This window comes from Toxotes jaculatrix, chromosome 10 (assembly GCF_017976425.1).
Source record: "Toxotes jaculatrix isolate fToxJac2 chromosome 10, fToxJac2.pri, whole genome shotgun sequence".
In the NCBI taxonomy this organism is placed as follows: Eukaryota; Metazoa; Chordata; class Actinopteri; family Toxotidae; genus Toxotes; species Toxotes jaculatrix.
Window position 1 is genome coordinate 26,327,197 of NC_054403.1, and position 108,499 is coordinate 26,435,695.

Below are 108,499 nucleotides of genomic sequence, written 5' to 3' on the forward strand. Positions count from 1 at the left end.
TGTTCCTGAGAGACAATGATGCTTTGTGGAGTTAATTAAAGGATCTGAAATGCACAGATTTGAGTGTATGCATACTGATGCAGAATGTGTTGATTGCCACAGCACATGAAGGGAAATCAGGAGTTTTTCTAAAGGAAGAAAAATAGTGTTTGTTGTTGTGTCAGAACTATTTAAACTGTGAGAGCTTTTCATTGTATGCTGCTCTGCTGAGTTCCTGTCATGAGGGGAGATGTGGAAGGTTCCACACATCCACTGTGCCACAGTGCCACAGTGCATGTGTTGTTCTAGAGCAACAATGCTTTTGTTCATATCACAGACTTTCAGAGTTCGGCCTTCGCTTAACGCTTTGAAGCTCCTCTACAGAGTTTCACTCCACAGACCCAGTCCTGTATGCATACCAACATTTTGCCTCTTGCAACATTTTGTATGTCCAGGTGGCTGAAGTGTGTTTTGGTGGTAAGTAACAAAATAAAAAGAGTTTTTCTTGTCTTGTGTAGGAGCACAAGGCCGTGGTGATATGATAACACCTGAATGAGCGTCTTTGTCTGAAACTGGAACAGACTTCAGGAAGGAAACCGACGATCCTGCAGAGACGCAGGACTTGTGCCTGAGTTGTGAGGAACAAACACTGGTATGACACAGACGCACACCAACACACACAACTGCCTATTACAGTAAAACATTTCATTTGATATTCTTACCTCTTCCAAGGAGGGTATTTGCCTCGTTGTTATTAGTTTACTTGATTGTTAGAAGTTTATCACAAATACTAACAGACTTCAATAAATTTGGAGGAGACCTTCACATTTGATGGCAGTTCAGCTACATGTAGTGATCCATAAACATGAGTAATTCAGTGGTTTGATGTGAGATTCACACCGGAGCAGCTCCCTGTGAAAACACGCACCTGTATGAATGTTAAATACGTTGCTGGGTTTTATCTGTCGCCTGTTGTAAATAACCACGAAAACAATCATGTCACGTTTCTGTGTGCACGCTCTGCAAAGCCAGATCCCACAGATTAGGACGTGTAAACACTGATGTGGTTCTGGTGTGACAGTGTTGCTATTCAGACGTGCGTTCAGTCAGTGGGTGATTACAGCTGTTTGTCACAGGGGCATGTTTAACAGCCTCACAGAAACGTAATGCTGCTTCTCTCCATAACACAAAACGGGGTCAAATGCATTCACTCAGCAGACACACACACAGATACAGCACAAATCAGCAATAATCTGCACTTTATAAAATGAACATGGAGACAAAATTGAATGCAAATATTAGTGGTGAGAATTTTTGAGTGTACGTGGCAGCATTGGTGCATAAATTAGATATTTTTTCCCTTTTATTTTTACTCATCTAATAAACGACTACATGTTTTTCTCTTTCTGTCCAACCACAGAAGTGCGGATGGGAGAAGAGTTGATCGGAATGTTAAAAAAAAAAACATCTAATGGCCTTCATATATCACTGTGACCTCGTAGCAATTACGATTTACAAGCAGCAAGTGAGTGATTTACTGGGACTTTTTTTGCCTGGAATTTTATCTCTCAGGCAAAACACAAGCCGGCCTTCCTTCCTGGTGTAGAGGTTGTCGGAGCCATGTGCAGCCTGTGAGGAAGACTGCAGACTGTTTGTATTTACAGGTAATTTCCCTAAAGCACCAAATCAATCTAAGGTAAAGGAGTTAAGAGCCGAGCTCTTTGCTATAAGACAGAAATAAAACATTATTTATTGAGTTTAAAGATTCATTGTTAACATTGGAAATGGTGGTAACATATAAAATAAAATTATTTATCAAAATGTATTATGTCTCTATCATGGAAAATTTTTCTTTTTGAATCAAACCTAAGCTCTTGATTGTAGCGGCCAAATAACGTGGCAGGTGAATGGGGTGAAATATTATTACGAGTTCTTCCTTTTTGTCTTAATTCAAACCTCAGTCGTGCAGAAGTGGAGTCAGTCTTCAAAGTGAGACTAGATCAGCTGCAAAATTCAAATGTTCCATGAATGGATGGTGGCTCTGCTTCTCAGAGAACAGAAACTTTTCAGCCTGCTGCTGCCTGCGTGATTCTTATCAGCCAGCCGGGGCAGGCATTAAAGTGAGGTGGGGGCGAACAGTTGTAAATCAAAACTACCCCAATAGGGGTTATTACTTCACAGGGTTCAGGGGGGAGAAGAGGAGGTAACAGAAATATGAGGCAAACACTGCAGAGAGTTCTTTACCTGCATTAACTTTTACTTTTATTGCTTTATTTGGTTTTGACATTAGTTACTATGAGGTGCTTTTGAGGGTTTTAAATAAACGGTTCCACGTCCTGAACTGTTGATCATTATGTTTTATCTTAGTTTATTTGCACAGCGACAAAATCTAGAAGCAGAATCACAAAAAGGCCAAGATCACGTACCATGAATATCATGATATGGTTGTAGTTTGGAGGAATTCAGGCTAATGCCGCTCTGATCTTTATCACTCTGTATCTCATGGGAATTTACAGTTGAACTGTCACAGGAACTAAAATATAAAGTGAAGGAGTCTGTGCGTCACCTGCCGAAGAGCAATGTCTGAAAATAGGCTCCGAAATCTCTGAGACCTTGATACAGTCGATTTTTGATGACCTGTGCTTTCCACCATCAATTCATAAATGTCATTTAGCCAACACAATAAATCATGCATTGCAGGGAACCTTTTTTTGTTAAACAGTTCAGAATAGGTACTTCATTTCTCCCCTCACCCATGTCCTCCTCCTGACTCCTAAATTCCTTGGTCACCTCTGTCAGGAGAGAGAGCGAAGAAGTGAACTTGTTGACAGACACACTGACACATTTCGAAAAAGGTCAGCTGAGGACTATTCAAGGCCCTGCAGCCTCAGTCCATTACTGCACCTGCAAACTGGTTTGGTCGACATGTGGCGACAGTTTTCCTTTCACTATCCGTCGATCTGGAGGCGACAGGGTGGAACGTGAACAGGACGCAGCTGAACCGATGAACTGAGAGCCGACCCGGCGTTCACACTGAGAGCAGATCAGATGATGGGTTGCTCTGCTCTGACTGGTTGTGGGCGAGGACACGGGCTCCCGTGTTGCATTTTTCCCAAATGGTCTGTCATTCCACTCATTTTAAAGTTAGCGTCTTTTGCTCTTCTCTGGTCATCTTTCATAACATGACAAATTAACAAATGAACACAGCTGAACCTGAGGGGAAACACAAATCACATTTGCTCAAATTAAAGCAGCTGGAAGCGGGCCAAAACTTTAAGCTGGCTTCATGTTTCCTCACGGCGGGCGCTGAAAACACGTGCATACGCCTGCAAACCTCCGTGGACCCTGGTCTGTGGGAACCCCAACCCAGAGCAGAGGAACATAAAAGCATGTAGAAAGTGCTCTGCATCACTTCAGATGAAGTTACGTATCATTTGTAAAGTAAAATGTGAAAGCACAGCGCTCCAACCACGGAAATTATCATCGTAATTACGTGTAATTTATAACTTTCCTCACCTCCCTGAGATGCCTTCAGACATGAGCTTCACTTTCACATCAACTTTTCTCTCTCTCCCTCAGTTATTCAAAAACAGCTGTTGGATGTGGCACATGTACATTTATGACATGGATACAGGTGTGTCTGTGTCGCAGACACGCTACAGGGTCGTTACAGACGCTCACCACACCTCAGAAACACATCACTGGTTTCAATCCTTCAACTAACTGTAAACCAGTCTGTACAGATCCATTCACCTTCAGCGGACTGTCCTGTGTGTGCTGTATGCGTGTTGACGTGCTCTACATTGAAGGTCGCAGAGGCCTCATTACTCCTCCAAGTTGCTGCTTAGACAACAACCTATCAAGTCTTGCCCCATTATTCATATTACCCTGAAGTTGTGTCTTGCAGCCGCCACTGACATTTACTCGTGGATGTTTTAAGCTGCTGGAGATTTTGTCCCACTGTAAGTCAGTCAGGACAGAAGCATCAGCTGAGTGACCCCCCCGGTGTAAATGTAAATGTTGAGTGGTATGGATTGAACAGCATGAGGCAGCAGCAGCAGCAGCGGGTTACATAAGGTGGATTTTAGCCCTCATTTCCTCCAGGCTCTCCTGCTCTTTGCTCAGGTTCACCTGCTGCCGGTGGCTTCGTGCCCACCTTCTGTTGATGTTTATTTCTGGACCAGACCTCCTCCCTTCTTTTTTGCTCTCTGTTCATCTGTCTCCCTCTCTCTCTTGCTCCCTCTTATCACCACTTCTCCACCTCTCTGTCCATCTCTTTGCGTCTTACAATGTCTTTTTTTGATTAATTTGTTTAGCTCCACTCAGCTTTCTGTGTCCTCTGCCTCCTCTGCAGTTTTGTTTCCTTTCTAACCCCGTCTATCCATTTCTCATTGTCACTCATTTGTCCTCCTTTTTCTTCTCATCTCTCTCTTCTATCACCACCCTCCCTTGACATTCTTTTTTTTGCCCCCTCTGTTGCTCTCCACACCCTTACCTTTGCTTTTTTCCATTTATCTTTGTCTTTCACTTTCCTTGTTTTTCACTACCATTTACCCCATCACCCCTTTTTTCTAATGCCTCCCCCCACCCTCTCTCTCTCTCTCTCTCTCTCTCTCTCTCCACAGGCCCATGTGTTGTCTCTCTCTCCTCTCTGTATCATCCGATCTCTCTACCTTGGCCTGGAAATGCTGGACATGGAGCCTCAGGGAAGCTTCTGCTCACCTTCTGTTCTGATTTAAAGGGATATTACAATGTTCTATGAATTTTAGTTAAAAAAAAAAAAATCAATATGCCTTTAGACATCAAACTTTTAAACCTGGAGTTAAAATTTGCTTAATTAGCATCTCAGCCTGTGAACATATTCCCGTTATCATTATTTTACCATTAACAGCTTAGCTGCTGTAGGTGATGTGACATTGACTGTAGATTAAAATCCAAGTTTTTTCCATCATCATTTATTCAGTCACTGTTCAGTCACTCATCATATAAGAAATGAAATGAAATAACTTATGAATCTTGAGATTTAGTGTTAAGGTCACCCAGCTGATACGGCCTGTGCCGAGAGGTGTGTGAGGTCTCCAAAGAATGAAACGACACCTGGCATTAACATAAAAGTGGTATTAAACCAGGTTTTCCTTGCCCCACTGCATCAATGACTCGAACACGCAGCATCTGTGGCAGGTTTATTTGGATTTTGTTCAGGCCAGCACTCACACAACCTCCCCCCACACCCCTGCACCCCCACACCCCCCAGAGATGGGTGTGAGAAGAAAGTGACAAAGCTTCATTATTATTATTCCAGTATTTATCATGCTGATGAATTGCCTCTTTATTATACCACTGTGCTGGATCCCTGCTCTAATCTGATGTGGTGGTTAAACAGTTATCAAGTGTGACTGTAGTTTTTGAAATTCTTTGCTCTTTAAATCTTGATAAGACAGAAATTACTTAGCGCTTCTTTATTCAGTCACGTACGTATAGATTAGATGCCACCACCACCAACGCCCCCATTATTCTCCCCCTTGTTCCTAACCACATTCATGGCCCAGGGCCAGGAGCTAGAGAGCTGTATGCACTGAGTTTATCTGTAGTGTTTACACAACAGCAACACAAAGCCTGTCGAGTTACTGCTGCGAAAACAAACCATCACAGCTAATTACCCCTCTCCATTAGATGATTTGAAGTAGCCCACTGTTAGTTACTGCTGAGTCACATGGTTACACCCAAACTGGACAATGAAGCAACAAGCTTATAATTATACAAAGTTCCTGATGAATGAACGGGCCACAGTGAAATCTGTCAGAGCCTCTGTCCTGTCCAGTTATCACAAAAGTAGCTGGTTTTTTTTCCGGTTTTGTCGGTCATCAGTTTTTAGTTACTGCTGTTGATCCTGCTGAACTCAGTGCCCTGTCAGTGTCAATCATAAGAACTAGAGAAAAGAAAGAACCAGTTAACTTGACAGCAGCTTTAATGTTTCAGCAGGTGGATCTGCCCAAACTGTGGCAAAAGTTTTCAGAAACTGCCCCTGAAAATAAAATTCCATCTGCCTCCGCCGTTCTGGAGCAGCAGCAGAAGAACAACCAAAGAAAAAGAGGTGATTCGTTTTCTCTGTCTCTCGAAAGATAAATACATTTTCACTTTTTCCACCTTTTGATAGAGTGGATCTTATTAACATCAGACACCGTTCCTCGTTAATGTGGCCATTAACTGTTATTAAGTGTTGTGTCTTTAAACGCACCTACATATTTCATATTTTTAGATTGTTTTCCGTGTGTGAGTGAATTGTTGTGTGTGTTTTTATGTTTGCTATCAGCTTGCCCCAGATAGCCCCTTGAGGGGTGGATAAACAGTTCTTGAATTTAAATGGGGGGAAAAAAATTATCTATATGACTCATATCCAGTAACTGTGGATACGGGGCTTGTGACTATAGTGTTGAGAGAGATTCATAATAATTCGCCATTTACTTATTTAATTGAATGTAAAGCAAAGTTCAGAGTTTGCTTACCAATTAGGAGATTTTATCACCAAGTAAAAATACTGTACAGAAAATGAAATCATTTATCATTATTTACCCAACTCCCTGCATTACATGGAGCCGTAAACAAAAGCATTGTATTTAAAAGTTTGGGCACCTTCAGGCAAATTAAATATTTTAGTGTTGTTTTTGTTGTTGTTGTTGTTTTTTTTTTTTAAGTGGAAAAAAGTAAATAGAAACCCTGCAGCAAACAAACATTAAGAATGAGCCTTTTTCTCCCATTTTAATTTGCTCTTTCTCTTTAGTTCGTTAACTTAAAAAATAGGGGACAAAGTATTAACAGTAATTGTGGTATGTGCAGAATGACGGGGCAAGTCAGTACTTAGAAACCCCCCCACTTTGCCAGCTGCTACGTGTGGGGCTGGGGGTGTGTGGCAGCCTGCAGAACAAGGAACACTGCACAGTTATGAGTCGGGTGCTCAAATCTTTGCACGTGTTACTGTAAAGTTATTGTTACTGTTTAATTTTTTATATTTTTAAAAGAATGAATTAAGGAGTTACCGTGCATTAACATTTGAATGGTGCCTGAGTTCAATTTGCTACTTTTAATAATAAAAAAAAAAAATGAACACAATATGAAATGTGTGTGGTGGATGCTGTGTGTTTTGTTTTCATAGTCATTTTATTTTTCTTAAATTCAGCTGTTGCGTGTTTTGTGCACAAAACCTTTGATCAGATCGTGTGTTTCGAGGAAATAGGTCTGAATGGATTCAAGCTGAACTTAACATATTGCAGAGAGATCTACAGTATCAACAAACAGCCCCCCCACACACACACACCCACACACACACACATATATGAACACACCCTAGAAACACAGTCCTGGCCAAGGCCCAAAGGCTTGAGCCCACAGGCAAGAGAGGGGGACCACAGCCCACAATCTGGGCACATGGAAGGTGTGTGTGTGTGTGTGTGTGTGTGTGTGTGTGTGTGTGTGTGTGTGTGTGTGTGTGTGTGTGTGTGTGTGTGTGTGTGTGAGAGAGAGTCACAGAAAGAGAGGAGGGACAGTGTGAGAAGTGGGTGGAGAAGGGAGTCCTGAGGGAGTGCTGAAGTGTCTCAGCAGCACTTTGGTTCAGAGCCTTTGAAGGCGCTGAAGTTAGCGGCAGTCGAAACACACTGAGCAGCTCTGTGTGTGTGTGTGTGTGTGTGTGTGTGTGTGTGTGTTTTCACTGTTTCTTTTCTTTTTCGTGGACTTTGCATCAGACCGCGATGGGAGTACTCCGGTTGTTGCCGTCCTGTCAAAGGATTTTTAAAGTTCCTGAAGCGTGAGGGGAGAAAGAGACACATATTCCTGGAAGAGTCACCGAACTGGACCTCAGGTGAGTTTCCCATGTGGTTCACTGTGCATCCTGCTTCACTCCGCTGCATACGGCTGTTTACAGTGGAGAATCACACCACTATTTAGTATTACAATATTACTAAACATTGCCCTGGAGTATATATAAACAGAGTAGAAGCGAACTAAGTTTTCTTACACTTAAATCAGACACATGCTGCAAAATAATTTCTAGGCAACCCTTCCTTGATCGTGTCCGAGTAGTAATCTTACACTGTCACTGACATTTTTGCTCAGAGCGTTTGCCGCGGCGGCACATGTCAACACATGCAGCCCAGCACTCTGACGTTTGAAAGCTTTGGCCGAAGAGTCCCTCCCTTCACTTTACTTTTTCTGCTACACCTTATTTTTTTCTGTGTGGAAGGAAATTGCTCAATCACACTTTTGCAGCAGTGATGGTGCATGTACCCAAATCTTTTGCAGTGGAATGGCAGGAGAAGAAAAACTCTCCTATCACTTCCCAGTGAGGCTGGCCTACATGGTGCACTGTGAAATTGATGATGGCATTTGTGATGGATAGGCGCCAAGATAACCTTAAAGGAATCACCTCTTCGTTTCTTTAAAGGTGACTTTCCATAATGGAAAGCAACACGTAGGTGCTGAAAGACTCATTTGACCTCAAAGAGGCTTGGGACTATATTGCATTTAGATGCTGCTTTCAGTTGATGGTTTAATTTTAAGGAAAATAATTGGTTTTCATGACCCCTGAGAAATACCACCTCCCTCTGATAAGGCAGTATAATTTGTTAAAGCAGGATTAAGTCAGTTTGGTTTAGTAAAGTTTTTAGAAGTGTAGGGTTAATGCAGAAACATTGCAGTCAGATCATCCAGTCTGGACTCAGACCTTTTTTAAATTATCTGATGAGTAATTTGGCTAAAGTCTCATTAATGACAGTGCTGATAGCACAGCTGTTTGGAGTGATTGAGATAAAGTCTAGACTTCGCTGGAAGGATGGATGGAACTGCCCACCGTAAAAGGAGAGGTGGATATCACCCTCATGCAATCAGGCTTGCCATTTGGCCTCTTCAACTGACGGACTAACTGCCTGGATTACTGAGTGTGACGTGCAGAAAATCACCAAAGGAAGTAATGAATTTAGCCAAGGAAAGACTGGAAACTGGGAAACGGCTTCAAAAATTTTGTGATATGATGGAACATCCAATGAAATGCCCCCCTTATTAAAGCAAACACACACCTATGAATCCCACACAAAAAAAAAAAAATCCACAAAAAACATACACTCATCCCACACTGTCAGGTCCAGACAAACTGTTGGACCACCTGAGTGAATGACAGGCTGGGCTTGTTAACAGGGAATGCTGCTGAGGCATTTCTGACCCTCCCTGTAATTATGGTATTTACTGTGAGGCCTGAGTGTCCCTTTGGGTGTGGATATGTGTGTGTGTGTGTGTGTGTGTGTGTGTGTGTGTGTGTGTGTGTGTGTGGGTGTGTGTGTGTGTGTGTGTGTGTGTGTGTGGGACAGTTTAACTTGAAGGGACACCCCTGACCCTCTACACTCGACCTCCCACCCTTCACACGACATGACCTAACCCTTCAGACAGCAGCTCTGAGAGGAGAGGCTCAGGCTGCAGTGTTGTACAGTACAGTGTTGGAGAGAGGAATGGAAATGATGACAGTGTAAGTGTGTAATATGTATGTACATGTGTTTAATGTGTTATTGCTGTTGTTTAGGCAGTTTATTTTACTTGATGCTCTTCTTTTATAACCCAAAATTAACATGAAAGGCTTAAACAAATGCTGTCAAAGCAGTATACAGTTTTATTGTCGCCGTGTTTCCCACAATCACCTCAAAATCTCATCCCCAGAACGTTTCCATGACTCCATACAGAATTTTTATGACTGCCTGTGGCACTTCGCCACCACGACTTTTACAGAGGCTCTGACAGTAAAGCTTCCCATCGCTGTGGAGCAGAGCTTAAAGAATGATCCAGCCTGTCCTTAAAAACAAAATATGAAAGTTATGGTCAGTGTGATGTGGGTGGTTGGAGAGGAGTTATACATCTGACCCACACTCAGAAAAACAACTTATTACTGTGCAAAGGTGCTGCGTACCAGGTGAGAAAGAGAAAATGCAGAAATATTTAATTTAATAACCTCAAACATTATATTACATGTGATGATGCTTTCATATTTTGTTCCAGCTGCTTTATACCGAAATCTTGATATGTGTTTATTTAAGGGAGACACCTCCGGTCTGCGTTCTCAGGGTTTCTACGTTTTTCCAGAGTGCTCTGTTGTCCTGACGGGGTTAATGACCTCCGGACCAGAGCAGCGCAGGGATGTTAAATCATCCCAATATAACCACAAAGCTCCAGTTAAAGGCCTCCATGTCCCGGCTTCATGCTGTGGGTGTGAGAGATGGTTGGTTTGGAGGCCGCGCCCTTCCCAACCCTTGAACCCTTCCAGACAGGGGGTTAACTCCGTAACCCCACCCTTACATAATCCAGAAGGTCTGATCTGAAATTGCACTCCTGCAGTGGCACTGGCTGTGAAAGTGTCTGCAGACGGCTTTTTGAAGGAATTAACAGTTTAGTTTGTGGTCATGCTTTTATGAGCACAATTGGAAAAACAAGCTTTAATTTCCAGACTTAGATTAGACAAAACTTTCTTGGGGGGGGGCAGTCGGGGGGCAGCAGCTGTAGGGAATGTGGGCTTTAATAGAACATATTAAACACAGACTGCTCTCCTATAAAACTCAAACCTGCAACTGTGGCACTAACGATGCTGTATGAAATGTAGAAACTACCCCATGAATAATGTAGTCCAACACTGGGACATGAGAGCAGAATGCTTTTCACTGCTGATTTTGCAGCCGGTTGTACAGAGGTCAAAGGTCAGAGCCATCAAGCACAGATAACAGTCATGCAGGATAAAGTAATAAAATGAGAGCAGAGCAGCGTGCCAGGAGGCAGTTTCCATAAATGAGAATAAGTCCAAGCGAGGACAAGAGAACGACGGCGTCTCGTCCAGGCTTATTCGGTCCTACCTCCAACCCCCAAACACTCTGATTCTAATTGGTGCCTGGGTGTAGGTACACATATCAGGGAGTAGTGAGACTTTCTATTCTTGTTTGGATATTTTTTCCGGTTCATATCACAGGTTGTAAACGGTAGCCTGGCAACACCAGCCCAGATTTTGAGTTTCTCTCATGGTGGCTGGGTAAGGCCCAGCAGGCACCCGCTGTTTTGTGTAGGATGAACAACAGATGATTGACAGTTCCCTCCTTGTTGTTAACACTAACCCAGCAGCATGAACCCCTCCCACACACACACACACCTGACTGGACGAACACAGTGGGGCTTGTCATTGGACTCTGATTTTCTCAAACCAGCATTAAAAGATTTTTTGGCCACTTAGGTGCAGTGCAGCGAGGTCTGAAAACCACACCGGTTATATTCTCATTATGGGTGTGAATCTTCAATAATCCTCAGAGAATGATCAGTAGATGTTTTCCAGACTTGATTCTTAAAGGTTTTGTGATTCAACAATTTAATGTCCACCTAAAATAAAGGACATAAATACTTGAACGGTAAGTGTAATGAGTTGCAGTGTGTTGTCTGGCATCATCATATATTACTGTATATCTCACATGCATAGGCAAGAAATGACACTGTGATGTGAAAACCTCACATTGTGCCGAAGATAATGCAAACAGCAGGTGATACAGATAACTGCTGACAGTTTACAGAAACCTCACAGCTGTGGATCAGTGAGGATTAGAGAGAAACCTTGAGGCCCATCCATACAAACCGTACGTCATATCAAACTGATTTAAGCTGTAAGTCAGCAGAGTCTTTAGCTGACAAAAGCTTCTTTTTAATTATCAATCCTTGACTATAATCATAGATGTGATGACTTAGATTGATTAAACCTTTTTCTTAACATTCAGAAAACTTCTTACAACCTGCCGTGGCCCTCTGATTGTTGTAGCTGAACACGTTTCCATTCACCCGAAAACTTTTACCAGGCTGTAAGACCTGCATGTCTCACTGAGTGTCTTCAACGACCTTTTATCTGAATGGGACCAGCTGCTGCTGCTGCACAGACGCCTTGTTGTAACATATAATTGTCCGATTTGACATTTTCAGGTTATTTCACTCTGTAAATCTTAAAGGAGGTTGGAAACATCTCTTGTGCTTTGTTGTCAACAGTTCTGGGGCGTTTTTTTTCACCATAATACAAGAATGAGCACTTAATAGACTGACACTGGGTGAAGTCTCCCCATCCATCATGGCTCAATGCTGCAGCACAGACTCATTACCATGTTAGATTGTACTAAGGTACAAACTATGGATGTTGACAGGTTCTTTTAGGGATAGGAAGGAAATTTAACTCTGCAATTATGCAAATGAGAGACAGTCTGAGAGTCAGTTTAGCTTCACGTGGAGGAAAATGTGTTTTCCAGACTCTGGCAGGACAATCAGAGGCGGTCAAAGAGCAGCTATTTACACTTTAAACCCCCCATTTAGAATTTACAAGCACGATATGAACACTTAATACACTGCTTATAACATATAATGCTATAATGTTGCTGTAAGCAGGTAAAAAGACATTCTTTAGTGTATTGTATTTGTATAAATTAACAAATGACTTAATGGATAGAACAGGATACAGGATGACAGCTATAAAATTATTTCATGTTGTGTAATAGACATGAGAAAATATACAGCATTTATTAACTGTTCAAACACATGAAGGAAATCAGCATTTATTAATTCTTTATTTATAACGTATAAATGCTGAACATGCCAGTTAAGGTAAGGCGTTATCAGTTAGGATCCACTGTGGGTGTGGGGAGGTGAAAAGGACGCAGCTAATGTCTTTGGCTCAGGTTACTGCAAAGATGCATGATGTCAAACAGAAACACATAAATAAAGCGGAATTTTCATTTATAGAATAGAACCTGAATCCTGGTTTTTAGTGATTCCTTTGAAACTCCCACATTCAAACTGTGATTACTCACATATTATATTTCAGCTGAATCCCACCGGCTCTCTCTTCTCCCCTTTCTTTGGGAGAGTTGGGCTGTAATCGCTTCACAAAAACCAGGAAACAGGTTGATGGGATGAATGCAGTCCGAGAGGGAGCAGGAGGAGGAATAATGTCGTATAGTTTTCAGTGACAAAAGGAAAACCTTGAAATCCTTTAATTCCTTTATAAGACCACTTTCTACCATTAGTCCTGTACCACAATTTACCAGTGAAGAACCTTTGTACAAACATATGGAGATAATTGCCCGTATGCCACTGGGCCTGGCAGGGCCTGCTGTGTGCTGTAGGCTCTTTAAGATCAAACCACATTCCCTGCCCTCCTATTATGAAACAGCCCTGGGTTTACAAAGCCAGATTGGCAGCTATATGGATCCATGATTCAACTTGTCTGTGTTGCAATAGTTATTACACAGGAAATGGATGACTACATGCTCTGTGTGGTTAAATGTAATTTGAACGTAGAACTAATGAGTAAATGGACAGTGATTTTAAAAAAAATGAAAATGGACGCTATGAGCGCTGAAGCTAAACCTCAGTGTCTTTATTGATTTATCGAGGTTACGCTTTTGATTCGTCTCATCCACTCTAACAAATGCCCTTCACAGGTGAGCAAATTTATATGTTGTGCAAATGAAAAGTAACAAACACAAGGTTTAAGTTACATGTATGAAAGAGAAGAGCAAATAATTCGTCAAATGTCTGCCTTTCAGACTGCCACCAGCAACTGATCAGTCAACTGAAGGTTAATATTTACAGAAAATATACTTTTCTTAATCTGTAAGTGAATACTTAAATTGTTCTTTCATATTTTCATCAGAATTACTGATGTAGTTTTAAAACATATCTGGTGTAGCCTGTTGAATAACAAAGTGGAGAAGCAAAAGAGGTGTGTGGTAAGCTAGTTGTGACAATGATAAGAACAGTGACAGGATATGAATCTATCTATGAAATAAGACACTGATAATAAACAGAAGATCGCCATAAATAATAATCATAAAACTATAATTAAAAGTACAAAACAATTGATGTATTTTAAACCTGAACCAAAATACTTGTAAGTAAATGGATAAGCCACTATCTGCTGATAATACCAGGCTCTGCTAAAACTGCTCCACGAAGAGGTCATGAGCAGTAACTGTTTCATGTCCTCGATCTGCACAGAAAAAAGTCCCTGAGTTGTGTTTTGTGTTTAAAACTGTGGGTCTGCAGTGGGTTTTAATGCTGTCGAGCTTCCAGCAGAGAGTGACGGCTCAGTGAGCTTCAGCCTGACAGACACAGGTGAGGTAGTGATGAGGAATGAAAGAAGCTGCAGATACTGTTCTCTGTCGGTACTGGGAGCCATGGGGGTGGTGGTGAAATGTGATCCGGGAAGCTGGAGCACAACATGTGGCTGCAGGTCTCTACCTGGAACACACACACACACACTCTGAGGGAGGGATGTGTGTGTGTGTGTGATTGAGACGGTGTGTATATACATGTGAGAGCTGACCTCAGTAGCAGCAGTGGTGGCCTGAGGTTTCTGCCCTGTGGCTCTGGATATTTCGATGATTATTTGGATTCTTTTCGATCTCAGTTTCAGGTTCAGTGGAGTTTTGTGACTCCAGAGAAACTCTGAGCGACAAGTCAGTTCGCTGCAGAATGGTGAAAAGCTTTTCGACACGCAGAAAGAATCCGCAGCAGTGTTACGACTGACTTGGTAGAAACTCAACTTTTCCACTGAGGAAACACTTTAGATTGTTTTTGATGTAGCGTGTAGTAAGTCCAGCAAGCAATACAAAGGTGCACATCCACAGTAACTACGTGAGTGTGCAGCATATGAGTATTAACGAGTGCGATGATGAGCCAAGTAATGCTGATTTGTGGGATTCATTACATGTCTGGCACAGCGTTCATTAGATTCAGATGGAATTCATTATATTTCTGTGTTTTCAATCAGACTATAATCCATCCTCATCTCCTACTTGAATCACTTTCCTGTGCTTGCTTACCTTTGTTTCAGCCTCATGGGAAACACTAAAGGAATACATATTTATATATTTCTCCTTTGAGTTATGCTGTTGTCAAACAGTGTTCGATTCTCTGCATCCTTATAAATTACAAAAAGCTGGGGGTCAACTGGAATATCTTTCAACAAGATGAATGTTTTCAGGATTTTTACTTTGGTGTTTGACGGCTGATCCACTTAATAAATATTTTAATGTCTGTTACAGAGTTACTGATGATAAGTGTGGCTTATATGTAATTTATATCTTGGTGCATAACGTTTTTTTTAAAAAGAGTAGATGTGCTGCACTAGATAGTTGGATTAAAACTGTATCAGAGTCAAATCACATCACCATGTTACACAATAGGGAGGAATAATCAAACCCTCTGATGCTCAGATAAATGAAATAGGGTATGTGGCTAATTTCTGCTTTGCCTTCACCTGAGAACAGATCGTTTAGCTCAGACCGGCGGCTCGTGTATTAGCTACATCTTCCACCTCCAGTTTTGCAAAGTAAAAGTCTTGTTCGTTTTCTACAGAGATTGTGTGAGGTGACTGATTCTCTGATGAAAAACTCAGAGGTACAAGCCCGCACATAAAAACATTAGTAAAGAAATTAACTGTAACTTCCAAGGTGCATTTTTGTGCTCCTGATTGACAGAGTATTATTCAAAGAAAACTTTAGCCTAAAGTGTCCACAGAAGGAGTTTTCTACCCTTTACCACAGTCCCAAACCCCCCCACAAGGGTTTCAGCCAGTGACCTCTGTGCCGGTCCCAAATCCGGATAAAATATTGGGTTGCACCAGAAAGGACATCCAGCATAAAACTATGTGCCAAATTGTGCCAAATTGTGCCAAATTTGAATTGTCAGTTTTGGATGATTCGCTGTGGTGACCTCCTGACGGAGAATAGTCGAAAGTGGAACAACAACATTCAAAGACACAATCCCTCTTAAACCTGTAGTTATCACACTGAGGATTTCTTTATACCTCATTATGCCAGTCCTGTAGATCCATATCCTTGAGACTCAGATCAGTGTGAAATTCGATGTACAATTCAAGCATGTACTATAAACTAGGAGCAGAACACATGGCCAGACAATATAATTATCCCAGTGCTGCATGCATTTATGCAGTGAGACGTGCAATGTATGAGGTATCCTATTAATATTTTAGACAAATAAAAAATCCCTCAAAACCTTGAGTGCCGCAGTTGAAATGTCTTGGGCCTTAAATAGGACCTAGCCCCAAGACTAAAATATGCTAAAACCTATTTTAATCCAGCCTCAGAGATGTGACAGATAGAAAAGTGACACTGCAGAAAAAAATGGCAAGATTACAAGATGCCTTAAATCTCCTGCAAAACCCAAACAGTAAGCCTGACTGTAGAAATCTGATTATCCATCCCCAGGTGAGTGTAGATAAAACCCCACATACCTGTCACCCTCCACTGAAACCTCCAGCGCCAGTCAACCTGGAGACACAGACCTGAATGTTCAGGACATCGTATACCCAGGGAGACCTGTTTCATAAACCCATATAAGTTATGAGACAATTTCTGACACTGGAATTCATAACTTCGTGGCACAATATGAAGGCATCTTTTGTCTTGCCTCTTTGTGCGTTTGCATTTATCTAGACACTAGACACCAGGACTCTTAATGGACTAACAATATGGTCAAATGGTTTAGATTTTCTTTCATAATACCATCTAAACCAGCTTATTTTCGCAGAAGAGTGAAAGGGGAAAGAAATGTTATAGATCTTTTCATCTCTGATCTCAGGGAACGGCATTTCTGCCCTGCAGTTTGTTCTGTGTGGATTGCTTTTAGCTGTGGATGGGCTGTCAGAGAGGCAGTGAAGGGCAAAGTGTTCTGCCCTCCAGTCCTTTCTCCTGTCAGTTGTGGCTGCTGTGAAATTCGAGCTGGCATAGTGTGGTCATGCATCAGCTGGGCTCAACGGTAGTTTATGTTTTTCCATGTTTCTTGTGCACATTTGGGTTTGTGGTTTCTATCGAAGAGTGTGAAATGCTCGTACAAATGATCCACCTTCAAGCATGTGTCAAAGCTTATGCTAAGTCTAAGGCCTTTTCCAGGGAATCTGCAGGTCTTTCATTCAGTTCCCTCAAAAGATAGTACTTCTTAAATTTCATTTACAAAAGTCATAATTCATGTACTGATCATAATTAATTTTCTTGCTGTGTTGGTCCATCAGTTCAAAATACTTTGAAAGGAGTTGAGATTAGTGCCAGAACAATTTTGACATCTTACTCATCTCACTCACGCAGGAACACAGAAGCATGCCCAGGGAATGCAATATTCAGAGTAGAATTCAAAGTAATGATTCCAGGGATTTTGATCACATCAGTTGTGCCATCGACACTAAAGTATGACAAACATGGATTCAAACATAGATTAGGTTCAAAGCCAGTTTGAGTGAAAATGACAGGATTGTGTTCTACACGTTGAATCTGCTCTGAAGGAAAATGAAAGTGAGACAGAAAAATGTATTAAAATTCCTCAGTGGGGGCATCATTGGTATTACACAGAAAAATCCAAATAGATTTTATTGTAATGTGTGAGTCTTTGCTCTGACTTAATGTCAGATCAGGTGTAGTCCGCTCATCCAGAACTTACTTTAGGCATGTTTGAAATATTCTGTAAGCAAAACTCAGTTTTGTAAATGTTTTAATAATCAAGGTTGTGGTTTTCATTCATGTGGCTTCAACATTATCCATTGATCCAGATGTGTCTCGGTGTTTATCTGTCATCTGCTGCAGTTTTGGTCAGGTCTTCCTAAAAAAAGAGATCTAGCAATTCCAACTCATACTGCAATTCAGATTGTGTGGGATTCTGATCCTTTGTTGATTATGAAAGCAGCAATTTGATGGCTCCTGCCTGCAGGGATGTCTAATGTACATACAGCAATCACCAGCTCAGACCTGCAGTACACATGCAGCTGTTTACACTCGGATCTGGACTGAAACCTGCATGATACCGAGTCATCAAACTACAAATCCTTCCTCATAGCTGCGCAATGACAAAGGCTTAGAGTAATAATTTCGATGAGTACCTGCTGGTACCACCAAAGGAATAATTATGGGGAAGTGTTTGGGCTGCCACCTGTCTGAAAAGGCTCGGAGGCAACTTTCTGCTGCTGAAACAATGTGTTTCTTTACTTTTCCTTTTTTTTCTGGTCGAGGCGTGTTGGGACAAGAGTCGTATACCTTGCCAGACACCTCCCCTCTGCTGCTGTTGTGTCATTGTGTATTCTGTGTCCATCTTGTATTCTTTGTAGATCTGGAGCTCGGGGGAAATGATTGGTCTGTTTACAAAATAATGTAGGTACAAGAATTATGTGTGTGCTGCATGCTTTTCTGCAGATATGTACGAGGCAATACAGACAAGACTGTTTACTCCAGGAAACACAGGGGCTCAAATTATTTTTCAGAGATTTTCTTATTCCTGATTGATTAATAATCTAATTGAGTGATATGCCTCCTTTTCTTTCCTGTTCACAGGTCTGAGGATCTTCGTGGAGGTATTAAAGATGGCAGCTTCATCAACAACTCTCCTCATTTTAGCAGCAGTGCTTCTGCATGTGGCAAGATATCAGGGGAGTATGGTAAAAGGAAAGAACAGCTTGCCACTGCGGTTCACACACCATCTGTACAATGCCACCATCAACGAGAACTCAGCCCCGCGGACGTATGTTGAGACACCAGTGAAGATGGGTATTGAAGTGAGAGATCTGTTTGGGAAAATTGCATATAATGTTGTCTCAGGTGACGACGACGACCTTTTCCAAGCAGAGGCGGTCAAAGTTGGGGATTTCTGCTTCCTCAGGATCAAAACACGCAGCAGCAACTCAGCTCTCCTCAACAGGGAGGTCAGAGACACTTATACCCTCACTGTGGAGGCAACTGAAAGCACTTTCGGCTTCCAGGCGAGGACGAAGGTGTTTGTCCAGGTGCTTGACACCAACGACTTAAAGCCTCTTTTCTATCCTGCCTCTTACAACGTGGCCATCAGGGAGGACACCCCACTTAAGTCAAGTGTGGTCAGGGTTAGCGCCACAGATGCCGACACTGGGAGCAATGCTGAGTTTTATTACTCTTTCACCAGCAGAGCTCATCCTTTTGTTGTTGACCCTTTCACAGGCACAGTCACTCTCATCAGAAAGCTCAATCACACCCGGTCAGAGAGATATGACCTCACTGTTTTAGCTGAGGACAGGACAAAGAAGATATCTGGTGTGCAGAAATTCGGTAATGTTGCCCGAGTCACTCTAAACGTACAAAAGATGTCCATGGGGTCTCCAGTCATCACATCTCCCCCCAAACCCACACTCTCTACCGATGGCAAAATAACTATCAATGTCCACGTGGAGGCAGGAGTTAAGTCTGTGGAATCCCTTAATATTGTTGGAGGGAATCCTCACAAGTGTTTTGAGATAATCCCCTTAGGTGTGCAGGGCAATGACTTCCAAGTGATCTCTACAAAGAGGATTATCTGGTCTCAAACTCCCTTTGGGCTGAATCTGTCCCTTCAAGCTAAAGACAGGAGCTTCCCAAGTTTACTCTCCCCAATTACTCAAGTCCACATTCCAGCCTATCATTACAGTCCGTTGGCATTTTTGGAAGACACCTACATTGTGACACTGAGTGAGTTTTCACCTCCTAAAACTCATGTACTGAAGGTTTCTGTCACCTCAGTGCCTTATAATGTTACCTTCAGTATCAAAAATAATCCAGAGAGCTCTAAATTCAAGATTAATCCAAAAACAGGGATTATCATAACAACAGGGAAATTTGATTATGAGATAAAGGATCGATATGAGTTCGATGTAGTGGCCAATCATGGGGAAGCGGAGACTCACATAGTGGTTGAGATAACAGATGAAAATGACAACAGCCCACAGTTCACCCAGACCTCCTATCAGGCCACAGTGGATGAAAACACTCCTGTTGGCAGCAGTGTTTTGAAAGTAGCAGCCACAGACAAAGATAAAGGCAAAAATGGCTTTGTGACTTATGAAATTGCCAACTCAGGCCCCTTACCTTTTACAATAGACCCATTCACAGGTGTTATTTCAACCTCTGAACACTTGGACTATGAGCTGATGAAACGGCGGTACCACCTGAGAGTCTGGGCTTCGGACAGCGGCAGCCCCTTCAGTCAGGTCAGCGAATGTCCAGTGACAATAACTCTGAACAACATCAACGATAACATCCCTCTGTTTGAGAGAGTGGGCTGCAATGCCACTGTACCTCAGGATTTTTCAGTGGGGCACACGATCTGCGAGCTGTCCGCCATTGACTTAGATGAGCTGCAGCAGCTGACGTATGTGATCGAGTCAGGGAATGAGCTCCAAGTCTTTGGTATTGACTCAGTGTCAGGAGCCATCACCCTTAAGCAACCGATTCCTTTACGAGCGGGTTCGTTCACGTTGAGAGTTGTAGCCACAGATGGAAAGCATCACTCCGAAGCCTCAGTTGTCAGGATAACTGTCACGAACAGAGGGGACGATGCAACGCTCCACTGCCAGGAAACGGGCATTTTCAAACACCTAACCGATAAACTGATAGAGTCGATCAAACCCATTTTAACCAGCCAAGAGGAAGACGCGTTCTCTGACATTCACATCACCAACCGACATTCTCCGAAGTTTGACCTGAGCATTCCCAGTTCAATTGACCTCAGTGAGGACCATCCACTGAATTCCACAGTTGTTCGGTTTAAGGCAACGGACAATGACTCTGGGTTTAATAGTAAGCTGGTGTATGCCATATCAAGCGGGAATGAAGATGGCTGTTTCTCCATTGACACTTTCTCTGGTGACCTTCAGTTAGTTTGCTCAGTAGACAGAGAGAGTAAGGAGTTCTACATTCTGAACATCACTGTTTATGACTTGGGAACACCGCAAACATCTGCATGGAAATTCATCGCAGTGAATGTCATGGACGTCAATGACAACCCTCCTGTTTTTGACCAGGCTAGATATGTGATACGTGTGCCCGAAAACACAGAAGTTGACTCTATTATTTTCACAGCACGCGCGATTGATCTGGACACAGACATGAGTGGCAGTGTCCAATATTCCCTGCTGACGTCCACTGACATGTTCAGAATTGACGAACTGACCGGCGAGGTGACTGTGAAGGGCCATTTGGATCGAGAAACCTCACCCAGGCATGACCTCCGGATTGAAGCCAGAGACCAGGCCACACTCGGCCCTCAGTTGTTCTCCATGATTGACCTTGTTGTTGTTTTGCAAGACATAAATGACAACCCACCCAAATTTGTACCCAAGTTTTATAAAATAAAAGTTCCAGAAGATGTTCCTGTGGGCACCCTTCTTGTTTGGGTGGAGAGCGTTGACTTAGATCTGGGCAGTGGAGGCCTCGTCACCTACAACCTCAAGAACACAGAGAGCGGGATCTTTCACCTCGATTCCTCCACAGGTGCCCTGACCCTCGAGAGGGAGCTGGACTTTGAGAGGCGGCCATCTTACAACCTCACGGTGCGGGCAGTCGACCATGGTCTGCCCCGCTCCCTCTCTTCCTCCTGTTTTGTGGAGATTCAGGTTCTGGACGTCAACGAGAACCTCCACAGACCAGTGTTCTCAGAGTTTGTGTATGAAGCCGGAGTGATGGAGGATGCAGCGGTGGGGACATCTGTGGTAACACTTACGGCTTCAGACAAGGATCTGGGCAGAGATGGCGTCGTCAGGTACCACATCCATGAAGGCTCTGGTCTAGGAGTTTTCACCATCGATGAGGAAACAGGTAATAATCAAAAAATAAAAATCACCCTGACTCTAAATCCCCCTTTTCAAGCATTCTTGTTCAATTTAGCACTGAAAAAGTTTTCTGCGTCAAGACAGTGACATTCCTACACCACAATGTCACAGGAGATCTTCTCAGCAATATATTTCCTCATGTAGTTTTCCTAAGATGAGACAAGTGCATGGTTATACAACAAGGTATTTCCTCTTGAGGAGGTGAAGGTGATTTGTCTATTTTTCCGTCAGCCTTTGCAGAGGATACCTCTCAGCATATCGTAACGCATTCCATTATCCTGCTGATGCACTTAAGGTTCAGATAAAATCAGGGCAAGTAGAGTTCTCTGTCATAATGGCACCGTGCTGAAATATATCTCTTTTTTGATGCTGCTGATTTTCGAGCTCTCCCTCAGGGTGTCCATATTTAAACCGTTTCTGAAGGCAACTGTGTGCAGAGAAGTCAATCTCCCTTGTTTTTAGACTCTTGACATACCATAACTTTATCTTTTGGCATTCAGGTTCTTGTATACCATAAGAACTTGAGAAAGTTTTGGCAACAGAAATGTGTCATCCATGTTGTTAAGCAAAGAATGCTGAAAATGTCCCAACCCACCTTTTGGCACCAATCCAGACTTTTAAGATGCAAATAGGCACTTTAAGTGTGATGAAAGCCATAGTGATTGATATTTCCTTTGGGGTGGTTACAGTTATTAAGTATAAAATTGATTACACTGATAAGTGATTTGTTCCTGAGGCACAGAAGCAGGTTTGAAACTAGTAAATACTGGAGTGTTATTCAAAAATAAAAACTGCTTTATGCAAACAGTTAATCCTGTGTCCCCATCCTTTCATGTGTCTCAGGTGTGATTCGTACAACAGAGACGCTGGACCGCGAGACGATGCCTCACTACTGGCTTTCTGTCTACGCCACCGACCTGGGAATTGAGCCTCTGATCTCCTGGACTCACATCTTCCTAGAGGTGCTGGACGTTAACGATAATGCTCCAGAACTTTCCCAGCTGATGTACTTCGCATCCGTCCAGGAGAACTTGGACAAGGTCAAATCCGTCGTCCAGGTGTTGGCCAAAGATGTAGACACATCCTCCGAGGGGAAGCTTTCCTTCCAGATGCTGGAATCTCACCGGACATATTTTGACGTTGATCCCAAAACAGGTAATTAAGAGTGAATGAGCACAAATGTTCTCTACTACAAATTTTGATAAACACATAAAACAATAGAACTAAACAGTAATAAAAAATAACTACTGGTTCCCAGTAGTTCTGAAGGAGGCCTTTCTTTAAACTGTAACACATGCAGAAGAAAGAAATGAAATTCTGCTTTAATTGGTGGATTTTATTTCTTTTAATAAAAAGAAAAAGAAAAAAAAGTTGGCAGATGATGACATGACAATCATTCATTTCTTTTTTATGGGCAGTGGTATTTAATGCAAACATTCCTCTCATTTTCTATTTTTGCCTGATGTCCACTTCCTCCTTATCAAACCCTCAACCTAAGCCTGCTCACCAACTTAAGTAAACAGTAAGATTATTAATAAAGCCTGCACTGATATGTAAAATCATCAGGTAACTTTTCTATTTTTGGAGAGATGCAATATAAAAACATAATAATTTAGATGACACTTTGAAATGAAATCCACTCCGCAGCTTCACCTTCCAGCCTTCCATCGGCATTTGAATTTTCAGCTCAGTCCTGAAACGTGTAATTGAAGCTTTTAGTGTGTTAACATAGGGACAGGGACGTATACAATATCCCCAGGGTACAGGATATCCATCTTCAATCAGCCTGCAGAGTGTCATCCTCCCATTTCATGAGCAGTTTGGATGAAAAAAAAAAATGATATACGTATAGGCAACACAGTCCCTTCTGACTGATTTACATTTTAATTCAAACTCCCTTTGTGAATATAAGACATCTGGAGCACCTCTTTGCTTTGTCTGAGGCAAATAGTTTCGTCTTATCTCTATATGTCGCCATGTCCCTGTGGCAGATTTACATTCTGATTCAGGGTTATTACTGCAGCTGTAAAACAGTGAGTTATTTCCCTCAATAGGAGTTTGAGAAATGGTTGATTTCTCCTAATGCACTGCTGCAAGTCTGAGCAGAACAGGCGGTGCAGAACCTGGGCGTGTCACGGAGAGGGCAGAGCTGAAAATAAAACTTCATGATGAGAAACTTCTGAAGGGATCACTCAAAAACTCACTCATCTGTTTCCTGAATGGACGTGGAGGTAAAAACCAAAAAAAAAAAGCAGGAAAAACGAAAAAAATGCCTGTAAGCCCCTCGAGTATTTTCTCGTTCATCTTTGACAGTTTCAACTGAGTCACCTCGTATAGACTTTGATGTTCAAGCAAATGAGCTCTACAAGCTGCTACAGGTCTCGTCCTCTTCTTATAATCCCCAGGTAGCTGTAGTGTTTGTCCACACCCTAAGGCCAGTATACTGAGGGATTACAGAGAGGGAGGGCGAGTTGTGTTAATAGAGAGACATTACACAAAGACAGGGAGGACAGGAGGTGTTGAAACAGCCAGAGAGTGTCACATTAAAACAAGTCTTTTTTGTCCAAAAGCAGGTGTATTTGATATTCATTTACTCATTCATGCAAGCACAGGGTGAAAAGGGATATTGTCTGTGTGTACTTTTTCCGTTCTGAGGATTTCCTAATGGCAAGTCTCAGCTGTACACTGAGGTCTTGTGAATGTAAATGACCTAAATTCATGTAGAAGAACTTCTGAACTTTACACTTTAATCATTACTTGGATTATTTTCGAAAAGTTGGTCTCTTCCGTGGGTCTGCATACAATACTGACATACTAAACATCCATTTACAACAACACAGGACCGGCGGAACAAGAAAAGACTTAATTAGCCACACATAAATGTCATGAAATAATAAAACGGGAACTGGTTTCACAAAAGGTAAACAGCAATTAAAATGTCAAAATCTGTACTGAGAAAATATAACCTGATTACAACAAGACTGTATCTCATAAAATTAGGTTGAAATTACCTGAATTGCTACTTAAACCACATACAAGCTCCAGAAAGACACTGTATGGTCAAAAGTATGTGGACACACCTGTCCACATACATGCAATATGCAAGAGACTGTATGTGGTCCTTTCTTGTTTCACCATGACAACATCCCGAGCACAAAGCCAGGTCCATAGAGACATAGTTGTCCTAGTTTGGTGTGGAAGAAGTTGACTTGCTGTTACAGAACGCTGACCTCAACCCCATCCAGCACCTTTAAGATGAGCTGGAATGAGCCAGGCCTCATCACTCAGCATTACAGTTGGACCTCACTGATGCTCTTGTGGCAAAATCCCTGCAGCCAGGTTCCAAGATCCGGTGTGAAGCCCCGAGACCATCGGAGTGGGGTCTGTTATAGCAGCAGATTCATGTCCGTGGTTTTCTAATGAGATGTTCAGCAGTCACATTTGAGTGTAGTGGGTGTAAAGTGTCCACATACTGCATTAAGAGAGATCACGTTCACAGAACTATAGTAACTATCACAGAAAATCATCAGACACCAAAGAGTATAAGACGAATCTGATATCAGCGTTCAGTGATCAAATAGATCCATGTAAACGAGCGAGGCTGTGATTGTGAACATAAACATGCTGTTGAAACCAGATCTTTCAAACATGAGCCACCTTGTCTTTTCATTACAAATGTACCCACAGTTACTAATATACAGGGTGAGTGGTGAAGAAACCTCTCATGTCTCGACAGGATGAAAGTGACTCATAGCTGTGTGGAGGTTTCTGTCTAAGCTTTTATTCACCTGAAGCGTGTATACACTTTATACTGCAGCATAATCAGCCTGATTCAGCTCCGAAGAATTACGTGAAAAAGTTTCAGGAGGGAAAGATGTGTTCTATTCTGTTTTTTTTTTTTTTTTTTTGAGCTTTTGAAGCTTTGAACAAGTTGTTGTCTGTCTCCAACAACAGGTTTGTGCACAGACTAATTACCAAAATGACTGAAAATTGGTGCGTCCTTGGTTATTTAAGTTCGGCGTAGGCTTCATTATGTGTTTAACAAAAAAACAGTTGATTGTTGGCAAAGCCAGGCAAGTCAGGAATGTGCCCAATTCATTAGCATTTTTCAACAGAAAATTCCTCAAATGGCTGCAGAGACTCTAAGATCCTTAGACTGATATATTGTGAAGCAGAATGTTGCCTTTCTGTTTTTCTTTGCTTTAAGTTCAGAAACCACAAACAGAACTGGTTTCATCATTAAAGGTTAAGTCTGGTGATATTCTATATTTTTCTTATTGTCAACAGATACACTGAAAAGTCCAAAAACCAACAACGTATTCATTCTAATAATAAGTATTGTGTGTGTGTGTATCCAAAACCTGATATATCTTCTTCCTCTGAGCCAAAGAGCTCCACTGTTTCCAAAAACGATTAAAAACACACCAGTGATCCAAACCGTTGCTCTGGGCGACATGTTCCTTCATGACCGTGAACACACACGCTATAGATCAGTCCCACACACAGTGCGCTGCTGCCTGAAGTACTTACTAGTAAATGTGTATAAATCCACCACTAAAAATAGTCCCCAACAGCTGGACTATTTCCTCCTGTTTAAATAAAGTTAGATAAAAATTACTATATGTTTCCATGCTGTTTTTAAAGATTTACATCCAACCAATGAGCTCCGAGCTCTGAGAAGTTATGGTCGGCATAAAGTCCTCAGAGAGGGACTAACTCATTGTTGGGATTTGTTGACAAAAGGAAAAACACTAACTAGCACCAGAATTATCCTTTAGACGTTTTCAGCATCTACCACAATGTCTCATCTCTGTGCACCACTGAAGTGGAGTCAAACAGATTCAAAATGTTTCACTGACTTTTTCAAATCAAGTTGATCTTTGAGTTTGGTCCGTTAGTGAAGCAGGTCGGTTCGTCCCACTCTGTTTGCACTGAGTTTCTTCTCAGTGCATCTGTAATCTGGATGTATCTGAATGCAGCTTGAGACAGTTTGTCTGTTCAGAGTGGTTTCAGTGATCAGATATCATTGTCAGTAAGTCAGACGAACGAGGCTGAGAGTTTTCCATTTCAGATCTCTGATCGGATCAGATAGGTGAGTGATAAGTAAAGGCTGTTTAGGGCCCAGTGATGGCAGCCTGGGTGGGTTGGTTTTAAACGGCTTGCTCCTGCAATTAGAGATGAATTGGGCTGTTTGCTGCTCTTTTCAGGGGCTTGTTTACACACACGACTTTATTTGCATACAGCTGTTTCTGAAGAAGTAGCTCTGCATTCTTAGTTCAGCAAAGAAATTCCCCTTCTAAACCAACCTCAGTAAATTTGTTCTCCCTCTTTTCTATTTTTATATCTTTAACTGTCTTTCTTTTCCACTGAGTCGTAGAGTCGTCCTCCGCCTCATTCATTAATATTTCTGAATTGTTGTTTGGAAATGCTAATGCATAGTTTAAGACGTCTCCCTTGAAAACGTGATTTTGACTCGGGGCTCGCTGAGTGAAATAAAGGCAGCATTAAAAAAGGAATAAGAAAAAAAACGAAAGATGCGAAGTGGCAGCCGTGGATTTGGAGACCGACAGTGAATTCAGAGAGAAAGAGGAGGAAACAAACTGAGCCCCGGCATGTCAGACAACACTGGTGATCCTCACGTGGTTTTGACAGCCGTCCAGCATGGCTGAGTGAAAACAGGCGACGAGGGAGAGACAGGGCTTTACCCCTGATTCCCATGTCTCCACTAATGACAAAAACACACTTTCTAATGTGCCCCACCTGTCCTAATGATGCCCTCCCGGCAGGGCTTGTTTGCACTGTTGTAAAAAGGACCCAACGACCCTCAACAGGGTCTTTTACACCACTTATGACCCCCAGCTCTGTCCACACAGAACAGCTCCCAAACCACTCTGTGTCTGCCGCCTGTGCTGGGTCCAAATGCCGGATCGTTTTCTACTTATATTCCTCCGAACTTAAGTGGAGAACATAGACATGGTGCAAAAACTTTTCCCTGCCACTTCTTCTGTTAGTTGTTTATATAGATCTTAGCAGCTGTCCTTTTTCTCTCAGGCTTAGATTGATTCTGGTTTTACTGCCAATACAGATATTCCTCTTTGAACCACTTTCCAAGCTGTAATTCTACTTTTGTGCCCACATAGCTATGTTACAGCTGTGTCACCTGTCCGTGTCCATTGTTTGTGGAAAAGTTTTGAACAGTGAGGAGTGCCTGTCTGTGGTGGTGCTTCTCTTTGTCCCTGTGCTCTCTCTGACTGCTCGGGGCCACCCCTCCCCCAGATGTCCCTCTTTGTGTCTCTGGATGGAAGCCAGAAGCTTCAGGGCTTCCAGCCTGTTCAGTTTGCTGTCTCTGAGCAGCCTGCGGCTTCTGAGCTGGAGCAGCAGCAGGAAAAAAAGAGTTTGTGGACACAGCGAAACTTCGCTGTCCTTAACCTCTCCGCTGCTCATTTTACTGATCGATGATCACATTTTCCATTTGATACGCAGCAAAAATAATTAGCGCATTTTCCCGTAGTATCTCTCAACTCCTCAGACACCACGACACCACAGGGCTTTTCATTCGTCCCCACGCTCATACCACACATTCTCTCATGCATTTGAAATCCCAGGCTGGATTACCTGTATTGGGGAAAACGTTGCTTCATTCTGTGATTTTGTCTCTTTTTTTTTTCTGTCCGTGGCAGTTTGATCTTTTTGGTTTAATTTTTTATGGTTGTTTCACAGGGCCTGTGGTGGACCATGACCTGTTAGCACGGCCTTCATAAAGCCTCCACCCTCATCAAAGCCTCTTTGATCACACTCTATCTTGAGCAAAATTTGTTAGTGCTTCTAACTTTGAACTTGCTGTAAGAAGAGCATGGAGCTGAGGCTGTTGACTCATATGTGACTCGGCTGTTGCTCAGAAATGAATCCAGTTTTCCATCATTTTTTTTTCTTTTTCCTTCTTTAAAGCTCCTTCTCTGCCAGCACAGAGGTGATCTGTGTTGTTAAGCAGTGACAATAAACAGTGGAGGAAATGGTTTACACTGTTCTTGACGACCGCCTCATTTTCACACCCGTTCACACGTGGCCTTCAGCCTCTCAGAGCTCATCCGGCTGCAGTAGTGACGCAGTTTTAGTTTGAATTGGATAAATTTAAACTCAGAGAACATGTTGCTGCAGCTGCTGATTTTTTTGATAATGCTGTCAACACAGTTTCTCCCCAGTCCTTTTATAATAAACGTTCACCTCGCCCAGATTTCCTTATATTGTTGATACTCACCCACACTGTACCAGCCTTTAGAAACCTGTGGACAGAACTGGTTTCTGAGGCTGTTTGATCGTCCTACAAGCACTTCTGAAGAAGTATACTGACAGCTTAAGGCCCTTAGTATGCTTCCAATGAAGTGCTTGTCAGAGACACACCGACACATACACACACACACGCACCATTTGTCTGAATCGTCTCATCTTGTCCCTCTCTGTAGACGTGGACAGACAAAATTTCATTAAGCCTTTTTTTTTTTTTCAAGCATATTCCAGCTTTAAATCTGTCCATATCCACCTGGATATGTCCATATAATATTATCCCTCAATATCCCCCCAACTACAATCCCCTCTATAAACCCTGGAGTCCTTCATGTCAATATTGCTGTCTCACACAGACTCTGTGTACTGATGCATCGGTACATTCCACCTCAGATAATCAATCAAACTTTATTTGTATGGCATCTTTTATAGAAGTTAGTGCATTTCAAAGTGCTTCACAGGTGACTGACAAGCTGTCGATTAAACTGTGCAAATTACAGTAGCACTCACGATTTATAGTGCAGTTACAGCGCAGTAAGAACTGTTTCTGATCCATTGTTATATTGAAATGTGCATAATAAATAAAGCTGCCTTGCCTGAATTACTTAATGCACAAAACATTAAGTAATGATGAAAAAATAAGAAATTAAAAAAACATTAATTAATCAAAAGCTAATGTAAACAGGTTTTAAAGACATTTAGCCGTGAATCCTGATAATGTTATATACTGAGCTTTTACAATTTGTAAAGTTTTTACAGTTTTTAACTTGATATATACTTTAGTTTGTCTCCTTATGAGTTAACAGCCCATTATTATCCCACCAATACTGGCAGCTCTCCCTGCCAGCGTGTCTCTGCTGTCCGTATTAGAGCTAATAGCAGCCCTAAAACACTTCACTTCATTTATTTAGATTGAATGAGATGAGGTCAAGAGATGCTCTCATCAGAAAATGGGAAAACTGAAACACTGCTGCAGGAAAAAAAAAAAACAACAACAGAAAAAGGACACAGAAAAATTAAACAAAATACAGCAAAGTGTCAGCTTTAAATATGTCAAAGTCAGTCTCCAGTGATATTCTGCAGTTTTTTTAAAAATAAATATTTAACATGAAAAACATCTCACAACACAAGAGCCTGACGATTTGATTTCATTAGCTGTTTCAGCTGTACAGCAGCCAAATGTGTCCGATGAACCTGTTGATCCACATAGTTTATGTCTTATACCAGAAACAAACAGTTAGAAATAGAGACACAAGCGCTGAATCACCAAACCGCCAGTCAGCCGTCTGGTCCTGTCGCTGACTGTGTTTTCTCTGGTGTCAGGCGCCGCTGGTTGTAATGAGCCTGTATCAGTGGCGGTGGCGGTCAGTGATAAAGGATCTCTGATTGGCTGTGATTTTTGCTCTTCAACATAATTTCACCCCACTTCTTTTTTCAGGCTTATCCTGTCGTCCCCCGCTCTCAGGGTGACGGTGAGAAGAAAAACTCTACAGCTGCAGTATTGGCTTTTTATCACACATGTTCCTTTTTTTATATTCTATAATGTGAAACCACTTCAAAAAATAAGCTGGTATAGAAAGGTGCAATTTGGTACTAATGAGGGGTAAGGTAGCTGGAGACAGAGCTGGCTGGTTAGTCAGGTGGTAGTGTATATACTGTACCTGTACATGCACAAGAGGATGCACTTTTAAAAGATGGACATGGACAAACACACATAGATATACGAGCAACAACAACAGCAGAAACAACATCCATAAACCAAAATGTATTTGTTTAGGTGCAATGAACTGTTACTACACACACACATACACAACACACACACACACACACACCTACAATAACAGAAGCAGTAACACTTCTGTCTGTGTTTATTTGTTTAGGTGGTATTAGCACTCTCACTTCCCAGGACTGAGACTCACGCACACTAACACCATTGATTCTTGTGTGTGTGTGTGTGTGTGTGTGTGTGTGTGTGTGTGTGTGTGTGTGTGTGTGTGTGTGTGTGTGTGTGTGTGTGTGTGTGTGTACAGGTGTTATCAGCACTCTCTCAGCCTTGGATCGGGAGGATAAACCAGAGCACAGTATCGAGGTGAGACTCTTATAAACAACATTTTCACTTCCCCTCAGATTGAAGCTGTAACAGGGAAAAACAAATCCTGTTGTTCTGTAATTCACCGGAGATTCAGAGTATCAGTAAATCCATAACAATACATGTTCTACAGCCTGTTAAAGTTTTACTCACTGCATTTTATAGCACTTCTATTTCATCAACATCAGTCTGCGTTAAAACAAGTCACCTACATGTATTTAATGGAAAAATAGCGATTAAACTAACCCTTAAAAACAGAATCAGCAGTCTGACGATCAAATCTGGGCTTCAGTTGAAATTAATTCTGAAACTTCCCTCATTGGACTACACCAACACATTTAGTTATGCTGCTGAATAAAACATAAAGCTCATTTAAATCCTAGTGAAAATGACCTGATTTTACCAACTGATATTCATCTGAGAGCAAAGTGATGCGTGAAAGCTCATTCTGTTTCTCAACCTGGGAAACAGTTTGACCCACAAAAAATCATTAGCTCGCACTCTCCAGGTTCAGTGGTGAATTTTTAGCTGCGTCTTACAGTTTTCCTCTGGATTGAGTTTGAGTTTATTATCCATCCATACATCTCGATCTGTCCAGAGTTTTCTCCGACCAGCATTTGAAAAACGAAGAGTTTTAATCTGCTGTCACATACGACAAAGAAAAGCAGCAAATCTCCACGTTTTTTGAAGCTGGAATCAGAGAGTATTTGGTCTTTTTCAGAGTTTTTTTTTTAATTCTATGCAACGTTTCATCCACATTTACAGATGATATAATTGTTATGATATTAACCACCTTTCTCCTGAATTTGCAGGTAATTGTTTCGGATAACGGATCTCCATCTTTGCGCTCCACCGCCACCGTTGTGATCCAAGTTCTGGACGCCAACGACAACCGACCGAAGTTCACAGACAAACTTTTCCACGTCAAGCTCCTTGAGCAGCGCCACCTGGCGGGTAAGCAGGAGGTCTGCAGGATGGTTGCCCGTGACGATGACGAGGGCTCAAATGCTGTGGTAAACTACAATCTCCAAGACAACCAGGATGAGCGTTTTGATATTGACCCGGTGACGGGTGTGGTGACATCGCATGGTGATTTCTGGCCTGGGAACTACACTATTCTCACGGTGGGTGTCCAGACCTATAATATTTTCATACTTTTTACACTGATGTGGTGCAAACTGATGCCAGATCTAATAAACCCACACGGAGTTGCATGTCTCTGAAACAACAACGTAACTCCTGTCTTTCAGCGAGAGAGGTAATGAGTTTGTATTTCAACAGGCTTGAGGTGAATACTTTTGTCTAAAGAGTTGTGCTTCATTTACGTGTCTCTGTAGAAGGTGTGGAGACTTTAAAGCCTTGACCGAGCCGACCAGCTCTGCTAAAGAAGCTAAATTACCCGTGCTTAATACCCTGAAAGGCACTTCACCAACACCTGCTCTTAGACCGGCGAACGTTCTCAGATCTTGTCATCACTCCGCATTGCTGAAGCCAGCAGGTTAATCAGCTACAGCAAGCCTCTGTAGGATTTCAGAAACATCAAAAAAAAACTTTTTTCTCCTCCACTAACATAAAGAACAGCCATTCAGAGTTTCCGTCTCTTGAAAAGAAACTCCTATGAAAAACATGTTAGTCCTTCAGTACCTCCACACTTCCCCTGCCTGTCTGTTATACTCAGGCCTGAGTCCATTGGTTAATACTGAAGACATACATCTGGGGGATACAGTGCATTTGTCGGGGACTATTTTCAGCGGTGGATTAATCCGCATGTAACTTTTACAAAATGGGTAAAAATTGTACAGTATCTGTGGATGTCATCCCAGTTTCCCAGAATCTAAGGTTTTGTCTGATCAACACTTGTGCACCTAAAGATATTTCATTTAGTACTAAAAGATGAAGATGTTAAAGAGGCTGGAATCAGACAACGTCTGGCATCTTTGCTTGAAAAATGGTTTCCAGTTAATGTTCTTTCTGATCAACTAATTTCATTAATGGTTTCAGCTCCTCTCAAAATACATCCATGGTCCAAACAGACATTTTTCAAAACTGCATGTTAGGCAGAGACCTCCAGTGTCACGGCCGGTTCTCTTACAGTATTTCTATTCTTAGTAAAACCCTCATTAAAATGTTAATTTAATTTCCATTTTAATTTCCAGATTAAAGCCACAGACCAGGGCAGCCCATCGCGATCATCCACGGCCCGACTCGACATCGAGTGGGTCGCCCGCCCACCCTCCTCTGCTGAGCCAATCACGTTTGACGAGCCCCACTTCACCTTTGCCGTCATGGAAACGGAGCCTGTCACTCACATGGTGGGAATCATCATGACAGAGACGCATCGGCTGAGGTGGTTTGACATCGTAGGTGAGGGGAAATGAACACACGTGCACACACACACGCACACACACTCTCTGGCATTGAGCTGAGCTTTGATCAGTTTGCTGTGCAGGTGAAACAAAATAAACTTCAAGCTCTGATGAAAAACAAGCATCACACTAATGAGGGTAATGATCCTCCGATAGAAAACAAATGATGGATAAGAAGAACTATTTATATTTATTTTCACAATACGCTCAATTTGAGAAGAAAAAGTAGAAAACAAAACACAAGAACCATCTGAAATCAGCTCAGTCATCACAGAATAATGACTTCTCATAGATCCGAGGGAGTTTCTCCACCTCTGCTTCTGTCTGACGTTAAGCTGCTGCAGCCGGGACAAAAGGCACAACATATTAGTAAATGATATCTGACATTCACCATATTGCCACTTACACCAAAGTGCTGACTTGTAAAGCACCAGCTTGCACCGGAGAATACAAACGGGTTACGACCACCATCCATCCTTATGAGTCTCCAGATGAACTGGAGGCAAGTTATTTTCTAAAGGTCAGCAAAGTCTTGCAACAGTGAATGATATTAGAGTCTGAGCAGGGCGGAGACAAACAATAGGTGTGTGAGTTAAAGGAAGAAAATGTTCTATCTGATGTTCTCACTGATACATATCATCAATCCGTGAATTTCAGTGTTTCCAGGAGTCGTTCTGTGATAAAGTGTCGCAATTTATTTCTTTGATCAACCCCAGTTTTTCTCAATCAGCCCCTTAAACTTTACTTAGTTGTTTCCCAGAATAGTTTTGATCAGTTTCATCACTTTCTGTGCGACTTTCAGCTGTTGAGTTTTATAGTATGTGTGTTTTTCTGTGGATTTTTGGATGCTTAGTGCTGATGTTTAAGACTTTCTGGTGTCAAAGTCCATAATCAATGCAGGAAATACCCAGGTGTTGTATATACAGTACAAAAAAAGTATTGAAAACAAGCAGAAGTGAAAAGCAGATCACCAGAAAAAGTGGATTGATTGAACACAACGTAGCTCGCTGTAGACCCAACGAACGGCAGGTGCCGTGTTCATGGATGGTTATGTGTAGTCCACCTCACTTTGGGTTTATAATTGTGTTTGTTGTGTTTGTTGTGTCTCTGTCTTATTGTCTTATCTTGTCGCTGAAGCTGGAAAACATAACAAAAAAAAAAAATTAAAAAATGCATTAAAGAACAAACGTGGAGACCAGCGGTAGCAGACAATGAGAGGGAACTTTATGTGGAAGGCTCTGATGTACAAAGGCCTTTGAAGTGATGGTAAAGCTGCTTGTTTTCGGTTTGAATGGTAACTGAGTTGATCATTTAATCCACAGAAAAGACGCGGTGAAAAACAACTTTTTGACGGGCCTTAAAGGGGCAGCGTAAGGTGGTGGGGTGTGACTGTTGACACTGACTGACCCTGTTCACCTTACATTTCCAAGAATACCCCCACAGTCACACACATGAGCACACAAACACCAAACTATGGACAGAAAACAGTAAACTGTTTGCTGATGGTTATTTCTGCCAAATCTTCACAACTTCGCTCTAGATTTTTTCATAATTCCCTTTTTGTTTATGTGTATGATTTCTGTTATGTATGAAGTTATGCCTATAGTTTGTATAATATTTAAAAAGCAGTTCATTCCTTTACATTTGCTTGGGAGCCACACAGGTTCTGTAATACATTCCTTCCAGTATTAGCCGAAAGTTTTAGAAATAGATAGATATATGACATATGTGCTCCTAGTGATGGATGGATAGAGAGAAGAGGTTGGAGGAGGAGAGGAAAAAAAGGTCTTGGTGTCAGTGGTATCAGCAGGACGTTTTCTCTCAGTGAGGATAAATCAGCAGCAGCCATCCTCTCATCACCTGCCAGATCACCACAGGTGGGACAACTGGCCATTCCCCCTCCTCTTCTCCTCCCCTCTCATCCTCCTCTTTCTCTTTTTCTCTGGCTTCTCTCGAGCCCCGAACATCGTGAGATGGACCGTCTCTGTCAGAGAGCTTTCCGGAAAATGAAAGGCGTGAAAACATTTTTTTAGCTGAAGTGGAAATCAGCCCTCTGACTCCGGAGGTGTCGTTTGTCTCGTTCCCTTTGAGCCTCGCAGGAAAACACATCAGGGTCTGCCAGGCCGTTTCCTGCCAGGCGGGGCAGCATGTGCAGAGAAAGTCCGAGGTTCCTCCTGCTCGGTTCGCTGTGCCAAGTCGATCGGTGCCAGAATTCAGCAGAACACAACAGGCTCTCTCTGCATCCCTGAGGGGACATTCAGTTGTCTCATAGCTGCTGCCACCGGATGTCTGATGACGTTCGTTATGTCACGAAGTGAAGGAGTCCTGATCGTCCTGCGGAGACTTGCTGTTCGTTACTGTATCACCCCGAACGTTTGCCTCTTAAATATAGTTTTCAAAATGATTTTAGAAAAAAGACTCTTTCTTCAAATTAGTTCTCAGGACTTTCGCCTCACTCATTATTCTTTGTACTTTTCTCTTCTTCTTGCGTCTTTTATTTTTGATTTATTAACACATCTCATCGTGTTCATCACACTGATGACTCTTTAACAGCCCAAATGAAATGTGATTGCATAATATCGCGAACACTGTGTTCTAATGTCATTTTTCCACTTTCGCAGCCGTAATATCTTCCATCTGAAAGCATATACATCAGCATATACCTGTTTAATTGAGCCATGACATTTAACTTCTCCTTGAACACTTAGAAATACCTGTGAGGTGAAACAGCATAAAAATAAAAGTCATCTTACATTCAGATCGTAGCTGTAAAACACCTCTGTGTGGTGCTACTTTCTCTCTGGTTGCAGTCGTGGCGACAGCTCTGTGTTCAGTCAGTCAGAGCTGAAGTGTTTGCTGTAATGTCGGATAATTGTGCAGCGTTTTTCTCCCTGTGTGGTCTGTGAACATAACTCATTAATTATCACTGATGGCCTGTCAACCGTCAGACCCACCCAGCCTCTCCTTCTCTTCTCTAAATCTTTGTCTTGTCCAACCTAATTTTTAAAAAAAGCTTTTTTTGTCTCTGTCTCTTCATGATGAGACTGGAGAGCGACGGCCATGTTTTTATTCCATTTCGTTCTATTTTCATTCACCCTGGTCTTCTCCACAGTTGTGTATCACTGACCCTCATCACCGCCTTGGCAGATGAGGGTTGTTGTGTCACAGGACTCCTCTCCCATGCCGATATGATCAGGTATTTATCGCCCCGCTTTGCCTTCCCCCTCTCCAGCAGCAGAGCCCAGATGCCTATCAGCTCTCGCTGTCCGTGAGATAACTCAGTGAGACAAATGAAGACTTCCCTTGCTGTCAGAATAGCTCAAACACCTCTTGTGAATCTGAACAAAAACAACACGCTGCGCTTAGAGCCAAGTGGAAACACAAAATCAGCGACAGGAAATCAAATAGCGGGCGAGGGCTGCGCCTCTGCATCCCTCTGGACTGCGATCTCTGATCTGTGCGCTGAAGCGGGTTATAGCTGGGTGCGATGTGGTCGGGATGAGGGTCAGTGCCTGCAGGTCCGAGGTTGCGGCTCTCTGCAGGGGAAGATTGAGCATCTGCTCAGAGAGGACGGGTTCAGGCTCCGGGTCTGAATCCAGCAGGGTTTCCTGATAGTTTGTGCTAGAAACACAATGGCAATGAAAACTACTTGTATGAAAAGAAATCTTTTCTCTTAGTGTGAAGGGTCAGATTTCAGTGTAAGGTCCAATAAGGGATGGGTTAAACCACGTCTACACAAGTCGTTCCTTTTTAAAAACCTGAACAGAGAAAAAAGAAAATATTTAAGAAGCTGAAGCCAGAGGATATTTGATGCTTCCATAATAGATGGCAAACAGAAAACAGAAACTGTGATTGGACGATTTGAGATGTCTGAGGAAGCCTAGCCTAACTTTTTTTTTTCCATTGAACGCATAGCTGAAAAGCATTTCTATGATCTTTTGATGGCAGAGGAGCATAAACTGTATTTAAATGTTCTAAGTCTAAGTTGTGCTCATCCCATAAAGTTTCACTATTTGTCACACTTTGGTAGAAGTTATTGTGACTGTATCACAACAGCAGGGGAGAAGAAAGTCAAAGAAAAGAGTCAATCGATCTCCATTTCTGACCCTCACCTGTGGTCACGGCCTCTGAGGAGTAACTCAAATAAGACAACTGCAGGGCGAGGCCAGCATGTGGCTGTTCCTCCTTTCTTGAGCTCAAGGACCTGGAAGAGACCCAGAGTCAGACGCAGGATGAGTTGAGGAATTAATCCCCCTTGTATTATGCCTGGGAGCATATCCACTTACTGGAGGAAGTGGCAGTAGAATGGGACATCTGTTTTGTGGTCATTTCAGGTAACCCTCCTCGACTTGCCCTGAAGGGGAGCGTCTGCTTCCATCTCAGCTGATCAGTTATTCTGATAACCTAGTTGCGCTGCCTGAGTTTGACCCTTTGAGGGTCGAGGGAGGAGGTTTTCATTGATTCATGCACTGATCCTGCACAGTGTAAAAAGACTGAGAATAATTTATACAAGTCGAGGCACGTTTATTTTCATAGCCCAGTATAATATACGTCTCACTGGGTTTTACAGCAACAGTTACCACCCGGTCTGGGCTCTCTGAGAAGATACTGCACAACAATTTGCCTTGTTGGTGGGTTTGTGAAAATCCACAGAAGTCACCAGAAACTCGGTTCCTCTTCTGTGATTTCCCTTCTTTTTCTTCTTTTCTTCTTTCTTTTCTTTCTACATTTAGGAAACAGAAATTTAGAAACCCTCTAGAAATTTCTTGCTCAAGTTGAAACATTTTCAACCCAAGCGTGCTGGTCTCTGACCTTGTTTGCAGTCCCTCTGTCTCTAAAATCAACTTCTTTTACATTAAAAAATAGTCAGTTGTTTTTTTTTTCTGTTAAAAAATACTGGGGGCATTAATTTGTTGCCCTGTGCATCATCAGCACAAGACTCTTTGTGTTTTCTGCTCTGCATCAACCTTTCTTTCTCATAGTCTCCAAACTGTCCACATATTGTGCTACATAAAAGCATTTGCTGGGAGTAAGTCAAGGATGGCCTGTTAAATGGCTGATGGTTAAATGACGGATGGTCTTGAGGCCGATCAGCTTGCCTTGTCACCGTAGCCCAGACCCAGATTAACATCTAGAAGATGGATGGAGGGATGGGTGGATGAATAACAGTGTCAGTGAAATTCCTGTGTAGAACATCCTTTTTCTCCTGTGAAACATGCATTGTGGTGTCCTCACAGTACCACTTGGGTAAAATATATTTTTTGCATGGCTTGCCCCAATAGGGAATTGAACCTCCAACCTTGGCAGAAATATCATTTCTGCCCGGAGATGATCAGTAAAGTGAAAAATTGCTCCTCCTCTCTCTGTGCTGAGACAAAAGCCGGCGATGTGCGATGCTGAATCTCATTCAGTCGTTTTTTGTTTTTTTTTTGTTCTTCTTTTCCTTCCCTCTCGTGAAAGGCTCCCTGGGTGCTGATGTGTTTCTTACAGGAATTCAGTCCACTGGAAATCTAAGTCACTTAAACAGACTTGTCAATGTGGCTGGTTGGTCTGCAGTGTTTCAGCTCGCTCATTAAGGCGTCAGGGACAGAAATAGACCCCTGCACGACCTGATTATCTATCGATTGGGAACAGAAAAATGTGTGTGTCTTTGTTTTTGTGTGTAATGTAAGAAAAGGGAAGAGGAAAAACAGCAGGAGGTAGAAAAATAGAGAAATTTAAAGCTTTATTCCACTTTTCTTTTCACACAAATGAAAACGTGCAGCCTCAGCCATCACACGTGTGTGTGTGTGCGTGTGCTTGTGCGTGTGCGTGTGCGTGTGCGTGTGCGTGTGCGTGTGCGTGTGTGTGTGTGTGTGCAGCCCTTTGCAAGGTGGATATCTCAATAAACACCATCTGGCTGAGCAGGCATGAGGTTTACCTTTCTCACGTACATACACACAACCTGCTGAGAGAGGGAGAAAGACATGAGGCAAGAAAAATACAAAATAAAACAGAAGGAAGGAGGGAGTGAAAGACAGGAAAAAGAAGAGAGGATAAAGGAAGCAAAGGAGAGAGGAGAAAACCAGATGGACAGAGTGACTGTGTTTCTGCACATTTAAAGAACAGTATGACTCAAAATTGGATGATTTGTAAAGAAAGAAAAAGAAAGGGAAAAATAAAGGATAAATAAAGGATCAGACATGACCGAGTACAGTGATGTTTACTTCTTATTTAATATTTCATTTTTCACCTTTAGCTCAAACAACACGCCCCCACCAACGCAGCCTCTCAAGCTGCTTTAATGCAGTCCCAAATAAATGACAGACCAGTGAATATTCACTGATTAACATTTATTAATTTCCTTACTCATTCATCCCTTCACCCTCCACCACCATTTTTTGGCAGAACAGGAGACAGAAATCAAGGTTGGACATAAACATTTAAAGTCAGACAGTGTTGTTGCTGTTGTGGAGAGTCTGTGTGTCTCAGTTGGTCTCTCAGCACGGTCTGTAAGTAAGAGGCCATCAAAATGTCCTGCTGTGATGGATGGATTCATGTGAAGTAAAGAAAATCTATTTTACTCTCTCTTTCTTTACTCCCTTCAGGTTTTTTTTTTTGTTCCATTTTAATTCAATAACTTTAACAGCGTAAATTTATCAGAAACATTCAGCCCAAGCATGAGCTATTTCTCTCCAGAAAACCAGGACCTGGGTGCACAGGGTGTGAACACATTGGTAAAAGGACAGAACACACTCCACTTTAAAATTCATTAGTATACTTTACTCCCACCCAGGACGGATGTTGAGGAGGTTTGGACTTTACAAAGTTAGAAAGTGGATCATTAATTATGATGCATCATCGCTGCGACTGGTCAATATCAGACCTGCAGAGTCTGACACATTATCTGAGACATTACATGTGACAGCTGGACGCAGCCTGATCCATAACCTCACATACTGTCGCAGCAGCAGCGGATGGAATAAACCTCTTCTTGTTTTAATCTACCTGTTTCCCTCATATCTCTCTCTCTCTCTCTCTCTCTCTCTCTCTCTCTCTCTCTCTCTCTCTCTCTCTCTCTCTCAGCTGGTGATGAGGAAAAGGACTTTGACATCCAGAGAAACAGCGGAACCATCTCGATTGCCCGCAGGCTCGATGCGGCTCGGCGCTCCAACTACAATCTGACGGTGCAGGTCACAGACGGCCACCACAACGCCACCACTCAGGTGGGGAAAAAAAACTTGCGTACTTTCTTAGCAAAACTGGTCTGCCTGACCCAGGAAGTAATAAAAAATCCATTTTTTATATTATATTAAATCAAATAAGACAGGTGAAGTCTTAGAAGTGAGAATGTTAATAAATAAAATACAACATTGTGTTTGGTTTAAGGAGACAAAGGTTATCAAAACTTATTGAATAATCTACTTTTAGATTAATTCATGATGGGTTTTTTTTTCTCTCTAAATCCACCGTCGACTTATAGTGGTGTAACATGAACCTAAACTAATACAACAAGGCAATCGAACAAAGATCAAAGCGAACAAGTGATGACATCTTGAAGTCGTTGTATTAATCAACCTCACTGAACCGAACCAACTGCATTAAACAAAAACATCCAACAACTTTTTTTCTGTCCTCATTTGATTTTGAAAATCTCTGGTTTTCGAATCTAATCTTGAATCCTGCAGGCAGCAGCAGGTCAGGTGCTGAATGTGCAGCAGCTTTGATGCCGCCTTCCATATTTAATGTCGTTCATGCTGAGCATCTATTTTCCCAAACCCTGTGTATTCCATCTCCAAACTGCAGGCCTACATCCGTGTGCTGGACATGAATGAACATCGGCCGGTTTTCGTGAAGCAGCTGTACAAGGTGAGAGTTGAGGAGAGATCCAGTAGATTTTCATTTCAACACAGAATTCAGAGTAATAGAGCTTACAGGAGAGTTACTGCAGAAAGAACTGTCCAAGAGGACATTATTTACAGGTAATTAGATGTATGTCAGAGATGCAGCCAGGTGTGAAAGTCAGCTGAGTGCTGTCGACTCTCTGAAAGTACTCTAACTCCTAACAATCCTGACTTCTATGTTTATTGTGATAAATAGGGAGCTTTACCATGGAGGTGTATTAAAACATTTATTTAAAAATATAACGCTTTAAACATACACACAAATTTAAAAAATCCCTTGCGTGGATACTTTACTGTGATAATCAGGAAGTACAACAGACAGTATAAGGCTGTTGTTTTCTTCTTCTGTGGTCCTGTCTCTTCTCTAGCAGAACTATTTCTTATCATCAAAATGTTTTCCGTCCTTAGTCAGACCACCATCATGAATAAAAACAGTTTTCAAATTGAAACTGAATTGGAAGAATTTAGTTCCCTTAACCATTTCTCTAAATCTGTTGTTTCCTGTGTTTGTTTGTTTTCGATTATTTATATTGGAATATAACTTCACTTCATTTCCTCCTCTGTTGCTGTGTGTTTTAAGGTGAGAGTTCCTGAGGACACCTCCCCTTGGAAGGACATCCTGCAGATCAGTGCCCAGGACATGGACACCAACAGTAAGCTGGTGTACTCCATCCACAGCAGCCTCCATCCAGACAGCACCAAGTTCTTCCACCTGGACCCAAAGAGTGGAGTCCTGGTGATGACGGAGGAGCTCGACTACGAGATGATCTCTGTTCATACTCTCTTTGTCATGGTAATGATAATGTTATCTCTGCAGAATTGAGTCTTTTACCTGTGACCTTCACTGACTAACACCAAATAATAATAATAAGCTTTATATATACAGCACCATTTGTACAAAGAATGTTCTTATTTGAGAGTTTTGTTGTGATTACCTCATTGTGTTTTTAACATTTCTGTAAAAGCACGTTGCCCAGTAGTACAGTTGCTGTCCAAGCTTACACCTCATCCTTTAAATGTCAACTTTTCATGTTAATAATTCTTGTTAAGAATTTTCTCAACCTCTAAAGGAAACATTCAATCCTTTGATTTACTTGAAAAATTCAAAATCACCAAATTTGGATGTGGTTGGTTTTCACTTGACCTTAGATAAAAAATCCATCTATAATGGATTAATCATCCATAATGCACCTAAAAAGAAAAGTCAAAATAATAATGATAATTTATACATTTTTACATTTTAAATGGAAGATTATAAAGACATGGCACACAGACGTATAGTTACTACTATAACATTCTCTCGCCACCATGCACTCAAACATTGCCTCCCTCCTCCTCCTCAGGTGCGTGATCAGGAGATCCCAGTAAAGAGGAACTTTGCGAAGGTGGTGGTTCAGGTGGAGGACTGTAATGACCATTCACCAGCTTTCATCAGCCCTCGGTACGAGGCCAGCATCTCCAACCTGGCCCCTACAGGCTCCGAGGTTGTCCGGGTCAAGGCACTGGACAAGGACATGGGCAGCAATGCTGTCATCAGCTACTCTCTGCACTCTGGTGAGCAGCAAAGGGTTCATATTTATCTTTTATTTATGCCTGCTCCTTTTTAGCTTCACTCCACTTCACATTCATTCAATGAAGCTGCCACCATTTTCTAATATTGACCACCGGGAGCTGCTCCAGACAACCACAGCCTTCAAATGTCGGCTACTTAGCCCCAGTGAAGGAGCAGGTTCAAGGACACAGTGATGATACCTGAAAGACAGAGCAGAGTGTATCTGTGTTTGGGATTTTAATTTCAACCTCGTGGTCTCAGTCCTACTCTTGTCTCTTGCACTTTGCTTTTCACACGGAGCTGAAACATCTTGACCTCCTGGGAGAACGGCTGAGCCACACAACTTGTATTCTCTTGCAGTAGCGTAGGATTTATCCAGAGGACATTGTTGATCATGGACTGTCTGATCAAAGCATTTGGGAAAATGTGTGGCAGAGAATGGCACAGCCCCAACTCCTGCAGAGGAACACATTATGCCTGCTCAGGGTGTTTTACACAGCAAAGAACATCCACCTTAAAAACTAATACTGTCTGAGATTCAACCTTTAAGACTTTTCTTTCTGAAAACCAGAGAAATAAAACTGGCCAATATGGTGACGTAGATGTAGCTGTTCCCAGAGAAGTGCCTCTCGTTTCAATGAAATAGACAAAATAAATCTCACCAAAGCAGCAGAAGTGACTTTAATTCTCTTGGCAAGTGAACAAATATTTTCCCAAAATGTGGAAATATTTCCAGGCTGTAACTAACAATTTCTTTGCATTGTCAATTCATCTGTTGATTATTTTCTCACTAAACTGATTTTGTCTATTAAAAAAAACAGTGTACACCAAATCTAAAGCACAGGAGAATGAAATCTAATGAAAAAGTGGTGGACTCCTGAACAAAAGTCACAACATTTCAGCTGTGGACCTTCAAGTCTATGACAAAAGGTCTATGACTAAAAACATAGTGTATCAGCATAAATGTGACAAGACTAAAAGCATTTTTGAGTGTTCATTTGTGTAACACATTATTTCTTCTCCTGCAGGTAATATCGACAACATCTTCTCCATCGATCCAGAGCTGGGCTCCATCAGTGTTGCTAAACCTTTGGACCTTCAGCCTCAGGACCAGTTCCACCTGACGGTGAAGGCCACCGATCAGGGCTTCCCACCGCGCAGTGACCTCTGCTCCATCCACATCCACGTCCGCATTTCCGACCAAACCCCACCAGCCTTCCCTTCGGACGAATACTTAACAGAGATCAGTGAGTTAAGCGCCCTCGGAACAGCAGTGGTCACCATCTCAGCTTCCAGCCCAGCTGCAGTTCATTATGGGATAGAAAGTGGCAATCCAAACGGGACATTTCATATCAACCCCTACACTGGGCTGATCACAACCCAAAAGCACCTTGATTTTGAGACGTGCTCCTCCTACAAGCTCAAAGTTACAGCTTCCACTACAGCTGGAGCCTCGTCCAAGACTGTGGTTTACATTTATGTGATTGACGAGAATGACAATGCTCCCATTTTTCAGCAGAGGGAATATTTAGGGCAAATAAGTGAATCAGCTCACATAAACAGCATGGTGATGGGCGAAAGAAACACCCCTCTGGTCATCCAGGGTTCAGATGCAGACAGAGACTCAAATTCTCTGCTGGTGTATCAGATCCTTGAACCGGAGATCCAGAAAATCTTTAAGGTAGACTCCAGTATGGGCACCATCTCTTTAATTTCACCTGTCGACTTTGAATCCAGGGCTGAGTATCACTTCACCGTGCAGGTAAAGGACTCAGGGGAGCCATCACTGTACGCAGCAGAGCCTGCCAAGGTCACTGTTCGTGTCCTGGACCTGAATGACTGCCCTCCACAATTCACCACCCCGGTGTACGAGCCATCCATCATTTTCCCAGCTGTCAGAGATACAGAGGTCGTGCACGTCATGGCCCATGACGCCGACTCGGCAGTCTCATACAGCATCACTGAGGGGAATCTTCACAATGCCTTTTCAATTCACCCCAATACTGGAGTCATCACCGTGAGCAACGTGTCTGAGTTCAGGCCGTTTTACCAGCTGGTTGTCAAAGCCTCTGACGGGCTCTACAAAGACTCGGCTACTGTCACGATAAATGTAACAAACCTAACAACAAGTGATCTTGGATTTGAACACAAAGTGTATTCAGCAAGCATTACAGAAAACCTGAAGACAGTTAAAACTCTGGCAGCACTAAAAGCTGCAGGTTGTTATTTAAATGAGCCGCTTCTGTATTCTGTGGTAAACCCAATGGGAAGGTTCACAATTTCCCGGACATCAGGCGTGCTTGAAACAACAGGTGTTCCTTTTGACAGAGAGGAACAAGATGTGTATGACTTAGTGGTGAAAGTACAAGACATGAGAACCCCAGCCAGGACGGCTACCACTCAGGTCAAGGTTTTTATAGATGATGTCAATGACAACTCTCCGCAGTTTCTAAACCTGCCATTTTCAATGATGATATCTGAGGACTCTGAACCGGGAGATGTTTTGTATCAAGTAACTTCCATCGACAGAGATTTAGGGGAGAATGGATCAATCATGTACTCACTGGTGGAAGACTACGACCTCTTCAGAATAGATCCTGATGTAGGCGACGTGTCCCTTCAGCGGCCTCTTGACTTTGAAGCCCTGAACAAGTATGTGTTGACAGTCTTGGCTGTAGATGAAGGTGAGCCCAGTCACAGCACCCTGGCACAGCTCACTATTCAAGTGAGGAATCGGACCAACCCAGTTTTCCAGACTCTTCTTTACCCGCTGAAAGTCCCTGAAAATGTTCCTCCCTTCACCACCATCTTACACGTCCAGGCCAGAAACCCAGAAGGCTATCGGCTCATCTACAATCTTGAAGAAGAAAATGCCTCAAAACACTTTCACATTGATTTCAAAACAGGTGTACTGACCATCACCAACCCCCTCGACTACGAGAGTCAGAGTATGCATGTGTTGACGGTTCGAGCGACTGACTCTGTGACCGGAGCTTTCTCTGACGCCTCAATAGAAATAGAAGTGGAGGATGTGAATGATAATGCACCAGTTTTCTCAAAGCTACTGTACAGTGTGAATGTTGCTGAAGGGCTCCCAGTTGGCACTTCAGTGATACAACTGTCTGCGTCTGACACGGACTCTGGCAGAAATAAAGATTTGATCTTCAAGATCATGAAAACGGAGGGGAATGAGACTGATTTCTTTGAGATTGATGCTCAGAGCGGGTTGATTGTCACAAAGCAAGTGCTGGATCATGAAAACACAAAGCACTTTAATTTGAAAATCACAGCCACTGACAACGGCACCGTTCCTCTTAGTGGTGAAGCCAGTGTCTTTGTAAATGTCACAGATGTCAATGACAATCCACCAGATTTTGTCAGCTCCCACTATGAAGCCACACTGGATGAAATGGCAAAGTGTGGCCACATAGTCATCAAAATCCAAGCTTCAGACCGCGACGACAGTGACCTCAATAACCTCAAATACAAAATCCTCTCAGGGAACGAAGGCCGTTACTTCAATATCAATGAATCCTCAGGAATCATCTCCTTTTCCAACGTCTGCAAGAGGAATCTGGATCCTTTCTATAACCTGACAGTGGCGGTGTCTGACGGAGTGTTTCAGAAAACGGCACCAGTCAATATTGACATGATTAACAGCAACAGGCACAGTCCTTACTTCAAACAGAATATCTATGAGGCCGAGCTGGCTGAAAATGCGGAGGCAGGAACTCGTGTGATCCGATTAGCTGCCATTGACCCTGACGATGGGCCATATGGCAGCGTTGACTACACCATCATCAACAAACTTGCTGATGAGAAATTTTCCATCGATAATGATGGGCAGATTGTTACAACGCAGCCACTGGACAGAGAAAACCCGGCCCAGAGGGTCATAGCTATTAAAGTGATGGCAAAAGATGGCGGCGGAAAAGTGGCCTTTTGCACTGTCAAGATTATTCTCACCGATGAGAACGACAACATACCTCAGTTCAAAGCATCAGAGTACCAGGTTTCTATACAGTCAACTGTAAATAAAGGCTCCCCTGTCATTCAGATCATGGCTTATGATGCAGATGATGGCAAAAATGCAGACGTCACCTACACTGTAGACGAAGCCGAAGAAGTGACAGAAGACATCATTGAGATCAACCCTTTCACCGGGGTTGTGAGTGTCAAAGAGAGTCTTGTCGGCATGGAGAACAAGATCTTTAACTTCAAAGTAAAGGCTCGTGATGGTAGCCTGCCCTTCTATAACACCACAGTCCCCGTTCAAGTCAAAGTGGTTCCTCCCGAGGTTCCTCTTCCAAAGTTCTCAGAGCCTCTCTATACCTTCTCAGCTGCTGAGGACATCCCCGTAGGGACGGAAGTAGGCTCTGTGAGGGCCGACTCCGACATGCCTCTCATTTACAGCCTGGTGAATGGGAACACAGTTGAAAGCAACAAAGACAAAGTTTTCAGCTTGGACAAAGAAAGCGGAACTCTGCTGTTGCAGAAGACCATTGACCACGAAAAGACAAAGTGGTACCAGATAGATGTGATCGCCCAGGGGAACCACAACGGGACTGATGTGGCATCACTGGTGTCTGTCAGCATCCAGGTGCAGGATGTGAATGATAACCAGCCGGTGTTTGATGCAAGCCCATACAGGGCCTTCCTGGCTGAGAACATGCCCGCTGGAACCACTGTCATTCAGGTGAGATAAAGAAAGAACGGCTGTGAGTCTTTGTTGCTCTGATACCGAGAGTGAGTTTGACAGTATGAGGTCCACAGTAGTTCAAGCAAAAGACAATTGTAAGTTAGTTTTTCATAGACACTGAGGAATACATTGTTAATTTGGCCCTTCATTACATTTAGACAATATCCAACTTTCAGCAGATTTTACATCAGTAGAATATGTTCTGCTTTCTTTATGTCTCAGATAAATGGGGAGAACAAAACCAATTTCTTCTCTGTGTTCAATACACAACTTCTCTGTGGCGTGTTTAGATTAGCTTAGCACAAACAGTAGAAGCATGAGAAAAATGCTAGCCTAGCTCTGTTGATCCATATCTCCGAAATTAATATTGACCTGCTGTTTATATTTAGTACTTGTAGAAACAGAAAGCAAGACTTTGCAGTAGAGCTGAAATGATTAGTCTATTGATAGAAAATTAGTCTGGAACTGTTTTGATCATCGATTAATTGTTAAGTCATTTTTTTAAAGGAAAAATGCCAAATGTTTCCAGACTCTCAAATGTCAATATTTGCTGAGTCTTTTTTGATAATTAAATGAATATCTCTGGGGCTTCAGACTGTTGGTCTGTTAAAGCAGGTAATTTTAAGATAAATCTTGGGCAATAATTGCAATGGACGTTTTTCACTATTTTCTGACATGTCTTAGACCAAACAATTACTTTAAAATATGCTGATGTATTATAAGTACAATTTGACTTAAAGAAACTGAATGCAACCACCAACTGCTTATATTTACCCACAGGTGACCGCCAACGACCCAGACACAGACACCAATGGTCTTGTAACCTACAGCTTGGAGTCACTGCCTGATGACAACACGACCGACATTACCAAGGTGTTCTCCATCGATGGCGAGAGTGGCTGGATCACGACTGTACAGGAGACGGACTGCGAGGCCACCAGAGTCTACAGGTTCAACGTGGTCGCTACGGATCACGGCAGCGATGTCAAGCTGTCGTCCAGCGTCCTGGTGGAGGTGACGGTGACGGACGAGAACGACAACCCGCCAAAGTTCTCCAAAGACGTGTACCGCGGCTCCGTGGTGGAGAACAGCAGTCCAGGTGAAGTCATCATCTCCATGACAACCACAGATGCCGATGTGTCTCTGGAGAACCGCTTGGTGACGTGTTACATCACAGGTATGTTTGACAATGAATGTGTTTCTCGTGTGTCTGTGTTTATCAGCCGTCCCACTGAAGATGTACTGCACTGTTGGAATTTATCAAGACGTTAATGAGGTGAAATGAAATCTGCTGATTGCTGAGTCATGATATTATGTTACTCAGCTAAAGAGTAATCACAAAGAGCAACAGACTGATAAGGCAGGAATACCAACTGGATACCCCGCGGCTAACAACAAAACAAAGCCTCAAATTAATGCAGATCTTCTTTTTTTTGTCCAGACAGTTAAACCCAGACTGTTTTAAAAGGAGCTTGTTGTCACAACATTGTTTTTGGAAAGTGTAACTGGGGAATATTTGCATTGGAATTATTTATGAATGGTGGGCTTTAGCTGCGGCTTTTCAAAAAACAAACATAAACAGAAGCAAATATTGGATGTTAACGCTGCCCACCACCCGAATGATCGATGTGAAGATTTTACTTATTCAGAGAGTCTGTCTACACCAAAGCTGCCTCACACAACAAAATTCAGAATTCATTACTGTGATTTTCAGGAGTTTGTCACCAGGACTGGAGCCAGGTTTTTAAGTACTAAGATCTGGAGTCTGAAGTTCCCCCTTTGCACTTCAACCACCTGAGAAAGTTTTCGACTAAGGACTAAAAAAACATTTAATTTTTCAACCTCCACAGTCCAAAAAATATACATTTAAAGATATAAATAATTCTAGAATCAGCTTTGAAATAAAAAACATGTGCACTATAATGCTTGTGTATTTGTACAATGTAAACTCCTCCTTAATGGTAGTTATTGCCCTGTTTCTCATATAACATAATAAAATGATCAAGATTTGATGATGTTGCACAGAAACATGTGTGTAGCAGTAAGATCATATTTACCTCATCATCACTGTGAAACTACCCTGACATACAGTCAACCTGTGGTGGATCTTTTTGTGGCAAATTTAATCTATTTATCATAAAACATTGGCTAGAATCTGAATTTTACTTTTACTTCATCAAAGAAATCCATTTGTAAGTGACCATGCATGATTACCTTTAACACAGAGTGTGTGCTTTCACATGTTGATGGTGCACACTGTATTGCAGTAACAGTTTCCCTTGAGGATCTACTACAACCATGTAGATTTTAAAACTTTCTCATGGCGTTTTTATTTTGACGGTGAGGTTTCAAAGGCTTTTATGCAATACAGAGAGTAAAATTCCTGGGGAATCTCTACATAATTAATGTTTTTTTTGAGGTATGAATGTCACGTATTAACATCCACTGTCCAAAAAGACCCAGAATCAACCTTCAAGAGTCTGTAGCTAAAGTGCCTCACTTTAAAGTGCCTTTAGTGTCTCACATCCTCATTCTTTAATAAAGTCATCTACATTTGTTTAATTAGCAGATTTACACACCTGTTCCTTTCAGTGCCGCAGTCTGTTTATGGACATTAGCACCTAATTAGTGTTTTGTCGCTGCCAAGAAAACCCACAACACAGTTTAATAAGTCATTCACAAGACCTGTATGGCAGCTTCTGACAGCTGCAGAGAATTCAGACGTTTTCCTTTTTGAGGCTGAAGCATTTGTTCGACGTCTGTAGCGGCTCCATCTGCTCATCACCTGTCAGACAAAAGGTGGCTGACTGTCTGTGATGCAATCTGTTGTAACGTAACGACTGATGGCCACGTTCGCCAGCCAGTGTCAGAGAAAAAGCAGTTACAGTTTTCATCTCAGAATTTTAGAAATGCATGTGCCCCATTTATAACAGCAAAGCCTCCTCCACACTGTCAGAAATAAGACTGTGATGGCCATTTTCGTTTACATATTCATTCATTTTTAATTGTTGTTGGAACATATAAGTGTGTTGAGTTTAAAGATAATGTAAATGGCGTATTAGCTTTTGTAGATGAATCTTCTAAATAGTCGATCTGATGACTGATAAATCATTTAAGTCACTTTTAAGCAAAAGCACAAAATGTGAGAATGTGCTGCTTCTCCTCGTCTTCCATTATTCTGAGCTGAAGGTTTTGGGGTTTTTCACAGTTTTTCACAGACATGCGATGGTGTCACCTCGTTCTCTAGGTTATTGTGAAAGAAACGGTAACTCTTTATTTCATGGTTCCTGTATTTTCCAGCTAATTTCCTCGAAACTTTTCTCATACTTTCTTAAAATTTAATTTAAAAAAGTTAAATTTTAAATAAAAAAAGTTAAAAGTTAATTACAGTTATTACACTTCCAAGAAAAACCTGTTAAATTTGGTAGAAATTATAAGGGAAATTGAGGAAGTGTTAATTGCTACTAAGTAGGTAAGTGAATAATAGTTGATAAATAGGCGTAAGTGTCCATCAGAGTTTAGATTAACAAAAGTTCTAAAGCTGGAATCTTAACTAAGGGACCGTTACCAAAGAAACAATCTTTCTGTAAAGTAACTCGGTCCTTCATTACCCCCTCAGACGGAGACCCGTTGGGCCAATTTGCCATCATCCAAGAGGACGAGGGCGAATGGGGTTTGATCGTGAAGGAACGTCTGGACCGAGAGACCAAAGACAGATACACACTCAAAGTCACCGCCACTGATGGGAAGTTTGAGGCTCCAGTTACTGTGGAAGTCCACGTGCTGGACATCAATGACAACAGTCCACTGTGTGAACAGGTGAGGGAATTATTTCACCCTTTTGTTTACAGGTCAGATACATCACAGCGTCACATTGTCCTCATTATCCATCGAACATTAACTCCGTGTGCAGCAACAGCTGGTCAGACACATGCCTAACTTGGAGACGGTCCTCACAGTAATGCTTTTGGCCACCGGCTGCTGAAAAGGGAAATTAGTTTTTTTCTTTGCACATTTTCTTTACACCTTTAATTGTACCAGTAATGTTTCTCAGTAAATTAAGCCTGAGAGGTACCCCGCCTGCCACTCAGTGCCTCCTTAAACTTTTACTAATGAAGAATCTCATTAGTCTGATTTAGAGTTTTACTGAGGATAAAATTGAGAACACATTAAATACTTGTGGTTTTTGTATGAAAAAAGTTAGATTTTAAGACTCCAGCAACCTGTATCGTAAAAACTTTACTATCTTAATGAAATAATTTGTTATTGGAAGCAATCTGAAGAGAATTCCTTCTACACTCTAAAAACCTCTCCTTCAATCACATTAGCACCACCGCGGCTGCAGATCTGCAGGGACAGCAGTCAGATTCACTCTGTTCGTATCTTATTCTGCAGCCCACACACACAACTAAAAACATGTCAGTGTCAGTTCTGAGAGGAAAGTACTCTCTCCAAATAACACATTTAGCACTAGTGTCATAAAGTCAAGTACAAACAGAGTTTGTTTTCTCCTAACAGCTAAATATTGGGAGCTATGACCTGATGCAGTTGCTCTTAATGGAGTAAACCATAATATAAAAAAGGCAGTGGTTTGGATAATCTTTATTCATTGGTTTGTGATAGTAAGTACAATGTCTGTTATACACTCTGTTTTTCAACTTCAACAGTAATTAAAAAATTAAAAGCTTCTCTAGTTTGTTCTGTACACCATTGAAGGACCTGGTCAAGTTATTTCTCCTCTTAGTTTAAAAATGATCATAATTTTAATCATCTGTAACTAGTACTGTAAACATTTTATACATGGTTAAAGGAATATTGACTTAATCTTTGTTAAGTTATATAGTTTAGGTCCATTGAAGGACAGGCATTGCAAATCAGTTTAGGCTATAAATGCTGTGAAACGTGTTTGTGCTACATACTCCCTACACTCCATACACTCCAGAAAATGTTTATGCAAATGGAGGCCTGAATATTGTTGTTATCCTCCTGATCCAGCTGGTGTACACAGAGGTGGTGATGGAAAATTCGCCCTCCAGCATGTTTGTGCTGAAGGTCTCCGCTTCAGATCCAGACGTGGGAGCTAATGGCCAGATCTCCTACACCCTCCACGGCCCTGACGCAGACAAGTTCCATCTCGACCACAGAACAGGTATGATTATGTCTGTTTGGGGTCAAAACACCAGTGCTCCGTCTAAGTGAGCTGCTCTGAGTGTTTGAGTTACCATCAGCACTCTGCAGCTGCTCAGACGGGCTTTGTGCTGATAACATTTCTATTGTCACTTCTTTTTTTCCCCCCGTTTTCGGAGGCACCTCACTGACATCCATCACACTTTATTTCTGTCATAATATCCTCGCCTCACGTCTTCAGTGCCAGCTGATTGCCTGGAAGACAGACAGTTTTTGGCCATAGTAACAGAGAGGTTGTAGAGACGGTGATGTTAGTCTGACTGACTACTAACACTGTGCTACAAATATCTTGACAGTTGAGGATGAAGCGATCCCCTGACTTTTCACCCACCTGCCTTACACTTAATGTCTGGAAACGTAAAGATTAAGATCAAATTAGAAGAATTTCTACTGATGTAATAAATAACATGCTCATAGAATGCAGCAAATTAAGATAGATATCATGATATTATCATTTACAATAAAAAATAATCATTTTTCTTGTAACTAAGAAGATATTTTGAAGACCACGTCATGGAAAATGTTAAACAGGGTGAAAATCTGACCTCACCGCTCCCCTCACCTTTCCCCAGGTGAGCTGTTCACTCTGGCTGTGTTGGACCGTGAGAGGGAGGTCGAGTACAACCTGGTGGCGAAGGCGACGGACGGTGGGGGGCGGTCCTGTCAGGCGGACATTCTGCTGATGATCCAGGACATGAACGACAACCCGCCTCACTTCTCCTCCAGCCACTACGAGGTCACCGTGTTCGACAACACGACCGTGCGGACGCCCATCGCCGTCATATACGCCAAAGACCCAGACACTGGTAGGTCGATGCTGAGCTTTTCAAATGTCATTTTCACAGTTGCAACACAATAAGAGCACAGAGGACATTATATCATTTCTCTCAGGTCAGAACGTGTTGTAACAACCCTCTTAATCATGGTATTAGCAATCCCTTTTACACTATTAAAGCCTAATACACAGGCTTGCCTTTGTGTGTGTACAGTACAGAGTGTGTGTGTGTGAACATGATATTACTGATCCTAAACATAATAAACAAGTCAGCCATTCCCAGTGTTCTGCTTTCTGAAACACCCACCTGATCGTTCCAGCTGTGCCGTAATTATTCGCTGCCCAGGGATTTGAACTCTTAACCCTGGCACAGCATTACAGTCACCTTAAAATGTTGTCACCTGTGTTAGTCGTGTCGATAATCAATATTCAGCGCCTGTTTGTAATATGTTCAGTTGTTTCTTGTGAGTGTTGGGATATTTATCCCGAGGAAAGCCGTAAGGTCGACGGAGCGTAAACACGTTTATTCACCACATTTCGTCCCTTTGTTCTTCATGTTTTATCAAATATTTAGAAAATATAGTAGCAGCCACACAATGAAACTTTATAAACATGATCTGGCGTAAAGGAGAGGGGGACGCTGAAAACATATCTCTGCAAATTTCATAGAAATCTGGAAATAGTTGTTAAGATACTGGATGAAATGCAGGCTGGTTTGCTCAGGTGTTAACATGAAGACTCACAGGCTTCAAATTCTCTCCTCACATAAAAGGACCAAACTAACAAAGAGTCCTTGTCTAGGTTTGATATGGTGTTTGTCCATTAATCTTGTCCTTGTTTCCTTTGAATTACACCGTGATGACTTTCTTTACTTTCTTTTATTTTTTCTCTTTCCTGTGATTTATGTAAGCCTCTTGTTTTCTAATCCCACTTCTACAGCGCTGTGAGCCTGTCTCAGTGTTTTAACAGACAGTTTGATCACACTGTTTTCAGAGCAAATCTGAGCCAGTCTCCCCCGGCCGAAGTGAGCCGGCACAGTTTGGTACAAATTTCTGCTGCAGTGTTTGAATCTTTCGTTCATTTGTTGCCTTTGACGGTTGCTTGGTTGGTTGGTTGGTTGGTTGGTTTTCAGGTGCTGGAACAGTAAAGTCAGATAAAAGTTGAGTAAAGCGTAGACTTCCCTCACCTGAAAGCAGAGGTAGTGTTCAGTCAGCGTGAGGTGTTTGATGTGCCATTCAAAGGATGGTTTTCCTCACACTGCACACACACACGTTCACACAATAGTCACAGTTCACACACACACACACACGGTTTGAAAAAAAATAACCTGTCCATACAAAGACTAGTACACAAAGACACACACTTTTGTACGCACAAAGACAAAATTCAGACACACACTCACACTCACACAGAGTTGTGTAGGAAGGGAAACAGGAGCAGACAGAACAGGTCAGCCACTCCTTCAGATGTGCAGCAGCTTGTCCTCGTTCTCTGCACCAGCCAACGTTCTCACAGACAACAATGACTAATAGCTTACTAACTTTTTTTTTTTCTTGGACGTTTTATTTGCCAAAGAAATGTATCACACACTTTGACGTACTGAGAAAGAAGAGAGAGGACACAAAAATACAAACCTCAGGTGTCACAAAAGGTAAACAGAAATCAAGAGGCTGCTGATTCTTTGCTTCATTAAAAATCTGAACATTGTTTAACGAGCAAACTAAGAACAACATGAAGCAATTAAACCGCAGGTGCTTTAAAATCCACGGTTTAAAAATGTGGCCTGTTACTGTGAATCCATCTTTAGGCCAGTTAGTGTGTTAAACTCTAAAAACTGAGTTTGTCAGAGTGAAACCACCTGTCTGTTGAAGCTTTGATGTGCCATAACAGACTTTTAGTCTCTGCACTCCCACTGGTATCTGTAATTATCCAAAAACAGCAGTTCCCAAACCTTTCAGCTTGTGACCTCAGAAAACAAAACTCGCCGTGTTACATGTTCCTGTGAGCTGCAGGGGCATGCTGTCATTTTTAATGGGGATCAGGTAAAGGCAATGATTGACCTGTGCGGTTTGTTATTAGAAGATCCAGCACTGTCCCATGGTTTTTCTCACTAGCAATAATAAAAGGGACATTTTCGGTTGTAATAGCCAGAATATTAGAGAGCAGTCCGATTTCAGTGAGCTCCTGTGCTGCCTGAAGGGGAGCAGTTCAACCACAGAGTGATTTTATCTCTGAGAGTGTTTGCACAGAACATTATTCACTACAAACCGTTCTTTTCACTGCTTTTCAAACTTTCATTAAATCCCCTCCTAAACTGTAAATATTAATAAACTGTAATTCAGGCAGCTCTAATTGCTTAAACCCTGAGGCTTATAACTACACTTCTAATAATAATAAAGATAGAATATAGAATAAATTCTAAAATAAAGATGTGTTTCGTCTCCGTGTTCATTCTCTCCAGGTATAAACTCAGAGGTGAAGTACTCCCTCCTGGCGGGTGACAATGGTTATTTCTCTTTGGACGAGTTTTCGGGGATCCTGCGGCTGGAGCGACCTCTGACCGCTGACACCCCGCCCACCTTCGAGCTGAAGGTAAAAGCCACCGACCGCGGCCTGCCCCGTCACCTCTACTCCATCGCCACTGTGACGGTGGACGTGGTCTCCCTGGACGACTACCAGCCCGTCTTCCTGAGCTCCGAGTATACCGCCCAGCTCCCAGAATCCTTAGCGGTTGGGGCGGAGGTGCTGAGTGTCTCTGCCCTCACCAGAGATGGTGGAGGGCCGGATCCTGTCATGTATCGCATCATCTCTGGCAACGAGGACGGACGGTTCCTGCTAGACTCACGAACAGGTTAGAACAGTTTTATCTTTATCTCCAGGTTCACACACCTCGTCCAGGTGAAGCATCGTATGAAATCAATTCATCTTTCTCAGAAAAATATTCAGCTGTGACTCTCAGACCTAAATATGTGGAACCAAGTTTCACAAGTGTTTTTCTTAAAATTTAAAATGATCTACCAATGATCTCCCGCTCTTCTCTCAGTTTCTGTTTGTTCCAACGGTATTTTAGTCCCGTCACTATCCATCACTGAGAGAAACACTGAAAGCTTCAGGGAATAAATTTGCTTTCTTTCCGAGAGTTAGATGACAAGATTAATATCACTCACATGTCGTGTAGAGATGGGAAAGACTTGATTTTGATAATTGACCTTGATCATTTCTTTCAAGCGTTTACATCATCATCTTTTTCCAGCAGCTTCTTTGTGCTATAAATCCATCTGGATCGTTCTGTGGCATAAAACAGGAATCAGTAATGAAAGTAATGATTTAATTCCCCTCCATGGTGGCTATAGGCGGCCGTCGACTGTGTCACAGGTTTACGGTTAATTAGTGATGTCTTTAAATTAATAATTATAATATTTTTTGAATATTAATATGCCACACTTTTAACATTCCAGATGAAGGTGCTGTGGGCGTAGTTATAAATTATAATTGGAATTAGCCACATAATTTAAAGATTTGACAGATAATTAGAGAATTAAAAGCCTGGAAGTTTTCTTCAAACTTTACACTTTTTTAACACCCAGGAGATTTTTCTTTATCACAGATCAGTGCTATGATTTTTGTCCTATGCTTCAAAATCAGCAGATCATCCAGCCTCCTTTTTTGTTTTTTTAATAAAATAAAATGTTAATTATTTTTGCTAAAAGTTGGAGTTAGAGAAGTAAGTGGGCCTCTGACCTGAAGTTTTAGTGCCCAGAGCTTTCATGTGCTCTGTCCCCTGCCGGATTTAAAAACTTGCAGAGTCTGGGAGGGAGCAGCAGTCTGCCCTCTGGACTGTGAAGGACCATCTCACAGCTTGCTGCCAATAAATCATTAAAGGCCAGCTGGTCAGAAGAACCACACTCATTGATCACTGTCCACCGCATTTGGTTTCATTATTTGGGGGAAAGAGAAGAAAGTTTAAAAGTTTGAAAAGCCGAGAGGTGGCGATCAGAATGTCCAACTGAACTCAGCAAAAGAAAAGCTCGCTCCAGCCGGGGCTGGGTGTATGTTTTGGCAGAAAATTTATATTTATTCATGAGACACATTGAACTAGAAGTCAAAAACTCTAAACTGGTATTAAAAAGTGCCTGATTGCATGAATAGTCAGGCTGAGAAGGGTCTGTTGGGATAAATACCTCAGGCGGTGTTCTGAAGTTGGTACCACAGTCAGCGAGGAATCTGTAATGAAATTGTTTGGCTCCACTCAGAAACTAACCCCAGTCAGTTGTTCAGGGGGTTGAGTTAATGAGGATTGTAACTCTACAATCTAAGGCATCTCCTGATGCTCACTTCTTTCTGTTAGTTTTTTTTTTACTATTCTAATTTATGGGTTGATTCACAGGCGTCACTGTCAGAATAACCTGATTTATGTCATTGTCTGTTTGCAGCACATGTACATGTGAGTGTCTTTGCCTTGAACTGCAAAGTTAGCATTTGTGTAGACATGTCAGTGATAGAAATGAAAATTCATACAGAATCCAGTAAATCCAGCTCAGACTCTGCTGCCTGTTGTGTTGTACTCCGGTTTAAACTTTACAAAACTTTTTTTCTAAACTTTAGAAGGATCAAATCTCCGTTAAAACACCATTAGTATGATCACTGTGGCCAGACTGACTGAAATGGAAGTTTCCATAAAGGAAGAGTTCAGCATTTTTTTGGGAAGTACACCGAGTGCAGTCTTCTTTGGCAGACATGGTGAAATCAGTTCTCATCTTACTCTTGGCAAGAAAGCAAATAATAATTTTTCCATAAATGCCAAACTCTGCCTTTAAGAGAGATGACTCTCATTCAGTGCCTGTTTTGTCCCAAGGACACGTTTGCTGTCAAGCCATGCACGGCTCCCAACAACCACCACACCTGGATGAACAGGGAACTTTAAACTTTTTAAAGTTTGGGTTAGAAATAGTTTGCTGAAATTTAAAGGCCTGAGAATTAAATACATTTCTTCAGAAATTAAAAATTGGTTGGAGAGAAATGGCACGATGAAGTGTGGCCATAAGAAGACCACTCTGTTAGTGTTACTGTCTCACTGGTATCACCCTGCTCTCTCTCTCATCATCACAGGCTGACAGTACGAAGTCTTCTGTTTTTGTAAACGTAAATTTTTAATCAGTTGTTTTTTTGTTTGTTTTTTTCCCCGTCCACTTCATGACGAAGACAGAATGACTCACTGGCTTGCTGAGACCACTGGTTTCTTTTTTTTTTTTCCCCCAGAATGATTAAAGATTATAAGAATAAATTATAGAAGCTGTGCGTCATCTGTAAACCTCTCCACGGATGGCGTTCAGGGTGCGGTGGTAAACAGTATATCTCACACTGGCCCTCAATCAGAAGGCGTTTTTCAAACACTTGACACTCTGCAGTTTGTCATATCTTACTGCAGGTGCCAGATGGGCTGGGATGTATCCCATGTGACAGGGTAAATTAAATTTCCCTGAACCAATGCAGTGAAGATAACACAGGAGAAATATGATCTCTTTTCCTGGTTCCTGTCTGTACTCGCGCTGCAGCATTTTGGACCAACTGCAGCATCTGGAGACTTGTTGGGGCAGCCTGGTAATAAGGAATTGCAGTAATCCAACCTACAAGTAACAAAAACACTTGGCAGTTTTTTTTTTTCTGCATATTTTTGAGACATGTTGTGTCTGATTTCTGTAATGTTGTGTAAGTTTGTTTTATGTGGGTGTTAAAGGACACATTCTGATCAAAGATTACTCTGTGATTCCTTATGGTGGAGCTGGAACTGTCATTAGATCATGCGTTTCTGGGGTTTGGTCAGAAGCTCATCTGATGAACACATTGCACTTATACTGTTTAGGAAACAAACACAGCTCCATTATGAAGAGAAAAACACCTGCGGTCTCCTAATGATGGAAGTGTTCCACAGAAATGTCGGCTGCACAGGAGTGAGCTTTAAGATCAGAGCAGGGTTTAAGTTAAGGTTAGGGTGGGAGCTGGACGTGCACCTGTGATGGTCAAGGTTAAAGCCAAATTATACTTTCTTTTGTTTTATCACCTGCTCACTTCATGTTATACATGTCCATGTTTGTTCTGAACAGTAAAATCAGAAATGAAGCAGGGATTTTAGGTGGTAAGAGCAAATGCATTATGGGAAATTTCATTTTGTGTGTTTTGATATTGTGGCCCATTTACTGTCCAAGAAAAGCTGCTTTTATTTAGTTTTAAACTGATGTCAAATTGAATCACCTTTAGCATTTGAAAGGCTTCTTTCTAAAACCAGCATTTGAGTGTGCGTGTGTGTTTGTGTGTGTACACAATAAGACATGTGGGAAACAGAGTCATTTAAGTTGACAGTGACAAATCACCTTCACCCAGTTTCTTCTTTCTGAGAAGTTGCTTCACGCTGTGCAGAGAAACGCGCTCACACTGCACCGAGCAAAACACAAAACACAGATACGAACCCTTATTGACAGAAAGCTGGCAGCGGGAGCACAGGCAGCCATGCAGGAACTGCAGCGCACAAACCAGATCTCCGCTTATACTAAGACACAAGATTCAGGATTTCAACAGCTGTAAATCACTGTCGCAATAAATCTCACACATTAGCATAATTACCTGCACAATCACGACTTACAAAGAAGAACGTCGGCCTTTGGTGGTTTCTGCAGCTTACGTTGTGTGAATATGGAGGGAAATTGTTTGGATGGGAATTATTTCCACTAATAGTACAAAAAGGCACAGTTTTGCTTTTAGCTTTTGGAGCTTGCAGCAGTGGCAGGTGTTGGAAGGAGTTAAAGGTCGATGGCAAATCAGTGCCAAGACTTTTACTCTGGGAAGAAAAGGAGAGTTTCACTTCTTTGTCAGAGAGGCAAAGATTAGTTTGTCTGCTTCAGAGGAAATTCACAGCAGGTTAACTGGAAGGATGTTAGCTTTAACTGTGTTTTTGTACAGTCAAGCCAAACAGAAAGGACTGATTTAACACAGAGGTTGGGTTTAAGAGGCAGGGTTTAGACATGTAGTGGCTCAAACGTGATGTGGATGTAGGAATCACTTGAATTTGTGCTCTTAAGCACAACACTAAGTAAGAAAGTAAGAAAGGACGGTGGAGTGTGAACGAGAAGCAGGGCATTAATAGGAAAAACTGGAGCTCCTCCAGCTGTCCCTCAGCACAAGAAGGTAAAAAAATATATACAGTATATTAAAAACAAATGAATAAATAACAGAGCTTGGATCATTCTGACTCAGCCTGGATGTCCAAATCTCTTTGATCTCAGAAAAATCAATAAAGTGAGATCTGTGCTGTGTGTGTGCAAGGAGCAAATAATTTAAAATCGGGAGGTGTTTCGTTTGAGGGGAATGGTAGATGGCTGTTTTTGTTGGATCCCGTTTTGTTTTGTCTTAATGAAGTGTGGTTCAAGAGACTGGCGGGCAGCCCAGGAAAATAAGCTGTGTGTGTCTCACCCACACACTCTGCTGGATGTGACGAGCTGCAGCGGACAGACTCACGCTTTGTGTGGTATAATAAGCTGCATGGCAGAGGCAGATCCTGTCTCTTCAGACTTCGTTCAGTGTAAGAAACATAAAAAAGTTAGAAGTCGATCTCTCGTCTCCAGACAATCGTAGCTGCAAAAACTGGCCGTGGCAGTTTCACCAGAGGACAAATTACATGTTTAGCTTTGATTTGTCGGCGATTGAGCAATATGTGATCTGGATGAAGAGTTTACCAGTGAGTCACGTTTTACCGTTAAGGGAAGACGACAGAAGCAGAAGGACTGAGATGGGTAAAGAGAGCTGTTAGAAAGGCTGTAGGAAGAGGGGAAAATCCATTTCTCAAAGACAGAGAGACGACTACAAGCTCTTCAGTGTCGCTGATGCAACTATTCTGCTGTTCATTTCCAACTCTGTGTTATATCATTTTCCTCTGGGGTGTTGTGTTTGACGTTTTTAATCCAACTCTGGGTGACTGAGCATTGTTCTGTCTTTTCTCCTGAACAATGAGGCTGGAGCTATTTGAGATTTTTCTTACTGTCAACAAAAAAAATAATATTCCCCCAAAATAGACTAAAACCAACGTGTTAGTCCGTCAATACTTTCTGACTTTCCTACTCTACCTGGAATCCAAGCCCAGTGGTTTCTACTGAAGATGAAAGTCTTTACAAATGATTCACAAATATGTGATTTCATTTAAAAAAAAAAAACATTCAGTAACTGTTGAAATGACTAAAGGAGCAGAGAGCAGGAGGTGAAAAGATCCGTCACAGTTCAGCAGCACGTCAGATTAAAGAGGACTTCACACTGTCTGACCTGAGAGGAGTGACCGATAACAAACAGAAACGTGGACATGACACAGTGTCTCCCGTTAAGGACTCTTTTATCGCTGCCATAAACTGAGGTTAGACTTCACATGTGGATGACAGATAACACATGACGACAGCAGCCAGCTGTGGAGAGATTTATAGTTCCTGAAAGGTTAAACTCACAGCTTCACTGAGCTGACAAAAGTGAGAGTTCACTAGATATGTCACATGATACCATACTCACACACACACACACACACACTTCACACACACACACTGTGTTTGACTTATGGTGGATATTATCATTCACAGCAGCTTGCTTGTACCAAAAGAACATCCATCCATTTTAAACAGCATGTTACTTCTGTCACTACATAATGTATATTCTGCATTCCAACCCGATGGGCGTTCAACCAGAGCAGAATAAACGTTGTTTACACGCAGAGGGCGGATGGTGACAGCTCAGACGTGCCACTGAAAAGCAGCAGTAGTGAGGATGGACATGCAGGGAATAAGGAATAAGGTCATTAAGGTAAATCACTGATCTGAGACGGGATTCTTTAAGATGAAATCTGGTTCTGTACAGACGTGTAAATTATTAATATGATTTTTTTTTTCTTTTTACATGTTTTTTTTTTTTTTATGTAGATCAGCTGATCGCTCTTTTTGTCACTTTTTGCTTTTTGTGTAAGCTCATGAACAGGTCACAGTTATCTGTGGGAAATTGAGATGGGCATTCATTACTTTTTTTGTGACAATATTTAGACTATATGATTCAATTTAAAAATAAAAAGAATAAGCAGCAGGTGCATCAACATCAGTAATAAGTTTCAGTTGCAGCAGCTATGCTGCATTACCATGTTAACATGTTTCATTTGAAGCGTGTTTACATGCGCCTGCGGCCCAGACTGATGGAAGCTGAGCCCAGTCCGACAGAGCAGAGCTGGTGACAGTTTTAGAACAGCTCGGTCTCAGTTTTGTTTTTATCCCCCTTTCATTCATTCAGCTTGTTTTTTTTTTTTTCCTGATGTATAACGAGCATCACAGCCTCAGTGTTATATCCGCTATTGTGGCTTGAACCCGAGATGTAATGTTTCATGCGGCTTCACCACATCCTAGACGTGTTGTGCTTAATTTGACCCACATCTTCCCTCAGCGTAGCCTGAAATTTCTGATTTCTTAAGAAAAACTTGAGATCTCAACTTTTGAGGAATTTGAAATAAAGTTCTGTGACTCTGACGAGTGTTCAGCCAAGCAACATGTATTTGTAATGATGGATCCACCGGAGAAGCAGCGTGCTTGTGTGTTCAGCAGCCTGGGATGTTTTACACTAAAATAAACCAAAGGTATCAGAGGTGAAAAGTATCTAACAGGTCTGTGAGTCCGCCTTTCTCTGACCCCCAGCTCTGATTTGAACGCAGAGCCGATTCATCTGCTCGAATGTTTCAGTGAGAATAATTCAGCGTTTGCTCTGCGGTCCGCAGGCCTCCTGACCCTCGTCGCACAGCTGGATTTTGAAGTTTCCCGGGAGTACTACTTGTCTGTGGAGGGAAGCCGTGGCAAGTCGTCCCTCAGCGACATCACCACGGTCATCATCAACGTGACGGACGTGAATGATAACACGCCGGCGTTCGGACAGGGCGACTACAGCGCTGAAATATCCGAGGACCTGACGCCTGGGCGCCTGGTGATGAAGGTAGAGATCAAGCCACATGCAGTGAATATGTAGTTATACAGAAAGAGTGTGATTTAACGCAGCTGATAGACAACAGCTGCATTTTTTATATATATACGTTTTTGGAGGTAACGTTTACTTCAGCGCCTGCAGCTGAGCAGGTGACTGACGGTTGTTGTCTTTAGAGCATCGCATTCTATCAAGCAGGGCTGAAAAGAAATACTGAAGCGAAGGTTACGTTAAATAAATGAATGTACTTTATCATGAATTGTTCAGTCACACACAGAGAATGAATACGGGGCACGTTCGTACATCATAGACACAGAAACGTAAGTAATCTCTAATTGAATCACTGAATTGAGTTTGACTTTAAATTGAATATATTTCTTATATATGAAGGATGTTCCTCCGCTTCGGAACAGAATTTTCTGTGTTGAACTTTCAAGCTCCAACACAGACACACACACACACACACACACACACACACACACACACACACACACACACACACACACACCATTCATTCTGCCTGATTACTTACTTACATTAGTTGTGAGGACGCTCATTGACACAGTGCATTTGCCTTGCCTTTTACCCTGACCTGAACCATGACAAATAACCTGAACCCTAAAACCAAGTCTCAACCCTTAATCAGCCCTTTGTTGGTTTGTCAGACAGTGAGGACAAGCCAAAATGTCCTCAGTTCATAAGGTCTCTAACTCTCTGTAACCGGTCCTCACAAAGATAGAAGTACAAGTAAACACACATACATACGCCGACACATGAATGACATGCGTTAGAATACACATTCAAAACATGAACAATCCTGCTGCTTACACATGTAAACATGTGTAAAATGCCATACACACAATAACAACATGGCAGCATGAGATGAGCTGGCAAACTGTTGATAACGGACGTGTAAAAAAAAGAAAAAACAAAACACACACGACACGACACATGCCATACACACACAGTTATCAACATGTCAGCCGTCATCTGTCAGGCCAGCAGCAGAGATAACACAGCAATAACACAGCTCAGTGGCTCGCTGATGGTCAGACCACTGCAGGATGATGAGTCTGTAATCACATGGTTTCATATCTGACATTTTTCTTCCCCCGTCTCCTGTTCCCATTCCTCCAGTTTCACCATTTAGCTGCACCGCGTCACCGTCTGAAATGTTTTAACAGTTTTCTCATAATTGTTGTAGACGGTCCTCTGTCAGTGAAAATTATAGGATTCGCTGTTATAATGAGCTAATGCCATGGCAATGAAGAGGAACACAAAGACAGGAGGCGTTCAGAACAGCGTGTTATTGTAAGAGATCTTCGTTCTAATGAGTCACCTTTATCTATGCTGTGCCCAAAAGTCTTTTCAAATGAAAAAACAAGGCCGAAGGTGAAAAAAAAATGGAAATAAAGTTTATCTTAGCGCTCCGGCAAATATTTTCACTTGTTTTAAGAACAAAATAGACAAATCATGACCTCTGACCTTACTTTATAATCATTAGGCATCGTTGTTGTTGTTGCTCTGTTGGTTTGCATTTGTTGGGCGTTGTTTGTCGGAGGAGTATGTGGGTCTTTTGTCTCTGCCTGAGCCTCTGACATCCCTCAGACCGAGGCAAGGCAAAGGAGAAGAATTACTCCCCCACTCTCTGTCTTTCCCACCAGGTAACAGCCACTGATCAGGACGGTCCGATCAACAATCTGCTGCGTTACTCCATAGTAAGCGGAGACCCCCTGCAGCAGTTCTCTATTCACCCTCGCAACGGGGAAATCACAGTCCGGACGGCAGTGGACAGAGAGGAGGTTAGCGTGAGATTAAATTTTATATTGTTTTATTTCACAAACATGAGAAATAAAGGACAATTTATTGAATAGACATAGACAGAAGAAGAAAAGCCGTGAAATAACTGAGAAAGCGAAAGAAACAAAACCAAATAAAATGGAACAAATGGAAGAAACAAACTGATTTTCACCGCTTTGTTTTCTCCAGATCCCTCATTACTCTCTGACGGTTCAGGCGGCGGATGAAGGAGATCCTCCTCTGTCGTCTGCGGCCCTCATCACCATCACCGTCACCGACGTCAATGACAACCCGCCGGTGTTCTCCCAGGTCAACTACAATCTGCAGCTGCAGGTAGGCCAACCTGAACGTCTCCACCATGGTTTATCTGCACAAGCACAGGTCACACTTACACACCCAGCATGACAAAGCAACAACAACAAGCAAGTGAAATCCTGGTTCAGGTCTAAAGATGTGTTATAGGTGCACAGAGCTGAATTACTCTCAACGAGATGTGAGAGTCTGCTTATGTCTGCTCAGCAGGATGGATGTGTTGGCATGGAGCCACTTCCTGCCAAACCTTTGATTTATGAAATCTGAATAAGCATATTCTCCATCCATTTTCAGGCAGCTTCATTTACAAGTTGTAAAAAAAATGTTTCATCCCATTTGACTTCAAAAAATCCATCAAATGTGTTTCTCCCCGGTGATTCGACCTACGCTTTTTGCCTTTAACCCTGTTTTGTTAATTGATTTGACCCCTGTGGGACACCATAGGCAAGTCTGTCAGATTCTTTTCAGTGTGCTGTGGTTCAGAGAAACAGCTTTGTGTTCAGAAACTAAGCACGTTCACAGCCTGGAGCAGTAAAAAAAAAAAAAAAGACGTTGGCACCGCGCTGCCTGCAGCGGGAGAAAAAACCAGCCTCACACAAACAACTGCATCAACAAAAAGTCAACAAGCGATATGTAAAATAAAAATTCACCCAGAACGCTCCGGAAAGAATTGCCTGTTCATCAGCTCCCGCAAATAACCTTCGGTGTCCTGAGGGGGGGGAGCAGCAGTCGCATTCATGTGTGAAATCTGACAACTCAATGAAAAAATATGAACGGGGGATTTGCTTTGACTCCATGTGTTATGTGAATATGAGCTGGACATGCAGCTCCTCGCGAAAAGCCAGTTTAGTTTAGCTGTTCGCCTTTACAGCCGTCAGTCATGCCAGATCATCTTCAGCCTTCTACCTGCTCTGCTCCTGACTGCATAATGGAGTCATAATGAAGACAGATGAACTAATGACTAGAGATAATTAAAGAGGAATCACTAAAGATCATTCTTTCTGTATCAATCTGTCCATCTTTCTGTATCATTAGAGCTCTCTTTCTCCTTCTCGAACACACTCTGGTGAGAATATGCTGACCTGTAAGTGCTGCTCTATCATCACTGCAGCGCCCAGAGCTCATTAAAACTGTGCGCTGAAAGTTCAAGAGTGAAACTCTTCAGAGAGGCAAGAGCAGAGCAGGGTTTCTGAACTTTGAGGGGATCAAAGCAGCAGAAAGATCAGCTGTCATGGTTTGTTGCTGTGTGTGTGTGTGTGTGTTCCTTGCAGGACATCACCCTTTCACCTAAAACCTCTAATTACAGGGCCAAGTCTGCTGGTGTGGAAAAACTTTTAACAGCCAATTTACCTCCACTTCTGTGTGTGTGAGAGAGTTTGTATCACTGAAGGCTTCGTTGTGACGTAGTTGCCCACGTTGCCAGTGCGTTCATATGTGTGTCTTCGCGTGTGTGCGTTCGTGCCTCTGGCGGGACGATCGCAGTGCGCCTTTGCCAGCTCGCCATCACTCCACCTGCTGCCGCTCTGCCAGCTCAGAAACTCTCATCCAGTCACCGGATAGCTTGTTCACGAGCCACAGCGTCGGCTCTGTGTGGCGGTGAATCCAAACTCTGTGATACCATCCCACCTGCTCATGTCTCCACGGCCAGTTCGGCCTGATGAAGAAGGCTGTGATTGCATTAAGCAGATGGACGTTACTGAAAAAGTCCTCCGAGGACGCAGGAGCGCCACAGCACAGTGATAAATCACGCCGCATCTGTGTCAATACCTTTGCTTCAGGAAATTGTGACTGAAGTTTGTCTTCACTCCAGCATGCTAATCAGTGACACATGATTTAACAGGACGGAGCTCTGTGTAAGTGATCTGTTTGGCTCCGTGCTGCACTTTATCTGTCAGAAGTCTGTGATGAGGACGGTGAATTAGATGTAATATCATATCACAAGGATTTGATCAGCAGAGCTGCGCTGCAGGGCATGAAGGATCTCAGAGCACAGACAGTCTGCGGCGGCGGTACAACTCACATTCACCACAGAGCAGATGTGATACAGTGGATGTGTCACACTGTGCTGTTGCTGACCTGCAGTCTGAGTAGAGATATTAATAGTCCCGTCCAATCTTCAACTTATCTTCACTGGACGACATTTATTCTCCCCATGTGGTCCCCCCCCCCCCAGAACGACTCCCTGTTGGTGTCCATCACCCTCTGTACACAGGAAAAGCCTGTACAGAGGAGGTGAATCCCCTCCATCAGTAATGCCTTGCTCAAACCACTGACCTGTACAAGTAATCAGACTCCTAGCAGTTTGAAAAATCAAACCAGAGGTGTTGCATGTTTTAGTCCATTAACTCCAAACTGTGTGTACTTTATTGCCGTCTATCTCCCAAAGATTTAGATTGATAACCTACATTCCAATTTAGTACGCCACGAAAATCAGCATGCAGAGCCTTTTAAGATGGCTTTGGAAAGGTAATCCATCACAGAGAATGGTTTAAGGACAACTGCTCAAAAAAGAACAGCTGAACAACAACAACTGTAAAGCTGTGTCTGTTGTAAAGTGTTGGACCATACTAAAGCAGATTCCTATTTACTTTTAAATTAAATAAATGAAAATAATTGAACTTGAAGAAAAGGATGAATGAATGACCCTCGTCTCCTGTAGGAGGGCGAGTCAGTCGGCAGCAGCATCCTCCAGCTTGTGGTGACGGACAGGGACACGCCGAGGAACGGCCCGCCTTTCTCCTTCCACATCGTCAGTGGAAACGAGGATCGTCGTTTCCACGTTGACCAGGGCGGCCTGCTGTCGCTTTCTGCTCCACTCAGGAAGAGGGTCAAACCCCACCATCGGCTTAAGATACAGGTGAGGAGGACGATTCATCTCTCCTGAATCCCTGCTTGCTTACCCAGTTTTCACTCTGCCTTGATATTTCAGTCTTTTGTCTTTGTCTTTCCTGCACTTTTTCACCCAGTGGGAGAAAAAAACAATCCACTGTCATATCTTTCCCCCCTGAGGTTCTTTGTATCTTTGCTGGAATCTAAAGACTGAAAGGAAAATATCACAAATTGCCGCGTCCCTGTGTGGCGGTCTTGACCCTCACATTGTTATTTTACAGTTATAAAATAAAATAAAAAAGATCAGTATCGGTATGGTACCAGTCCCATCCACCCTTCTGATGTTTACTATCTTTGCTCCATTCAGGTGACGGACAGCGGCCACCCTCCCCTCTCCTCCATCTGTGTGGTCAACATCAATGTCACCGAGCAGAGCAAGTACCCTCCCTCTGTTGTGCCTTTAGAGGTGTTCATCACTACCTCCAGAGGGCTGTTTGCCAGCCGGGTCATCGGAAGACTCCATGCTTCAGACCAGGACCTGCAGGATGTCCTGACCTACAACCTGGTATCAGAAAACCCAGATGGAGGACGGTTCTCGGTCGACCACGCTGATGGTAAGATCTGGGCAGATGAAAATCTGGAGGAGGGCTCGTATTCACTCAACGTCAGCGTGACTGACGGGAAGTTCAGCGTCTGGACCGGGGTCAAAGTTCACGTGTGGGCAGCCAATCAGAGGGTGCTGGACTCCGGCCTGACCCTGCAGCTGGTCGGTATGTCCCCGGAGGAGTTTCTGGGCGATCACTGGAAAGGCCTCCAGCGCAGCCTGGGTCAAGCTCTGGGTTTACCCAGACAAGAGCTTCACCTGGCCAGCCTGCAGCAGCAGCGTGACACCCAGGTTCTGGAGGCCTTGCTGATCTGGAAGCCTCATAGTGGACTCGTCCAGTCTCTACCAACCAGCAGACTCGCAGGTGATCAATCAGTGTTACAGCATGATTATCTGTAAATTACATGATTGATTTCAGTGGGAAACACTGAATGTGTTAACACTGCACAATATAAAAATACGATGCATGATATATTTAAAATGATAAAAAAGTAACGCTAAAGGTCAAATTTTAGATCAGATCAGTTTTTAAGTAGCAATTAATAAGGTTTTAGTGGCTAGCTGAAAATTTTATGTATGTCACTGCGGCTGCTCCACAGCAAAGACCCTCCAGTGTTCCTTCCTTCTGCCTTCCACATTTTTTGGGAGAGGGTCAAGTATTTTCACATGCAAGATATTCACATGAAATCTAGCATTTTTTATCAACAAACCTCGTCCACATTTTATTTTCTGAATTATCGCAGTCATCACCACAGGCTGAGGTCACCATAACAAAAAAAAAAGCAATCACATAAAGATGAAATACAAGAGCAGAAAATGAACTTTTGGCTCTGTGGACAAACCAAAACATTATGATCCAACTTCACACACACACCATCTTCTTGTTGCCTCAACAAGATCGGATGAACTCAACATATTTTTTTCTTTATTGTAAATTTAAAGTTGGAGGCTCTGTGGCTGACAAGCTACGTAAAAAGAACTGGAGGGATTTGGCAGTGATATGCAATAAAACTCTATATATGAAACTTGTATTTAGACACCTTCACCAGCGGAACCTCAGAGCACATCAGTAATTAGATTTTAATGGAAAAATAATAGCAATTCATTCTAAAGGTATCAGCTGGGCTGAGTTACAGGCCACCAGGTGAACTTCTACAATACATTAAAAATCCTGGCAGCCATTAATTTGGACACAAAGGACGTCAGGCAGTCCTGGTGAGATGAAGAATCTCTTTGAGTGTTCAGTCTGAAATGTTCTCTGTGATGGTAGGTGTTATATCAGACATCGAGGACTCTCTGGGCCTGAGCATCCTCAGGGTGAGCCACAACGGGTGTCTGGGTACCGGCTGTCCGCCACGAGGCTGCAGGAACGCTGTCCGGCTAACGGGGGAGAGACTGGGCCATTTCACCACCGCCAGAGCTGGTTACATCACCCCCCAGCACACATGGGAGAGCGTCTGCCCCTGTAATGGTATGTACGTGTGTGTGTGTGTGTGTGTTTTTATGAGAGCAGCTTTATTGGGAATTTGTCAGATCAGACTTTGGCTAATTTTCAGAGAGGACAGACACTTGAATTTTCAGGCAACTTGATGAAGATGTTTGTCGCTGCCTGAGATCAAAGAGCCGTCCTCTTCTTACCTGTTAAAACTTGTGGAATAAGAAGATTTCATTTAAGAAAGAGGACACATTTGTTGTGAATGTGGGCCCGCTGTTAGCTTCGATTACAGCCGACAGAACCTCTGAACTTCTGAGCAGCGGCGCCACCTCGTCGGATCATCTTCAGTGATTTGTGTTGTCATTCCTTTGAGGATTAGTGCTGTGAGAATGGAATAAAAGTCAGCCAGGTGCTCTCCGGAATATACACTCAGTATCAGCTTGTTTGGAGTCCTTTTCCCGTGGAACATCTTCTGACTGTGTTATCGCCGCCCTGTTTTGACTATATCAGATGCGTCTTTGATCTCAGGTGTTTCTGAGGGTAAGAAGGGGCTGTGTGAGATTCAGCATGGAGAACAGGCAAGAAAGAGGTGGAAGACAACAGTTTGTGCTCTGATACAGAAATGTAACTGCTTATTATCTCTACTTTCATTTTTTAAATCGCCCATAATGTCAGCATATCACAACATGATGCCATGATACACTAAATGTTTTATCAGAAAAGGCAGTTTTTGGCATCACGAGTGACCTTTGATGTTCCTGTATACTGAACTTTCTGTAAGCGCCAGCTTTCACGGGAGATCAGATTGAGTTGTGCACCTGAATACATTTATTGAATAAATCATAAGTGAACGTTTTCTCAAAACAACTGATATACAATCTGTATTCAGGAAGCTTTTTATAAATATGGGGCCAAATAAAGCTGCTAAATCCAGCGTGACAGGGTAATGGAAATTTGTCTTTGATTTGGCTCACTCAGGTACACATGAGTTAGTCAGTGTACAGCATGTAAATCACCCACAGCCGTGACAATCAGTTTCTGGTTCCAGCTTCTCGGTTACGAGGATCTCCAGCTTTTCACTGTTTTACTATCACTGTAAATTGAATGTTGTTGTGTTGGTCGGACAAAACAAGACACGTGACATCCCAGTATTTCACTGCATTTTTAACAATTATTTTCTGTTACTTTATTGACTAAACTGAAAAATGAAAAAGAATAAACTAATTAATCTGTAACAGAAAAAACAGCAGCAGGAGCAGCCCCAGAAAATGTATAAAGATAAGAACCACTATCAACTAATATGTACACATACAACCTGTATGTGTAGAAGTATAGAAGTTACAGAGGTGAGGCAGCTTGACATCATAAATGAGAAAACTATCAAAAGTCATTGCATGTTAACAGTTATTGATTTTTTTACCTTTTTATTCATTTAAAGTTTCATTATAAAGTTGTACTTTTTGTATTCATCATTAATTTTTTATGTTATTTGTTGTTTGTGAGGGTTTGTTTGTTTGTTTGTTTGTTTGGTTGGTTAAATTTTGTTTCCTATTTTCTTTCATTCTTTGAAAGGCGTTTGACCACTATGATTTTTATACAGCAACTGGTTTGTGCCCAGTGCTACGACTGTTCTCTGCTGGGGGCCACTGATCTGTTGAACAGGACTCTCGTTTTTTTTCCCCTCAGAGTCAGCCTTGGTTTCGAACTGGTGACCTTAAAGACACTAACAGACTTCATCAACCAAGCTGGTGTGTTTTAAATTTTCTTCAGAGACCAGTGTGGAACACAAAGTCAAAATAAAAGTTAGTGGATTCAAATCCCACGCTAGGAAAAGTTGTTTTTCTCCAGCAGACTTTGGAACATGTTGTTACTGAACCTTCCCACAGGCATCATTAAAGTTTCATCTTAGAACCACTAAAAAAGCAGAGGAAGTTTTGTCTGAACACTAATATGCTCCCTTTTACTGTTGGAATGATCACTGATCTGTCAATTCTTGAATTCACTCATCCTTCATTCAGACCTTCCTCCCCCGTTTCCACTGTTGATGCTTAAACTCGTGCCAGACCCTTCCTGATTACTCTGTTCTCGTTTTTTGGCCTTGACAATTTTTGTTTCTCAGCTTTTGGTGATTTTCCAGATAAAAAAAGATCAAACAAATATTAGAAAAATATGTTGTTGTTGTTTTTTCTTTGCAGTTTCCTCTGTCAGTTACATTACATTCAGTTTACAGCGTGTTTCATCTTTGTTTCATAAATTAAATGTTGCCTGAGTATGACACAGATACCATTAATAGTCCAAGTTTTTTTTTTCACACAGTAGCCGAGCAAAGGGCCAATCATGCACCTGAAAACAGCGTAGTGTTAAATAAAGAGTAAAACATGTTGTAAGAAGCTCTCATACAGGTGAGACTCCCACAGTTTAGGAGTCTGGCTTTTGGGTAGAGGTTTGGATTTAAGACCTCTGAGTCTCTGAGCACTTTATTAAATCAGGAACACTGAAAGAGTTTATTATCTGCAGCATCTGTATTCTACATTGTGACTGTATCTGTGTTTGCTCACGTTAGTTTTCATGTTTCTGCGTTTCAGAGTCGGCAGTAAGGTTCGATGGTAAGTCCTACCTCAGGTACCTTCACAGGATGGACGAGGACAACCAGGATTTCAAACTGTCACTGAGGTTCAAGACTTTCCAGGAGCAGGGCCTCATCGCGTCCACCAACAGCACCAACGACTATGGGATCTTACAGGTATTTATCTCTCTGAGACTGAGAAAGCAGGATTACAGATGCAGCCAGGTTTCATTCATTCTCAGACTTCAGCCATGTTTTGCATTGTTATACTGTTGACTAAAGGCTGCTTACACCCTCATACATCAGTAATAATAATAATAATCCAGTGATAAATTATAAAACTGACAGGTGACTCTCAGGCGCCACCAGAACACTTTTACTTTTATAATATTACACAAAGATAAAACACAGCCACTTAAATTCACAACAAGTGAGTTTTCTGAAGAGAGAATTTAAAAGTTGTCAGGTCCCAGTGGTGAAAGGCTGGAGGAGGTGACGTTAGCAGCGAAGCATAAAACCTCAAATGGAACTTACAGATTTCAGCTCATTAAGTTGTGCTGTTGCTGGCGGTTTATTTGCATCAGTACGTGTCGTCTCACAGCATCGCTGCAGCGTTCATTCAAAACTGGTCCAAGGACAAACCAGTAAAGAAAAGATGTGTGTCAGTGTTCTGTTCACGTGAGACATAAAGCGCTCCTCATTGTCTGACAGCTGGAAATGTCACAACAGCTCAGGAAGATTGAATGAAAAGAAACTGCGTCACCCAGGAAGCAATTTATTTAAAAACTAAAGTAGAACAAAAATGATTATTTTCATTCATTTGCAGGAAGTGTCGTATTCTCCTCTGAGCTGGCAGTTGATTTATTTTGCTCCTTGAGTATTGTTCCTGCGGAGAGATTAATTATCTTCCTAATTTTCAAAAGCCGTTGGAGTAATGTTGTTGTTTGACACTCGTTTATTATCAGAATGATAAAATCTGAGAGCTGCTGATTTAATCTGTGGGAGCTCTCGCTGGGGAACAGCAACGACGAGTGAAGCTCAATGCAAAACATTTCAAGCTCAGATTCATAAATAGCACTGGCTGCTCAGTGTCAGCTGTGCTAACTGACACCGTCTCAAATATCTCCGTTTTATTTGCTACTTGGTGTCAGCTCTCGTGTTTTCATCGGAGGTTTTTGGAAATATCTGATATCTGCTGAGCCGTTGGTTTTACATCGTGTCTCATCTCTGTTTGTCCTTTTCTGTGCTTGCTGCAAACACAGATCCCAGAATAGCAGACTCTCTGTTGTGTATCTGGGTCAGCACTGTGAGCATCGCACTGCACCTGTTGACACCCTGAAAGTTGGCAAATAAAATCAACTTGATTTAAATTTGTTCTGTTGTGGCAACGCTGACATTTGAGACAGCGTGCCCTTCTTCACCAGAAAATATCATCTGTGTCCTGTGATGGCGTTTGTTGTTAGTGTTTTTAGAAACTGTCCAAACCCTGCTGGTTCTCTCCCGAATCCTGCAGGAGATCACGTGTTGGAGCGTATCAGGTATGCCTCCTCTTTATCTCTGCGTGGCAGATTGCTTCATGTGTTTATGTGTGCTAAATGCCTGATTGAATATCAGGGCTGGCGGTAAACTCCCACCCCGCACACACTTAAAGCTCCACATTGGATTATGAGGCCAGCAGTACACTCCTGGTTTATTATTCCCTGTTTTTCCAGCGTAATCAGCTCATCAATGCCCTTTTAACTCGAGTAGTGACGACTGCTGGCTCCGAGCGCAGCACGTGAGCCGCATGTTGCACTTTTCCCTCAAAATCCAAACCGAGGGAACCAGAAAAAAGTTGTGCAGGAGCTCTAATGAAAAAACTTGCTGGCTTGAAGATTTATTGAAATGCTTTTTTTTAACTGTCAAGGGAAATAAAGATTGATCTTGGTGCTACAATACAAGGTCTACTGTACCATATTAAAAGGGCACGTTGAAAGAGAATAATGAATTGTTGTATTCTTTGAGAGACATGAATAATTCTCTAAACAGATAACAAAAAAATGGCTGGATATGGACTTTAATGCCGCGTGATGCTTCCCCTTGTGGGCTCTTCTCATTTGTGCGACATCTGTGTGCACTCAGGCAGAATATTCAATCATTTTGATTCTCAGAACACTTCAAAAGCAGCATTCAGTCTTTCCCTAGGTTCTTCCTCCTGGGTTTTGGATCTCGGCTCACACATGCAAGAATGGGTCCCTGCCTGATTCATTGTGAGCAGAAATGGCTTCAAAAAGAATTTCTAAACGTGGTCATCTGAGAAGTCCCTCGCCTGGTTTTTGTGATGACTTCAGAGAAACTTCCTGGAGATACAAGACGTTATTTGCGCGCTTCATTTCCCTCAGGACATGAGCTGTGCGTCGTTGCCGTGCATCTCTGCGGCTTCCTATAAAACCGCCAAACCTCATCAGTATTCTCCGTCAAGAGCCACGTCTTTGAAAGAAAAAAAAAATACTAGTTTAGACCTATTTGCTGCTGCTAATTCTCTTTTATGTCTGCGTGCCTCTCAGTCTAAGTCGTCACCTTTGAAATGGAGATTGTGGCTGCTTGAATGAAAAGCCACTGTGGCAGGCCGAGCAGAAGAAGTAAAGGTGACTTGTCAGTGGAAGGAAAACACCGTCCTTGATGAGGAGTGACGGCTCAGACCTGACAGCGGAGCAGTTTGCAGACTCAACGGTGAACAAAGATGTAGATACACACTGGTGTGAAATCAGTGGACCAACACTCATCTCTCATGCTTGCTGCAGTAACACAAAGTGATTGACCTTCATATCAATTCAGGCTTTTATCTTAGAATGACTGAACTGGAAGGAGTTCAGTGTCTTGCTCCAGGGCATGTTTTATGCTAACACATGGACAGTGTTAGTGGACAGTAGAAATTAGCTTTGTTCTTTGGATGATGTCGGTCATTCAGTCTCAGTCGGCTGGTCCAGACTATTTGATGGGTTGCCATGAAATTTTGTTCAGACATTCATGGTCCCCACAGGATACATCTCTCTGACATTGGTGGTCCTCTGATCTTTCCTCTGGCGCTACCATGAGGTTGACATTTGTGGTTTTAAGTGAAATATAGATTGCCTTGGCATTTGGTACAGACGTTCATGTTCGCCTCAGGACGATTTAGTTTATGATGCTGCAATCATCATCAGCCTCAGCTTTACTTTTTATTCATATAGCCAACATGACAAATCACAAATTTCCCTCAAGAGGTTTTAAAATCACCATCTGTCCTCAGACCCTCGGTCTGGCTAAGGATGTGCTGCTTAGCATCAGCATCACTGAAAATCAGCCATTTAATACCACACTGCCTGTTTTTACATGTCCATTCTCATTTCTCTCCCAAATGGTTTTTTCTGTCTACATAAAGGAGAAAGCTTCAGTTTAAAAGTTGCTCCTGCATTATACTTCCCTTATCCATCATTTGTCAAGAACCTGGTCTTCAAACCAAATGGTTCATCAGTCACCCTCTCCTGGACTGAATGACTTCCCTTCTCCATTAATGAAACAGTACATGCAGATATGCACTCAGCCTTCATTTCGATTTTATATTAGTGTGCATGTAAATGCATGTAAATGTGGACAGAGATGGCGATGCTATTCCCACGATACCCAGTTTTATTATGGGCAACAACAAACCAAGTGAGCACGCTCAGTGAGGCTTTTATCACTGCAGAGCCGCAGCGCTGCCTCCTGCATTCACTCAGTGTAATACCTTTGTTTGTGTGTGCACATACATCACATGCAAGCAGAATACATGACTGTAGCAGCTGTTATTGCACCTTGAACTTTGCCCAGCAGCATTAAACTCCCTGCAGGAGGCTCGCAGTGTTCACGTTGTGCTCGGAGTCTGTGATTTATGGAATCACGAAGCACTGATGCTGTGGAACTTCAGTCCCTGTGGAGTTTGACTTGACATGGTGCCTGCGCTACATCAGCTGTGCTGATACTGTAAAATCCTCAATGCGTCAAACGGCGCTATCTCTCGTCCAATATTGCACCATAAATCAACACCAGGAGTCGCACTAAGTCGTGTAAAATAGATTAAAAGACAAGCGACCGGCGCCTCAGATGTCTCAAGGTTTTCACTTGTTCCTCTGCCAGCGCTTCAGCATCTTCCCATGATAAGCCAGAGCCAGAGCAGCCCTCATCTCCCTCCCCTTTTCCATGTGTACCGTCATTGATCCATGTGAAGAATTTAGCAGGTCCATCCCTCCAAAATGAATCATTCCTGTTCGTTTTTCCTTTTTTCATTGCCCCAAACACAGGGAATCAAACAGAAACCAGACCTGCATCGCTCAGAGAACAGCCTGAATGCTGAACAACCTGTCCGTGAGCTCAACATCAGAGAAGTGGAGAAAAAAAAAAAAAAACAAGACAGAAACTAAAACAAAGAGACAAAAGCTCATCGTTCTGCGATGAGCCAAGCACATCGGTATCAATAATGCATCACGGCCCTCAGTGTCCAATGGGGTGATGCTTTGCAATTTGAAAAATACACAGTCCATGTGTATATTTAATAGGGGAGATATGAGGAGCCTCTCGTTACATAAAGAAAACATGAACAGATAAAAGGTGCAGAAAAAGCTGCTGGCTTGTTAGTTTGTGAGAACGCTGAGCGCGCAGAAACAGCTTCCGCTGATGTTGATGAAATGCTGAATAAATGTGTGCGACTCGCTGTGAGTGCTGCGTGGTGTTGTACACGGGGAAAATCAGCAGCATGGGGAGCTGACAGCAAAAAAACACATTTTATTTGTAACACAAAAGACTTGTCAACAAAAACACGGCCGTGTTTATCTTCTTAATGGCTGCAGCCTCCTTAGGCTGAACGTAAAAAATTACCTCTGTAAGTTATTGTAGTTGCTGGAATTGAATGTTGCGTGCACTTTTGAATCTGATGTTTAATTTTCACTTTAAGGCTTGTGTATTTATTACTTTGGTAAATAAAAACTGAATCACAGTGTAAACACTGTGTCAAATTGTTTTCTCTCAGTACTAATGAGATTTTATGTTAAGGCCTGTGCAGACAAAACAACAGAGGCCCTGAGCTGGTGACTTACAGGTCAACAGTAATTCTACGAAACTCCAACATGTAAAAAGTCTTTAGCCCCATTTTAACCAAGGCGTCTACAACACTTCTGACCTACAAACCACCAAATCAATGCTCCCAGGTGAAGTAATAACACCGGAAAAAACTCTATGATTGAAAGAACAAATCAATATAACAAGCACCACAACATGACTCATAACCGTAAAATAACAAAGTCTAAAATGCACGTTAAATGTCAAGTGATTGCAAACAGATGACGACAAATAAGAGCACATTTAACACACCAGATGTTGGAAAATGTCAAACACAGCTAAACTCAAGAGATCCTGTTGACACCTGAGTAGTTTTGGTTTTGGAAAAGAAATTATTTTTGACTTGGTTAATCGTAAATTAAAAAGGCTCTGTTTAATTCAGTAAACTGAAAATTAAAAAAAACAAACAAACTTATGTGCATTAGAATTACCCTGAAGACATCCATACACAACATATCTTACTCGCAGCTAATAAAGTTTACTGTCACTGGAAGTATATACTTAAAAACAATATCAGTGGTTAGCTCCATGGTTCAAACTGACAGCACAAAATAATATTACCTGAGAGGTTTCTCTGAGTTTATTAAAAAAAAAAGAATACAAAGTCTGTTAAATTAAAGTGACAGTTCACTGAGCAAGACAAATAACCTAAAATCTAACTTAAAAGTTCCTTGTTCCAAACTTCCTCCACCTTCCCGCTATCCGAGAAGCTCCTTCTGATTAAAGATGAGAAAAAAAAAAAACAAAACGAAGTGAAGTTTACATCAGGCGACAGTCACTGATTAATCTCCAGCGTCTACATGGCTGATAGGAGGTCACTGGAACTTGACTATGAGTCTCAGAGCCTAACTCCTTTAAGCTCTGAGGTTGTAACTGGAGGTTTCTGGTTTTTTGCTTCTCATCTTGTTTCTTTAAAGTAAATTAACCTTTACACATTCTCCATCCTCAGCTGATCGGTGGAGAACTGCACTTCAGGTACAGCTGTGGAAACACGCCCCCTGGTTCTTTACTCATCAGATCTGTTCCGGTATCAGACGGCGGCTGGCACAGCGTCCTGCTGGAGGTTAACTCCACCGCCTTGAGGCTGACCCTGGACCAGCAGCATCCAGCCTCCACCATCCTGACCGAGCCATGCCGGATGATGCGCTCCCATGGTGCTTTGCTCTTCGCTTCGCTCGCCCAGGGCTCTGCTCCTGAGGTCTACGGGCGCCCCCGTAATTTCATTGGCTGCCTGGAGGGCCTGGAGGTCAATGGGGAGCCAATCAGAGTGGGCGACATGGCGGAGTGGACGGGGTCAGGGAGCAGGCGGGTGTTTGGGGTGTACCAGTGCTGCAGCAGGGCAGGAGCCTGCAACAACAACCTGTGTCAGAACGGAGGAGTGTGCGAGGAGGACGCCGCCGGAGGTGAGTGCACCGATAATGACGTGACTTTTTAAGTTGAGTTTAAAGTCATACAACAGTAACTCAATGCATTCAAAGAGGTTTCTGCTAAAACCTACAGTGCCACAGCTGCTTTCCAAACGATACTGATTCCTTATCATTGGCTCAAGCTCTTTTTAACAACTTATGTTTTCAGTAGGAAGAAATGAGCTCAGACCCGAGAGCCACAGACAGAGAAGGAAAGTCAGTATTTAGAGACCGGCTCACACATTGTCGGTTTGGTCGTTTCATGGGATTTGTTTTCATTAAGAAAAATACGGAATAACACCCGTCTTCTGCTTTAAAAAGGGCCCAAAATGATCAGCCCTGAAAATGAGTAATGTCAGGTTCTCAGTATTAAACAAGGAAGAAGTGGCAAGTAATCCAGTTTTCTATCACAATTGATTTTACTTTTATGCAGAATAAACACAGTGGAAAGTTCTTCAGGCCGCAGTTCACCCTCTCATTCAGAGAGGAACCACAGCTCCGCCAGTGCTGAGACTCTTATCCGACTCTCGTCTCTCTCTCTGTCACATGCTTATTGCCGTTTTAGGTTATCACTAATTGGCCAAATGCATCAGTTCTTGCCAAACACAAAAAATGTCTTGCTGTGTTTTTTTTTACTGCATTATGTATCACAAAAGCGGATGTCTGACGGCTTGACTTATTATTTACTTAGAATAGCAGCTGATAAGCACACCTGCAATTTTACAGATAAATCAGCAGGGGCTTTAAAATAATACTATTCTCATGAGTCCCTGTGAGACAGTAGAACTGAGTGCAGGCAATATGTTCTGTCTCTAGGGAGCTGGATATGAAACCAAACATAAAGGCGGAGGAGATACAGATCTCTGTGCTTTGGGGGAACAGTGTAAACAAACGAACCCTGAAGCTGTTATCAAAAAGCTGCTACCTGTTGGCATTTCTGTACTGTATGTTTACCTGTTAGGTCACTGAACTGCATAATTTCTTATTCTCCTTCAGTACAATAAGAAAATGTTCACTGTAGACACAGGACAGAAGGTTCAGGCCAGGTATTACTTTTCTCAGGGCTTTATTCATCATCATGTCAGTCACAGTTCAGTTATGATTCAGGCACAAATTCCGGGGTCTGATAACAAACAACAAATAAACATTATTTCCCAAAAGATCAGCTCAGGACAACGTAATGTGAGCAGACAGGCGGCAAAAGCAATGAAGGCTGCGGATGTTTTACTGAGGCTTTGGTTTTGTTTGCTTCTCGAGACAGTGAAAAGGGATGTGAATTAAAAAGAAGTAACAGTGCAGATGAAAACAGTGAAATTTAGATTGTTTAAACTGCTTTTTTTTTTCAAAAAAAGAAACGTGTTATTGACAATGACCTGAGTTCAGTGTTTAAGGCCACTGTATGACACCTGGGCCACTTTCATTACAGGACGGTTAGATGCAGTTAAAAGCAGAGCCGAACAGATACTGGACTTTTCTGCTGATACTGATGAAGTTTTTGATTGAGATTTATACAAAGCAGGAAAATGTACAGCTTAAAATGAACCTGTCAGTGCTTTCTGCGGGACAAACTGTGTAATGGTGTCACTGCTTCTCAACTCAAACATTCGGTGCATTGTATTCTGCTGTTTCCTCCTGTGGGTGTAGAAATTGGGCGTTTTCTTCTTCTCTGATGGTTTTCTCCTCGTGTTGTGTGGCTGCTGAACAATAACGCAAAACTGCAAATCAACAAAGACGCTCTCACTCTCTGACCAAACCTGGTGTTTTAGAAGTAGCCTCTGGACTTGTCACGTTTCCTGTGCTCGAGCAGTTATCTGCAGGAAAAAAGAAAAACAACAGAAACACTGTTGTTAAAGTGTTGAAGTTTTTTTTTTAGGGCTGATTCTTACCTTTAAATACCAAACACACACTCTCTGGCTAGGTTGACCTTTGCTTTGATTATTTACTGCCTGCAGGGGAGACTTGCCGTGACTTTGATCAGTTGCTCTCGTCTCAGACGTCTGGGTGTGTTTTATTTACTCTGCAGAGCCGCGCTGCAGGTGTGCGGGACTCTTCCACGGCGCCCGCTGCGAGCTGGCCGACAACCCGTGCGCTTCCCAGCCATGTGCCCACGGCAGGGTGTGTGTGCCCAAGGCTTACGGTTACATGTGCAACTGCTCTCTGGACAACGCTGAAGCACGGTAAACACACACATACACACACACTCAAACTTTATTCACTTTTTTAATCAGTAGCGCATTTTTAAAATACATTCTTTGTTTAACCAGTAGAGCTGAACATGTGTGTTGTTATCCTCCCTTCAAGAGCTGGTAACCCTGTAAACTACATCCTTGAAATATCAATTCTCAGTATCTTCACTGTCAGGCAACTTCAGTGCTGAACTGACTGATTGATGAAGCAATTACTCGATCAACAGAATGTTAATCAATGACTGTTGATGGTTTACCTGAGGGCACTACTGACACATGATAACATTAAAAAGTTGTTATGGCAAACGTGGACCAAACGATTAATCAAGACGATAATTGACAGAATAATTGATAATGAAAATCCACAGCTGCAGCCCAACAAATGACTTAAAGACAATAACAATAGAATAATCAGTGATGAAGATCATTATCTGCAGCCGTTACTCTCGCGAATGTATCGTGGTCAAACTGATGACGCTCACCCACAAAATCACAATTAGACACACAGAGGTATTTTCATCGTTCCAACAAGGCTAAGTAAATACCAGCACCAGCACCACCCTCATTATATGCAGCATCACTTGCTCTGAAGTAGTGAACAATGCTTGTAGCTCACAAAACAACATGCGTGGCCTTGAATTTGCATGTGTATGTGATTGGAAACACATACTCTAACACACACACACATACACCAGCTTGTTTTATTCCAGTCACACCACCAACGGCCACCAAAGAGAAGAGTCACGTTCAGATGAAATTACTGCAGAATTTGCATATTCCTCCTTTCATTAAAGCTGCCTGTGGAATTGCATCGCTCCTCGCGGGCGTTAACGCTGGTCCATGTTCCAGGTGGAGCTTTGATTAACTCAGTGAATGAAAAATGACCATTAGTGGGTTGTAATTGCAGAAAGTGGGAGTTTGCTGCGTGATTTGTAAAGCGCACAGATAGATGTTTTATCATGCTGTGATGGTTTTCTGGTGTGGTCTAAAAATTATCTTAACATGTGTGTCACATTATAATCAGTCTCCGCAGTGGACTGCTGCACACAGGAGGAAAATGTCTGCTGTGTATTTCATTTAATACCATCTGCATGAACAGTCATCCATACAAACAATGTCCGAAACACAAAGACACAGGACCCGACAACTCAGCTCATCAAAAAACTTGGGTTTTGGCACCATTAGCATGTTAGCGTTAGCACAGTAACACACTGACATTATCATTCAGCTCAGAGAACTGCTGCGCTTACATACAGCAGAGGCCAAATCATTCACACTACAAAACTACAGCATTTTAGAATAAAAATTCTTCCCATCACATTCGAATCTCCTAAATCCCACTTCCTTTACTTCTACAGGTGCCACAACCAGGTAGAAGTGTGTTCGCCCAACCCGTGTCCAGGAGGCTTTGACTGTAAAGTCACTGACGGCGCCATCCACTGCGACCCACTGCCTCAGGTCAGTCACAACAAAAAATAATTCATGAATGTGCTGGTTTTTTGGAGCGTTGTTTGTAGGGATGCACCCATCCACATTTTTTCACTTCCACTTTCACACTACGAATGTATGCATGTCCCAAAAGGCAACTCGAAAGGGTAACCTTCTCTTAGACTACCCCTCTCCACATAAAATAGAAATAAAAAGGGCTGCTTGATCTGATCAGCATAAATTATTAAGTATACTGGCTCTTGTAGCAGCAACAAATCAAGGTTTCTCAAATCTCAAATATCCCGAGGTGCGGAAGCTCACTCACAGTTCATTTTCTTCCTGCTGTACCTGGAAGGGACATAAGTCTGTGAGTAATATGTTGCTGGTGTGTGAATTACCTGAATGACTTTCCTGTTATGGTGTAAAAGTTAATAGCGCGACCGATGCTAATGCGCTAGCCCGTCAATGGGATTCTCCATATTATGTTAGCATCGAGCTAATCGCTACTTGTTACCACTCGCGACGGAGCCTCGGCCCCTCGTTGTTGCACGTTGCTGTCTTGCTTTGTTGTGTTTTCAGTGCTAAACATTTCCACATAGCGACATGTTGTGCTGAAAAGTTTGCTCAATGCTAGCCTGCTAGCTGGCTGCAAACTGTGGAATGGATTTCCTGAACGGAGGCGTGTCCCAATATGACGCGGAGTAATGAGACACGCCTCCGTTCAGGAAATCCATTCCACATTTTGCAGCCAGTTATCAGAGCAGCACCTGTGGAGCCATTCCAGCAGCCAATACCGATACTGGATCGGGTCGGCCCCATCCCTAGTAGTTTTTTTTTGTTTGTTTTGTTTTGTCTTTTAAAACGACACCTAACATCTGTGCCTTATATTTTAATGAATCCATATACTGTCCTGTCTCCCTAGAAGCTAACTCCTATGATCGGCTATGTGGAAATCTTGGAGATCGGCGCCAGCGTGCTCGGATTACTCTTCTTGGTCGGCATCTTTGTTTGCGTCAGGAAACGCTATGTTCAGCAGAAGAAGAAAAAGCCAGTCTGTGTCCAGGACTCCAACGGGTACGAGTGGATTTTTGCTAAAAGCTCGATGTTATGTGTAATCACTCCACAGAGATGAATATTTAGCAGAAACCAAACCATCCTTCTTTTCGCCTACAGCTATTTCCAGCCCAGTCTGGCCAAGAGTCTCAAAGCCGACAAACAAGAAGGCAACCCCATCGAGATGAGCTCGCTGGTCGGTCCCACCAACGACCTCGACCACACGCCGTTTAGGTCGCTTCGGCCGCGCAGCCAGATCAGTTCGTCAGGAGGCGGGGTTTCCTCTCCGAAGGCGCACGGGCCGGTTGTGTGCAGCGTGGCCCCCAACCTCCCGGCCAGGCCGCCGTCCAGCTCTGACAACGACTCCATCAGGAAGAACCACTGGGACCTGGACTATGAAGGTGTGTTCATGTGTGTGTGTGTGATTTTTAGGATGATTAGCATGACAAGTGCACTTTATTTTGGAAGGGTGATGCTCACTGCAAACCGGTGCACGTGAGCTGTCTCACATCATGAGTTTCATTCTTATTAGAGGTAGTAAATGGCCAATAAATTATTGAATTATTTTTATTTATTATTGAAAAAAATTAACGGGCACGGAATTTAGTCATTAGCTGCAGCCGTACTTTGTATGAGGATATGACCATGACCATCAACACCTCAAATACTGAGAAGGTTCAGTCTGTATATTGACATTTATACTTTATCTTGTCATTTTTCCAGTTATCTTTGTTAACGGTTAATAGCGCAGTTAATTTCAAGCTAAGGTAAGAAATAATTGGCACATTAATTTTAAAATCCCTTTAGAACATGTCAGCTGCGGCGAAGAACAAAAGAAATGCCAGCAAACAGACTAACTCACCCTGGCTTTCTCTGTTTCCTTATGAAGCCACACGTTGATACAAAAGGTCAGAACAGGCTGAATGATTTAGTCATTCAAGGTCACTGTAAACAAGTATTTATCATGCGGAGTGGTGCATCATGGGAAACACCAGACTGCCTGTCAACACACGACGCTGATTAAACTCTGGGAGATGAAACATTCATAGACGAGGCCGATTAGATGCGATAACATCAGGAAATAACAAAGTGATTCTCTGGTTCATCTCTCGGCGTCTTTATTTTCCACTTTCTCTTTCCGTGATTGCTTCTCTCACCTCTTTAATATCTCTCACTCCTTTTCTCCTGTGTGACTGTGTCTATACCCTGCAGTTCTCTCATCCTGTATTCTGTAAAACCCTCCCTTATTCAGCCTTCTTTTGCTCTTTCCTCCCATCTGTCTCCAAATCTCTCCCTTTTCTGTCTCACCTTTTGTTTCCTCTCCCTCCATTTTGTCCTTTGTATTTCTTGTTCTCATTCCCTCCCATCTTTTCTTTTGCAGTTTTTCCTCTCAACCCTTTTTAAATCTCTCTCGCTGGGCCTTATGCAAGAACGCAGAAGCACCATTGATTTAGAAAACAGAGCCAGTCACACACAGCTTCACAAATCTGTCAAAAGGGATTCATGAATGTTTATGAACTAGAATCAGTCTTATGGTTGTTTCCTTCAACAACCAATCAGGCTGCAGCTTCCACGTCTGTCCAGACTTTGAATCTGGATCTGGAATCTGATAAAAGGTATTAAGTGTATTTTGTCATAATTAGTGTATGAATTCTTAACCAAAAACATGATTGGTGACCTCAGTGACCCTGACCTGACGGATGGACGACTTTAAAACGTAATGCCTCCGGCTTAAAAAGGTTCTTGCATGACGCCCATTGCCTTCCTTCATTCCCTGCTTTGTCCTTTCTCACGTTCCCCTTCTCTCATCTCGGCCTGTCTTTCTCCTCCTCTCTTTCTCATTTTCTGTACTTTTTTCACCTTTTTCCTCTGTCGATTTTCTCTCTCTCTCTCTCTCTCTCTCTCTCTCTCTCTCTTTTCATTTATCCCTCCATCTCTCTGCAGTCTGTCTCTTTTTCCTTCTTCCTCTTTTGTTCTTCTGTCATGCTCTTTCTCTCCATCGTCCTTGTCTTTCTGATGTTCTGTCTCTCTCTCCTTTTGTGTGCGGCACTTTTTTTTTCCTTTCGTGTAACAGATCAATACAGCCGTGACTCATATATCCACTGCTATGTTGTGGAGACAGATGAAGAGAGGCAGATCAGGCGTTTGTCATGCCATCGTTCCCCAGGCAGCGCCAGCCTGGCAGGTCATTCATCTGCTTGACCTTATCACAGAGAATAAAGGACACGTTCCTGTAGTTCCTCACTTGTTAACCGACTCATTGTTAAAGGGGACAGCGGTTTAATCCTCTACACTTTGCTTTTGGTTTGCCCTTTGACCCCGGCACTAAATCTTCTCCAGCTATCGACCAGACCTCACGTCATTTCGTGGAGGAAGTATAAGTAGATCAGGTGATTCTGCTGTCTGAGACGTCCATAACATAAATGTGAGAACGAACAGCTCTGTTTAGCCAATGAATGTTGACACCAAAAGATTTTATTCATTTTCTGTATTTTCTGAATCGATTATTGGATAAAAACCAAAAGCGAAAATCAAATGCAGCCGAATTTCAGATCCCAAATCAGATTTTTGCTTTCGCTTTCATGTTTAGCAAAGGGAAGTTTCATTAACAAATCAGAATTTTTAATGTCCTTTTCAAGGCTGCTTAAATACCAAATTTTGGGAAGGAACTTGAGGCACACTTTGATTAAGGGGAACGCTGGGGAATTTCAAAGCACGTTTGCTAAACTGCACGTCCCCAGCTCTCAGCTCTTTCCGGCTCAGGAGTCAACTAAAGGCAAAGTGAACCCCCCCTGCTGCAGGCGTACAGTGTCACACTGTCGTGAATTCTGACACTAATTATGATTTAAATTTTCCCGTTCATGCACCATTTCACTGATTAATTGTACAAAGAAGCCCAGAGGCAGCAAATACTCATAGCTTCACATGTAAAATGCAAAGACAAGAACAAATAAAAACAATAGATTTGAATAGAATACTATTTTATTCACATTTCAGGTCTTGAATGATATATTTCCACTGGTACTTGATAAATGGAGCTTCAGGTAAAAAGTGACAACTTACTCACAGTTAACTGATCAGAATGGATTGCTGATCATTTTTCTGTAAGCTAACTGATTAATCGACTAATCTGTTCAGGGCTGACTGTGTCACAGAGGCAGGTATGTGTCAGCAGGCTCAAATGCATCGAACTGATCAGACCATTTACCCAAGTATAAATAATACAATACACAGAGAACAATGTCATGGAGGCAGATAATGCTCTGAAAGGGAAAATAATAATTGTCGACAAACCGAGTCCTTCGAGATCGAACTCAGAGAAACAGCTATTCACCTGCCGCCCTCTCTCCCTGTTGTTAAATCTGCAGAAGAGGCTTTAAAATGTCTACTGGGTGTAACTTCTTATCTAGGATTAGCACACTGAAATGTAGTATTTATCATCAAATAAGTATTTCAAGGTTGGGGACTTAGCTTGAGATTAGTTTCAGGAGAATATTTAAATGACAAAGAGCACACTCAGGGGTGCACAAAAAGCTAGAGGAGGTTATCATCAAGGTTGTCCTTGAATTGTCTTAATGGTGGTTGATTTCTATTGTGTTTATCCAAAGGACAGAGGATTATTCTGCTTTGGCCGTCATTAGAAGCAGCTCTGGATCAATCATCTGCCTTTAAGTGAAACACAGTGACTTTAGGACATTTAGCTTTCTTCAGACATCTCCCCTCCTCCGGTTCTGCTAATCAAGCCCACGCCATTTCAAATCTACAGTTACGGATTTAATATGCAAATAGTCAAAGCTTTTTTTTAAACCCTCGTCCTGCACAGCAGCAGCTGTGCCACTGTTTATCAGTATTAATCTCTGAGTGATGATAAGTGTCAGTTAGAGCTGTTTGTTCGGTCTGAGAGCTGATCAGACTCAGGCTGCATTAAAAAACTAAGAGGTAAACTTTAAAACACAAACTCACACAACTGTCTGTTTCTAAGCAGGAGAAAATATTTGATCTAAAATTAATGTTGTTGCTTCATGATGAGATTATGAGCTTGTGCTAAGCAGAGCTTCAGTAAACCAACAGCAGTCAGCTCTGAGCTCAACTTGAGAAAACCGCCACACATTTCATTCTGTCCTTTATAGAATCTGATTATCAACAGATAAAAACAATAAATCTAAATATCAAATGCTGATGTTCCTTTGTGTCCTCTGTCCTCAGTCTATCCCGCAGACCCTGACTACTACGGCCGCCCAACCGTCCAGGAGTTCCCCCAGTTTGACATCGTAGAGGACACTTACTCCACCTCCACCATGGACTCGCGGAGGAACTCTCGTTTCGGCGGCTTCCCGTTCCCACTGGACCGCTGTGACCGCCGCGCACCCCTCCCACCATGCTACAGCAACCAGAACCTGGATGACTTCCTGGGTCCTGACGGGCTCCCTCTTCCCAGCTCCCAGTGCCCCAACGAGTACACCGCCATCAGCTACTACCCCACCCAGCACACCCGCAGCCTGGACAACGTCTCAGGGGGCTACAAGAGACTCAGCATGCGCCTGAGCGTGGCCATGCCATCGTATGCGGAGCAGGCCAGCCCGCCACCGGCACCAAACCCCGCCCAGCCTCAAACACGACCCACTGGGCAGAACCCACAAAGCTACGACGGGCAGAGCATGGTGGAGAGCGATTACGGGAGCTGCGAGGAGGTAATGTTTTGAAACAAATTTGGCCCAAAGCTTACATCCTTTTATGCCCATCTGCATCCTGTCCATGATTACGCACTTTTAGTTCCACATGGAAACCTGAACAGCACAAGTACATGCCATCTACTGTTCCTCCACTCTGAGGCGGCTTTGTGTACAAGCACACATCTTAGATGGGATCCTTTGAAAACTACTGAACAGCGGCTCAGCTGTCTCTCGCTGTGAGATCTGAGTCTTTTTTTTTCCACTCTGATGCAGATGAAAGCACCATGTGGAACAATAGTTCAGATGTCTTTCATTTGTTGGACTTTTTAAAACAGCGTGGTCTTGCTGTGCCAGAGTAGATGGGGGTAACTCAGGACTCCTCGGTTACCTCAGTGGAAGAAGTTCAGCAGAAGTTCATGTTTTTGTCTTAAGACGCGCCGGCAAGAGCACTCATTAACGAGGGCTCTGAAGTCGTGAACAGTATTACTGACTTGACTGTGGACTGTGTCAAAGTCAAAACAAGGAAAAACTTAAGATTTTTTTTTTTTAAAGCTTCCACAAGGGAGAATCTGCCTCTCAGAAGAGGGGTCAGCTTTCCAAACATGAGCAAACAACATCTCCTGCATTTCACTCCTCAGACACATCTGACAAGCTGGTTACTCTAAAGACATCATTCAAAGCTCTGCCAAACACTGATACTGGTATGTATACTATGCACTGTATGATGTGATGGAACATAAGAAAGCAGGCGTGAGGAAAACACTGTTGCCATGACAGTGGCCAACATGACATTCAGCCGACAACGCTCGTTCAGAAATGTCTTTGTGATGAAATCCTGATAGAGATCTGATGGGGCCTGTTCCATTGTATGAAAAGTAAATCACCAGCGAGGTTTATCACGTCCACACTCGGCTGCTGCATGTTTCAGTTCATGTGAAATTTATTTAATCATTAAAAAAAACGCAAGAATGTCAGAAACGCGGGCCCACTATTTCAAATCCAGACATTTTAAAAGTGACATTAAGCACATTTCATGCAGGATGAACATTTCACTGAACTCGTTAATCAGCTTACTGTTGATTGTTGATGTCTGTTACAATGAAGGAGGCTGGATCCTCACAAAAAAAAAAAACCAACAAAAAAACAAGTGACACTGGTATTAGTCGTGAAGTAGATGTATTTTAACTTTATCTGTTACGAGTAGAAACCCTGTTTCTCCCTGTAAACTCTGTAGATTTTGAATCTTAATGAGTGTAAACTAGATTACAGTGTTTTCTTAGAAGGAGAGTTAGTGTTTGTGGTCAGGTTTTGCTCTCCAGTGTTGCTACCCTTGATGATAAAAGGAACACTTAATGTGGAGCAGTTTTAGCAGAAGTAAATAAAGGTCTATGCAGCCATTTTAAATGGTGCACATACACAAGCTCGAGATAAAAGAAATGCTTGTTTTGGTTTAGGAGCTCGTTGTGCAGAATGCTGCATATTAAAAAGCGAATGTGTTATGCTGAATAGCAGAGTGAGTGTTCAGCATTAAGAGCCACGATGTTCAAAAATCAAAGGTCACTTCATCAGCATTTCTTTGATAAAACAGTTAACAGCTAAAGATAATCACTTTACTGCATGCTACTTAATACTGACTGTTGTGTTTTGTTTTTTTTTTGTTGATCCATGATTGATTCATAACTCCACAATCAACTGAATAATTATTTCAGGTCTAAAAATCTTCATTTCTTGTGTTTTCGAATTAACTAGATTCACTAAAAGAAACGAACAGTGGCAGCAATGTATTGTCCCCGTTAGTAAAGTCAACAAACAAACAGCCTATGGTCCGTTTGTGTACCTTGTTTTGGTACAACATATCCTGAATGTTAGCATAGCTACAGAAAGCCACATGCATTATGCATAAGTTGACATAGTAAACATAATAAAAACAGATGTTTCAGCAGATGTTTCAGTTTGGCCACTCAGCAGTTACACCATTCTCCAGTCTATATTCAAACACCGAGCTCAAACTGATTTGTTCATGCGTCGCCATGACAACCAGTGTCATCAAGTGGTTAAACCGTTCAAACAACATACAGCCTCGATCAGGTTGCTTGTGAATTCCAGCGCAGTCAGACGCTTCAAAGATCAGATCAGGAAGACAAATCAGATTGTTCCAGCTGTTTGGACAGTTTGTGTTTTGACAAACGATGGTGCGCAGGGGGAATGTGTGCGCTCCGTGTTTACTGCTGCTGCCTCCATGTAAACGTGTTGAGGATGCAGATGATGCTTGTAAAAATCAAAACCTGCATCAACTGGATTTTTTTTTTTTTTTTAACAGCTCTCAGAGGTCAGGGAGATACGTAAGACATGAGGGCATTGTTTGCACTAGAAAAAAACATTTGTTGTAACATGTATGTGTTAAGAGACATCAGGGTGATTCAGACAGACTGTCAGACACAGGAAAAAATGCTTCTCTACAGCTCTTTCATTTGTTATGGCTGAAAAATCTCTCCCATCTGGAACCATAATAGGCTAAATCAAAGCACACACACTGAAAATATTAATACATATTTAGTCACTGCTGGTTTTTACTGCCGTCTTGCTGAGCTGCTGCTGAGCTTTGGCACAATCCCTGAGAAAGGAATTAGGGTTTGTAGGCATTTGCAGCACCGGATGCATTAAGAGAGACTTGCGTGGCTGCCACTGCACGTGCTGTTTGTGGAGTTAAACAGATTTCAGCTGATCACTTCTCACTTCTGTTTACCTTATGCACGCAGGCTAAATCTGTCTTCTCTGATTCCTGCAGCAAGGCTTAAAGAATATTTTTCAATCACACATAAACACATGAGCAACCAGGAAACTTTACATGCTACAGCATTTTGGGAAATTTTCTTATTTTCCATCTTCACAAGAGTTTGATGAGAAGATCGATATTGGCTTTATCTCTGCATGTTTTATTCTGGTAGCAGGAAAAAATGCAAGCATTCATAATAACTAAGAAGAAAAATGCCCTTCAGCAACACATTTACATGTTGTATCACAGAGCGGGACTAGCCGTTTGCTCCTGCTTACACTTTCTGTGCTAAGCTAACATGTCACAAAGCTACTTCTTTATAAACGGCAGAGGAATAACTAACCTTCTCATCTAACACTTGCTGCAGATTATGCACGAACTCAGAGTAAATGACGTGTTTAAGTTCAGATGCAGCTTCAAAATTTAAGAGAAATACATTTTCTAACCATTAAAGAATCACATGGAGCTCGTTTCACTTTGCCAGAGATAAAAAGTTTTGATAGAGAAAAATCTTTAATCCTTAACTCTCATAACAGACAACTAGCTGAGGCCATGGTGCAGTGACAGCATCTTACAAATTAGTTGAGAAAATCAAACCTCCACACAGAAAAAAGAGCAGTGATGCCTCAGAATAGTTTTTTAAATTAATTTTAAAATTAAACAAATCCTGTCAACTTTAATCAGTGTATTATTACTGCATGAAATGTTTAAGTCTGAGTATTGTAAGACAATATTGTCAGCAAGAGCTGAGAATTTTTGAAGATCAGAGAAATTTGTTTAGAACTTATTTTGCACAATCTGAGAATTTGTTGCTAAATCCGCCTAAAAGTTTAACTGCCATTGGTGTCGTACACTGTGGGTTGACGTCTGTCTCATCTCTGGTGGTTTAACTGTGACTGTTGTCTTAGATAAAACAATTTTTCCAGTCCTCTGTAAAAAAAAAAAAACCTTATTATCTACAGTTATTGTGTTGTATATACGGTCTGTATCTGTGTGTCGCAGTCGTTGGTTGTTTGTGCAGAATATGACTTTACATGAATATACACCACATTTGTTTTCATTCATAAAGTTTATTTTTGTATCAATGTGGGCTGCCCCATGTTTTGCTCTGTTGTTTCTCTGTGAGAGATTTTATTAAGATGCCATCCTTCCATTTTTGTTTTTCAATATTGTAAAGAGTATGAATAAAGATATTATCTTTTATGAACTTTGATCAACGGTATCATGCTCCTTGTTGCTCTGTGTTCTGAGCATCTGTCAAAACAGACGCTGAGGTTTAGAAAAAAAAACAGAAAAACATCTGAGTGTTTCATCACTATCTGGACAGGAAAGTGATAAAACACTTTCAAGCCTTCTCCAGACAGGATTAGTGTTATCAGAGGAGATCACTGGTAATTTGAATTGAACTTGCCTACGCACATCGGTGATGCAAATCACTCCGACAGTAAAAGAAATTTCTGGGTTAGTCTGAGACACATCTACAGGGCCAGACAGCTGGAAGCCAGATCAATCAGCATTTCATGGGGAAGTGGTTTAGATAATGATAACACTGAGAAGCAATTAACTTTGAACTGATCAACAACTTGAAACATGAGCAGTGTATTTAGCCATATTTTACCAAACCTGAGCGACTGGAACAGGGTGAACGAACACAGCAGGGAGGACTTAGCAGTGTTTTCCTGAAAAACCCAGTTTCCTAAGAAGCAGTGTGATGTTTTCAGATTAATGGTTCTGTTCCACAAACAGACCAAAACCCTCAGATACTAAGTAAACTACCAGATTAGAAGAAGAAAAGCCGGGGCAACTGGTTTGGCAGAAAAATAACCAGCAACTGGTTACATAACGAAAATAACGAACAAAAGCATGCACGCGTGTGCAGTTTGCAGATGCGCTCAGGTACTACACATTAGTGATGGGAATTCTGGCTCTTTTTAGAGAACCGGCTCTTTTGGCTCGGCTCACTAAAAAGAGCTAACTCTTTCGTTTTTTATGACTTTTGGAGGTCGAAAAAAATGTTGACTTTTTTTGGCCGAAAAAAACGCCTTACTATACTATGACGTTTTTTATGACATTTTGAGGTGAAAAAAAAATTTGACTTTTTTGGCCGAAAAAAACGCCTTACTATACTATGACGTTTTTTGACATTTTGAGGTCAAAAATTTTTTTGACTTTTTTTGGCCAATTTTGCCGCCTTACTATACTATGACGTTTTTTATGACATTTTGAGGTGAAAAAAAAATTTGACTTTTTTTGGCCGAAAAAAACGCCTTACTATACTATGACGTTTTTTGACATTTTGAGGTCAAAAATTTTTTTGACTTTTTTTGGCCAATTTTGACGCCTTACTATACTTTGACGTTTTTTATGACATTTTGAGGTGAAAAAAAATTTTGACTTTTTTTGGCCGAAAAAAACGCCTTACTATACTATGAAGTTTTTTATGACATTTTGAAGCGAAAAAAATTTTTTACTTTTTTTGGCCGAAAAAAACGCCTTACTATACTATGACATTTTTTATGACTTTTGGAGGTCTAAAAAAATTTTGACTTTTTTTGGCCGATTTTGACGCCTTACTATACTATGACGTTTTTTATGACTTTTGGAGGTCTAAAAAAATTTTGACTTTTTTTGGCCGAAAAAAACGCCTTACTATACTATGACGTTTTTTATGACATTTTGAGGTGAAAAAAAATTTTGACTTTTTTTGGCCGAAAAAAACGCCTTACTATACTATGACGTTTTTTATGACATTTTGAGGTGAAAAAAAAATGTGACTTTTTTTGACCGAAAAAAACGCCTTACTATACTATGACGTTTTTTATGACATTTTGAGGTGAAAAAAAAATTTGACTTTTTTTGACCGAAAAAAAACGCCTTACTATACTATGACATTTTTTATGACATTTTGAGGTCAAAAATTTTTTGACTTTTTTTGTCCAATTTTGACGCCTTACTATACTATGACGTTTTTTATGACTTTTGGAGGTCTAAAAAAATTTTGACTTTTTTTGGCCGAAAAAAACGCCTTACTATACTATGACGTTTTTTATGACTTTTGGAGGTCAAAAAAAATGTTGACTTTTTTTGGCCGAAAAAAACGCCTTACTATACTATGACGTTTTTTATGACTTTTGGAGGTCGAAAAAAATTTTGACTTTTTTTGGCCGAAAAAACGCCTTACTATACTATGACGTTTTTTATGACATTTGGAGGTGAAAAAAAATTTTGACTTTTTTTGGCCGAAAAAAACGCCTTACTATACTATGACGTTTTTTGACATTTTGAGGTCAAAAATTTTTTTGACTTTTTTTGGCCAATTTTGACGCCTTACTATACTATGACGTTTTTTATGACATTTTGAGGTGAAAAAAAAATTTTGACTTTTTTTGACCGAAAAAAACGCCTTACTATACTATGACATTTTTTATGACATTTTGAGGTCAAAAATTTTTTTGACTTTTTTTGTCCAATTTTGACGCCTTACTATACTATGACGTTTTTTATGACTTTTGGAGGTCTAAAAAAATTTTGACTTTTTTTGGCCGAAAAAAAACGCCTTACTATACTATGACGTTTTTTATGACTTTTGGAGGTCGAAAAAAATTTTGACTTTTTTTGGCCGAAAAAAACGCCTTACTATACTATGACGTTTTTTATGACTTTTGGAGGTCGAAAAAATTTTTGACTTTTTTTGGCCGAAAAAAAACGCCTTACTATACTATGACGTTTTTTATGACTTTTGGAGGTCGAAAAAAATGTTGACTTTTTTTGGCCGATTTTGACGCCTTACTATACTATGACGTTTTTTATGACTTTTGGAGGTCTAAAAAAATTTTGACTTTTTTTGGCCGAAAAAAACGCCTTACTATACTATGACGTTTTTTATGACTTTTGGAGGTCTAAAAAGATTTTGACTTTTTTTGTCCGATTTTGACGCCTTACTATACTATGACGTTTTTTATGACATTTTGAGGTCGAAAAAATTTTTGACTTTTTTTGGCCGAAAAAAACGCCTTACTATACTATGACGTTTTTTATGACTTTTGGAGGTCTAAAAAATTTTTGACTTTTTTTGTCCGATTTTGACGCCTTACTATACTATGACGTTTTTTATGACTTTTGGAGGTCGAAAAAAATTTTGACTTTTTTTGTCCGATTTTGACGCCTTACTATACTATGACGTTTTTTATGACTTTTGGAGGTCTAAAAAAATTTTGACTTTTTTTGGCCGAAATAAACGCCTTACTATACTATGACGTTTTTTATGACTTTTGGAGGTCTAAAAAAATTTTGACTTTTTTTGGCCGAAAAAAACGCCTTACTATACTATGACGTTTTTTATGACTTTTGGAGGTCGAAAAAAATTTTGACTTTTTTTGGCCGAAAAAAACGCCTTACTATACTATGACGTTTTTTATGACTTTTGGAGGTCGAAAAAAATTTTGACTTTTTTTGTCCGATTTTGACGCCTTACTATACTATGACGTTTTTTATGACATTTTGAGGTCGAAAAATTTTTTGACTTTTTTTGACCGAAAAAAACGCCTTACTATACTATGACGTTTTTTATGACTTTTGGAGGTCTAAAAAAATTTGGACTTTTTTTGTCCGATTTTGACGCCTTACTATACTATGACGTTTTTTATGACTTTTGGAGGTCTAAAAAAATTTTGACTTTTTTTGTCCGATTTTGACGCCTTACTATACTATGACGTTTTTTATGACTTTTGGAGGTCTAAAAAACTTTTGACTTTTTTTGCCCTAAAAAAACGCCTTACTATACTATGACGTTTTTTATGACTTTTGGAGGTCTAAAAAAATTTTGACTTTTTTTGGCCGAAAAAAACGCCTTACTATACTATGACGATTTTTATGACTTTTGGAGGTCAAAAAAAATTTTGACTTTTTTTGGCCGAAAAAAACGCCTTACTATACTATGACGTTTTTTATGACATTTTGAGGTGAAAAAATTTTTTGACTTTTTTGGCCGAAAAAAACGCCTTACTATACTATGACGTTTTTTATGACATTTTGAGGTGAAAAAAAAATGTGACTTTTTTTGACCGAAAAAAACGCCTTACTATACTATGACGTTTTTTATGACATTTTGAGGTGAAAAAAAAATTTGACTTTTTTTGACCGAAAAAAACGCCTTACTATACTATGACATTTTTTATGACATTTTGAGGTCAAAAATTTTTTTGACTTTTTTTGTCCAATTTTGACGCCTTACTATACTATGACGTTTTTTATGACTTTTGGAGGTCTAAAAAAATTTTGACTTTTTTTGGCCGGAAAAAACGCCTTACTATACTATGACGTTTTTTATGACTTTTGGAGGTCTAAAAAAATGTTGACTTTTTTTGGCCGAAAAAAACGCCTTACTATACTATGACGTTTTTTATGACTTTTGGAGGTCGAAAAAAATTTTGACTTTTTTTGGCCGAAAAAAACGCCTTACTATACTATGACGTTTGTTATGACTTTTGGAGGTCGAAAAAAATTTAGACTTTTTTTGGCCGAAAAAAACGCCTTACTATACTATGACGTTTGTTATGACTTTTGGAGGTCGAAAAAAATTTAGACTTTTTTTGGCCGAAAAAAACGCCTTACTATACTATGACGTTTTTTATGACTTTTGGAGGTCGAAAAAAATTTTGACTTTTTTTGGCTGAAAAAAACGCCTTACTATACTATGACGTTTTTTATGACTTTTGGAGGTCGAAAAAATTTTTGACTTTTTTTATCCGATTTTGACGCCTTACTATACTATGACGTTTTTTATGACTTTTGGAGGTGAAAAAAAAATTTTGACTTTTTTTGTCCAATTTTGATGCCTTACTATACTATGACGTTTTTTATGACATTTTGAGGTCGAAAAAAATTTTGACTTTTTTTGTCCGATTTTGACGCCTTACTATACTATGACGTTTTTTATAACTTTTGGAGGTCAAAAAAAATTTTGACTTTTTTTGTCCGATTTTGACGCCTTACTATACTATGACGTTTTTTATGACTTTTGGAGGTCGAAAAAAATTTTGACTTTTTTTGACCAAAAAAAACGCCTTACTATACTATGACGTTTTTTATGACTTTTGGAGGTCTAAAAAAATTTTGACTTTTGGAGGTCGAAAAAAATTTTGACTTTTTTTGGCCGAAAAAAACGCCTTACTATACTATGACGTTTTTTATGACTTTTGGAGGTCGAAAAAAATTTTGACTTTTGGAGGTCGAAAAAAATTTTGACTTTTTTTGGCCGAAAAAAACGCCTTACTATACTATGACGTTTTTTATGACTTTTGGAGGTCGAAAAAATTTTTGACTTTTTTTATCCGATTTTGACGCCTTACTATACTATGACGTTTTTTATGACTTTTGGAGGTGAAAAAAAAATTCTGACTTTTTTTGTCCAATTTTGATGCCTTACTATACTATGACGTTTTTTATGACATTTTGAGGTCGAAAAAAATTTTGACTTTTTTTGCCCGAAAAAAACGCCTTACTATACTATGACGTTTTTTATGACATTTTGAGGTCGAAAAAAATTTTGACTTTTTTTGGCCGAAAAAAACGCCTTACTATACTATGACGTTTTTTATGACTTTTGGAGGTCGAAAAAAATTTTGACTGTTTTTGGCCGAAAAAAACGCCTTACTATACTATGACGTTTTTTATGACTTTTGGAGGTCGAAAAAAATTTTGACATTTTTTGGCCGAAAAAAACGCCTTACTATACTATGACGTTTTTTATGACTTTTGGAGGTCGAAAAAAATGTTGACTTTTTTTGGCCGATTTTGACGCCTTACTATACTATGACGTTTTTTATGACTTTTGGAGGTCGAAAAAAATGTTGACTTTTTTTGTCCGATTTTGACGCCTTACTATACTATGACGTTTTTTATGACTTTTGGAGGTCTAAAAAAATTTTGACTTTTTTTGCCCTAAAAAAACGCCTTACTATACTATGACGTTTTTTATGACTTTTGGAGGTCGAAAAAAATTTTGACTTTTTTTGTCCGATTTTGACGCCTTACTATACTATGACGTTTTTTATGACTTTTGGAGGTCTAAAAAAATTTTGACTTTTTTTGGCCGAAATAAACGCCTTACTATACTATGACGATTTTTATGACTTTTGGAGGTCAAAAAAAATTTTGACTTTTTTTGGCCGAAAAAAACGCCTTACTATACTATGACGTTTTTTATGACATTTTGAGGTGAAAAAAAATTTTGACTTTTTTTGGCCGAAAAAAACGCCTTACTATACTATGACGTTTTTTATGACTTTTGAGGTGAAAAAAAATTTTGACTTTTTTTGGCCGAAAAAAACGCCTTACTATACTATGACGTTTTTTATGACATTTTGAGGTGAAAAAAAAATGTGACTTTTTTTGACCGAAAAAAACGCCTTACTATACTATGACCTTTTTTATGACATTTTGAGGTCAAAAATTTTTTTGACTTTTTTTGTCCAATTTTGACGCCTTACTATACTATGACGTTTTTTATGACTTTTGGAGGTCTAAAAAAATTTTGACTTTTTTTGGCCGAAAAAAACGCCTTACTATACTATGACGTTTTTTATGACTTTTGGAGGTCGAAAAAAATTTTGACTTTTTTTGTCCGATTTTGACGCCTTACTATACTATGACGTTTTTTATGACTTTTGGAGGTCTAAAAAAATTTTGACTTTTTTTGGCCGAAAAAAACGCCTTACTATACTATGACGTTTTTTATGACTTTTGGAGGTCGAAAAAAATTTTGACTTTTTTTGTCCGATTTTGACGCCTTACTATACTATGACGTTTTTTATGACATTTTGAGGTCGAAAAAATTTTTGACTTTTTTTGACCGAAAAAAACGCCTTACTATACTATGACGTTTTTTATGACTTTTGGAGGTCTAAAAAAATTTTGACTTTTTTTGTCCGATTTTGACGCCTTACTATACTATGACGTTTTTTATGACTTTTGGAGGTCTAAAAAAATTTTGACTTTTTTTGTCCGATTTTGACGCCTTACTATACTATGACGTTTTTTATGACTTTTGGAGGTCTAAAAAAATTTTGACTTTTTTTGTCCGATTTTGACGCCTTACTATACTATGACGTTTTTTATGACTTTTGGAGGTCTAAAAAACTTTTGACTTTTTTTGCCCTAAAAAAACGCCTTACTATACTATGACGTTTTTTATGACTTTTGGAGGTCTAAAAAAATTTGGACTTTTTTTGGCCGAAAAAAACGCCTTACTATACCATGACGATTTTTATGACTTTTGGAGGTCAAAAAAAATTTTGACTTTTTTTGGCCGAAAAAAACGCCTTACTATACTATGACGTTTTTTATGACATTTTGAGGTGAAAAAAAATTTTGACTTTTTTTGTCCAATTTTGACGCCTTACTATACTATGACGTTTTTTATGACTTTTGGAGGTGAAAAAAAAATTTTGACTTTTTTTGTCCAATTTTGATGCCTTACTATACTATGACGTTTTTTATGACATTTTGAGGTCGAAAAAAATTTTGACTTTTTTTGCCCGAAAAAAACGCCTTACTATACTATGACGTTTTTTATGACATTTTGAGGTCGAAAAAAATTTTGACTTTTTTTGGCCGAAAAAAACGCCTTACTATACTATGACGTTTTTTATGACTTTTGGAGGTCGAAAAAAATTTTGACTTTTTTTGGCCGAAATAAACGCCTTACTATACTATGACGTTTTTTATGACTTTTGGAGGTCAAAAAAAATGTTGACTTTTTTTGTCCGATTTTGACGCCTTACTATACTATGACGTTTTTTATGACATTTTGAGGTCAAAAAAAATTTTGACTTTTTTTGGCCGAAAAAAACGCCTTACTATACTATGACGTTTTTTATGACTTTTGGAGGTCGAAAAAAATTTTGACTTTTTTTGTCCGATTTTGACGCCTTACTATACTATGACGTTTTTTATAACTTTTGGAGGTCAAAAAAAATTTTGACTTTTTTTGTCCAATTTTGACGCCTTACTATACTATGACGTTTTTTATGACTTTTGGAGGTCTAAAAAAATTTTGACTTTTTTTGACCAAAAAAAACGCCTTACTATACTATGACGTTTTTTATGACTTTTGGAGGTCGAAAAAAATTTTGACTTTTGGAGGTCGAAAAAAATTTTGACTTTTTTTGGCCGAAAAAAACGCCTTACTATACTATGACGTTTTTTATGACTTTTGGAGGTCGAAAAAAATTTTGACTTTTGGAGGTCGAAAAAAATTTTGACTTTTTTTGGCCGAAAAAAACGCCTTACTATACTATGACGTTTTTTATGACTTTTGGAGGTCAAAAAAAATTTTGACTTTTTTTGGCCGATTTTGACGCCTTACTATACTATGACGTTTTTTATGACTTTTGGAGGTCGGAAAAAAATTTGACTTTTTTTGGCCGAAAAAAACGCCTTACTATACTATGACGTTTGTTATGACTTTTGGAGGTCGAAAAAAATTTGACTTTTTTTGGCCGAAAAAAACGCCTTACTATACTATGACGTTTGTTATGACTTTTGGAGGTCGAAAAAAATTTAGACTTTTTTTGGCCGAAAAAAACGCCTTACTATACTATGACGTTTGTTATGACTTTTGGAGGTCGAAAAAAATTTAGACTTTTTTTGGCCGAAAAAAACGCCTTACTATACTATGACGTTTTTTATGACTTTTGGAGGTCGAAAAAAATTTTGACTTTTTTTGGCCGAAAAAAACGCCTTACTATACTATGACGTTTTTTATGACTTTTGGAGGTCGAAAAAAATTTTGACTTTTTTTGGCCGAAAAAAACGCCTTACTATACTATGACGTTTTTTATGACTTTTGGAGGTCGAAAAAATTTTTGACTTTTTTTATCCGATTTTGACGCCTTACTATACTATGACGTTTTTTATGACTTTTGGAGGTGAAAAAAAATTTTTGACTTTTTTTGTCCAATTTTGATGCCTTACTATACTATGACGTTTTTTATGACATTTTGAGGTCGAAAAAAATTTTGACTTTTTTTGCCCGAAAAAAACGCCTTACTATACTATGACGTTTTTTATGACATTTTGAGGTCGAAAAAAATTTTGACTTTTTTTGGCCGAAAAAAACGCCTTACTATACTATGACGTTTTTTATGACTTTTGGAGGTCGAAAAAAATTTTGACTGTTTTTGGCCGAAAAAAACGCCTTACTATACTATGACGTTTTTTATGACTTTTGGAGGTCTAAAAAAATTTTGACTTTTTTTGCCCGAAAAAAACGCCTTACTATACTATGACGTTTTTTATGACTTTTGGAGGTCGAAAAAAATTTTGACTTTTTTTGGCCGAAAAAAACGCCTTACTATACTATGACGTTTTTTATGACTTTTGGAGGTCGAAAAAAATTTTGACTTTTTTTGGCCGAAAAAAACGCCTTACTATACTATGACGTTTTTTATGACTTTTGGAGGTCGAAAAAAATTTTGACTTTTTTTGTCCGATTTTGACGCCTTACTATACTATGACGTTTTTTATGACATTTTGAGGTCGAAAAAATTTTTGACTTTTTTTGACCGAAAAAAACGCCTTACTATACTATGACGTTTTTTATGACTTTTGGAGGTCGAAAAAAATTTTGACTTTTTTTGTCCGATTTTGACGCCTTACTATACTATGACGTTTTTTATGACTTTTGGAGGTCGAAAAAAATGTTGACTTTTTTTGTCCGATTTTGACGCCTTACTATACTATGACGTTTTTTATGACTTTTGGAGGTCTAAAAAACTTTTGACTTTTTTTGCCCTAAAAAAACGCCTTACTATACTATGACGTTTTTTATGACTTTTGGAGGTCTAAAAAAATTTGGACTTTTTTTGGCCGAAAAAAACGCCTTACTATACTATGACGATTTTTATGACTTTTGGAGGTCAAAAAAAATTTTGACTTTTTTTGGCCGAAAAAAACGCCTTACTATACTATGACGTTTTTTATGACATTTTGAGGTGAAAAAAAATTTTGACTTTTTTGGCCGAAAAAAACGCCTTACTATACTATGACGTTTTTTATGACATTTTGAGGTGAAAAAAAAATGTGACTTTTTTTGACCGAAAAAAACGCCTTACTATACTATGACGTTTTTTATGACATTTTGAGGTGAAAAAAAAATTTGCCTTTTTTTGACCGAAAAAAACGCCTTACTATACTATGACGTTTTTTATGACATTTTGAGGTCAAAAATTTTTTTGACTTTTTTTGTCCAATTTTGACGCCTTACTATACTATGACGTTTTTTATGACTTTTGGAGGTCTAAAAAAATTTTGACTTTTTTTGGCCGAAATAAACGCCTTACTATACTATGACGTTTTTTATGACTTTTGGAGGTGAAAAAAAAATTTTGACTTTTTTTGTCCAATTTTGATGCCTTACTATACTATGACGTTTTTTATGACATTTTGAGGTCGAAAAAAATTTTGACTTTTTTTGGCCGAAAAAAACGCCTTACTATACTATGACGTTTTTTATGACATTTTGAGGTCGAAAAAAATTTTGACTTTTTTTGGCCGAAAAAAACGCCTTACTATACTATGACGTTTTTTATAACATTTTGAGGTCGAAAAAATTTTTGACTTTTTTTGGCCAAAAAAAACGCCTTACTATACTATGACGTTTTTTATGACTTTTGGAGGTCGAAAAAAATTTTGACTTTTTTTGGCCGAAAAAAACGCCTTACTATACTATGACGTTTTTTATGACTTTTGGAGGTCAAAAAAAATGTTGACTTTTTTTGTCCGATTTTGACGCCTTACTATACTATGACGTTTTTTATGACTTTTGGAGGTCGAAAAAATTTTTGACTGTTTTTGGCCGAAAAAAACGCCTTACTATACTATGACGTTTTTTATGACTTTTGGAGGTGAAAAAAAAATTTAGACTTTTTTTGTCCAATTTTGACGCCTTACTATACTATGACGTTTTTTATGACATTTTGAGGTCGAAAAAAATTTTGACTTTTTTTGGCCGAAAAAAACGCCATACTATACTATGACGTTTTTTATGACATTTTGAGGTCGAAAAAAATTTTGACTTTTTTTGGCCGAAATAAACGCCTTACTATACTATGACGTTTTTTATGACTTTTGGAGGTCGAAAAAAATTTTGACTTTTTTTGTCCGATTTTGACACCTTACTATACTATGACGTTTTTTATGACATTTTGAGGTCGAAAAAAATTTTGACTTTTTTTGGCCGAAAAAAACGCCTTACTATACTATGACGATTTTTATGACTTTTGGAGGTCGAAAAAAATTTTGACTTTTTTTGGCCGATTTTGACGCCTTACTATACTATGACGTTTTTTATGACATTTTGAGGTCGAAAAAATTTTTGACTTTTTTTGTCCGATTTTGACACCTTACTATACTATGACGTTTTTTATGACTTTTGGAGGTCTAAAAAAATTTTGACTTTTTTTGGCCGAAAAAAACGCCTTACTATACTATGACGTTTTTTATGACATTTTGAGGTCGAAAAAAATTTTGACTTTTTTTGGCCAAAAAAAAACACCTTACTATACTATGACGTTTTTTATGACTTTTGGAGGTCGAAAAAAATGTTGACTTTTGGAGGTCGAAAAAAATTTTGACTTTTTTTGGCCGATTTTGACGCCTTACTATACTATGACGTTTTTTATGACTTTTGGAGGTCGAAAAAAATTTTGACTTTTTTTGGCCGATTTTGACGCCTTACTATACTATGACGTTTTTTATGACTTTTGGAGGTCAAAAAAAATTTTGACTTTTTTTGGCCGATTTTGACGCCTTACTATACTATGACGTTTTTTATGACTTTTGGAGGTCTAAAAAAATTTTGACTTTTTTTGGCCAAAAAAAACGCCTTACTATACTATGACGTTTTTTATGACTTTTGGAGGTCTAAAAAAATTTTGACTTTTGGAGATCGAAAAAAATTTTGACTTTTTTTGGCCGAAAAAAACGCCTTACTATACTATGACGTTTTTTATGACTTTTGGAGGTCGAAAAAAATTTGGACTTTTGGAGGTCGAAAAAAATTTTGACTTTTTTTGGCCGAAAAAAACGCCTTACTATACTATGACGTTTTTTATGACTTTTGGAGGTCAAAAAAAATTTTGACTTTTTTTGGCCGATTTTGACGCCTTACTATACTATGACGTTTTTTATGACTTTTGGAGGTCGAAAAAAATTTTGACTTTTTTTGGCCGAAAAAAACGCCTTACTATACTATGACGTTTGTTATGACTTTTGGAGGTCGAAAAAAATTTAGACTTTTTTTGGCCGAAAAAAGCGCCTTACTATACTATGACGTTTTTTATGACTTTTGGAGGTCGAAAAAAATTTTGACTTTTTTTGGCCGAAAAAAACGCCTTACTATACTATGACGTTTTTTATGACTTTTGGAGGTCGAAAAAAATTTTGACTTTTTTTGGCCGAAAAAAACGCCTTACTATACTATGATGTTTTTTATGACTTTTGGAGGTCGAAAAAATTTTTGACTTTTTTTATCCGATTTTGACGCCTTACTATACTATGACGAATTTTATGACTTTTGGAGGTGAAAAAAATTTTTTGACTTTTTTTGTCCAATTTTGATGCCTTACTATACTATGACGTTTTTTATGACTTTTGGAGGTCTAAAAAAATTTTGACTTTTTTTGGCCTAAAAAAACGCCTTACTATACTATGACGTTTTTTATGACTTTTGGAGGTCAAAAAAAATTTTGACTTTTTTTGTCCGATTTTGACGCCTTACTATACTATGACGTTTTTTATGACTTTTGGAGGTGAAAAAAAAAATTTGACTTTTTTTGTCCAATTTTGATGCCTTACTATACTATGACGTTTTTTATGACATTTTGAGGTCGAAAAAAATTTTGACTTTTTTTGCCCGAAAAAAACGCCTTACTATACTGTGACGTTTTTTATGACATTTTGAGGTCGAAAAAAATTTTGACTTTTTTTGGCCGAAAAAAACGCCTTACTATACTATGACGTTTTTTATGACTTTTGAGGTGAAAAAAAATTTTGACTTTTTTTGGCCGAAATAAACGCCTTACTATACTATGACGATTTTTATGACTTTTGGAGGTCGAAAAAAATTTTGACTTTTTTTGTCCGATTTTGACGCCTTACTATACTATGACGTTTTTTATGACTTTTGGAGGTCTAAAAAAATTTTGACTTTTTTTGGCCTAAAAAAACGCCTTACTATACTATGACGTTTTTTATGACTTTTGGAGGTCAAAAAAATTTTTGACTTTTTTTGTCCGATTTTGACGCCTTACTATACTATGACGTTTTTTATGACATTTTGAGGTCAAAAAAAATTTTGACTTTTTTTGGCCGAAAAAAACGCCTTACTATACTATGATGTTTTTTATGACTTTTGGAGGTCGAAAAAATTTTTGACTTTTTTTATCCGATTTTGACGCCTTACTATACTATGACGAATTTTATGACTTTTGGAGGTGAAAAAAATTTTTTGACTTTTTTTGTCCAATTTTGATGCCTTACTATACTATGACGTTTTTTATGACTTTTGGAGGTCTAAAAAAATTTTGACTTTTTTTGGCCTAAAAAAACGCCTTACTATACTATGACGTTTTTTATGACTTTTGGAGGTCAAAAAAAATTTTGACTTTTTTTGTCCGATTTTGACGCCTTACTATACTATGACGTTTTTTATGACTTTTGGAGGTGAAAAAAAAAATTTGACTTTTTTTGTCCAATTTTGATGCCTTACTATACTATGACGTTTTTTATGACATTTTGAGGTCGAAAAAAATTTTGACTTTTTTTGCCCGAAAAAAACGCCTTACTATACTGTGACGTTTTTTATGACATTTTGAGGTCGAAAAAAATTTTGACTTTTTTTGGCCGAAAAAAACGCCTTACTATACTATGACGTTTTTTATGACTTTTGAGGTGAAAAAAAATTTTGACTTTTTTTGGCCGAAATAAACGCCTTACTATACTATGACGATTTTTATGACTTTTGGAGGTCGAAAAAAATTTTGACTTTTTTTGTCCGATTTTGACGCCTTACTATACTATGACGTTTTTTATGACTTTTGGAGGTCTAAAAAAATTTTGACTTTTTTTGGCCTAAAAAAACGCCTTACTATACTATGACGTTTTTTATGACTTTTGGAGGTCAAAAAAATTTTTGACTTTTTTTGTCCGATTTTGACGCCTTACTATACTATGACGTTTTTTATGACATTTTGAGGTCAAAAAAAATTTTGACTTTTTTTGGCCGAAAAAAACGCCTTACTATACTATGACGTTTTTTATGACTTTTGGAGGTCGAAAAAAATTTTGACTGTTTTTGGCCGAAAAAAACGCCTTACTATACTATGACGTTTTTTATGACTTTTGGAGGTGAAAAAAAATTTTTGACTTTTTTTGTCCAATTTTGATGCCTTACTATACTATGACGTTTTTTATGACATTTTGAGGTCGAAAAAAATTTTGACTTTTTTTGCCCGAAAAAAACGCCTTACTATACTATGACGTTTTTTATGACTTTTGGAGGTCGAAAAAAATTTTGACTTTTTTTGGCCGAAATAAACGCCTTACTATACTATGACGATTTTTATGACTTTTGGAGGTCGAAAAAAATTTTGACTTTTTTTGTCCGATTTTGACGCCTTACTATACTATGACGTTTTTTATGACTTTTGGAGGTCTAAAAAAATTTTGACTGTTTTTGGCCGAAAAAAACGCCTTACTATACTATGACGTTTTTTATGACTTTTGGAGGTAAAAAAATTTTTTGACTTTTTTTGTCCAATTTTGACGCCTTACTATACTATGACGTTTTTTATGACATTTTGAGGTCGAAAAAAATTTTGACTTTTTTTGTCCGATTTTGACGCCTTACTATACTATGACGTTTTTTATGACATTTTGAGGTCGAAAAAAATTTTGACTTTTTTTGGCCGAAATAAACGCCTTACTATACTATGACGTTTTTTATGACTTTTGGAGGTCGAAAAAAATTTTGACTTTTTTTGTCCGATTTTGACACCTTACTATACTATGACGTTTTTTATGACATTTTGAGGTCGAAAAAATTTTGACTTTTTTTGGCCGAAAAAAACGCCTTACTATACTATGACGATTTTTATGACTTTTGGAGGTCGAAAAAAATTTTGACTTTTTTTGGCCGAAAAAAAAGCCTTACTATACTATGACGTTTTTTATGACTTTTGGAGGTCGAAAAAAAATTTTGGTTTTTTTTTGCCCGAAAAAAACGCCTTACTATAACATGACGTTTTTTATGACATTGTGAGGTCGAAAATTTTTTTTTACTTTTTTTGGTCGATTTTGACGCCTTACTATACTATGACGTTTTTTATGACATTTTGAGGTTAAAAAAAATATTGACTTTTTTTGACCGATTTTGACGCCTTACTATACTATGACCATTTTTTATGACATTTTGAGGCCAAAAAAAAATTTCACTTTTTTACCGACTTTGACGCCTTTCCTATACTATGACCATTTTTATGACATTTTGAGGCCAATAAAAAAATGTCACTTTTTTTGCCTAATTGTGACGCACTACTATACTATTACTATTTTTTTTTGGCCTCAAAATGTCATAAAAATGGTCATAGTATAGTAAGGCGTCAAAATCGGCCAAAAAAAAGTCACATTTTTTTTGTTTCAAAATGTCATAAAAATGGTCACGAGAAGAGCCTACGACTTCAAAGAAAAGGAAAGCTGCATTTAACAGACAATACCAGGAGTCCTACTTGAAATATGGATTTATTGCGACAGGTCGTTCCCACACACCAAGCCTGCTCTGCATAA

The 108,499-nt window shown here is 40.6% G+C and overlaps 1 protein-coding gene and 1 long non-coding RNA gene across 3 annotated transcripts; one reads left to right on the forward strand and one right to left on the reverse strand.

Annotated features, from left to right (window-relative positions):
• Positions 1-7,598: 7,598 nt before the first annotated feature.
• On the forward strand, positions 7,599-92,867 carry fat2 (FAT atypical cadherin 2). Of its 2 annotated transcripts, none has more exons than XM_041047559.1 (29): positions 7,599-7,834; positions 18,369-21,635; positions 22,493-22,804; positions 30,964-31,022; positions 31,835-32,146; positions 33,179-33,386; positions 40,454-40,593; positions 41,174-41,236; positions 41,852-42,064; positions 42,615-42,825; positions 43,852-47,519; positions 48,303-48,699; positions 51,142-51,341; positions 52,518-52,671; positions 53,282-53,515; positions 55,946-56,335; positions 63,272-63,483; positions 65,136-65,273; positions 65,461-65,604; positions 68,243-68,440; positions 68,780-69,380; positions 70,287-70,487; positions 73,037-73,194; positions 79,082-79,535; positions 81,562-81,715; positions 83,083-83,182; positions 84,075-84,226; positions 84,326-84,606; positions 88,412-92,867. In XM_041047559.1, the coding sequence occupies exons 2-29, from the start codon at positions 18,398-18,400 to the stop codon at positions 88,906-88,908; spliced, it is 13,089 nt and encodes a 4,362-aa protein (XP_040903493.1). In that variant the 5' UTR covers positions 7,599-7,834; positions 18,369-18,397; the 3' UTR covers positions 88,909-92,867. The 2 variants fall into 2 exon arrangements, with proteins under 2 accessions (XP_040903493.1, XP_040903494.1); XM_041047560.1 differs by having other exon boundaries at positions 84,078-84,226.
• On the reverse strand, positions 52,815-53,389 carry LOC121188044. Its single transcript, XR_005894677.1, has 2 exons — positions 53,272-53,389; positions 52,815-52,904 (listed from the first exon to the last, which is right to left on the reverse strand). It is a non-coding gene; the product is annotated as an uncharacterized LOC121188044 (long non-coding RNA).
• Positions 92,868-108,499: the final 15,632 nt, after the last annotated feature.

Excerpts from the sequence above, each read along its gene's own strand:
- fat2 (XM_041047559.1), top strand. The coding sequence starts at position 18,398 with ATGGCAGCTTCATCAACAACTCTCCTCATTTTAGCAGCAGTGCTTCTG. Across the intron at positions 52,672-53,281 it reads CCATCTCGACCACAGAACAG|GTGAGCTGTTCACTCTGGCT; the intron begins GTATGATTATGT and ends ACCTTTCCCCAG. Across the intron at positions 63,484-65,135 it reads CTGGGCGCCTGGTGATGAAG|GTAACAGCCACTGATCAGGA; the intron begins GTAGAGATCAAG and ends CTTTCCCACCAG.